The 144,179-nt window shown below is 43.7% G+C and overlaps 1 protein-coding gene and 1 pseudogene across 3 annotated transcripts; both read left to right on the forward strand.

Moving 5' to 3' along the window:
* The first annotated feature begins 25,810 nt into the window (after nt 1-25,810).
* LONRF2 (LON peptidase N-terminal domain and ring finger 2) lies at nt 25,811-68,040 on the forward strand. Of its 3 annotated transcripts, XR_010021662.1 has the most exons (13): nt 25,811-26,567; nt 33,358-33,476; nt 41,096-41,218; nt 42,393-42,539; nt 46,185-46,386; nt 46,736-46,835; nt 47,105-47,219; nt 50,317-50,438; nt 51,213-51,371; nt 56,094-56,256; nt 58,803-58,952; nt 61,452-65,505; nt 65,542-68,040. XR_010021662.1 is itself a non-coding variant. In XM_063078311.1 (12 exons), exons 1-12 carry the CDS (start codon nt 25,889-25,891, stop codon nt 61,644-61,646), a joined length of 2,274 nt encoding a protein of 757 aa, XP_062934381.1. In that variant the 5' UTR covers nt 25,811-25,888; the 3' UTR covers nt 61,647-68,040. The 3 variants fall into 3 exon arrangements, 1 of the variants encoding a protein (XP_062934381.1); XR_010021663.1 differs by lacking the exon at nt 51,213-51,371; XM_063078311.1 differs by having other exon boundaries at nt 61,452-68,040.
* LOC134363222 (cytochrome c-like) lies at nt 53,185-53,545 on the forward strand (annotated as a pseudogene).
* Nucleotides 68,041-144,179: the final 76,139 nt, after the last annotated feature.

Below are 144,179 nucleotides of genomic sequence, written 5' to 3' on the forward strand. Positions count from 1 at the left end.
TACAATGTGTCTTGAATCATCTTCTTTGGGTTTATTCTGTTTAGGTTTGTTCCATTTCTTAAATCTGTAGGTTTTGATTTTTCATAGAATGGGTAAATTTTCAACCACTATTTCTTAAAATATTCTTTCAGGTCTACTTTCTTTCTTGTTTCTTGTTGGGACTCCAGTGATACAAATGTGTCACTGTTGTTTGTTTCTTACAATTCTGTGACGCTCTGTTTATTCTTCTCACAAAAGCGTTTTTTTCTCTCTGTTGTTGAGATTGGGAGAATTCTATTGATCTGTCCTCTGTCATCTATGCTACTGAATTTATCCCAGAAGTTTCTAAAATTTCTGTTGTTGTATTTCTCAGTTCTATAATGTCCATTTTTTAAAATAACATTTCTTGGCTGAGGTTTTCTAATTTTTCATTTGTTTCAAGAGAATTTGTTATTGATTATTGAAGATACTTTGTGAAGGCTGCTTTAAAATCCTTGTCAGATAATTCCACCTTAAAATGATCTCTGCTGCTGTTTTTGCTGCCACCACCAACCACAGCTGGCCCCGGCTGGCCCCAGAGTACTGCAGCTACCACCACCAGTCTCCCTGCACAGCAGTGCATCCTGCTACCCACAATCACAGCTGCAACTGCCACTACCACACCATGGACCCAGAGCACTGCAACCACAGCCACCCATCCCCCTGCACAGTAGTCCATCCCACTCCCTACTGCTGCTGACATGGCTGCCACCACTACCACCCATGCTGACCACAGCCAGCATCGCCCAGCCCCAGACTACAGCAGCCAACACCTGTCTCCCTGCACAGCAGTCTGTCCTGCTCCCCACAGTGACCTCCACTGCCATCACTGCCCTGTGCCACCACCACCGTGTCCCAGCGCTATAGCACCGTGGCTGCTACTGTCCATCTACCCACACAGCAGTCCATCCTGCTCCCTGCTGTGGCTCAACCTGGGTGCCACCAGCTCCACCTCGCCTGGATCCATGTGTTCCTGCATTTCCAGGGAAAAAAAGAAGAAAGAGGTGAACAAGTGCAGCCCTGGACAACCAGTGGTGGGAACGACTCATGGAGCCCACATGACACATTGACCCAGGGAGAGTAATGCACAGAGACACCGGAAAGAGGTGAGTGAGCACAACACCTCAACCCAGTGGCCCAACCCACAGGGGAAATTACTCTGCCTCTGTGATCATGCACCCTGTGGTGGCAAGTACTTGTGCAGCCCAAGCAACTGCATTGTCCCAGGGAGGGACACACAGAGAGCCCACAGTGCATGAAGAAACACAGGATAGCCAAATAGAGTACAGAAGAAAATTCCCACCTACCACCACCCCATCCCCTAACCAAGAGAATCAAGGACCCAGGAGGAGCTTCTGTCTACAGGAAAAGAGAAAGAGAAACCCTGCCCAGGGTCACCCTTTCAACCAGAGGAGCTTCATTACACCCTAGTGCACCTATCAGGGTCATAGGACACTAGCAGGGATGCCAGCAAGTCTGCCCACAGTCACCCCGCTGAGCCAAGGAGACACAGGGCACCCAGGCATCTTTCCCAAGTACTTGAGATCTGGCCATATCTTCAGTGACACAACAGAGTGTCACTCACTTCAGCAAGGAACCACTGAATGCCCCAGTGCCTAGGCTATGGAGGCACTTACAGACAACTCTAATGTTGAACATAGTTGAAGTAACCACACTGCATTTAAATGGAACCAAAAATAAAAACCCTCCCCAATGGTCAAGATAAAACATATCTACAAGAGGGAATCTTTCTTCTCAAAAGCCACTCCAGAGTAAGGAAAGAAGCAATTGTTCCACCAGATGCCTAGACATCAACACAGGGATACTAGAAATACAAACAAACAAGAAAATATGACACCATCAAAGGAATACAAAAATTCTCTACTACAAGACTTCCAACAGAAGGAAACCTTAGAAATGACTGAAAAGGAATTCTGAGCAACAAGCTTAAGGAAACTCAATGAGATACAAGAAGACACAGATAGACAACAATGAAATGAGAGAAACAATCCAGGATCTGAAGGAAAAAAAATTACAAAGAGATAAGTACTTTAAAAAGAAAGTAGCAGAATTCCTGGTACTGAAGGATTTATTTAATGAAATAAAAAATACAACAGGGAGTTTAAGCAGCAGCCTAGAGCAAGCAGAAGAAAGAATTTCTGATCACAAAATGGTCTTTTGAAATAATCCAAAACAAAAACAAAAACAAAAAAGGGGGGGGGGTAAAAAATGAAGAAATCTATGAGAGCTATCAGACAAGCTTAAGTGTGCAAATATCCAAATCATGGGTGTACTGGAGAGGGAGGAGAAAGAAAACACATTGAAAACCTATTCGATGAAATAATAGCAGAAAACTTCCCAGATATTGAGAAAGATACAGTCTTCCAGATCCAAGAGGCTCAAAGATCCCCAAGCAAATTCAATTGTAAAATTTCCTCTCCAAGACACATTGTAGACAAACTGTAAAAACTTAAAGACACAGAGAGAATCCTAAAACCAATAAGAGAAAAGCATCAAGTCACCTATAAGGTAGTCTCCGTCAGGCTAACAACAGATTGCCCGCAGAAATCTTATGCCAGAAGAGGGTAGGATGATATATTCAAAGAAAAATAAATAAAGGAAATAAAAATAAACTACCAACCAAGCTATCCTTCAGAAATGAAGGGAAAACAGTGTATCTCCACAACAAACAAAAACCATGGGAGTTCACCATTACTCAAACAGCCCTGCAAAAAATCCACAAGGGAGTCCTATATCTGGAATCCAAAAATGATAAACAACAGCATGAATACACAAGAAAAAATAAAACCCACTGATAGAGCAGATATGCAAGTGAGAAAGAGAAAGAAACTAGATCTTATCACTACAGAAAACCAACAAACAGTGAAGACAAATAATAAAAGGGAAAGAAATAAACAAAAGGCACATAAAACAACCATTAAAAATCAATAAAATACCAGAATTAAAACAATATCTCTCAATTATAACCCTAAATATGAATGTATTAAATTACTCAAAAGACATAGACTGACTGAATGCATTAGAGAATTAGACCCAATTATATGCTGCCTAAAAGAAACTCACTTTGCTATAAAGACTCACAGAGACTAATAGTGAAGGAATGGTAAAGATATACTATACAAATGGAAACCAGAAACAAGCAGGAGTAACTATCCTTGTACTGGATAAAATAGACTTTCAAACAAAAACTATAAAAGGGACAAAGGAGGTCATTATATAATGATAAAGGAATCTATCCAGCAAGCAAGAGGATATAACAATCATAATCATATATGCACCCAACATCAGAGCACCCAGAAATATAAAGCAAACATTATTAGACCAAAAGAGAGAGATAAACCCTAACATGATAATAGTTGAGGAACTCAACACTCCTCTCTCAATATTGGACAGATGATCTAGGCAACAAATCAGCAGAAAAAGACAGGATTGAGATTACACTTTTTTTTTTTTGTTCTCAAACTTTATTTATTTATTTAAATTTTATTTTGTTGATAATACAATGTGGTTGATTATTGTGCCCGTTACCAAAACCTCCCTCCCTCCTCTCTCTCCTGCCTCCTACCAAACAATGTCGTCTCTGTATGCTTGTCATGTCAACTTCAAGGAACTGTGATTGTTATGTCTTCTTCTCACCCCGTTTTTTTTTTTGTGTGTGTGAATTTATTTATTTATTTTTAGCTCCCACGAATAAGTGAGAACATGTGGTATTTCTCTTTCTGTGCCTGACTTGTTTCACTTAATATAATTCTCTCTAGGTCCATCCATGTCGTTGCAAATGGCAGTATTTCATTCTTTTTTATAGCTGAGTAGTATTCCATTGTGTAGATACACCACAATTTCTGTATCCACTCATCCGATGATGGACATTTGGGCTGTTTCCAACTCTTGACTATTGTAAAGAGTGCTGCAGTGAACATTGGGGAACAGGTATGCCTTCGACTTGATGATTTCCATTCCTCTGGGTGTATTCCCAGATATATAGTGGCATAGCTGGGTCATATGGTAGATTTATCTGCAATTGTTTGAGGAACCTCCATACCATTTTCCATAGAGGCTGCACCATTTTACAGTCCCACCAACAATGTATGAGAGTTCCTTTTTCTCCGCAACCTTGCCAGCATTTATAGTTCAGAGTCTTTTGGATTTTAGTCATCCTAACTGTGGTGAAATGGTATCTCAGTGTGGTTTTGATTTGCATTTCCCGAATGCTGAGTGATGTTGACCATTTTTTCATATGTCTGTTGGCCATTTGTATATCTTCCTTAGAGAAATGCCTACTTAGCTCTTTTGCCCATTTTTTAATTGGGTTGCTTGTTTTTTTCTTGTAAAGTAGTTTGAATTCCTTGTATATTCTGGATATTAATCATTTGTCAGATGTATATTTTGCAAATATTTTCTCCCACTCTGTTGGTTGCCTTTTAACTCTGTTAATTGTTTCTTTTACTGTGCAGAAGCTCTTTAGTTTGATATAATCCCATTTGTTTATTTTTCCTTTGGTTGCCCATGCTTTAGTGGTCATATTCATGAAGTCTGTGTCTAGTCCTACTTCCTGAAGTGTTTCTCCTATGCTTTCTTTAAGAAGTTTTATTGTTTCAGGGTGTATATTTAATTCTTTAATCCATTTTGAGTTGTCTTTAGTGTATGGTGAAAGGTATGGGTCTAGTGTCCTTCTCCTGCATATTGATATCCAGTTCTCCCAGCACCATTTGCTAAAGAGGCAGTCTCTTCCCCAGTGTATAGGCTTGATGCCTTTGTCAAAGATCAGATGTCTGTAGGTGTGTGGTTTGGTTTCTGGATTCTCTATTATATTCCATTGATCAGTGTGTCTGTTTTTATGCCAGTGCCATACTGTTTTGGTTATTATAGCTTTGTAGTATAGTTTAAAGTCAGGTAGTGTTATGCCTACTGCTTTATTTTTTTTGCTCAGTGTTGCTTTGGCTATGCATGGTCTTTTGTTATTCCATATAAATGTCTAGATAGTTCTTTCCATTTCTGAGAAAAATGTCTTTGGAATTTTGATGGGGATTGCATTGAATTTGTATATCACTTTGGGTAGTATGGACATTTTCACTATGTTGATTCTTCCAATCCAAGAGCATGGGATATCTTTCCATCTTCTTGTGTCCTCTTTAATTTCTCTCAGCCGTGTTTTGTAGTTCTCATTATAGAGATTTTTCACATCCTAAGTTAAATCAATTCCTAAGTATTTTATTTTTTTGGTGGCTATTGTAAATGGGGAAGCTTTCTTGATTTCCCTTTCTGCATGTTCACTATTGGAGAATAGAAATGCTACTGATTTTTGTGTGTTGATTTTATATCCTGCTACTGTGCTGAAATCATTTATCCACTCCAAGAGTTTTTTTTGTAGAGGCTTTAGGCTGTTCAATATATAAGATCATGTCATCTGCAAAGAGGGACAGTTTGACTTCATCTTTTCCAATCTGGATGCCCTTTATTTCCTTCTCTTCTCTGATTGCTCTGGCTAGTACTTCCAACACTATGTTGAATAGGAGTGGTGAGAGTGGGCATCCTTGTCTAGTTCCTGTTCTTAAAGGAAAAGCTCTCAGTTTTTCCCCATTCAGGATGATGTTGGCAGTGGGTTTATCATATTTGGCTTTAATTATGTTGAGATACTTTACATCTATACCTAACTTATAGAGGGTCTTTGTCATGAATGAGTGTTGAATTTTATCAAATGCTTTTTCAGCATCTATAGAGATGATCATATGGTCCTTGTGTTTGACTTTATTAATATGGTGTATAACATTTATTGATTTGCGTATGTTGAACCAACCTTGCATCCCTCGGATGAATCCCACTTGATCATGGTGAATAATATTACGTATGTGTTGCTGTATTCTGTTTGCTAGTATTTTAGTGAGGATTTTTGCATCTGTATTCATCAAGGATATCGGCCTGTAGTTTTCTTTTTTAGTTGTATCTTGACCTGGTTTTGGTATCAGAGTGATGTTTGCTTCATAAAATGAGTTGGGGAGATTTGCCTCTGTTTCTATCTTTTGGAATAGTTTGTAAAGAATTGGTGTCAATTCCTCTTTGAATGTTCGGTAAAATTCTGCTGTGAATCCATCTGGTCCTGGACTTTTCTTTGTTGGGAGCCTTCTGATAACAGCTTCAATCTCCTTTATTGTTATTGGTCTGTTCAGATTTTCCATATCTTTTTGGCTCAGTTTTGGTAGCTTGTGTGTGTACAGAAATTTATCCATTTCCTCCAGATCTTCAAATTTGTTGGCATATAGTTGTTTATAGTAGTCTTGAATGATTCCTTGTATTTCAGATGAATCAGTTGTAATATCGCCTTTTTCATTTCTAATTTTTGTTATTTGGATCTTCTCTCTTCTTTTATTAGTTAGTCAGGCTAATGGTTTTCAATTTTATTTATCTTTTCAAAAATCCAACCTATTTATTCATTGATCTTTTGTATTGCTTTTTGGGTTTCAATTTCATTAAGTTCTGCTCTGATCTTAATGATTTCTTTCTGTCTGGTAACTTTGGGTTTGGATTGTTCTTGTTTTTCTAGTTCTTTAAGGTGAAGTGTTAGGTTGTTCACTTGCCATCTTTCCATTTTCTGAAGTAAGCATTTAATGTGATAAATTTCCCCCTTAGTACTGCTTTTGCAGTATCCCACAGGTCTTGGTATGATGTATCATTATTTTCATTAGTTTCAATAAATTTTTTAATTTCCTGTTTGATTTCTTCTTGGACCCATAAGTCATTAAGTAGAATGCTGTTTAATTTCCATGTGTTTGTATAGTTTCCAGAATTTCATTTGTAATTGATTTCTACTTTTAATCCATTGTGGTCTGAAAAAATACATGGGATAATTCCAATTTTTTTGAATTTGTTGAGATTTGATTTGTGACCTAACATGTGATCTATACTGGAGAATGATCCATGTACTGATGAGAAGAATGAATATTCTCAGGTTGTTGGGTGGAATGTTCTGTAGATATCTGCCAAGTCCAATTGGTTTGGTGTGTTATTTAGATTTTGTGTTTCTCTGCTGATTCTTTGCCTAGATGATCTGTCCAATATTGACAGTGGGGTCTTCAGGTCCCCTGCTATTATGGTATTAGTGTCTATTTCCTTCTTTAGGTCTAATAGAGTTTGTTTTATAAATCTGGCTGCTCCAACATTGGGTGTGTATATATTTATGATTGTTATGTCTTCTCGATGGATCAATCCTTTTATCATTATGTAGTGTCCCTCATTGTCTCTTTTTATGGTTTTTAGTTTAAAGTCTATTTTATCAGATATAAGAATAGCTACTCCAGCTCGTTTTTCATTTCTGTTTGCATGGCAAATCTTTTTCCATCCTTTCACTCTTAATCTATGTGAGTCTTCATGGGTGAGGTGGGTCTCTTGAAGGCAGCATATAGTTGGGTCCTCCTTTTTGATCCAGTCAGCCAGTCTGTGTCTTTTGATTGGGGAATTTAAGCCTTTTACATTAAGAGTTGTTATTAAAAGTGTTGATTTAATCCTAGCATTTTATTGATTTTTGTTTGGATGTCTTAAGTGGTTTTTGTTCCTTTGTTTCTTATTTACTGTTTGTTTTCTGTATTTGTTGGTTCCTTGGGTTGTACATAGCCTTTTTGTTTGTTTGTTTGTTTGTTTGTTTTCTCTTCATAGATGCCATTTTTATTATACTACTGGGTTTTGATTTTTCTTGGGTTTTTATGGCAGCGGTAGTTGTTTTTCAGGTACCAAATCCAGTACTCCCCTGAGAATTTCTTGTAAGGCTGGTCCTGTGGTAGTGAACTCCTACAGTTTTTGTTTGTCTGAGAAATATACTATTTGCCCTTCATTTTGGAAGGATAGCCTTGTGGGGTAGAGTATTCTTGGCTGGAAATCTCTATCTTTTAGTATTTTGAATATATCATCCCATTCCTTTCTGGCTTTTAGGATTTGTGATGAAAAGTCTGATGTTAGTCTGATTGGGGCTCCCTTATAGGTGAGTTGATGCTTCTCTCGTGCAGCTTTTAAGATTCTCTCTTTGTCTTTGAGTTTTGCCAATTTGACTATAGCATGTCTTGGAGAAGACCTTCTTGGGTTGAATATGTTTGGGGATCTTTGAGCTTCCCGAATCTGAAGATCTGTGTCTTTTCCAATAACTGGGAAGTTTTCTGCCACTATGTTGTTGAATATGTTTTCAATGCAATCTCCTTTTTCCTCCCCTTCTGGAACACCTGTGACTTGGATATTTGAGCACTTAAGGTTGTCTGATATCTCTCTTAGATTTTCTTCAATGCTTTTAATACTTTTTTCTTTTTCTTTTGTCTACCTGTGTTATTTCAAACAGCCCATCTTCAAGGTCAGAAGTTTTCTCTTCTATTTCTGCAAGCCTATTGGTTAAGCTCTCTGTTGTGTTTTTTATTTCATTGAATGAATTCTTCAGCTCGGCAAGCTCTGCTACATTCTTTTTTCAGGGCATTGATTTCCTTGTACATTTCTTCTTTCAAGTCTTGTATACTTTTCCTCATTTCATCATGTTGTCTAGCTGAGTTTTCTTGTATCTCATTCAGTTTCCTTAGAATTATCACTCAAAATTCCTTGTCAGACATTTCAAGTGTTTCTTGTTCTATAGGATCTAGAGCTTGAGAGTTATTACCCATTGGTGGTGTACTTTTTTGATTTTTCATATTTCTGGTAACTTTGCTTTGATGTTTAGTCATTGTGGCAGCGGGTGTCACAGTCTACTGGTTTGACACAATTGTCTGGCTAGGATGTTGCTGGGGTTGCCAATTTGGTATGACTACCTCAGTGTCTGCTTGGTTGGCCACTAGTGCCTTCTGTGCGTGGTTGCCTTGGGTCTTGGGCCTCTCTGGGGAGCTGCCCTCTGCTCAGCATGCACTCTTGGCCGGGCTGCTGGGTTGCGTGCTGGCACCGCAGGTCATGTGGTCTCTGCAGAGCTTCCACCTCCCCTGCTGGATGTCTCCCTGCTCTGCACGCACTCGGCTGGGCCGGGGGTGGAGTTGGGTGGCGGATGTGAGGCCTACCTGCTGGGTCGTGGGGCAGCACTGTAGGGCGTGTGGTCTCTGCGGAGCTTCTGCCTCCACTGCTGGATGTCTCCCTGCTCCACACACACTCAGCTGCTGGGTCATGCGCTGGTACCGCAGGGTGTGTGGTCTCTGTGGAACTTCCGCCGCCCCTGCCGGACATCTCCCTGCTCTGCACGCACTCCGTGAACTGTTGATTTAAAAAAGAAGAAATAGTGACATTGAAATACACAAAATTAATAAGGAGCTTTAAAATTTGTTGCTAGAAGATCTTCATCAAACTGTATTCCTCTCACCCAAATTCTAATATAGAACATAAAGATATCTCTAGTATTTGAAAAGGTGATGTTAAAAAAGACAAAAATATTGTGACAAGTATTTCTTTATTATTGTTGTTATTATTAGTAGTATATTCATTATTACAAATCATGGTTTTTCTTTTTACCCTTTACCTGACCTGACCGTTCCCAAACCCCCTCCATCCCTCCCCTCATTTCTAGTAACCTCAGGATTGTTCTCTCCTCCTGAAAGTTCAGTGAATTTTTGTGGTTTGTTTTCTTCCTTCCTTCCTTCCTTTCTTTCCTTTCCTTCTTTTCTCTCTCTCTCTTTCTGACTTTCCTTCTTAGCACTCAGTTATTAGTGAGAACATGTAGTATTTCTCTTTCCTTGTCTGGTTTATTTCACTTAACATAATTTTCTCCAGACTCATCCATGTTCCTGCAAATAGCAGAATTTCATCCCTTTTTATGGCTGAGTAGTATTCCATTGTGTATATTACCACATTTTCTTTTTCCAGTCACCCATTGATGAACACTGAGGTTGGTTCCATATTTTGGCTATTGTAAATAAAGCTGCAATGAACATGGGAGTGCAGGTATCCCTTAGACATGATGATTTCCATTCCTTTGGATATATGCCCAGTAGTGCGATTGCTGGATCATATGGTAGTTTTATCTGTAGTTGTTTGGCTTAGCTGATTAGAGCACAGCCTTGTAACACCAAGGCCAAGGGTTCAGATCCCCATACTGGCCAGCTGCCAAAAAAAACCCCAAACAAGAAAAACAAAGTGACAAGTATTTCTAATTTGCTCTTCATTTATTGGGGGAGGGGAAAACGATTCCCATCCATAATATATTATTCTTCACATAAATATAAAGGTCTGGTAAAAAGAAGTCTGAAATTCGATCTGGTTGCTTAGTAACAAAACGTCATTTATGAGTAGAAATCTGTTGATTTTTTTAAAGCACAAACTTCAAGAATTCCAAACACTAAAACATAAACGTAGTCGTTGGGCATTTTTAGGCTCAAGCACATAATTAAATTTCAACTTACACTTTAGTATACATCCATTTCTGAGAATCAGAACAATGTGCATTTTAAAATTTGTAAACAAATCATTCTTTTCTTACAATATTAATATAAACTAGATGATGTGTGTCTCTTTAATACTGGAAAAACTATTTTTTCTTTACGTATTATTTTACAGAGATATCAAAATCAGTTTTATAGTATACTTTAAACATAGTCTGTTCTTAAAATTTTTTAACCTAAAATCATCTTTTGCTCATATATGCATATCTTGCAAAAATTATGACATCATTTGAAGATGCCTTAAAGAGAGTCATGCAATTACATATTTCCATGAAAAGTGTACAGTAGTAAAACGAGATTGGGAAACTCTGTCATGGAGAATATTGCAGTGAGGAGATTAGATATGTCAAAATGGTCTTTCTCCTTCTACAGGAAGGAACAGAGCCCTGCAAGGGGGCAGAGTGGAGAAATTCACCAACTGCAGCATCCTTTTCTTTCACTCTTGCCAACTATTGGGCCCTTTCAAATGCAGAACTCCCTCCCTGCTACCCTCAAACATTTTCCAGGATGTAAAAACAGTGACAGCATTTAGAATGTGCAGGAAAAAAGCTGAAATTTATATTCTCCCAAAGATGTCATTACAAAACCATTTCACGTATGATTTCCAGTTGAATTTTCCCAACAACATTATAAGGAACAAATGGTAGTATAAGGAATGTGTGTTATTCTCTGTTTATACAAGATGGAGTAAGGCACAGAGAAATGAGATGATGAGTCTGCGATGGCACAAATGTTTAGAAGCCACCTGCAAGTCAGAAGCTTATAGATGGAAAAAAACAAAACTCTGCGGTTTATCAGAACAAAATTATCAAAGTGTTTATGTTTATTTTACAGATAATTATCAACATAAATAGTACATTACTTGAATGCTTTCTGGAATGTGTTTCTGAGATGTGCTTGGAATGGTACCTTTCTCATTATGACTTGCATCTTTCATTCCATGCTTCTAGACATGACACATCTCAGTCTTTGGCATGTTATTACTGGTAATTGAAAAAATAATACTGCTTTCCACATTATCTGGTGTTAATCACAAAGGTAAGGAGTCCATTTCATATCAAGTATATCATAACTATCAGTTCTTTTAAAAATAAATTTCTAAATGAAAGGATCAGAGCTCCAGGAATTCTTATTTGCGTATTACAAAGCTATCCTTAAAGATATTGAGTACCAGATAAACAATAGATATTTATTACTTTGTTTGAAACGCCATTCCACACTCAGTGCTAAAGAATTGAGCAAGTTATTGTTTTTAATTTTAGGGAACTAGCATGAAGTTCAGTACTACATATATTTTTTAACAACGTTTATCAGATTTTAATGTAAAAACGTATAAAGTTGAACACCATATATAGTATAAACTACATGTATTATATTTTAACATAAAACATATAATCCTACAACTTAGATAACTTTTTTAAAAGTAACGTATATGCACATTGTTAAAAAATATAATGTATAAAGAAAAAATGAAAAGCAGTGTCCACAGATCTCAGGGGGAAACCTCTATAGACCTGCACCCCCCAACAAAATAACCATTAGCCTGAAAAGGCCTAGAAACTATGGCCAACCCAGAAGACACAAGCTTCCTGGAGGCCAGTCTGTTTTCTGAATACCATTTACCAATCAAAGAACCAGGGCTCCTTGGAGAAACAGCCGGTTCCAAACCCAGGACAGAATATACAAAATGAACTTTAATATATTGTCATTCTGGAATACAAGGAAGCTCTTAAAGCCTACAAGGGTTGTGTCAAAAGCCTCGGGACCCAACTTGAAGAGGCCTCTACTAGAGCAATAGGAATAGCAATAAGTATTATAATGGCAAGGGATTAAAGTATAGCAAATATGTTTAAATCCATGTGTTCATGATGGTCAATAATAAAACACCATTTACCTTTGGAGGATGCCAGGAAATCAACTCACTTTTTTGAAACTGATAAATGAAAAGAATTTCCGTTCAGAAAAAGGAGTGACAGAAATTAGTATATCACCATTTGTCAGTCTTAAGGAAGTAAACTGGATCTGGGCAGTGATCATCAGTGGTTACTACGAACATCACAAAGAAAGAGATAAGCAGACGTTTTTCTGTCTCCTGATGGAAGTACAGCATGTCACCCATGAGGTAGTCTTGTGAAATGAATGAATGAATGAATGAATGAATGAATGATTAACCTGAATCTAATAAAACTTCCAGACCCACCTTCAGTAAGAAGTATTTTAGAGTTAGTAGTATTAGTATTTAGTATTTAGTACATAGTAGTAAGTTAGTATTAACAAGAAACATAAGGAACGGAGAAACGAATTAACGATACCACAAGAATGCAGTCAGCAACACTCAGACTATGACAAATCTGCAGAACACATGATTTGGTTTCTTTCTCAAAAGTTTGAAAGGAGAAAGAACATAAAGGAGGACTTATATACTGGAGGAAACGTAAAAGAAATATAAGCCAATAGAAGTGTGTGGGCCTTATTTGAATTCTGATTCAAGCAAATAAACTTAAAAATGATAAGACAATCAGAGATTTATGAACTGATTGGATATTTGATGATATCAAGTGACTCTGGTTAATTATTTTTAAAGTGTGATCGATGAAAGTGTGGTAGTTTCTTTTCTAAAGGATTCCCTGGCCTTTGGAAATACTTGCTGAGTTATTTACAGATGAAATGAGGGGATGCCTGAGATGTCTTTTGAAAGACGTAGGGGAGGGCAAGTGGGAAACAAGATAGCCCATGAGTTGTCGAAGCTGGCAGGTGGATACACGGACCTTCATTGTTTCTGTCCTTTCTGCTTTTACACGTGCTTGAAACCTTCTGTAGTAAAGGGCTTTTCAAAAACAAGCAAAAATTATCCTGTTAAAAAAGGTAAACTTTCACTCTCCCTTATCACCTGTTGTCTACCCAACTAGTTCCACCAATTCTTTTCTTTATATATTTTGAGACTCTCTTATCAGTTACAACCTGCTTAGAATTTATTCTATCACTAGTAAAGCTTTTCACCTTAAAATCTATTTTATCTGCTGTTAATACAACCAACCTAGCTTTATATTTAGTACTTACCATATATATATATATATATTTCATCTTTTTATTTTTAATTTTTACTTGTCCTTATAATTTAGGTGTGTCTCTTTAAAATAACATATAGTTGGTTGGATGTTTTTACAATATGATATATTTAGTCATTAACTGGTAACCTTAGTCTTCTTAAATTATAATTATTGATATATTTGAACTTATTTCTGTCATCTCAATTAGTTAGTGTTTCATTCTCCTGTCCTTTTACCCATTTTTTTTTTTTTTACCTTTTGAGTTGGTATCTACGTTTTTTCTTACCAAGATGGGAACTATTCACTAGTTTCTTCTCTTTGTCTTCTTACTACTTTTGGGGGTTATTCTGTTGCTTTTTCCCCCAACATTTTGAGTTGAATATTTAGCATATTGCTTCTCAGTTTTTATTCTTTTCTAATACAAGCATTTAAGGGTATAATTTCCTACAAAATACAGCTTTAGATACATCCTGCATATTTCTTTTAAATTTTAATTTTTAAGTATGTCTCTTAAGATCCACATGGATTTTAAAACAGCCCTAATGAGGTATAACTAAAATACAAAAAAGTACATATATTTAAAGTATATACTGTGTTGAGTCCTGACACCTCAATACACCCATGAGACCATCGCCACAATCAAGATGGCAAATGTACGCTTCACCCCTAAAAGTTTCCTTATGCATCTTTGTAATCCTCGCTCTCAGCCACACATGACCACTGATCTACTTTCTATCACTGTAGATTCATTTGTACTTTCCAGATTTTTGTATAAAGAGAATAATTTATATATGTGTATTCTTTCTTGTCTGGATTCTTTAACTCAGCCTAATTATTTTGAATGTCACACACGTTGATCCATGTAGCAATAGTCCATTTGTTTTTATTGCTGAGTGGTCTTTCATTGTGTAGATATACCATAATGTGTTCATCCATTCACCTGTTGGTAGACATTTGAATTATGTCAAGTCTGGAGCCATTACAAATAAGGCTGCTGTGAACACTCATGAGAAGTCTTTGAACACATACTTTTATTTCTCTTGGATAAATACCTAGGAGTGAAATGGCTGGGTAATATGGAAAGTATACATGTAATGTTTTAAGAAACTGCCAAACTGTTTTCCAAAGTGGCTGCACCATTGTACATTCCCACCAGCAGTGTATCGGAGTTCTAGGTGTTCTACGCACTTGCCAATACTCAGCATGGGCAGCCTTTTAATAGACATTCTAGTAGGTGTGCAGCGGTAGCTTGTTTGGGTTTGATTTGTATTTACCTAATGACTAATGATGCTGAGCATTTTTTCATGTGCCTACATGCCAGCAATATATCTTCCATAATGAATTACTGTTCAAATCTTTGCTCACTTTTTAATTCAGTAATATGTTTTATTATTACTGGGTTCTGAGAGTTCTTCATATAATTTTAGTAGAAGTCCTTTATCATATATATAATTTGCAAATATTTTCTCCAGGTGTGCAGCGTGTCTTCAGTGTCTTTTGAAGGGAAGTTCTCAATTTGATGCATACAATTTATCAATTTGTCGATGCTCTAGTGTCCATAAAAACCAACAGGAACACTGTAGTTTATATTTCAGGTTTCTTACTTGCTGCAGTGAGGGAGAACATTAACCATAGGGAGCCGTGAAGAGACTGGGTAAGAGGGTGTTGGAATCTATTACAGAATTTGGGCCTCAGTCGGATAATTTTAGGAAAGACCTAAGGAAGTGGGAATTCACTCTAGATTATGTGGTTTCAGAAAGCAGGTGCAATTCTATGATGGAACATCTCAATAAATCTTATTTATAAGGAGGGCAAACTGTAGCAATGACAGAGCTATAATTGGTAAAGAAGTAGTAGTCACTCATTTTAGCTGAAAGAGGATGTTTGATGTTTTGGGGTTGCACAGTGACCTTGTTTTTGTCTCACTTTATCATGGTCTTAGAGTGACTTTGTCTGATGTTAGTGTTCTGTGACATTGTTTATTTTCAACAGGAGAACAATATTAACCAGTTGTTAACGAGTTATTAACTAGTGAGCATCAGGGCAACTTTGTACTAACACTGAGGCCTCACTGTGTGTGTCGGATACGTTCCCAGCATAAGGGGCTCCTTTTTCCCTTTATTTATTGATTTATTTTTTGACCTTGCTTTTACTGTCCTAACTAAGACCCAAGGCGATATAGATTCTCTCCTATTTTCCCGCCAGAAGTTCAATAATCCTTTTCAAGGTAGTTTTTGTATATGATGCTAAGTAAAGAGCAAAGTAATAGTTCTTCTTCTGTTTCTCTGTCACCTCCCCCTCTTCCACCTCCTTTGCATCTTATTTCAGCATCATTTGTTGAAAAGACTATCCGCTACTCACTGGATAGCCTTTGCTGAAAATCAATTGTCCATATACGTGTGTGAGTCTGTTTTGAAATCTCTACCCTATCACGTTGGTCTTCTTGTTTATTTTGACATCAAAACCACACTGTCCTGGTTATTGTGGCTTTACAATGACACTTAAAGACTTTATTTTGTTATTTTTCAAAGTTTTGGGGGGGCTATTTTAGGTCCTATTCATATGAATTTTAGAATCACCTTATGAATTTCTACAAAAAAAGGCATGCTGGGATTTTGACCGAGATGAAGTTGAACCCATAGGTCAAATCGGGGAGAAGCAACACATTAATAATATTGAGTCTTCTGATCCTTGAACACAGTCCATCTCTCCCTTTGTTTATTTTCTTTGATTTCTCTTGATGATATCTTGTAGTTTTTAGTGTTCATGTCTTACACATCTTTTTTTCATATTCTTCTTGTTTTTCATACTTTTCTATTATAAATGGTATTATTTTTAAAATTTCAATGTAATTGCTGATTGCTAGTATATCGAAATTCAATAATTTTTTCCATGGGCTATTTAGAGGTGTATTAGTTTCCAAATATTTGAGGATTCTCTATGCCCTTCTTTTATTATTGATTCCTATTTTTAGCTTATTGGGTATGTACTTTGTATGACTTGACTTCTTCAATCCTTTTAATTTATTGAGATTTGTTTTATGGCTCAAATATGTTCTATTTTGGTAACTGTTCCAAGTGCACTTGAAAATAATGCGTATCAGTCTGTTGTTGAGTGGAATGCTCTACAAATGTTAATTAGGTTGAGTTGGTGGGTAGTATTCACGGAATGCTCTACAAATGTTAATTAGGTTGAGTTGGTGGGTAGTATTCACGTTTTCTATAATCTTAACTGATTCTCAGTGTATTTATTCTACTAATTGTTGGGAAACGGATATTGAAATCTCCAGCTGTAGTTGTGAATTTATCTATTTTACCTTCCACCTATCAGTTTTTGCTTCACATATTTTAAAGCCCTGTTATTAGGTGTTCACATGTTTAGGATTGTTATGTCCTCTTGACCAACTGACCTCTTTATCATTATGAAATGGCCATCTTTTCCCCTGATAATATTCTTGGCTATGCAATCTACTTTGTCACATATCAATATAGTCATACATCACCTTTATTTCGGTTAGGGTTAAGATAAAACCTCTTTTTTTTCCCATCCTTTTCCCTTTAACTTATTTGTATCGTCATATTTAAAATGTGGGGGCTTTTTTGTAGGTGGTATATATTTGGTTCGTCCTTTCATATATAATTTGATAATCTTTGCTTTGCTTTTTTTTTTTTTTTTTTTTTTTTTTTTTGCGACTGGCTGGGACAGGGATTGAACCCTGGAATCTTTGCCTTCTAATTATGGTGTTTAGACAATATTTGATCATCATTAATTAATATGGTTGGGTTAAATCTCCCATTTTGCTATTTGTTTTCTGTTTGTCTTATCTGTTTTTTGTTTCCTTTCCCCTTTTTATGCTTTCTTTTAGATTAAGGGTTGTTTGTTTTGTTTTGTTTTTTATAATTTCATTTTATTTCCTTTATGGGCTTTTTAGCTATAGCTCTGTTATTTAGGTGGTTGCTTTAGGGTTTATAGCATACAGCTTTAGCTTATTATAATCTTTCTTCAGGGGATATTAAACCATTTCACATATAGCATTAGAACCTTAAAACAGTCTCCCGTCATTTCTCCTCTACTGGCCTTTATGCTACTTTTGTGATACATTTTATTCCTACATGTTATAAACATCACCGTACATAAATATTTTTGCTTTAATCGTTCTTACACTCAGAAGGCATACCTCCAGTAAGTTTCCTTCTGTTCTTTTGGTAGAAATTTGTTTAAAATAAGAACAAAGATCTCAAACCATAAGTGCGAAGTGTATAGTCTTTGTTGCACCAGTTTTAACTCCTTAAAGCTTTTCCCCGCTTGCTTCCAGGCTGTTGGTTGGGAATTTGCTGGATAAACAACCTTTAAATACAAATGAGTAACAATTCCTTATTTTATAAAGAAAGCAGATACAAATCCAAACAGTGATTTTTAAAAAATTTTTGGCACCTGGCCAGTACAGGGATTTAAGCGTTTGACTTTGGTGTTATAACACCACACTCTATCCAACTGAGCTAACAGAGTGCTTTTTAAAAGGGAGTTTGGTATAATTCAACAATGAGAAACAGACCAAAACCTACTTTGACTATGCCTGTTAGTCAAAATTAAATAGACAGTTGGGGTGAAAATCATTCATGAGAAGGGAGGAAGTTTGCTGTGCATTCGTTTATTACAGGACTAGAAGGCTGGCCAAAATTGTCTTTTTCCTTTTTAGGAACTGGTCCAAAATTGTCTCTCCTCAGTGAGGCACTTCCCCTTGCCCAAAGTCAGAGCTGACTGAGGTATTTTATACTTTCTTTAGAGAGCCGTTTTAGACTTTGCCCCCGGCAGGAGAGGCTGCCTCATTTACAGACAACAGCTTTGAAGTGTGGAGCAGGAAAAGAACTGTTTCTTAGCTGCAAAAGTGAGTCTCGAAACAGGGAACACGGCGCCAGGGCTGCTGTGGATGCAGCCAGGATCCCGGAGGCCGGGGCCGCGCTGAAGGCGGCCAGCTGCCCTCTTCAGGATTCGAGGTTTCAGGCCGGCATTAAAGAAGATTCCTGGGAGCGCCCGAGCCGCGCTGCGACTGAACAGCCCAAGGTGGCAGCGGCCGAGAACTGGGAAAGGCGGCAAACCAGAGACAGAGAGCGAGCACCCGACCTGGCACAGCACTGTGAGTGATCCCTGGCACAGCTCTGTTCGGGGGGTGGATGCCCACGCGGCTCCCGCCTGCACCACCAGCCCACTCACCGCCCGGTGCTGCCTCCATTTTCCCAGGTGCGGGCAGCTCCGCCCTGCTCGGCCATCACTGAGCCCTCCCACTTGCTGGCCTGGCACCAGGCTTTCCGGAGCCTGCGGACCGGCCTTGGCTCCCACTCCCTCCGCGGTTCTCTGGCGGGGCTGGTGGCGGAGGGCGTCCCGGGCCAGTTTCGGGAGGGCAAGTAAGTACGGGCGGGCCGACTGTCACTCCACCATACCCTGGACTCCGGCCCCAGGTAAACTCCCTGTTACTGGGAGGCAGATACCATCTGTGCGGCCACCAGTTTGGAAAAAAGCCTAACGAATTTCTGGTTGGGAATAGTGTGGTAGGAGAATTCCCAGGTCCGCTTGAACCTGCCGGAGACCAGGCTGCAGGTGGGCGCTAGACTCGGTTTATACTGGGGGGATACAAAGGTGAACAAGACCCGAGAAAGATCTACATAGTGCCACAAAGGCACCCAGAGAGACCGGTCGTCTGTGCCCAGCAGAAACCTGGTAGACTTCCTGGGCGAGGCGGTGCCGAGCAGGGTCTTGAAGGCCCAGCTGTTAGACGAGGGGTGCAGAAGACACGCCCCAGCCCAGCACAGTGCGCACAGAGTGGGGAGACGTGCGGCCAGGGAGGCGGAGACTCGACAAAAACCACACACCCGGTGGGGTCGCTACTGCACGATCTAACAGCCTGGGCCAGAGCACACGGAACAGGGAGAAGTCCTGCACAGGAAGTGAAAGCTCAACAGAGATCACACACCCTGTGGTACGTGACCCACCAGCCCAGCAGAGTCCAAGCTGACCAGAAAGGTGGCTCCCCGGAGAAGCCCAAGACCCGAGGCAACCACACACACAAGGCACTAGAGGCCAACTGAGCAGTCACGGAGGGAGCCATACGAAATTGGCAACCACAGCAACATCCTAGTTAGTCATTAGTCTCAAACCAGTGGACTGTGAAACCCCCGGCCACAATGAATAAACACCAAAAAAAAGATACCAGAAATACAAAAAATCAAGAAAGTACACCACCAAAAGTTAATAAATCTCAAACTCTAGATCCTATAGAACAAGAAGCCCTTGAAATGACTGACAAGGAATTTCGAGTGATAATTCTAAAGAAACTGAATGAGATACAAGAAAACTCAGCTAGACATCATGATGAAATGAGGAAAAGTATACAGGATCTGAAAGAGGAAATGTACAAGGAAATCAATGTCCTGAAAAAAAATGTAGCAGAACTTGCTGAACTGAAGAAGTTATTCAACGAAATAAAAAACACAACGGAGAGTTTAACCAGCAGGCTTGTCAAAGTTGAAGAGAGAACCTCTGAACTTGAAGATGGGCTGTTTGAAATAACACAAGCAGACAAAAAGAAAGAAAAAAGAATCAAGGACATGGAAGAAAATCTGAGAGAGATATCAGACAACCATAAGCGATCAAATATCCGAGTCATGGGTATACCAGAAGGGGAGGAAAATGGAGATTCCATTGAAAACATATTCAACAAAATAGTGGCAGAAAACTTCCCAGGTATAGGAAAAATCACAGATCTTCAGATCCAGGAAGCCCAACGATCTCCAAACGTATTCAACCCAAAAAGGCCTTCTCCAAGACATGTCATAGTCAAATTGGCAAAACTCAGAGACAAAGAGAGAATCTTAAAAGCTGCAAGAGAGAAGCGTCAAATCACCTATAAGGGAGCCCCAATCAGGTTAACATCAGACTTTTCATCACAAACCCTAAAAGCTAGAAAGGAATGGGATGATATTTTCAAAATACTAAAAGACAAAGATTGCCAGCCAAGAATACTCTACCCTGCAAGGCTATCCTTCCGAAATGAGGGGCAAATAGTATATTTCTCAGACAAACAAAAACTGCGGGAGTTCACTACCACAAGACCACCCTTACAAGAAATCCTCAAGGGAGTACTGGGTTTGGTTCCTGAAAAATAACTACCACTGCCATAAAAACCTAAGAAAAATCTAAACCCGCTAGTATAATAAAAATGGCATTCATGAAGAGAAAACAAGCTAACAAAAACACTATCTACAACCTAAGGAACCAACAAACACAGAAAACAAACAGTAAATCAGAAAGCAAGGAACAAAAGACACTTAAGACAACCAAACAACCAATAAAATGCTAGGAATGAATCAACACCTTTCAATAACAACTCTTAATGTAAAAGGCTTAAATTCCCCAATTAAAAGACACAGACTGGCTGACTGGATCAAAAAGCAGGACCCAACTATATGCTGTCTACAAGAGACCCACCTCACCCATAAAGATTCACACAGACTAAGAGTGAAAGGATGGAAAAAGATTTACCATGCAAACAGAAAAGAAAAACGAGCTGGAGTAGCTATTCTTATATCTGACAAAATAGACTTTAAACTAAAAACCATAAAAAGAGACAATGAGGGACACTACTTAATGATAAAAGGACTGATCCATCAAGAAGACATAACAATCATAAATATGTATGCACCCAATGTTGGAGCAGCCAGATTTATAAAACAAACTCTATTAGACCTAAAGAAGGAAATAGACACTAATACCATAATAGCAGGGGACCTGAACACCCCACTGTCAATATTAGACAGATCATCTAGGCAAAGAATCAGTAGAGAAACACAAGATCTAAACAAGACTCTAGACCAATTGGAATTGGCAGATATCTACAGAACATTCCACCCAACAACCTGAGAATATTCATTCTTCTCATCAGCACATGGATCATTCTCCAGGATAGATCACATATTAGGTCACAAATCAAGTCTCAATAAATTCAAAAAAATTGGAATTATCCCATGTATCTTCTCAGACCACAATGGATTAAAATTAGAAATTAATAACAAACGAACCTCTGGAAACTATACAAACACATGGAAATTAAACAGCATTCTACTTAATGACATATGGGTCCAAGAAGAAATCAAGCAGGAAATCAAAAAATTTATTGAAACTAATGAAAACAATGATACATCATACCAAAACCTGTGGGATACTGCAAAAGCAGTATTGAGGGGAAAATTTATTGCATTAAACGCTCACTTCAGAAGAATAGAAAGATGGCAAGTGAACAACCTAACACTTCACCTTAAAGAACTAGAAAAACAAGAACAATCCAAACCTAAAGTTAGCAGACGGAAAGAAATCATTAAGATCAGAGCAGAACTGAATGAAATTGAAAACCAAAAAACAATTCAAAAGATCAACGAATCAAAAAGTTGGTTTTTTGAAAAGATAAATAAAATTGACAAACCATTAGCATGGCTAACAAAAAAAAGAAGAGAGAAGACTCAAATAACAAAAATTAGAAATGAAAAAGGCGATATTACAACTGATTCATCTGAAATACAAGGAATCATTCGAGACTACTATAAACAACTATACGCCAACAAATTTGAAAATCTGGAGGAAATGGATAAATTTCTGGACACACACAAGCTCCCAAAACTGAACCGTGAAGACGTAGAAAATTTGAACAGACCAATAACAATAAAGGAGATTGAAGCTGTTATCAGAAGGCTCCCAACAAAGAAAAGCCCAGGACCAGATGGATTCACAGCAGAATTTTACCAAACATTCAAACAGGAATTGACACCGATTCTTTACATACTATTCCAAAAGATTGAAACGGACGCAAATCTCCCAAACTCATTCTATGAAGCAAACATCATCCTGATACCAAAACCAGGTAAAGATATAACCAAAAAAGAAAACTACAGGCCAATATCCCTGATGAATATAGATGCAAAAATCCTCACTAAATTACTAGCAAACAGAATACAGCAACACATACGAAAAATTATTCATCACGATCAAGTGGGATTCATCCCAGGGATGCAAGGTTGGTTCAACATACGCAAATCAATAAATGTGATACACCATATTAATAAACTCAAACACAAGGACCATATGATCATCTCTATAGATGCTGAAAAAGCATTTGATAAAGTTCAGCACTCATTCATGACAAAGACCCTCTATAAGTTAGGTATAGAGGGAAAGTCTCTCAACATAATTAAAGCCATATATGCCAAACCCACAGCCAATATCATCCTGAATGGGGAAAAGCTGAAAGCTTTTCCTTTAAGAACAGGAACTAGACAAGGATGCCCACTCTCACCACTCCTATTCAACATAGTGTTGGAAGTACTAGCCAGAGCAATCAGAGAAGAGAAGGAAATAAAGGGCATCCAGATTGGAAAAGATGAAGTCAAACTGTCCCTGTTTGCAGATGACATGATCCTATATATCGAACAGCCTAAAACCTCTACAAAAAAACTGCTAGAATTGATAAATGATTTCAGCACAGTAGCAGGATACAAAATCAACACTCAAAAATCAGTAGCATTTCTTTTCTCCAATAGTGAACATGCAGAAAGAGAAATCAAGAAAGCCTGCCCATTTACAATAGCCACCAAAAAAATAAAATACTTAGGAATTGAGTTAACCAAGGAGGTGAAAAATCTCTATAATGAGAACTACAAACCACTGCTGAGAGAAATTAGAGAGGATACAAGAAGATGGAAAGATATCCCATGCTCTTGGATTGGAAGAATCAACATAGTGAAAATGTCCATACTACCCAAAGTGATATACAAATTCAATGCAATCCCCATCAAAATTCCAAAGACATTTTTCTCAGAAATGGAAAAAACTATCCAGACATTTATATGGAACAATAAAAGACCATGCATAGCCAAAGCAATGCTGAGCAAAAAAAATAAAGCTGGAGGCATAACACTACCTGACTTTAAGCTATACTACAAAGCTATAATAACCAAAACAGTATGGTACTGGCATAAAAACAGACACACTGACCAATGGAATAGAATAGAGAATCCAGAAATCAACCCACACACTTACTGTCAGCTGATCTTTGACAATGGCATCAAGCCTATTCAGTGGCGAAGGGACTGCCTCTTCAGCAAATGGTGCTGGGACAACTGGATATCCATATGCAGGAGAATGAAACTTGATCCATACCTCTCACCGTATACTAAAATCAACTCAAAATGGATTAAGGATTTAAATATACACCCTGAAACAATAAAACTTCTTAAAGAAAACATAGGAGAAACACTTCAGGAAATAGGACTGGGAACAGACTTCATGAATACGACCCCAAAAGCACGGGCAACCAAAGGAAAAATAAACAAATGGGATTATATCAAACTAAAAAGCTTCTGCACAGCAAAAGAAACAATTAAAAGAGTTAAAAGACAACCAACAGAGTGGGAGAAAATATTTGCAAAATATACATCTGACAAAGGATTAATATCCAGAATATATAAGGAACTCAAACAACTGTACAAGAAGAAAACAAGCAACCCAATTAAAAAATGGGCAAAAGAGCTAAGTAGGCATTTCTCTAAGGAAGATATACAAATGGCCAACAGACATATGAAAAAATGCTCAACATCACTCAGCATCCGGGAAATGCAAATCAAAACCACATTGAGATACCATCTAACCCCAGTTAGGATGGCTAAAATCCAAAAGACTCTGAACGATAAATGCTGGCGAGGTTGCGGAGAAAAAGGAACTCTCATACATTGTTGGTGGGACTGCAAAATGGTGCAGCCTCTATGGAAAATGGTATGGAGGTTCCTCAAACAATTGCAGATAGATCTACCATACGACCCAGCTATCCCACTGTTGGGAATATACCCAGAAGAATGGAAATCATCAAGTCGAAGGTATACCTGTTTCCCAATGTTCATCGCAGCCCTCTTTACAATAGCCAAGAGTTGGAACCAGCCCAAATGCCCATCATCGGATGAGTGGATACGGAAAATGTGGTACATCTACACAATGGAATACTACTCAGCTATAAAAACGAATGAAATCCTGCCATTTGCAACAACATGGATGGACCTTGAGAGAATTATATTAAGTGAAACAAGTCAGGCACAGAAAGAGAAATACCACATGTTCTCACTTATTGGTGGGAGCTAAAAATTAATATATAAATTCACACACACACACACACACACACGCACACAAACGGGGGGGGGGGGAAGAAGATATAACAACCACAATTATTTGAAGTTGATATGACAAGCAAACAGAAAGGACATTGTTGGGGGGGAGGTGGGGTGGGAGAAGGGAGGGAGGTTTTGGTGATGGGGAGCAATAATCAGCCACAATGGATATTGACAAAATAAAATTAAAAAAAAAAAAAGAAAGAAAACCATATGAAAAACAAAACAAAACAAAAAAAAAAAAAAAAAAGAGAGCCGTTTTAGATGTAGGGAAACCTCACCAATTTAGAATAAAGGAATTTCTTTCTGAAATAATGAACAGATTCTGTAATGCATTTGATTGCATTCAAACACATACTATAAAAGACATTGAGATAATAAGAGAAGAGCAGGGGATATATAAGAAATCCTAAACTTTGATTAAAGAGCATAGAAGGATTTTAATCTAATCCCTGCTTGTACACCAACGTAGCTTCTAGCTCTCCTTCCAGAAACTTGTCTACAGGGCTCCATGTTAGCAGACATTTTAAAAAATGGTCTCTGCTTCCTAATCCAGGGCACAATTGTCCCTTTCTCAAATTCCTCCTCATCCCAGCACCTACTTTGGTATTTCCTCAGGGTCTCTGTTAAAATTACGGTTCCAAACCGTGTCTGTCTAAATGTAGAGAGAAGCCTGCTGATGAGGTCCGTTCAGTACCCGGTCATTTAAGGCAATTTCCCATATCAAGGCTGGGGGTGCGTGATGTGCTTGGCAGCTTCCCCTCGGTCCTCTCTGAAGGACAGGCGCGGGTCGTCGGGGCGGCCAGGCCTCCAGGAAAAGGCCGGTGCCCTGGAGCAGGCGGGCCGGGCTCCCCGCGGCCGCAGCGGTTCTGCGGGAGGCGGCGGGAAGGGGACGCGCGCGCACACGCGGGGGGCCGCCCCGGGCGAGGAGGGAGAGGGGATCGGAGGGGACGTGTGACGGGGAGCGGGGTTTCCACGGCAACCCGGGCGACACAAGCCGGCGGCGAGAGAAGGGCGCTTGGCGTGGGCAGCGGACGCGGCCCGAGCCTTGCGCCCGCCCCCGCCCCTGGTCGCCGCGGCTCGGAGCGCGCCGCCCGCAGACGCGCGGGGCTGGCGGCGAAGGCGGCGGCCGCGCTCCCGCCGCCCGCTCCGCTCTGGGCCGCTGAGCATCTTCCTTCCCGGCCCGCGTCGCCGCAGCCCCGCGGTTATGAGCCCCGAACCGGTCCCGCCGCCGCCGCCGCCCCAGTGTCCCCGCTGCGACGGCGGGGAGTCGTTCGCCCAGCGGTTAGAGAAGGGCGACGAGGCCTTGGCCGCGGGCGAGTACGAGATGGCAGCCGAGCTCTTCCGCTCCCTGCTGGCCGGGCTGGAGCAGCCCGACCGCGGCCTCTGCCTGCGGCTGGGGGACGCGCTGGCCCGCGCCGGCCGCCTGCCCGAGGCCCTGGGCGCCTTCCGCGGCGCCGCGCGGCTCGGGGCGCTGCGGCCGGAGGAGCTGGGGGAGCTGGCGGGCGGCCTGGCGCGCGCCGCGGGCCTGCGCGAGGGCCGCCTGTCGGCGGGGAGGCCGGGCCGCGCGCCCGAGGCGGCGAGCGAGGGGCGGCCGGCCTCGGCGGCCGCCGCGCTCCGCGACCTGCTGGGCTGCCCGCGCTGCCGGCGGCTGCTGCACCAGCCGGTGACGCTGCCGTGCGGGCTGACGGTCTGCGAGCGCTGCGCGGAGCCGGGGCCGGCGCGGCCGCAGGTGCGGCGGGTCAACGTGGTGCTGAGCGGCCTGCTGGAGAAGTGCTTCCCGGCCGAGTGCCGGCGGCGCAGGCTGGCGGGCCAGGCGCGGAGTCTGCAGCGCCAGCACCAGACCCAGGCCGCGCTGCTCAGGTGCGACCAGGCCCTGGACCTGGGTGAGTGGGCCGTGGGCGCGGGCTCGCCTAGCCGCACACCCGTCGAGCCTGGCGGCCGGGCTGGGAGGGCTCTGTTCAGGCTTAGGGGGCAGTTTGCTTTCTCAGGACAGTAAGGGGAGGGTGAAAGGTGGTAATAACAGCCACGTCCTGCAGCCGCAGTGACCGGGTGCACCCCACTGGTTGCGTCTTTTCCGGGAGCGGATAAGTGTTCCGCGGCTTCCCCGAGCAGCGGGCCTTTTCATTGCCCTGCACCCGTCCCCAGCTGTTTAGGAGTGGGACGACGACAGGAGAGTGACAGTAGCACACGCACCAGAGGCGCACAATCGAGTGCCTTGTGTGCGGGCGCAGGATTTGCTCTGGGGTTGCGACTAGTGTATCCGAGAAGGAAGCGGTTCCTCTCCCACTGTGCTTCCATGTCTTCATACTGTCTGGCTCTGTCGTTCTGTCTCATCTAGGCCACTAGATGTTCTTATGGCATATTTAGCTTAGTAGATAGTTATAGTGATTGGTGTGTTGGGCTTCTCAGTTATTCATTTGTTCATTTATCTCAGGTCTATGACCAGCACCGGGCTCTCTCCCTCCCCTGCTAACCACCACCTTTTAAAAAATAAACACCACCTGTTAAATAAAAATGTAAAGGGAGACCAAACTTCACTCATTATATTTGACTCTGAATGAATATGCTGTATTGGCAGGTGTTTGGGGCAGTGTGTGGAGGGTGGTTTGTTTTTGGAAATCACTGATTTTGTAATAGTGTATATATGATTTGAATCACTAGCCGAGAAGATTTGGTTTAATCTTTTATTACTAAAAAAAGCTTTTTATGTGCTATAGTCAGTATGCATTTTATTTTAAACTTAGGGTTAAGGTTTCCTCTTTTAGAAGACACACCCTACAAAATGACTAAAGTTTCGATTTTGTCTTGCAAAACAAATTAGATGCAGTAATTAAAGAGCTGATCCATATTTATATGTAAATTGAACGATTCTCTGCTGGAACAGAGCAGTTAGCTTGCTTTACGTAACAGATATTCTGTAGATTTTACAACTAACATATCCATACTTTCCCAGATCGTATATTTTTGACCCTGCAATGGTTTTATTTGTGTATATATGGGGCAGCACAGCACTATCCAATAGAACTATTGTGTAAGCCACTATTATAATGTAAAATTTTCTGGTAGCCACGTTAAAAAGGGTGAAAAAAAAGCAGATGGAATTTATTTTAACAATATTTTTAACCCCATACATTCAGAATATTATTTCAACAAATCTTCAATATAAAAAAAATCAAGATTTTTCATTTTTTTAAAATAAAGTCTTTGAAATCCATTGTGTATTTTGCATTCACTGCACTCCACTGTTCAAACACTAAATTTTCCTTAGAAATACTTCATCTATATTTGGATGTTGGTGAAGACGTAGAAAAATGATAACTATCGTATGCTGCTGATGGGACTGCAAATCACACCCCCGGAAAATTGTTCAGTAGTATCTACACAAATGTTAAGTATGACCTTTGGCCAGACAGTTCCAAAGAGGCACGGGCATATGTGCACCAAGAGAATGTATAAGGATGTACAAGAGTGTGTATCATCATTACAGGTACCCCTAAAGTAGAAACAATGCAAATGTCCAATAAGAGCAGAATGGGCAAAGATATTTTGATGTCTTTTTGGAATACTATACAGAAAGCAAATAAACCAACTACAAACTATAATGCAGATGAATCTCACAAACGTAATATTAACTGAAAGAAGCCAGACTCAAAAGCATTTTTGCTACGTGATTCTATTTATCTGTAAGTCCAAACAGGCAGAGTTACTATAAGATGTTAGAAGTAAGGACGTGGTTACCTTTGGTGGAAGAAAAGGCAATGGTGACTGTGAAGAGGTGTGAGAGGGACCTGTGGGTTAGTGGTGATGTTCTGTTTCTTGACCTATGGGATAGATACACAGATAAATGTGTGGAAAGATAAAGAATTCAGTAGATAACTGGCGATAAAAAAAAAGAACCAAATGGGTATTCTAGAACTGCAAAGTACAATATATGAAGTTGAGAATTAAATAGATGGGTTATTTAAAAACAGGCTTCACACATCATAAGTTGGGGTGAGAAAACTCAGAAATGAGACAATAGAACATATCCAAACCAAACCACAGAGAGGAATAAAACAGAACATAATAGATACATGAGACACAGAAAAAAGTCCTAAAATCTATGAAATCGGGATCCCAGGAGAGGAGACAGGGAGAAGGGGCAAGAGAAATATTTGAAGAGAAAAATGGCTGAAATTTTTCCAAATCTGATATGAAACTTTAACTCACTGAATCAAGAAGCTCACTAAGCCAAATAGGATAAACACAGGCACACACATATAAAACACATATAAGTATATTATAGTAAAGTTACTGAAAATCAAAGATAAAGAGAAATTTAAAAACAGAGAAGACAGACGTATATTCTTCAAAATAGCCATACTCAGACTGACAGCTGACTTTTAAACAAAATTATTAAAGCTACAAGATAATGGAATGACATCTATAAAAAGGCTGAGAAGAAAAAAAAAACCTATCTGGAATTTTTTACCCAGCTGAAATATCTTTCGGAAATGAAAAAATGCTTTATCAAAATGGCAAAATCAAAGTGCTTTAAACCAAAAAATAAATAAAGCTGAAAGATTTTATTGCCATCAGAAGTGCACTACATGAAATATGAGGGTACTTAAAAAGTTTGTAGAAAAATAGAATTGAAGGATAATGGAAGTCTTTCCATGAGCTTTTAAAAGTAACCTCATACTAAGGAGGAATCTCCAGGCTAAAGGAAAATAATCCAGATGGAAGCATTACTGGAATGAATGAAGACTTCTAGAAAGGGTAGCTATATGAATAAATATAACTATGTCAACCATTTAAAGCGATAATAATGTTTTTTGGTATATATAACATACATAAAAGTAAAACATGACAATAGCATAAAGCCAGAATAAAGTTAAATTGTTGTATTTTGTGCACTGTGTTTGTGGTACAAAGGAACATTCTTAGGTCCTAGGAATGAACTGGATGGTGTTTACACATATGTAAATTGTTCAAGATATACTCTTAAGATTTATGTACTTGACGTTGTAAGTCTTTTTTGAATAAATGGCCTATGAGGAGTATTGTCATTCATTCTTTCTATTCATGGGGAACACTACCCAGTTTCTATTGCTTTATGTGTAAGTTCATTTAACTCTTTTTAAAGAACATTATACAATTCTCCATTTCTCACCACAGCACACACATTTGACAGATTTTACAGCAGTAACCCCAGCCTTCAGTACAATGGTGGCTTTGGGTTGTGGTTGTAGAATAGCCTTTGATCAACCCTGAACACAAACAGAGAGAGTGGACTGTTTTTTTCTCTTTCTCACAAAGCCTGGTTCTCAGGCTGTCCTTTTTTGACTTTTCCCCATAGAGGGGCTCGTTGGTGACCTATCTGAAATTTTGCATCAATTCTTTGGAAGGTGTATATGTGTACATTTTTCTTCCACATGCTTTCTCCACACAAAAATTTCAATTTTCCTTTTGTCTTTCATTTATTTTTGAGTGATTCCTAAATAAATTCCCTTAGTTCAATTAAACTTCAGGCTTAATGCTTAGAAAACATGTATGCATTTTACATATTTTTAAGACTAAATTATGAAGTGCTGGCTTCATAAATTACCAAGTGGTGGAAGTCAACAAAAAGAATGGTTTGATTAATTCAGTGTCTAGATGGAAAGGGAATTTTATTCATGTTGGACTTTGGTAAAAGCAGACTTCAGAATGTGAGGAGTAGTGATTGAAATGCATTCATTGGAAAAGAATGATTAAAAATAAATGTAAATGAAATGTTTTAACTCGGGAAACTTCAAGATTAATTAAGCATATGCAAAGATACTATAAGCAAAAGAATAATGAAGAAATATTATTTAAACAGAAAGAATGTAGTTGGTTAACAAGTCAGAAACAGGCCTATTTCAAAGACCAGTAAGAGGAAAATGTGATTGAAAAAAGCAAAGCACGAATAACATCAGGAATGAAGAAGATGCATAACTTCATGTATAAGAGAATATTGTTAATAGACTTTAAAACTTATATGAAAAGGACAAATATAAGGAAAATATAAATTATCAAAATTGATCCAGGAAGAAGTAAAAGCCTGACATGGACCAATAATCATAAAAGAAATTGAAATGCTACTCAGGGATTTTCTTCTGCTAAAAAGGCAGTAAGGTCAAGCAAGTTCTCACAGACTTTCTGAGATTAGTTCCCATCTTATTTAAGATCATAGAAAAATATGGGAAGATTTTCATCTCATTTTGTAAGGTTAGAACAATCTTCATAGCACATTCCAGTAAAGCTTGCACAGGAAAAAAATTATAGTCTAATCTTACATATGTAAATAGATGCTGAATTTATAATTAATTTTTTTTTGTATTTTGAGTCCAGCAGTATGATACGAGTTAAGGTTAAGAAGAGCTTATCCTAGGAATATAAGGATAATTCAGTATTAGACAAATCTTAATGTAATTCACCACAACAGGTTGAAGGAAATGTACTACATGTAACCTCTCAGACACTAAAGAGCATTCTATAAAATTCAACACACTCTTGTTATAAAGCCCTCATAAAAAACTAGGAATAGGAGGGAACTTAACTAACTTGATAAATATTCTCTCTCAGAAAACTGTAGCAAACATACTTCATGTTAAAACATTACACATGTTCTTGTAAAATTCAGGAATAAGAGATTTTGCACTATTACTATTATTATAATATGAGAGTAAACAGAAATAAGAGGTATAAATGTAAAAATGAAAGAATCAAAGCTAATTGTTTGCATATGATTTGCTCATTTAGGAAATTCAAGCAAATCAACTGGCAGATGTTTGAAGTAGTAAGTAACTTTAACAAAGTGGGAACAGGATATAAGATCTTCATTCTCACACAGATTTGTAGCAGGTGTATTTCCCAAGATCAAAGTATAGTTCCAGTAGCATTTTTTTTTGAGATTTCCAAAATATGCAAAGGAGAAATATATCTCAAAATGCGTTTAACTGTGCAATTGAGGAACTTTCACCTAATCTTTTAATTGGAAATGATTAATCGACAGTTATATTTAGTATATAATTACATGCTAAAAAAAAAAGCAAATATCGAATTCTAATAGAATTTTATAATGCCTTCCAGACAATGAAAATGCTCAATTTAAAATCATATGCTTGTGCATTTATATCCGTACTTCACAGTTCCTATGTGCAATTTCAGAGATGAAATACATAAAATCTCATTATAGATCATAAGTAACAGATGAACATTTTCAAAAGATTTTGATGATAGCAAACACTAACTTTGAAACTTAACTAAGGAAAATGTTATCTCCCTCCAGAAAGAACTCCATTCTTCGCATTAGTAGATCTGCATTACAAAAACAAAAATGCTAAATTACCATTGTTAAAGTATTTTGAATTTCATCAATAAAAAAATTCTGTGGAAATTTGGTTTCTCTCTTGTTATATCCAGGTACCTGCATAATATCCTACAGTTTGGCTCTTGGCCTGCAAAACCTAAAATGTTTACCATCTGGGCTTTTATAGAAAAAAGTTGCTGACCCCTGCTCTATCCAGTTATCCACACCAAGCAATGTCTTTCTTAATAGTTCAAATTTTATTGTTTGACTCCTGCTGTTTTTCACTTCTTCCACTTTTTGCTTGTCATATTTTCTATTACACGTATGTAGGGATAACACATTTATAAGTAGTTGCTGCTCATCATCTCTTGAGATAATGTCTTCTTGCATGAGTTCTTTTTATGCAGCTTGCTTGGCTACCAACATAAACTAAAGGGAGGCATACTGGCATTTGGAAAGGACCAAGTGCGTAGTTTGAGAGTCAAGGTCAAGGAGCAAACTGAAAATGTTATTACGTAGAGAGATGAGAACACATCTTAGGTGCTCAGAATATCTGTTGACCAACTAAAATGCATGACTGTCACCCTGTTACCAAGATCTTAGGTGGGTATAGGTAGAGTGAGCCAGGTCCAGCAGTATGAAAAATGGCTGTGATCGTTCTGCTTTCATGAGGTCTGGCTTTGTCACTTTTCCATGGTCTCCTACCAAGCCAACACTTCATATTACTACAAGTCAGTTCATCGAGTCACTCTTGGCTACTGTGTAGCAGGGCTTCTGTCTATAGAAGCATGTGAGTAATTATCAGGATCTCTTCTGTTTGAGTATTCTAAGGAAAGGAAGTTTCTTTTCTCTTGTCTCCACTTAAGAGAACATGCCATGGGTACAATTATGGGGGTACATTGACATCCACGCAGTTGTGTAGAAAAAATAAATTATGTTTTACTTTTCTGTTAGTTTCTTAAGCATGAATTTCCTTGTGTACTTTCATGAGTTATTTCAAATATCTTTTAAAAATACCAAGTTAGAGCATTAAGATGATTCAGGTTATTATTGGAGATTGTATAGCAGCTAGTGTGTATGCAGGGGTACTCACTGGCAGTCTGGTTTTTCTTGGTGCATTTTGAAGTCTTATTAATCTTCTGTTTTCCTGAGAGAGGATCGATAAAATATACTTATCAAACTAAAATGTACTTATCAAACTCTAAATATGACTGGAGGAATTATTTCTTATTTTGTCTTTATGCTTATTTTCTAATTTAGTATTATTAATGACTTTAAGATGATTTATTTATTTTTTAAAGGTGATTTATTTTTAAACGCAGTCATTTTTATTTATTTGTCTTCCTCCTGTCTTTTAGCTCCTGATGATAATTCATTGTTGCTGCTGCGAGCAGAATTATACTTAACCTTGAAAAACTATGAGCAGGCTCTGCAGGATGCCAGTGCAGTTTGTCAGAATGAACCTCTCTTGACTAAGGTATTTGTATTTGTTGGTTTTGGAAATAACAAATGTTAAGTTCATAGGATTTGCTTATGAATAAAGTGAGAAAATTGTGATTTGGTACGTATAGACAGTGTACCTTTTCCCCCAATTATAGTAGGCTAAATTTAGTAATCCATACTAAACCAACCCAATTTAAAAGTCCAAGTCTCCAACTGGATTTAGATAAGAAACACTAATTTAGAAACCCTTAGTAGACATTTAGCTGAATAGCATGCTCTCTTGAAAAAAATACACTAAAAAGATATACAAACAAAATCATTGAATTTTATGAAAGTATGAGCAAAAGAAAATATTTAAAATTATAATTTAAATAGGAAGATCCCATAATTATTATTATATGAGCATATCAATTATTATATCAATCATTATATCAGCATATCAATGACATTTGTGAAAGGGTTAACTTTTGTGTATTTTAGACTAATTTTAGTCTCTGTGTTTTGGTTGGAAAAGTTTAATATTTTTTTCTTTGCTGACACAAAATGAACTTTGCTGATCTAATAATGATAGCTTAAATTGTACTTAAAGAAGTTTTAAAAGCCAAAGAATAAAAGTAGATTTTTCATAAGTCTTTGAATTTTAAACCTCTATAAGAAATTTTTAAGTTTTAAAGAAATTGTGATAAAATTAGTGGCCATAACATGCTCTATTAGTCAGCTAATAATTAAAAAATTTATTCTCCTGTATGTTATTTTTTATCATCTTTGCTTTAGAAACATTGAATAGACATTAACCTGGGTTAATAGACAAGGTAGGTGTAGCCCGCCCGCCCCTCCTTAATTCTTTCCTTCCTCCCTTCCACTCCTCCTCTCTTCCTTTCTCTGTGCCTTCCTTTCGTATTCCTTCCTCTCCCTTCCTTCTTTCTTTCTTTTTTAATTTGGTGAAATCCTTTAAAAGGAAATGTTTTCAGATTAGATTGAGTATAGAGTTGGACTTGCGGGTGATCGCAAGGATGGGAACAGATGTTTGTTGGCTCGAGCTCAGAAATTGATTTTGTTGCTTGTTTGCTTAACCAAAAAGGTATTGTCTATTCCAATTTCTGATGCCTTTTCTCTTATCCTTGATTCATTCTTTAAAATTTAGTTTTTAAATGACAAAATTATATGTATTTATTGTGCACACCATGTTGTTTTGAAATATGTATCCATTGGGACGTGGTAAATTGAGCTAACTAAAATATGCATTCCCTCACATACTTCTCATTTTTGTGGTGAGAACACCTGAAATCTGTTCTCTTAGCCCTTTTCAAACATATGATCCATTATTAACCATAGTCATCATGTTGTACAATATAACTTATTCCTCCTGTCTAACTGAAATTTTATATCCCCTGATCAACTCTTTCTCTCCCTTTCCCTTCTTCCTCTGCTCTTCTTCTGAGGTGATTTCTGTCAGTAATGATAAATGTTAATTATTATGAATTATAAGTAGTATTTCTGACTGACAATAGACCTGCACTGTCCACTGAAGCTAGATTCTTCTCCACAGTACTGTTCTGTGAGCTAAACACTTGGCAGTGTGTCTCTGACAAAAGACAAACCTTAATTACTACAAAATTACATGGGTAATTGTAACTTTAAGGGAGGCAGCAAATGAATATAGTGTTTGAGAATGTGGCTATCTATACCTTTAGGGTTTATTGCAAATCTGTGGACCTCAATTCTTGACAGTTGCCTAGCCAAGAGCAGCTTCAGCAGAAATGTATCCTAACGTTAATTACTTTAAGATAGTACAGAATAGCAATTTATTCCCAAGTTTATTATTAAAACTAAGGATGAGGGAAGAAGTGATGTTAGAAGGTAAGTTGGAGGGGTAGGGGGAAGTAAGTTGATTTTGGGAGAAGACTGAATTGGCCGAGTGTGGTTAAGATGAGATGGAAGCACTTTTAGAACCAACCTCAAGGTTCCAGTTGGGGAATGTTAGAGCTGTGCGTTTTATTCAAGCAAAGCTACCCTTTCAAGTAACCAGTCCTGGCTAATATTCATGGCTGATGATTCAAAGCTTTTGGAGCAAATGGAAGGAAGCCAGTGCCAGCAAAATATGTGCCCATATTCAGAAATATATATAGGTCCATGATCAGTTTTATCTTAACCAAACAGGGAACCTGTGAGACGTAAAATGATTTAAAATCTAGTTAATTCAATAAATAGACATTTATTGATACACTGTGGTATCAAAATTGCAAGTATTGAGATTATGTGTGCATGTGTGAAAAGCTGTAAACTGTGAAGTTCTTTCTGTATATAACAATATACACAAAGATAAGCAGAAAGACCAGATTTAGAAGCTACTGAAACCTGAGAGTCCAGGACCTTTTCTAGCATAAGGCATGAGAGGGGTTTTAGTGACTTTGTATTCAAAACTTTTTATTTTTTCTTAAAAGGACCTTCCAAATTGTGTAAAGATTCAGGCTCCACAAAAGCTGGATCTGCTCTTATGAAAGGAGAATAAGAAAATTTTAACTTCCGGTGCCCATCATAAATTTAAAATGTTTTATAGATGAATCACTGATGGCCTAAAGTGCATCTGAGGCTTTTCAGGAAACTCAGGGATGAAACCGATGATTTGTTGTCCAAGATATTAGTCATGTCTTTTGAAATGGCTGCTCTCCCAGAGAGCTGGAAGATAAGTGATGTAGTTAACAGTTAACGAATGTTAGGAGAGATGTTGGCGCTGGAGATAGAAATTGGTCACCTTTAGGACCTTTGTGATATTTAAAATAATGGAGGAAGAAGTCAGTAAAGTAGGGACCTGAAAATAGACCTTTACATGTGGCCGTTGGTGCATACTAATGCCTTGGAGCATTTTTAAACAGAGATAAGGATGGGAGACATAGGGAATTAGGAGATAACAAATGAAGTGCATGCATTATGCTTTTCCTTCTCAAGAGATCCAATTCAAATGACAGTAAGGAAGGATGGTTTACTTCTCATACCAGCAAAGGGGTGAAGTGGTCATCTGAACCCCAAAAGAGGACAATTATAAAAATTGTATTAAAAAAAAGATACCATAAAGCATCCAAACCAAACAGAAGCTGAAGAGTTGAATCTCAAAAACTTGTACATGAAAGGGAAAAAAATTGTGATTTTATGGCTTTTTAGCCCAAGGGTTCTGTTCATCCCCACAGCTGCCCCTACAAAAGGAAACAGTAGTGGGCAAAACCCTCAGCATCACCACCTAAAAGTACCAGAATTCTGAGTTCAGGGCTGGTAGAACATCTGGAAATGTGTGGTGGCAGAGGAGAAAAGGGGTGGGAAAGAGAATGTCTTGGTACCACAAAAATTCAGAACATAAATCTCTGACTCACAGCTAAATTGTGCATGCATGTGAGAGATGCAGAAGGCACAGCAAAGAAGTTAGCATAGACCAGATAGAAATCTGTTCCTAAAAGATAGAGTGACAGGGACCCATATCTGTGAATTTAGTGGGTTTTGTTGTTGTTGTTGTTGTGTTTTGGGGTTTTTTTTTTTTTTTTTTTTTTTTTAACTGAGTGCATTCTCCAGTAGTGCTCATCTCGGGCTGCAGAAAGCTTGAGGTGTCAGAGTACAGAACCCAAATCTAACAAAATAGCTGGATATTAGGAGATTTCCTGAAAGCAGGGAAATCACAGAGTAGGTGAGCCCCAGTGCTTGCCAAATCCTGTCTTAATGCCAGATTTCTTAGACATAGGGAAAAACCACTAGGTTTATAAAGGAGCAGCAGAAAGACATAAATACAGAGCAGAGATATAAGCAGCTCCATAGGTTGCAGTTGAAACCAGGAAAGTTAACTGCCTGTTAAAACAAAAGCCTAGTAATCCTCAGAACACAAGAAAATGTACAGTTGATACAACATATTATGTACAATGTCTGGTTATAACCAAAAATACTAGACGTGAAGAAACAGGGAAGTGTTGAGATATACTCATGAAAAACAGTCAAGAAGAATTATCTGAGTGGGCTCGGCACAGTGTCATTCACACCACGCTCAGCCAGTGAGCGCCCCGGCCATCCCTACATAGGATCCAAACCCGCGACCTTGGCGCTATCAGCACTGAACTCTCCCGAGTGAGCCACAGGGCCGGCCCCACAAAAAGACTTTTAAGTATCATTATTTCATTTGATAATCTGTCTATACTGATAGACTGACAAAAAGAAATGCAGCTAAAGCATTTGATAAAATTCAGCATTCTTTATGACAAAAACTCTGAACAAACTAGGAATAGCAAGGGAATTCGTCAATCTGATAACAAATATCTATGAAAAACTTTACAGCAAACATTGTACTTAACGGTGTAAAACTGAATGCCTTTCCCTTAAGACCACGAAAAAGAAAAGATATTTGCTTTTAGCACTTACCAGTAGTGTATGGGAGGTCCTAGCCAGTACAATAATGCAAGGGGAAAAAAAGAAGAAAAGACATACATATAGAAAGAAAAAAGTAACCTGTCCCTATTCAGAAGTAATAATATTGTCTAAAAAGAATATCTTAGGAAATTTACAAAAAAATCTCCTGGAATTATGAGTCTCACAAGGTGGCAGGATACAAGGTGAATATGCAAAAAATAAATTGTATTTCTCTACATTAGCAAGAAACGATTATAAAAATTAAATTTGAAAAACAGTACTATTATAATAGTATAAAAAATGCCATGCTTAGAGATAAAGTTAACAAAACACCTACAAGACCTGTATGTTGAAAACTATAAAAACATTGCTGAGAGAAATACCACCTAAATAAGTGCAGAGATATACCAGGTTCATGAATCAGAAGATTCATTATTAAGATGACAGATGTCTCCAAACTGATCTATAGATTCCACACAATCCCAATCAAAGTCCCAGTATGCATCTTTGTAGAAATTGACAAACTGTTTCTACAATATATATGGAAATGCATGGTACAAAATAGCCTAAACAATTTTGAAAAGGAAGAATGAGGTTGCATGAAGTACAGTGCCTGATTTCAAAACTTACTATAAAGCTACTGTAAAGAGATCCCTATGATTTTTGCTTATGGATAGACATATAGATCAATAAAACAGAAGGCAGTCTAAAAATAGACCCAGACATATGTGAATCAATTAATTTTTTATAGAGATGCTGAGGTAATTCACTAGGAAAAGAATAATCTTTTGAGCATTTTTTGCCGGGGGATAATTGAATATACGTTTGCAAAAAAAAAGAAAAAGGAAAAAAAGAAACTTCACGCTTTCTTTACATCACATATGAAAATTAATTAAAATATCATAGACCTAAATGTTTAAGCTAAAACTACAAAGTTTCTGGGACAAAACATAGGAAAAAAATCTTTGTCACCTGGGGTTAGGCAAAGATATCTCAGCCAGGGCACAGAAAGCACAAATCGTAAAAGAAAAAGTTGGCAAATTGGTCTTCATCAGATTTTAAAACTTTTGCTCATCAAGAGATCCCTTTACGAAAAGAGAAGGCAAACAAAATGGGTGAAGCTATTAGCAAGGCATATATCTGATAAAGGAGTTGTATTTAGAATATATAAAGAACTCTTACCCATTCAGTGATAATTTAAACAACCCAATTAAATAATGGGCAAGGGATCTGAGTAGAAACTTCACCAAAGAAGACACGTATATCAAATAAACTCATGAAAAGATGCGGCGTACCACTGTTCACCAGGGAAATGCAAATTAAAACCTCAGACATACCCACTAGAATGGCTTAAATTTAAAAGACTGACTGTACTAAATGTGGACAAGGATGTCCAGCAACCAAAACTCTCATTTGATGAGAGTAGGAATGTAAAATTGTCCAGCTGCTTGGAAAACAGTTTGGCGGTTTCCTTAGCATTGAGCATACACTTCCGTGAGACTTAACCATACTCATAGGTATTTTCCCGACAAAATTTTTTTAAAAATATACACAAAGACGTGTATGCACATATTTGTAGCAGCTTAATTCATAATAGCCAAAGACTAAAAATAACCCAAATGTCCATCAACATGCAAATGGAAAAACAAATTGTGATGTACCCATACAACGGGATGCTACTTGGTGATAAAAAAGAAGGGAATGTTGCTCTATGCAGCAACATGGATGAATTTCAGAAGGGTTACACTAAAGGAAGGCACACAAAAGACTGCACGTGTGATTCCATTTATGTGAAACTCTCAAAAAGGCAAAACTGTAATGACTGTATATGACTATATAACGACTGTGTATGCCTACAATGACTACAGTGGTTACTGGCCCTGGAGAGGGATAGGGGTTGACTTCAGAGGGCATGAGAGAATGTTTTGGGGTGATGGAAATGTGTTATATCATGAGTGTGGTGGTGGTTTTATAATTGTGTACCTTTGTCGAAACTTGCCACGTTGAACATTTAACATTGGTGAATTTTATTGTATATAAATTATATGTGACAGTAGGGAAGCGTAAACAAGGGTAGGTCCTTAACTAAAGAGAGTGAGGAATATTTATGGGATTACAAAGTTGAACACATTTTTTGGAACGTGGATGAACAGACGGAAGCTCAGAGGACATTACAGTTGAGATGGGAGCTGAGCTCGTACTGTAACAGAAACCTTAGAGAGGATCCATGCTCTGAGGCTAGCAGGAAGAAAGGAGGCTTGCTTGATGGTTCCCGTTCACCGCCCCACGCAGAGCAAAGTGGAGGAAAAAAAACCATAAGCCTCCCCTCCAAAGAATTCGAACAAACTACCTGGGGAAAAGTATGGCTGCCAGTGCACTGGCGATTCCAACTGATTAAGACCGTTGAAGTCTTGATGTTTGGGCTCCCAGCCTAGGGCCTGGCTTTCCTGCCCCATCCCTGAAAACGAAACCTTCCAAATAGGTCTCAGCCACATAGGCAAAGGACCCAGTCAGTCTTTCAGCACTGAGGTCTATGAGGAAAAATGTCTTATCAACTCAGTGGCAGAGAAAACCTGCTGGAAACAGTCTATCTTTTAGAAATATGAACAAAGAACCAGGGATCAATGCGAAAAAATCCAAAAGCACAGAAGAGAAAGACTAAAGTGGTTAGAGCAGCTGATCCCAATGGAAATATAATACATGAGTCAGTAAAAAAGAAACAAACAAATACTATTTTCACAGATTTGAGAAAATATTGTATCCATAAAACGAAATGATGCAGGAGATTACTGATCTGTGTTGCATTTCGTTTGCATTTCGTTCTTTTCTCGTGTGGCACTCGGTGTATTGTGCTGTGTATTATAGCTCTTCCTAGTCCTGTCTGCCTTCTCTCATGAGACTGTGAACTCCTTGAAGGCATAAATAGGGCAGTAAGCTATAATTACTGAATGAATTTAAAGTTGGTAGACACCAGTTCTCTCTTAGCACGTCCCTTCGAACTGCTTTGGGCAACAAATTCCAGGAGCAGTGACTCCCGTGTTCTGATTGTAGATTATACTTATGAGATATTGAAGTTTGCTTAGTTTCCAAGGCAGGGAGATGTTGTAGACCTAGAGCCATCCTTAGTGGGGATTTGTTCATTCTACTTAATATGAAATTAAAACAAGTAGTTCTAATGATATTTTCAGTGTTGTTTGTATTCAAGCACATAATCATGGTTTTGGGTTTTTTTTTTTTAATGTTTACTTTCTCTTTTGGTGAATCCAGGGACATCATATAAAAGCTCAGGCTCTTTCTGGATTGGGAAGAAGTAAGGAAGTGTTGAAGGAATTTCTCTACTGCCTTGCTTTAAATCCTGAATGTTGTGCAGTGAAGAAAGAAGTGCAGAAGGTATGATTTCTGTTAAATGACTTTCTCCTTCTACACTTTGTGCCCAGGTTGAGTAACCTCTGCACTGAAAATAAACAAGGAATGTAATTCCAAATGTTCATGACAATGTGATTAAAAAGACGTAGCAACAGTGATAAGGTTCAGGTGCTTGGTAACTTCTGATTAGGCGTGATATTTTTGTCCATGGATAAAGCAGAGTGTTTCATGAGACAGCATACACACATCTCAGTACTGCTGAAATATGACATGTATTAGGTGAGGCAAGGTCCCTATATGAGGCTGGGGAGGCAAAATGTTTTTTTCCAGAGTTTGTAATTTCAAGTTTTGAAAATTATGGTTCGTGTAGGAGCCATATAAAAGTCATTGAGATATGTGGAAACTATCAATTCACCTATATAGATGGACCTGTTATTTTCAGCCAAGCTTTACCAGCATGATACAAAAGTATCTGCTCTTCTACTCCTTGTGAAGTCATACTTAATGTAGGAATCTGCCTTATAAAAAAGCCTATGTAATAGCTACCTGATCTTCTACTGATCAGGAGTCTTTGTTTTTATGTCAGTGTTTCCCTATATTAATACTTTATCGTCAAGTTCTACTGTGTACAATTCTGGTTTTATTTTTTTGGTGCAACAGAAAATGAATCAGTTCTTCCTTCCACAGTTGAATCCACTTTAAATATTTGAGAACAGTTCTTATCTTTTCCTGAAGTCACTCTTTAGGCCAAACATCCTTTACTTGTAGAACAGAGTCTCTAGGGTTCCCTCCTCTGGATGCATTTTAGTGTACCCCAAATTTTAGCACCTGTGGGTGATCACGGCTTAGATTTAATCTGGGGTCCCTGCAACTGCTATGCCCCACTTTTATCTTTTATCTATGAGACTTTTAAGGGAGATTGTATGCAGCAGATGTGTAAGAACCAGACAGAAGGAAGTTGTAATGGTAAGACTAAGACAGGAAGGGATCGGAAGCTAAAATGCTTAAAACATTGACCACGGTTTCAAAAACATTTGAATTTTAAAAGACTGGCAGTTGGAATATGGTAATTATTCTTTTCAATTTTTTTAGGTCTAATTGGCCTTATAGTTTCCTCTGAATCTTTAAGGCAAGGCATATTATACATTTTTCCAAAAGTGTCCTTAAATATTTTTTTCTCTTCTTGGCAAACTTATAGGTAATGTGTGAGGTGTTTTTTCCAGCTTCAGAAAATGAGCATCAAAATTTAACATCTTCCATCCAAAGCAGATTAATGTCTCAGTGTCACAGCCATGTAAACACCCGGTCTCCCCTGGAAGAAGGTGGAAATGCAGGGAGTTCTGAGGTAAGACGTGCATGTTTGTCGGGATTCTCTTGATTAAGTTTTATGTGATGGCTTCATTTTAAACATTTTACAAGTTATTCAGAAGACATTGTGGTGTACCTTAGACATATGTATTTCCCAAGACCAGTTGTAGCTTCTCAACCTGAGAGATGAAACTTTTACGTGGATCCAATGGAAGTAATAAAAATGATTAAAGATAGGCGGGAATCAAGATGGCAGAATAGATGGTCCGCAGCGTTACTCTCTCCCATAAATCAGCCACTTTACAACTATAAAAATGTAACATCAGCCAAGCCGGGGCAGCTGGAGCTCAGGGGAAGAGGACGAGAGACCTACGGAGTGCATGAAGGTGGGAGAAACTACGAAGAGAGAAAGAAAGAACTGCTCTGAGCATTTCGGGCCGCAGCTGCTTTGAGGCTCGAGCTGCTGAGCTCATGGAGCAGGAGCCGGCAGAAGCCACGGCTGTGCCCTTTCAGATGGAGTTACTTGGAGGTGGCAGGGGAGAGGAGGGCCTTGGTGGCCCCCAGGACAGCAAGACCACTAATAGGGTTCCCATGGACCCACAGAGGAGTGAGGAGCCAGAACAATAGAAAAATGGGAGCTGTTCAGAGGCTGGTGAGTCATTGCAAGGGACCTGCGCAGGGCCCGTCCCATGGGAAGTGTTTGGAGCACAGGCGGTGGGGAAGATGGGCCCACCGGGGGAACACTGGGACACAGCAAGGACAGCCGATCTGCCCCCCAATCAGCACAGGACCACTCAGAGGAGACTGGTCAGGAATATAGAATTGCATGGGATGCAGTTTGACGAAAAAACTCAGGCCCAGATCAGAGATTCTACAGAACACAGATCCACTGGGTCTCTGGAGAGCCAGAAGTACCTATAAGATCAGCCATTAAACCCTGAGCTGCACAAAAAGCCTTCCCTAGGGAAACAGCAGCAAAGTAGCAATTTAAACAACCACACACTCAAGTACTGGTTCCCACAGGAAGTTCCCCCACGTTAGAAGCAAAGGACAAAAAATTAGGTCCGGGCCAGGCACACCACCAGCACCTTGGGGCCTGCCTGGGAACCGGAGGCTTGGATCTGGGGACCGGACCCCACTCTCACTTCCAGGCAAACAACACCAGTGCCTCAGGGCCAGCCTGGAGACCTGAAGCATGGAGAAGGGGACTGGATCCCCCCTCCCACAACCAGGCACACCACGCCAGCACCTCAGGTCCTGCCCAGGGACCTGAGGCAGGGAGAAGGGGACCAGACCTCTCTCCCACAATCAGGCACACAGCCAGTGTCTTGGGGCTCACCCAGGGACCCAAGGTATGGAGTTGGGGACCAGACCTCTCCCACAAACAAGCACATGGAGCCAGGACCTTGGGGCTCACCTAGGGATCCAGGGTATGGAGTTGGGGACCAGACCTCTCTCCCACAACCAGGCACGACATGCTGGCACCTTGGAGCCTACCCAGGGACCTGGGGTAAGGAGAAGGGGAATGGTCCTCTCTCCCACAACCAGGTACACCGCACCAGAGCTTCAGGGCCTTCCCAGGGACCCAAGGCATGGAGAAGGGGAACTGACCTCTCTCCCCAAACCAGGCACACCACGCCAGCACTTTGGGGCTTTCCCATGGACCCAGGGCATGGAGAAAGGGACCGGACCACCCTCCCACAACCAGGCACACTGAGCCAGCACCTTGGGACCCACCCAAGGACCTGGGTTATGGAGAAGGGGACCAGACCACTCTCCCACAACCAGGCACACTGAGCCAGCGCTTCAGGGCCCACCCAGGGACCCGAGGCATGGAGAAGGGGAACAGACCCCCCTCCCACAACCAAGCACACCACGCCAGCACCTTGGAGCCTGCCCGGGGACCCAAGGCAAGGAGAAGGGGAATGGATCTCTCTCCCACAACCAGGCACACTGAGCCACTGCTTCAGGGCCCACCCAGGGACCTGAGGCATGGAGAAAGGGAATGGACCCCCCTCCCACAACCAAGCACACCACGCCAGCACCTCAGGGCCTGCCCAGGGACCTGAGGCAAGGAGAAGAGGAATGGTCCTCTCTCCCACAACCAGGCACACTGAGCCAGCGCTTCAGGGCCCACCCAGGGACCCGAAGCATGGAGAAGGGGAACAGACTCCCCTCCCACAACCAAGCACACCACGCCAGCACCTTGGGGCCTGCCCGCGGACCTGAGGCATGGAGAAGGGGACTGGACCTCTCTCTCACAACCAGGCACACCACGCCAGCACCTTGGGCCCCACCCAGGGACCCAGGGCATGGAGAAGGGGACCGGACCACCCTCCCACAACCAGGCACACTGAGCCAGCACCTTGGGGCCCACCCAGGGACCTGGGGTATGGAGTCGGGGACTAGACCACCCTCCCACAACCAGGTACAACATGCCAGCACCTCAGAACCCACCTGGGGACCTGGGACATGGAGAAGGGGACCGGACCTCTCTCCCACAATCAGTCACACTAAGCCAGTGCCTCGGGGCCTGCTTACGGTCCTGGGGCATGGAGAAGTGGACCGGACCACCCTCCCACAACCAGGCACATGGCGCCAGCACCTCGGGGCCTGCCCAGGGACCTGGGACACAGAGAAGGGGACTGGACCCCTCTCCCACAACTAGGCACATGGCACCAGTGCCTTGGGGCCTGCCCAGGGACCAGAGGCATGGAGAAGGGGACCAAACACACCCCACAACCAGACATACTGCCAGTGCCAAGGAGCATGCCAAAAACAGCACCCCCACGTGGGTGGCCCACCACAGCCACCACAATAACCATGGCTGCTGCAAAAGTGGCTAGACGTCACAACCACCATGCAGATGGTCTGCCAACCACTGGAGTGCATTGACACAAGGAGAGTCACCAGCAGCGACAAAGAAAAGAAGAGGATGTCTCTTTCCACAAAACCCATTTCAGAGTGACAGAAGAAGCATCTGCTCTATGATAATATTGGGGGACCGATCACATCTCTCAGCATTGGACAGGTCATCTAGGCAACAAATTAACAGAGTAACCATTATTCTTTCAGAAGGAGAGAAGAAATCTAGAGCAATTAGAGGAGGGAGGGGGAGGGAATGGAGGAAGAGGAGAAATTGGACAAGGAGCATAAAGAATAATTACGGTTTGTAACAATATATATGCTAGTAATATTGATTTAATCAACATATCTCAGTGTTCAACCCCCAAAATATGTATAACTGATTTTGATTCAATAAATAAAATAAATTAAAAACATTTTTTCAAAATGATTAAAGATAGAAAGGAAGAAACTTTGGAACACTTCCACAACCCAAAATATCAGGAGACCTGAAAGTATTTTGGCTTGGAGAAAAAGCAGAGAAATGAGTTCAGTATATGATAGATGATATATTTATGTGTGTGTACGTATGTATTTATATGTGTGTGTATATATGTATATGAAGATTGGTGTTCACTTACTTTGTCTCAGGAAGAAATGGTCCTGTGTTTTAGTGTGAAAAGTATAAAGCTCACCTCAGAAGCTAATAGACAAGACTGATTATGAAGGAAGAGTGTACGTCCTTTTATCCAAAGATTTCTAAGACAGGCTACTGCACACTTTTTTTTCTCTTATGCTGTGATTCCTTTAATTTGAGATTCTTCTCCTACTTAACCAGAATCCGTCTGAGAAATCTGATGTGCTTAGAAATACCAGTTCTTCAGTTTTATCTTTTATACTGGGTCTGCACTTTGAAGAGGATAAAAAAACATTAGAAAGTATCCTTCCAGAGGCCCCAAGCTCTGGTTTAAAAAGACAGCTTCCAAATGACATGGTGGATGCCCAGGACCTGAGCACTCCTGGAAAAATTCCCAAGAAAGGTCAGTAAACTGTTTTGTCATGGAGTTGTGTGACTCCAGAGTGATAGAATGTTAGCCAGTATTCAATATATTTTTAAAATTTTTACACAGATGGTTTAAATTAATAAAGAAATGAGTATATCTGCTCTATAGAACACTTTTGATGACGAATCCTGCAAGGACTTCATAGTCAAAAATAGCATAGAAAATTTAGGTATAATTTTAACTTTTGTTTATGATGCCTTCCAGATAAATTATTGCTGTCTACTGTTAACTAGACTATAGCAAATTTTGTCCCAAGGAAATACATTTATTGCATGCTGTTATTGAGATGGTCAGGTGTTACTTACAGCATTTTAAATTTTTTCAGATATGGATTCGTCACCTCAAAGGAGCATGAACTCTAAGATAGGAGAAGGTCCAGAGTTCTCCATCGATGTAACTGACTTTGAGTGTGCCCTCTGCATGAGGTAGGACACACGGAATGCACATAGCTCCTTAAAGATTCAGCCTTTCTGAAATTTATACCTACATGGGATGGGCTTTTTATTATCAAGGAAGTTATTTATGTACCTTCAGTAATAATTGATTTCTTTTCTAAAAATTGGATAAAATTGGAAAAGGATATAAGTGATTTCTAGAGCAGTAAGGGAATTACAGAAGGAATTCTTCTAAAACAAATAGATGATATGAAAGTCCCTTCTGGATATTTCTTGCTACAACACAGATTTTTTTCCAGGTTGCTCTTCGAGCCTGTCACTACACCGTGTGGACATACATTTTGCCTAAAATGTCTTGAGCGCTGCCTCGACCATGCCCCACATTGTCCGCTGTGCAAAGACAAACTTTCGGAAGTAAGTATATTTTGTGAGACGCCAAGACAGCTGCTCTTCTCAGTCCTTGGTAGATGCTCATTTCATGTCTTGCTTTGCTTCTACTTCCCACTTGTTAAAAAAAAAAGTCGGATTTCTCCACTCAAAGATAGGGCATTTTCCATCCCTTTGATTAATCAAAAAAAAAGAAAAGAAAAGAAAAACACAAGGAAAGTTTAGATACAGGAATACCTAAATTTCATGGAAACTTTCAGGTATAAATTGTATTTGAGATAGATTGAAAATAGCTAAAATTACTGAGCCCTTACAACCTGTTAATTATACCTGGTTGGGAGAACATCATGGTGCACTTAATATGTGCCAAGGATTCTCTCCTTTACCTCTTCTCAAGGTGGAGTCACGTTACAGTACAGACTGAGTATCCCTTACCCAAAACACTTCAGGCCAGAAGTGTTTCAGATTTTAGATTTTTTCTTTTTTTTTTTTGGAATATTTGCAGAATACGTAACAGGTGAGCATCCCTAGTCCAAATATCTGAAGTCCAAAATGCTTCAAAATCTGAAACTTTTTGAGCACTGACATGACTCTCGAAGGGAATGCTCATTGGAGCATTTCGGATTTCAGATTTCTGTATCAAGGATATTCAACCTGTACTCAGTTTTGCATAGGAATGAAGACTTGATCATTTCTGAGTATTGTTAATAAGTTCCTTTAGTGCCCTTAACCAGTTGTCAGTTTTTGTGTTTGGTCACATCAAAACCAGTAAAACAGGTCCCATGGGGAAGTTGTTGAAATATATTTAACCCAAATATAAACTGTTAAATCCATTTATATTAGGTATGGCAAATACAATGAACAAGGTTTAAAAGCTGAGGGCTTTCTGATCAGTTTCCCAAACAGGGTATACATATCAGTTGTACTGGACTCTGGTCCTGTTAGTGCTACTAACTTTCCATGAAGCATGTTATTTAACATCTTGGGAGAGGGGTGTCTTCTTTTTCTTCTGATCCATAAAATTAGACTACTAATATATGCCTTAATTACCTGCCAGAGATTAAACTCACTGAATGCATTTTGTGTAGAAGAGTTGGGTTTTTTAAAACAAATTTACAGTAAAATTCATTCTCTTAATCTGACATGGGAAGATGAAATATTATATTTGAGTGAATTCTTAAATAATTGTAACTTTTTATTTTACTGCCAAAACTTGTTAAAATAAGTAGTTACAATTGAAACCTTTCCAAAACGTTTTATGTGCATGCTTGCTCATTAAGTCGTGTGCACACTGAATCTTTCTGAATTGTTGAGGCTTCTCATTGGGCATGCCAGTTATTGTGCTGTGTGCTATGTGTCGTGGTGGTGGATACTTCCCAAGTCTACGTAGCAGTCTCCTCTGCGGGTTCCTGTGTAGTCCTCCCCCGTGTTTGCTGTCCCTCCCTGCTAGCAGAAGCATGTGCCCTGCTGCTTTGTTGTACACAGGCTGGCCTGGGCCAGAGGGCTGTGGGTGGTACTCCTGTTCGCATGAGAGTAAAATGCACATGTGTGTAACCACTGTTGGTAGCCCAGGCCTTCCATTTCAATGTTGCCTTGTAGGGGCCCGTGTGAAGAAGTGATACCTGGAGGTTGGCACCAGAACATAAGCTCCTTAAGGACAGAGACTTTATCTATTTTGTCACTGTAGTTTCAGGGACCGTAACACACTAGAGACTCTAGAAATCTTTGTTGAATGCATGGATGAATGGTTATATGCAAGCTATGCATAGGTTGCCAATGTTCCAAAAGGTAGAATATAATAAAATAAAATAAAATCCACAATCATAATTTGATCTTTCATCAAGGCAGAAGTCTTAGACTTCCTCACAAGCACTATTGCAAGCATGAATCATCAATTATGTATGTATCTACAGAAATCTTAGTTAACATAATGCCAAGTAAAACAAATTTTATTGTAGTACTCTTCAATAAAAGGATATCATAAACTAACAGTTTATCAAATATCTATATCATCAGTAGTGACAATTATGGGCAATTTTGTGAATTAAGTAATGGCTCATTTCTACCAGTTACTCTGTTACAACAGTTCTCAAATATAATCATTTCCAAATGTTGAGCTCCTAGTTCTCAGTCACAGCAATACTTTAGCCTGTTTCATACCAGCAAAGGGGAAACTTGGTCATATCTCTAGGACTCACCCAGATGTAAGTGTGTTAGAAATATGTAGAGCCATCCTGAACCCAGAAATGCAGCAAGTTACCAAAGGAAGAGCTGAGCATTGCAGCCTGCCAGGGATGGGGTCCCAGCTGTGCCATGGTGGCTCTGCACTGGTCCCTTGACCTTTGAGACCCAACTTTACTCATGCAGGGTGGGGGACACCTACACTGTATCTCTATCTTAAGGCCTAACCTAATTTCTGTGATGCTCCTGCAGTCGTACTGCATGTATTTAGAACATTAGTGAAAAAGAGCTGTGATTTGCTAGTACGTACGCCTGCAGTAAAACGATGCAAAGTGTACACACACACATGCGTTTACACACACGGTACTAGTTCTTCAGCTGCATTATGACCCTTCAGCCTGTTGATCCTGGCAGTTTTCTGTTGAGTCCACCTACCTTCCCTTCACATCCAGCTTCAGTCCCTGCCTCCCTCACTCCCTTCCACAATCCAAGTAAAGTCAGCTGTTTGCCTTTTACATGAACCCTTTTAAGTAACTCAGCAAAGCTAGAGGAGACCCACAAAATTGGGAAGATTGGACATTGTGGTTAACTACTTTCCTCTCTTAGCTTCAAGTTTTCACCATCCAAGAAGATGGTTTCATGGTTCTCTTCTCTCCCTCCCTGTCCTACTTTGATTCCTATTCCCTCACTGACGTTGTGACACTTGATGGAGAGTGTAGATGTGTCAGGATTGGACTTGCCTCGTCCCTCCTCCAGGTGAACACCTTCTCCTGTCCCTTTCTCACCGTGGCGGAGCTGCCTGTCCCTGTTCCAGGCTGAGCCACTGTCCTTGTCTCCCCAGAGATTTCACCCCACCTCCTTGTTGACCTTTCAGCCTGGGTAGCTTGGTCCTTTAGAATTAATTACCGTGTGGTGTCACTTAACATTTTATTTTTTGTTACAGTTGTTGGCAAGCAGAAATTTTAATATAACTATTCTGGCTGAAGAATTAATATTTCGATATCTGTCGGATGAATTGTCCGATAGGAAGAGAATTTATGATGAAGAAATGATGGAGCTATCAAAGTACGTGCTCATGCTGCTGTGTGCACTTGGCCTTGAGTTTAAGTTAAAGAAGAAAATCCTTCTTAACCTCAGGTTTCCCCCAGCTTTTTCTTCTTGGTAGAGAAATGAGAAAGCTTCTAAATGGAAAAAAAAAATTAATTGCAAGGAGTTTTTGCAAATTTAATTGCAAGAAGTTATGAGAGATATTTCAAAAGTGTGTTTTAACAAAATTATGGAGTTCTTTTTTGCATCAGATATTGAACATTTTCAGAATTGAAGAGACTATTTAGAAACAGAAGTAGGAGGTGAATGTAAAACTAGAAGGGAAAGTAATACCCAGGGTTGCAGCTCACACCAGTCTTGAGAGTTGCTTTTCATCTTTTAAAGTGGGTAAAGTTTTGTGTTATGTTAACCGTTACCTGTGGAGATCTTGTCGTACTTCCACTCTTTTCTGTTTAGAACTCATGTCCTTTGACTACTGTGCAGTTTTTGTTTTTATCAGAATTTTTTATGGGATTGTAAGGTTTGTTGCTTTTCTAAATAAAGTAATAAAATGAGCATGTTCTCTCTCATCAAATCAAATCAGATGGGCATGGCGGGAAACCTGGGTGAGCCAAGAACTTTCTCATGCTGTGGTCCTCGGCTTTTTTTTCCCCCAGTTAACACTGAGTCAGGTCTGAGGGTTTTGTTTTGAGAGGGTTGAAGTTGGCTAGCTTTTGCTATTTTAGTGACTAATATCCTCTTCTATTTCTAACAGCTTGTACACCTAAGTTAACGTTTCCCCTTGCTCTGCAGTCTGACCAGAGATGTCCCCATCTTTGTGTGTGCCATGGCCTTCCCCACTGTCCCGTGTCCACTCCACGTCTTTGAGCCCCGCTACCGGCTTATGATAAGGAGATGCATGGAAACTGGCACCAAACGGTTTGGCATGTGTTTATCTGCTGAGCATGCAGGGTAAGAGCTATCAGAATTCAAAGGTCCTCATTAAGTGCATACTCTCATTTTTCTTGAAGAACTATTTAGGATGATGTTTGAAATTCTCCACTGCCTCCCATGACATAACAAAGTCTAAGTTCAAGGCTGTTTGTAACGTGATCCCATCCTTTCCTTCTAGCCTCATCTGCTCCTTCCTTGCAAACCTTGTACTTGCTAGTCCACCACCATGTGATTTGCCCTCTCTGACCACAGCTTGTGCTTTCATACCTCCATGCTTCCCTTTGCCTGCAATTCTCTGCTAGCCCATCTATAGACAAATAAATATGGTCCAACTTTTAAAGTCTAGAAAAATTTCTACGTCCTCCAAGAAAAGTGTCTGTCTCCAAAGCCATGAAGTTTTCGGTCCTATAAAAACCCACAGCCCTTGGTTGTTATCTCTCCTTGTTTCAAATCACTTGTCTAGGGGAGAGTGTTGCAAGTCAGCAGTCAGCTCACTCTGTGGGCCGATTTGGGGACTCAGGACCCTTCGTATCCCTTAGGACTTTGTCAGCCCTGCCTGGTCATGGCGAGGTCACTACATCCAAGTTCTAGCTGGTGGAGGAGGCCCACGTGCTCTCAAAGGACTCTGGAGAACAGGGGCCACCACGACTCTGCTCACACACTACAAAGGAAGCTGGGAAATGTAGTCTACCCACGTGCCCAGGACGAAAACAGGGTGGACTGTCAGGAACACCCAGCAGTTTCTACCTATAAATACCTAGGAACAATCTTTTCCAAAATATGTGCAGCAACTTCATGGAGAAAATTCCAGAACTTTATTGGAAGATATTCAAGAAGCTGTAAATAAATGGAGGAAAATACCATGTTCATGGATGCAAATACTCAATGTCATAGACATGCCCTTTCTGCCCAAATTATGTTACAAATTGAAAGTAATTCCAGTCAACATTCTGAGAAGGTTTTTTTTTTTTAAAGAATCTGTGTGGAAAACCAAAAAAAAACCAAAAACCAAAAAAAACAAACATAGTTTTGAAGAAAACAGCTGAACAGAGGGGAGAACATTCCTATAGTATCAAACCATAGTGAGTAGGTCAGTGAAACAGAATATACAGATTAGAAATAGTAGAAATAGATTCACTCATATGGGCTCCAAATTATATATAATTTTGTGAAAAAAGACAAACTACTAGATCAGAGGTGCCCAGAAAATTAGTGGGTAGTCCAGATCGGGGAAAAAATCTCTTCTTTCCCTTCCACTATATACAAAAAGTAACATATTTACAGTCATTATGTGAAATATGAAAAACAAAATATAAAAATGTTTGAGAGGAAATATTAGGGACTCTCTTTATAATCCGCAGCACCCTGGGTGGGGAGGGCAGAGTTGGCAGCATCAGTGGAAATGAGGTGAGGACCGTGTGTGCCAGGAGCAGGAACAGAGCTGGTGAGTAGAGCCTGTGCCCGGGCCAGCCTCATGCTCTCTGAAACCCCTGCCAGTGCCTGGCCAAGGGGGCTGAGGAGCCTCCTTTAAGATTCTGTCTCTTCGTGTCTCTGGGGCCCTCCCCAGAGTGCAAGCTCATTCGAACTGCTGGGATACACGTCTTCTGTCACCTGTAGCCCTTCCTCTGCCGTCCCCATCACTGACATATTTAGCATTTAACAGGTGTCATCTGCAGGTGTCTGTTGGAGACAACCTTGCAGGTCTGATGTGGAGACACCGTTTGTTTTGTGCGGCTTTTTATTCCTTTAAAAAACACAAACTTGGAGAGCAGGACATCTGGTTTCCAAGTGTGAACCTTCGTAGCCCAAGCAACAAAAGAGAGAATTAAAAATGGATGAGGTTGAGAAAGGAAAGCAGACTTTTGTTCAGAAGTGTGGCCGGTGCCACACTGTGGAAGAGGGAGCTGAGCACAAGACTGGCCCAATCTCCACAGTCCATGTGGGTGGAAGACAGGTCAGTTCGCTGGATTCTCTCGCACAGATGCCAGTAAGAACAGAGGCAGCACCTGGGAGAGGAGACACTGATGGAGTGTTTGGAGAACTCCAAGAAGTACCTCCTTGGAACAAAAAGGATCTTTACTGGCATTAAGAAGACATAAAGGGCAGACTTGATAGCTTATCTCAAAAAAAAGCTGCTAATGGGTGGTAGTTGGCCACTGCCTTATTTATTACAAAACAGAAATGTCTCATGACTTTTTATGTGTACCATAATTTAACTGATCTCATCCACCAGACTTCAGATTGTGAATGACTGACAGAATATTTTCGTTGGATGGTCCTGATTTAAGTAAGACTGGCTTGTGGTTAAATGAATATGATAGGTTTTTTGAATTTTGATAGTAATTCCAGTTCACTAAATGCTATATCACTGTTTTCTCCTTCTAAAGATATGATTGGACTTGATCAGAAATGTTCACCTTTTCACAAAGATGGTGAATGTCATCTCAAAACCTATTGGAGATTGGTTTGTATCTAAATTATATGACTGATTAAATGAATAAATTTAAATACTGGGGAAATCCCTTCACTGTCTCAGAACCGAGCAAGACTCACCTGTGTTTTAATTTGTGCTCATTAGTCTGTTAAAGGCAAGGGCTGAAGATGAAGTAGCAATGTCTGTCTCATATTTTTGGTCTTAACTATGCCAGTCTAATTAGAATTCCCTATATCGAAAATGCTGCCTTTTACTTGTTGAAAGGCCTTTAGTGTGGTTTGTGTATAATATCAAATAAAGAATATTTATTACTTGTCCATTCTACCCAAAGTAATATGACATTTTCATGATGTCAATTCTTCCAGTCCAAGAGCATGGAATGTCTTTCCACCTTTTTTTGACCTCTTCAATTTCTCTTCATAGTATTCTGTAGTTTTGTAGATAGAGATCTTTCACCTCCTTGGTTAAATTGATTCCTAGGTATTTTATTTTTTTGGTGACTGTTGTAAATGGCCTTGCTTTCTTGATTTTTTTTCCCTGCTAGTTTGTTATAGTATAAAAACACTACTGATTATTTGGTACTGATTTTGTATCCTGCAACACTACTGTAATCTGCAATCTACAGATTCAATGCAGCCCCCATGAAAATACCAATGCCATTCTTCACAGAAATAGAAAAAGCAATCCTAACATCCATACAGAATAACAAAAGATCTCGAATAGCCAAAGCAATCCTGAGCAAAAAAAATAAAGCTGGAAGCATAATGCTGCCTGATTTCAAGTTATATTACAAAGCTGTTGTAACCAAAACAGCATGATACTGGCATAAAATCAGACACTTAGATCAATGAAACAGAATAGAAAACCCGGGAATCAACCCACATAGTTACAGCCAACTGATCTTTAATAAAGGCAATAAGAACATACATTGGGGAAAAGACTGCCTCTTCAATAATTGGAAAATTGAGAAAATTTGACATCCATATGCAGAAGAATGAAACTGGACCTGTGCCTCTTACCATATACCAAAATCAACTCAAAATGGATTAAAGACTTAAATATAAGACCTGAAACCATAACATTACTAAAAGAAAACATAGGGGAAGCACTTCAGAAAGTAGGACTGGTTAAAGACTTTCTGAATAAGACTCCAAAAGCACAAGCAACAAAAGAAAAAATAAATGGGATTATATCAAACTAAAAAGCTTCTTTACAGCAAAAGAAAGAAACAACCGAGCAGAAGGACAGCGTACAGAATGGGAAAAAATATTTGCAAACTGTACATCCAACAAGGGATTAATATTAAGACTATATAAGGAACTCAAACAACTATACAGTAAAAAAACAAATAATACAATTTAAAAATGGGCAAAGGAGATGAACAGACATTTTTCAAAGGAAGACATACAAATGGCCAACCAGGTACATAAAAAAATGCTCAGCATCACTATCTTCAGGGAAATGCAAATCAAAACCACATTGAGATATCATCTCACCCCAGTTAGACTTGCCAGTATTAAAAAGACCGAGAATCACAAATGCTGGTGAGGATGCAGGCAAAGGGGAACTCTTCTACACTGTTGGTTGGATTGTAAACTAGCACAACCAACATGGAAAACAGTTATGGAGATTTCTCAAACAACTACAGATAGACCTACCTTATGATCCAGCATCCCACTACTGTGTATATATCCAAAGGAATGGAAGTCATCATGTCAAAGGGTTTCCTGCGCTCCTGTGTTCATCTCAGCTCTGTTTACAATAGCCAAAATATGTAACCAACCTAAATGTCCACCAATGGACAACTGGATAAGGAAAATGTGGTACATATACACAGTGAAATACTACTCAGCCATAACAAATAATGAAATTCTGCCATGTGCAGCAACATGGATGAGCCTGGAGAAAATTATCTTAAGTGAGATAAGCCAGGTACAGAAAGAGAAATGCCACATGTTCTCACTTGTAACTGGGTGCTAAGAAAGAAGGAAAGGAAGGAAGGGAGGAAAGAAAGAACCATAATTATATGTTGAACTTTTAGAAGAGGACAAACCTAAGGATACTAGACATGGGGGGAAGGGAGGGAGAGGGTGGGGAGTGATGGGTCAGGTAAGAGGCATAAAGAAAAATTACGATTTGTAATAATGAATATGCTAATAGTAATATGCGCGCTCGCGGGCACGTGCACACACGCACACGCACGCACACGCACGCACTAAAATAAAAACCCAAACTTTCACCTAGGGAAAAATAAAGACCTCCTGCATTTTAAAAATCATGGTCATTTCTCCAAACCGACCTTCCAGGATTTCAGAATATGGCTGCATGCTGGAGATTAAGGACGTGAGAACTTTTCCTGATGGAAGTTCAGTGGTGGACGCGATTGGCATCAGTCGGTTCAGAGTGCTAAGCCACCGCCACAGAGATGGCTATAACACGGCGGACATTGAATACCTGGAAGATGAAAAGGTAAGGCTTACTTTCCTGTGTGTTTTATGGACGTCGGTCACCTTGATTCTGTCTGCATTGTGCAGAAACATGGTCAGATTTTATTGACAATATTGTTCATTTCCTCCTTCACTCAGCACTTATTTATTCCCTCCGTGGATTTTTTACCTGAGTTGGAGCTGGTAGAGAAATCTTCTACTCCTAAAAAAAAATAGCCTTACTGCCCTGAGGGAATATGTAAACCTGTACATTGCAAAGTGGATTTGTGTTTCATGGTTTTGATAGTCTAGTCCAGGGGCTGGCAAACTTTAAGGGTCAGATAATAATTTAGACTTTGCAGGCCGTATGGTCTCCGTTGCCCCTACTTAGCTCTGCTCTTGTAGTACAAAAGCAGCCACAGGCAATATGCAAATGAATGGGCATGACTGGTTTTCAATAAAATTTCATTACAAAAGCATAGTGGTGAGCAGTCACGAGCATTAGTCAGTGCCAGTTCTAGATATTAGTATCTGTTGAGAATGAGACATAATATACAATAGTGCTTAAAAATACTTTCCAAAGCTAAATATAAAAGGCTTGAATCTCTACCCCTTAAAAATTATCTATGTGTCTGATGTAAATATCAGGACACATCATTTGACAAAGTAACAAGATGTTTTGAAGAGACTCTCAAAAACATGTGTGCAAGGATGTCCATAACAGTCTTACCCATTAATGGCCCAAAACTAGAAGCAGCCCAGATGCTGATCAGGTGAATGGATTGTAATACATTCATACGATGGGATGCTAGTCAGCAGCAAAAAAGAATGAACGACGGATGCCCGAAGCAGCATGGAAGCATCTCATAGACGTTATGGGAGTGAGGGGGGCTAGGCACATGAAGAATACACACTGTGTGACTCCACTTGTATACTTCCAGGAGCAGGCACATCTGGTCTATGGTGATGGAAGTCAGAAACGTGGTGTAGGGTGGGCCTTGTGATTGACTGGAAAGGGGGTTGAGAATCTTTCTAGGTGATGGAAATGTTTAGGGTGGTGGTTAGACTGGTGTGTGCAATTGACAGAAGTCTGAGCTAAACCATTGAGATTATGCATTTTTGGTATGTAAATTATACTGCAACAAAAAATATTTAGAGGGAGGAAATCCTTGGAATTATTCTGTTCCTCTTGTATTTCTTTGGCTGACATTTGGAAATGTGGAAGCGAGAGTAGTGGCCATTCCACATCACACTAGAAGTCACTTTGGGGACAGGGACATGTATTCATGTGAGTGGAGTCACACTCCGAACGCTGGCTCTGTCCCCCTCCAGCTGCTGTTTCTGGTCCTCTCAGGCCCTGTGTGCACAGAGCCACGCAGTGCAGAGGAGCAGGGCAGGGAGCCAGACTCCAAGGCCAGCACCAGAGAGTGGCGTTTAGACTGTGGCTGAATGTGACAGTTCTCAGGGTCCCTCTGCAGGATTGATAACAAATCTGATGAGAGAGTTTATGGACTATTGTTGTGGATGACAGCTAATGGTGTATTGTATATATTTTTAAATGGGGGCCTAAACAGTCACAGCATGAAATAATTTTAGGCTTTTTAAAAAATCCTCTACCACATATGAATATTTGATTTGTGTAAATGAAATTGAGGATAGTTATATGCGTTACAATATAATTCCTATATCTGTGAAATCTTAGTTTTCACAGATATAGGAATCTTATAACCAGGAAGGGCCTTAATGGTTTATTCCCATTTTACAGATGAGGAAACTGTCCAATGAGGCCATGAGCCTGGCTAAAATTTACACATGCGAGTTAGTGATGAAGCCATAACAAACCTGGGTCCCCTGATTCCCAGTCTAGTGTCCTTCCTACTTTAACAGGTGTTCCTAAGTAGGATGGAGACATAGTTAGTGGCTGACTTGACAGGGAGATGGGTACCAGAAGCCGAGTGTGGGAAATCTAAAGTGTGTGCCGACCGTGCGCTGGAGCCCATCAGTGTAAGGCTGATGTAATGAATGCCATGTTCTTCCTACATGTCTTTTGGAATATAGTTTGGTGATAGGAATACAATTTTAACAGTGTCAGACTCTTTGACTTGGTAATTCTGCTTCTAGCAAACTATCCTGATCCTTATTCCTAGGAAATAATGCCTCCCTCCCTTGCCAAAAAGAAAAATAAAATGGAAAAAAAAAAACTTCTGCATAAATATATTACTGTGTTATTTTTAAAAATAAAGAAATTGGAATACTGTAAATATATTTTCTGTGAATGGCTAAGTAAATTATGGCATATCTCAGATACATAATTGCATACAGCCATTGAAAATTATTCATAATAACCTAGGATATGTGCTTATATTATAGTGTTAAGAGAAAAATTAGGATGTGATTGATAGATCTCAACTGCGTAAAAAAATAAGTGTAGATTTCTGTATTGCACATATATCATTTTTATGAAACAGTAATGAATTATAGAAGTAAAAAATGCCGTGAATCCACTTAACAGATGTGGCAGAGATCACTGCCTGTGTTCCGTGTGTGACCGTGAATGGTTAAAGTGCTTGTCCCTTTTTCCTCGGTCAGGTGGAAGGTCCAGAGTCTGAAGAACTTGCCACGCTTCATGATTCCGTTTATCAACAGTCTGTTTCCTGGTTTGCTTCTCTCCAGGATCACATGAAAGAACAAATTCTGAGTCATTTTGGGATAATGCCAGACAGGGAATCTGAGCCTCAGGTACATTTTCCTTTTTTCTTTTATATTGCTATTACTTCCTGCCATTATGTGCTAAGACACATCATTCTGATGGAAAATTTGGCAGTACAGCACTATATTACTCCTTTATGACTGCTGATAAACCAGTCATTTATTAACAGCTCAGAGAAGCACCCAGTATGGTAGTACGTGCCTTCTGGAGCAAAATAGTAAGTGCTTTCTGACCAACATACATAAAGATCATTTCTTTTCTCTCAGAAATCCATTCATTCTGCCTGGCTATCAGCTTTTGTACCTCTGCTTCCCTTGCTGATATCACATGAGTTAAAGAGCAATTTCCTTGTATTGGCACAAGGACTGTGTTCTGTACATAGCATTGCCTCGCACCAAATAAACAGATATTGAATAAATGAGGAGAAAACCCCATAACTCTTGTTAAATTAGAAGCATTACTTCCCTGTCCTTCGTGGTACCCTGCTGTCCAGTCTTCACGGGCTCTAGTGCTCCCTACGAGTGCTTTTGGGGAAGCTGGTTCTTTAAGCAGTGAATAGGCTTCAGGTTTGTGAAGCACGTCTAAGGTCAGGTGACTCCTGTCCTGCGCATGTGAGGGAGAGAGCCAGGCTGGATGGTTTAGAATCGTAACTGGGAGTGTAAACTTCTTCCACCTGCCCATGGGTACACGCCTGTCTTTGAGAAAGCAGGGTAGTAGGACCAACTGTCAGCAGGTTAAGGGTATGATGAAATGGTTTTTGTATCTTTTCCCATCCTTTTTTACTTTTTTTCCCTTCTTCTTGAGGGCTGCTATCTTTCACCTCTGCCTGAGTTCTGTCTTTTCCAAATTATGACAGTGCTTGAAATGCCTTTGCCTCTAAGTCCTTCCTCATCCTCCATTTTCTTACAAGCCCTGTTTCTACACTGTCCCATACATAACCCAGATTCAGAAAGCAAGGTGATTAGACTAACTCGTGTTAAGGTATGAATTATTCTTTTCCCTAGGGATTTTTGCTGGTTAACCCAAGTTAATCTCTTAATTGGTAGGTGCATTAGCTTTCTATTACTGCTGTAATGAATTACCACACTGTAGTGGCTTAAAGCAACACCACTTTATTATTGTACAGTTCAGTAGGTCAGAAGTCTAGCAGATCACACTGGGCTATGATCAAAGTGATGGCAGGTGCATTTCTTTCTGGAGGTTCCAGGGGAGAATCTGTTTCCTTGCTGTGGCGTTCCTAGGCTCATGAGTCCCTTCCTCCATCTTCAAAGCCAGCAACACTGCATCTCTCTGACCATTCTTCCATGATCACATCTCCCTCTGACCGTAGTCCAGAAGGGACCCGTGTGATGCATTGGGCCTACCAGGATAATCTCCCTATTGCAAGGTCCTAACTTAATCACACCTGCGAAGTCCCTTTGGCCATGGAAGGTACCGTATTGACAGTCTTTAGGAATTAGAGCATAGACATCTTTGGGGACTGTTTTTCAGTGTGTCACAGAGATTTTTGGATAGTATGTAGGGAATACTTTTTGCCGAGGTCCTTTCCATTAAGCATGCTACCTGGATTTTTTTCACCCTATAAGATGGGGGTGAAGGAGAATGTCAATCCATATAGCAGGTTATTTTCTCTCTGACATCCGTACCTCCTCCTCTCTGAAGGGTGGATTTGTATCTTTCTCAGTGGCTTGGGCTGCCCTCTGTGGGTTTTGGCTGCAGTTTTACTTCTATTCCTCCAGTAAAATCCACCCCACCCTGAGCTAAGACAACTCCAGACTCCACCCTCCCTAGTTACCAGCTGGGTTTCTATTTTCCTTTGGAGTGGGAATGGAGGAAAAAATCTAAGACCCTGGAAGCAAGAAGCCCTGGATGTCTTAGTTCCAGTACAGGGAGTTTCGAGAACAAGTTTATGATCAGCTTTTGCTTAGAGTTCAATCCAGAAGTGCCTGTTTGATTTAAAGGCTATCAGTAGCATAATTCTTCTTAAGTATATAACTCATGATAACGCCCACATGTAGTAACACGTACACATACATATGTTTTATACATCTACACATTTGCCACATTGGCTTTATTGTAAGATTTATTTTATTGTGACACCCAAACTTGTTCACATACTTTTAGCCTTTAGAATATTATAATATTATGTTTTGTATAGCATTCTCAAAACTTAAAAAACAGTAACAGAACATTGGAAAGTGGAGGTAAAAGTTATGGTCCTCTCTTCTGACTTGGGTATACTCTTAGCTGGAGACTCGAGAGGACAGAAGGAACTGATTCATAGACTTTCCTCCATGCAAGGGGCTTCTCTTTGCAAGCTGTTTCCTTTGTGAGTTCCCCGCACCTTTCAGTGTGTAACATAAAAGTAAACTATATATTTTGAGGGCTGAAAGGATTCTGAAGTAGCCCTAGAAGAGAAGGTGGCACTTAATTCTTGCTCGCATGCTCGTTGGTTAAGCATGAGACTGCCTTGGGGAACAGGCTTGTATCTTAGGCATCAGTCTTGTTTCCTTTCATTTCCTTCGCAGAGTAATCCGAGTGGTCCTGCCTGGTCCTGGTGGATCCTGGCAGTGTTGCCACTGGAACGCAAGGCGCAGCTGGCCATACTCGGCATGACCTTGCTCAAGGAGCGTCTCCTTGCCATCCGCCGGATATTAGTCATCATCACACGTAAGATGAATAGTCGGCAAGAGCTGCTTAATAACAGGGAGAGAAAGAATTGATTTTCTCTCTCTGTCACCATTTCTGGAAGCCCTTGTGTTTTTGTGAATGCCAAACATGGATGAGTAGTCATCCCCTCCATTGTGCTTTGTAAAATGCTTGTGGATAAGTTTACAAAATGGAACACTTGCCAAACATTGCCTCCCACCCCAAAACTAAAAGTCTGTGCCCAGTGAAATCTGACTCTGTACAGGTTAGCCTGAAGTTTGAATGGAGCCCATGGTTGGAAAACAACCTAAGATAATCTCTTCTAAACAGATGCGTTGGGAGCACAGTTCACTGACAGCACAGGATACCACAGATGGTTTACGTGTGGTTTAGGTTTCACAAGAAAGACGTGCTGCCTTCCCAGGCAGTGTCTTGCTCTGCCAGATGGAAGCAACGTGCTTCAGCAGTGAGGCAGTAGGGGAAACCATGTTCTTATCTGGAAGCAGATTTCTCAGGGCACAGACTGACTGAAAATGCACTTAGGCTTTGTGTGTCGCTGTGAAGTTGTCTGTGAAATAGAGGAATCAAACCATCGTCCAGTGCAGGAGCCAAAATTAGTCCTTACCCAAGAAGTAGTAGCTACCAGGTAGAACTGTATTTAGTATCATGTTGTAGTACCAGGTGTTGTGAATTGCATGTTGTAATCCAATGATTGTCAAAATACAAGGTGTACCCTGGAAATAGAAAAATCTGAGGATAATGTAGTTTATTTGAGGATATGTATATTTATACACACTTAGTAAACAGTGAGCCAAAGTGAGTTAAAACCATGTATGCATTGGGATGTCAAACACAACCAAACAAGTGCAAAGAACTTGTTGAAAGCATAATCTTGACTCATTGCTCTAATGGATACTAAGCATTTGGGAAATAGTCATCTTTTCTGCCAGGATTTGCATTAGAAATTAGGCCCATCAGTAAATTTCAGCTGACTATCCGTCCGCTAATATATGAAGACATTGAAAAGCTGCCGTGCAATGATAATGTGTCCATTCCGGGGAAATATACCAAAGAATACAAGGAGGGGGAGGGTGCTATGGGAAGTAAATATTCAGTGTTTTTTCTCCAACATCAACCTGACATTATCTTTGTTTTTTTAAAACAGTTTTACAGTGATCAGACCAGGTGTTATCTGTTAAAGAAGAATAGGTATAACTTCTGACCTCTAATGCACGTTGGTAATATTGGTTGGAATAACCATTTAAACCTGGGTACTCAAATGTTCTCACTGGCCTAACAAGCTGGTGCACAGATGGCTCTTTCATCTGTGAGATGGGTGTTCTTAACTGAGGGACAACAGGCACCAAAGTCCAAATCACAACAGCAAGCTTTGCTTTATTCACTCACAGTATGTGACATTTGAGTTGTAAAAAATACATTTCATAATACAAAATGCTGATGGTTTATCAAACCATCAAACATTTTTTTAGAAAGACTTTACAACCATACTATTAATTTTTTTAATTGTAGGAGTCAAAACTTAGTTTCATCATGGCAGTTAGAAAATCCTATACCTGTGTAGCTTAATTATAAAGAGAAAATTTGAGAGTATTTTCCAGTCAAATGTTTCAAGTGCCTCACTTATTGTGAATCTCAAATCTGGTCTTGAAATCTTGAACATGGTTTAAAGGCAGTTTTGCCAAGTGGTTTCTAAGAGATTTTATTAATTCGTATATTAACAATAGTAGTCAACTTTCTTAGGCATTATAACCTAATATGATGATTTAAAAGAAAACAGAACAGCTTCTAATATGCCAGAAGACCTTTACTAGAAGTGATTCATGAAATTTGCTGTGCAGTGACCATCCTCGGTCTTTCAGAAAAATTTTTTGTGCTTCAATACTGTATCCGAACAGTTATAATTGCTCTTTACATATGGAGGTGTCTGCGTGACCATGATGTGATCATAATTTCTCAGGAGCCTTCCAGAATTTATGCTGCTGTACTCAGAGTGCTGGAGGCTGTTGCTTTGTCTTTTTCACTCTTTAAATGTCATAACTTGCATGGTTCCTGGAATCAGAACCATGGAGTTATTTCTTCCTGATTACGTTTGCCTCTTTCCGTAGGGCCTGCACAGCACTAATGATGCAGATGAGCGCAAGGCCAGTTTTTGTTTTCTGACACCAGAGGGAGTTAAGTACGATCACTCCATGCTCTCTGTGCTGAGCGTCACACCTCCACGTGGCGCGGAGTAGACATAGGCTGCCACTTGCTGAGCACTTAGATGACCTTACGTATCAGGAGGTCGAACCAAGGTAGTAACATCCCACCGTCATGTTATGAAGGAAGCCTCCTCTCACAAATTTTAAAAAAGAAAGAAACCCAGACTCCAGTTTGCACAAATTTAGCTGAAGCAGAACCGTGACTTCCTCCTCCCCCGCCCCTTCCCACCCCTTTTCTTCCAGGAGGTGTCATTTCTGAGGATTTCTCAGAAAATAATGTAATGTCTTATTCAAAGTCAGGGCATTCCAACTTTAATTTTACTGAAAGTGTTCCAACACTGATGCTTTAGTTATATGAGAATAGACGTGGAAAAGGGTAATAGTGCGGGGGAGTCATTTTTCCTTTTGAAGTGCAGTGCACTCTGTTAGGTATTTTTCCGTTCATTCTCCTAAATGGCTGGGATGATGCTGTACTTAGTCATGGGCTTCCGGGCAGGGGCAGTGTGGTCTGTGATGTCCTTTTGAAGTGGATACCCAGTGTGTTGAAGTGGGTCTCAGCATTTGCCATGTTTGGTTAAAACAGTGGCTTTCTTGGAGGCTTTGGGCTTCCAGATTGCAAATCAATGAAAGCCCCCAGACCGGTAGTAATAAGATCAGTGGACACCGGAATGTGCGCAGCTGCACTTGACAGGGTTTTTGCTTTTTCTGGAGGAAGTTTAGGTTCAAATGGGCCCCCATATCAGAGGAGCCGCTGCCTGGCCTATGGGGTCCAGGAGAGTATGTGCCCTCTCTCTGGGCTCCAGCTCTTATGGGATGGGGGCAAGATCCAAAATTTATACAGAGAAGGGAGAAATTATGAAAACCTCTAATATATAATGAGTTTTTATATACATGAAGGAAAGACATATCCCTGTTTAAATATTGGAAAGGGCCATGGGAATGTTTTTTAAAGTTTGGGTGAGGCGTGAGTCAGTCAAGGGGCCCTGAATTAAGAGAGATTGAACTCTGAATTAAACTAGTGATCTGGGACCATCAGAGATGTGACAGTTCTAGTGAACATCTTTCCCAAGAGCCCAGTGTTGTGTATTCTGAGAAGGGAAATATGTAACGTCTGCAACTCTGAAGGGAACAAGAGGTGTCCCAGGGAGGCCTTGTACTGTGGGCTCAGCTTATGTGGCGACGTGTGCGATTTTGATTTATATCTTGTGTATCTGTGAGGCAAGAGATTTACCCCGCAGTGAACAAACTCATAGGCAATGGCCCAGTGCTTTTTAATAAATGTTCAGATGGGACCATTTTCTGACCGGGTTATCTGATGTAAGATGACTGCTTGAGTTTGGCCAAATGTGTTGGTTTGGGGTCCCATCTTGGTTTTATTGGCTAAGGGATGGAGAGCAGTAGTGTTCCACGGAGCTCTGTCGTTGTGAGGGTGGTTGGCAGTGCCATCCACACTGCCTGTGAATTCCTGTTGCTGTTTGCTCAGTTAGACCCAAGGAAGTCAAGGGGCCTGGGAGAGGGTGATCTCTTCCAGCATCGTGGCACCTATCCAGGTACTGAAGACAGGAGAGGCTACCATCCTGCAGGTGGAATATGCTAGAGGGCCTAGGTTTAGCTCCATCCCATGTTAAGGAGGACTCTGTAGCCGTGCTGAGCTTGTTTCCATGGCCCCAAGCTTAATGGGCTGCTGGGTATGGAGACTCACGGGCTCAGGGTCTGTGAGAGCCTCTGTTTCCAGAGAGCCCAGTAGGTGCCCAGTCATTTGATGTTTTAATGGTGTGTAGAACAGGACTGCAAATTTCTTGCATCCAAAGCCCTTGGGCAACTTATGAGTGGAGGTTGCTAGTTTCCTTAGTGACGGAGTCTCTGAGGGTGCTAACAAGAGTGCTTATGAATTTTAATTTGGTCAAAGTTTTCTTTAATTTTAACGTTTGCTTGTATGTTTTTATGGGGTACAGTGTATTGTTTCAATACATGAATATACAGCACAGTGATTCATTTGAGGTAGATAGCATAGTTTTGTACCTGTTAGGGGAAAGCCCTGGCAAGCATCTTCACTGTGGCTTCCGTGGCAGGGGCTACAGGGCAGGGAAACAGCTTAGGACTGGCCAGATTGAATAATGTCAGAGGGTGACTAGGGCAAAGCAGATTGCCTCCTGGGTTGTAAGAGCCAGATAGAGGAGGAGGTTCAGAGTGTGGGCTCTGGACAGTTTAGTTTGCATATGGAAGGGCTCCCAGGAGAGCCCTTTGCTCTGAGAATTGGCCAGCCGTGAGAGGGGCAGTCTCTCCCTAGTCAGCGAGGCTACCAAGATGTCAAAACACCATAAAATACAAAAAAGCATGATTAATACAAGCTCACTCTAGTATTTCTGGCTACAGCTTCTGGAAGAGCTTGTACTCTTCAAATGAGTATGTTTTTCTCTGCGGAGGGTGAAGCCTGGGCCTGCAGCACCCTTCGTGTGTGCAGAAGCTCAGCACAGAACCACCTGTCTGCAATCCTGCAGCAAAGGACCGTGCTCTCAGGCAGAGCAGGGCCAGGGCCAGGAGAGCAGCCTAAGGCTCCCCATACCTATAGCAGCCGCCCAGGTAGAAAGACTGGACCTGAGGAATAACCGAGAACACTGAGGAAGTTTGCTGTCATGAGGCTGGATTGGCAGATGTGGCCTTTGAAGGCAAAAATGGAGTTTACAACATGAATATCTCTAACCTTTTGCTTTTCAGAGATCATTTTTAAAAAGTGCATTGGGGCCTTTGTTATTTACCATGCCGTTTTAACTTTAATAGTTTTGTCAAGTTCTGCACTGTGGACAGTTTGGTCAGCGGCCGACTTATCTTTTGTACTGCTTACCCCCACATGGTTTTCCACTGAGCTCTGGCAACAGCTGTTAAGAGGCAGGTTGGAAAGCTATGTACTCTATCCATACACTGTTCTTTCATGCTAGTAGAGGGTGGTGTGGTGTCATTAGCATCTTAATTTTATGGTTGTGAAATGATTTTACCAATTAAGAACTTGATGTGTATTTTTTCCATGTCATTAGAAGAGCAGATTTGAACAAAAAGGTCAATATAGATAAACTTAAAAATTGTGCTTTTACTTGTTTAGAGACAGGCAAAGTGTTGTCACATTCATGTACTATAGACTGTCCATCTGGTCTTTTGTTTTCTAAGTTTAAGTCAGGGTTAAAGATGTGATAAGAATATTTGGCATTTCTTGTGGTTTAAGTTGAGGCCAAACTTAAATGTTGCAGTATTTACTTCCTGTGTTCTTGTACTGTTCATTTTAATGAATTGGAATTGTATATCTAATATGTGATATTCGTAGTAAATAAAACTCACAGTGCTGTAAATGTTCCTTAATAAAAATAAATAATTACACCCAAGTAATAGGGTAGAATGACTAGAAATTAGATAAAGTCAGTGTGTAGGATGTTGTATTTGTTTCCTAGGGCTGCTCTAATAAATTACCACAGACTCAATGGCTTAAAACAATAGAAATTTATTCTCTCACAGTTCTAAGGATTAGAAGTCCAAAACCCATGTGTCGGCGGGGCATCTTCCTCTGAAGGCTCTGGGAAGAATCTTTCCTTGCCTCTTCTGGCTTCTGGTGGTTGCCAACAATCCGTGGCATTCCTCAGCTTGTGGCTGTGTGACATCAATCTCTGTCTCTGTCGTCATGTGGCCTTTTTCCCTCTGTGTATCTGTGTGTGCAGATGTCCCTCTTCTGATATAAGGACACCAGTTATTGGGTTTAGTGTCCACCCTGATCCAGGATGACCTCATTTTAACTTGATTATATCTTCAGAGACCCTCTTTCTAAATAAGGATCTGCATCCAGCCCAGCAACAACCGAGCCACCACTGGAAGCCCCTTGTCCCCCCTGCAGGAGTGAGGGGGGTGCCACGAGCCTCAACCACTCGCCCCTCCTTTCGTCTTCCCCCGCCCTATTTCCTTCCCCGTTCCCGTCTCCCCTCCCCTGTTAGCTGCTCTGCAACATCTTAGAATGTAAAAAAATAATATTAATAAGCTTTTAAAAAACCAAAAAAACCAAATAAGGTCATGTTCACAGGTTCTGGTTGGACATGACTTTTGGAGGAACACTATTCAACCCAGTACAGATGTGGAACTATTTCAACTTACTTCATCAGTAGAAAAATAAAGAGAAAGGTTGTCAGTGGCTTTACCTTAAAAACCGTAATTACTTTTTAAGATCAGTTCTATCCAAGACAGATCAGATTTAATAGGAACTGAAGCTGGCATAGTTTTTTGTTTTGGGGGTGGGGGTAGGGGGAGAGTGCTTCTTAAGAAAAGGAAGTAAAAATTGCAGATATAGAGTTAGCTATTAAAGTGCATATTTATTTAGAATTTTTAAAGGGGTAAATTAAAATTTTTTAAACTCAGCATAGCACACATCACAAAATCCTGAAAACTGTTTTTATTAACTTCATGACACCTTATGATACTTTTTCCTTCATTTTTTAACCTGCATATTCTTTGATCATCTCTTCCTATGATAATTTTGTATTAATTTCTAAAGAGAGAATGATATTTAAGTTCTTTCTCTAGCATAGTTATTGAAAAAAATTATCATCTAGAAGTTTTCACAAGTTATTATTGGTAATATTAAATTATTACGATTGTTGTCAATTGTGGGAAAAGTTATGTTGAATTCTTTTATACATGAGCTGTAAGATTCGGGCAGATTTCTCATGCAGTGGCTAATCTTAAAGTCCTTCAGCACTGTCTGGTAAAATTTTGGATGATGATGGAAAGGTTCCGTATTTGTGCTATCCAGTACGGTAGCCACTAGCCACATGTGGCTGTTGAGTACTGAAGATGTGGCTGGGAAACTGAATTTTTTATTTAATTCAAATTTAACCCTTGGCTTTTCACCCAGAAAGCTGCCCCCCGGGCTCTGTGGCCCATGTCTGCTGGGCCTCCCTCCAGCCCCAGTGATGAGGTCAGCAGATAGGGGCCTGAGCCAGTGAATTTGGTGAAAACTAACCAAAGGTGTGGAGGTATTAAATCATTGTCTGCCTACTCACTCACCTGTGTGCCCTCAGAGTGACCACTGAATACACACGTTTAAACAAGAAAAGGCTTGTGTTTCTGGACTGGTTCCTCTTTATGTTCTTGAGACTTGAAAGATCTTTTCCCTTCTTTCCATATGAGGTTGGGTGTATCAGTCAGGATGGGGTACATGATGCTGTGATAACAAGCAGCCCCCAAATCTCAGTGTCCTCAGTGGCACAGGTTTATCATTTACTAATACGATGTATTTATCTGAGGTGGGTACCTTTGATTGATGGCCCAGATCCCCTTCAGTGAGGGACTGGCTGCTGAGAGTTCTATTGGCTGGTGGCTTTTGGCTTTCAGCCCCTTCAGAGAGCCACCTCACCCAAAGTCATTGCCTTTCTGGGACAGCTTACATTCAGTGACTGATCGAAGTGATGTCAAAAGGCCTGGCTGGCTCAGACCAATACTGGACAGAGCTGAAAGGCCAGTTTAGCTCTGAGCTGCCTGTGAGCCCCACTGAGACCGTCGCTGCACCTGCAGTACAGGGGTTTCTCCCTTTGCCCCTCCCACTTCCTTCCTGAGGCACGAATCCATGGGTATTATTCTCAAGGACACTGATTAATAAGTATCCTACCTGCTAAACCCTGTCTCAGAGTCTTCTTCCCTAGCCAGCCTGCAATGGTAAGTACCAGGAGCAGACCAAGAACTCAAGCAATGAAATGGGGTTTGGAGCTGGGTCGCCCACCACTTTCTGGTAATAAGAGCTCCATCACTGGCGGTAGGTGGAACACAGATAGCCCCTGGCATGAAGCAACCATCCAGTTTTTTTAAAACTTTCACTGGTTGTGAATTGGGATACTGAACTAGCTCACTCAGTGTATCAGGCCTTTGAGAACTGTGGAATAAATACCGGCTGAGCATCCCTAATCCAAAAGCCCAAAATCCAAAATGCCCCAAAGTTTGAAGCTTTTTGAGTGCCAACGTGATGCTCAAGGGAAATGCTCCTTGGAGCATTTTGGGTTTTCAGATTAGGTATGCTCTTATGGGTATGTATTCTGCAAATATTTCAAAAGCCCAAATCCAAAACACTTTTGGTCCTAAGCATTTTGGATAAGGGATACTCAACCTGTAATAACTAGAAAGACAATAGAATTGGGTGGCTATTGCTAAAATTGGTTGATGCTCTGTAAAAAGATAACAAAAAGGTGTGAACAATTATTCACCAATTAAAATCACTTGAAAAGTGTGAATATCCAGATTCCCCTGAACCTACAGAAGTAGCTTGGAGATGGTGGTACAGAGGCTCTTCCTGCAGGGCTGATGCCATCTGCCCCTCAAGATCTACCTCCACCTTCCCTCCTGGTCACTAAACGCAGGGTTAAATCACAATAAATCCCATCCGGGGATGTTCAGAGCCTTATTAGGGGGAGGGGAGCCCTACATATCCAAGAAGCAGCAAGACCCAGCCAGCATGGACCAGCCGGAGCCAGCGGGCCACGTGTAGGGTGGGGTACTGAGGGCGTTTCATCGGGGAGTTGGAATATAAGGTTGAATAAGGGAGTGATGGTCGATTTGGGAGCACTCTCCTAGGATTCAGGATTAAAGACACTGATGAAGAGGCCAGGATTTGGGAGCATATCCTGGTGAAAGGGACACCAACAACGCTGAAGCCCAAGCTAGAGCTGGTGATCGCAAAGACCATCACAGAACTCAGCTTGCTCATGCAATTGGGATGGTAGAATTCCAGATAGAGGCCATGTGGCAGCCAGGAACTGCCAGCAGCCAAGTGAATATAGTTACTGCCACAAGTCACAATGTCCAGGGGGTGGAGGGAGGGATGCTTCTGACTCATGGATAATTACAAAGATGGTTATTAATCCCCGAGGGCAAGATCAATGGATAGCCACCAAGGAGCTACTCAGTCTGTACCACTGAAAGAAGTCCAGGGGCAATGGTCGGAGGTGAAGAGGGGTTGCCCTAGTAAAAGTTCACATTCCCTTGACTAGTTTCCATGTCTGAGCTGGGTTCAGATTCAGAACCCACTGACTGAAGAAGAGACCAGCTCCCCAGAGGAAAGGCCTGCAGTGCCGTGGCAGGTTTCCCCCAGTCCCTCTCCAAGAGTACTGTCATCCATGCGTTCAGGTAGCAGCAAGCTGGAGGAAGGGAGGGCTGTGCTGCTAAGGGACTCTTGGGGTCCACGTCTACATGGCTCTCCAGGGACATGAAACACCACATGACATCCCTGTTAGGGTAAGGTGCAGGAAGAGCAAATAATAAATGCAGTCCCTTCACGATACAGGTCACCGTGGGTCATTTCTCTGGTCCTTGAATATATAATCAGAATAGATACACCCGAGAGTATTTCTTGGCCTGAGAGGCAAATGGAAGCCTATAAAATTGATTCCTCTCCTCCTCAGCCACAATAGTAAATTAAAACAATATCATGTCCCAGGGGAGGTGGCATAAATCAGTGTCACTGTTAAATATCTAAAGGATGTATTGTTTCTCCATTTAACTTACAAGTCTGGCTGTTGCAAAATCCTAGTGGATCCTGGAAAATGGCAGTAGATGCTTCTAACCTCAACTGAGTATTGGCCGTGATGGCAGTCTGCCGTGCCAGATGCTGTATCTTTGCTAGAACACATGAACTTGGATGGAAGCAGTTGGTGTGCAAACAGTGGTTTTACAAATTCATTTCCTATCAGAAAAGAGGCACTTTGCATTCACATGAAACAAATAAACCATGTATACCTTTATAGTTTGCCCTAGGGCTACAGTTGACCCTCCTGCCCTCTGTCATAAGTAAAGTCTGAAGAGATCCGAGCCATCTGGAAGCCCCGCAGAATGTCACATCAATCAACTACATCCCTGATGCCATTCCAGTCAAACTGGACGAGCAAGAAGTGGCTAGCACATTGGAAGCCTGGGCAAAACACATGCGCTCCAGGGGATGGGAGACAAACCCTATAAAAATTCAGTGGCTTGCCACATCAGTATAATTTTCAGGGGTCCAGTGAGGAGGGGCATACAGGATATCCCACCCAAGTAAAGGACAAAGGATAGTATTTTGCACCTCCGTGTATGAAGAAAGGAGCACAGCACCTTGTAAGCCCCTTTTGGTTTTGGAGGCAGCACGTTATGTGTCTTGGAAAACTGCTTTGACCTATGTACTGGGTAGAACAAAAGGCTGCCTGTTTTGGGTAGGGCCCAGGGCAGGAAAGGGCCCTGCACCAGGCCCAGGCTATAGTGCACGGAGCCCTGACACTTGGGCCATGGATGTGATGGGCAGAATTGTGTCCCTGGCTCTAGGCATTTATATGTTGAAGTCCTAACCCCCAGGACCTCAGAATGTGACCATGATCGAAAATAGGGTTTTTGAAGAGTTAAGTTAAAAAGAGGTCACTAAGGTGGGCCCTGATCATAGACACATACAGAGGGAAGACCATGTAGAGACACAGGGAGAAGATGGCTGTCAGCAAGGCAAGGAGAGAGGCTTGGGACGCATCCTTCCCTCACGGCCTCAGAAAGGATACACCTGCCAACACCTTGATCTTGGACTTCCAGCCTCCAAAGCTGTGAGAAAAATTTCAGTTGTTTAATCCACCTAGTCTGTGGTACTTTGCTATAGCAACCTTAGCAAACTAATGCAGGGGCAAGGGGCTGTGCAGGGTTTGTGGTAAAGCATAACGGGAGAATCACAAGACCACACTTGCTGCTGGGCCCTGGCGGAGACAGAACCCTTGACCACAGACATAAAGGGGCCATGCAGCCACAACTGCACAGGATGAGCTAGGTTCTGACAGACCTACCAAGTCATAGAGTGGGGTGGGCCAACAAGAACCCACCCCACGATGGAGGTGGTATATCCACAGTTATGTGCAAGCAAGACCAGAGGACCCCACGGACTACACAAACAGCTAGCCTGGATCTCTGTGTCTGTTACCCACTATTCCACCTCCAGTGCATCCATTAGCTCACGCTCATGGCTCATGCTGCATGACCGACGAGGGAGGGAGAGAAAGTCCAGGCTTAGTTCATGGTCACGTGGCCTTGCTGTGACTGTGTGAGCTGCACATGGGTGGCTGCTGCTCACACACAGACTCATTCAGGTGATCTCAAAAGAGAGCAGTGAGGTGAGACTAACCAGGGGGCAGAATTTGGGGCAGAGCACCTGGTCATCCACTTTGTGTGGGAAGAAAAGTAGGCCAAAGTTAGAGGATGTATGTATGGACTCATGGGCACTGCCAAATGGCTTGTCTTAAAAGACTGGAAGATCTGGGCCAGGTGGCCTGATGTAGGGGCCTGTGGAGGACTGATGGGAATAGTAGTCAGAGAGTGGGATGGCAGTCTTATCACGTTAGTGTTCACTGCAGAGCATCCGTCACAGAAGAGGCACTTAGCAACCAAGTCGACAAAATGACTCAGCCAGCTGACATCAGCCTTTGTCATTGGCAGGGAGGGAGGCTGTGAGTGAGCATAGCAGCATGGGCTTCTGCTTACCGGTGACCTAGCTACTGCTTCCAAATGCCCAGTCTGCCCTTACCAGAGATGACTGCGGAGCTTGGTAGCAAGCCGACCACAATGGTCCCTTCCACCCTGGAAGGGCCAGTGATCCATTCTAATGAAACAGGCACATAATCTAAGCTCAGATTTACCTTTCCTGACCACGGGGCCTCCATCCAAAGAACTGTTAACAGTGCTCAGTATTAGATATTACCTACCATTGTGAAAGACCAGGAGATCCTCTTCACAGCAAAAGGGCACAGGTGTGGTCTGTGACCACCAATCCGTATCATGTACTGAACCACCCAGGAGCTGCTGGTATGGCCTGGTGAAGACACAGTGCCAGCTCAGAGGCACTACTTTACAAGAATGGGATGCCATCCTCCAGGATGCAGGGGACACTTTGGATCAAGCATCTTTACGTAGTGCTGTGTACCCAGTAGAAAGGCCCCATGGATCTGGGAAGCAGGGGGTGTTTCCTCTAACTCCCAGTGACCCGCTGGAGCATTTGTACCTCTGTCTTTTTACTCCTGAGCTTTGCAGGCTGAGGTGTCTGTATTCTCAAAGGGAGATTTCTGCCCAGGGACATAGCTAGAGGCTTGTTGAATTATAAATTGCACTTTTTATCTGGGCACTTCAAGGTGACCAGGAAGCGGGAAGAGAGTCACTATCCTGATGGGTGGTTGACCCTGACCAGGAAGAGGAGACAGGGCTGCTGTGTAACACACCGGAGAAGAGAAGAATATGTGTGAAGCCCATTCCAAGAGGAGTGCCCTTGCTCAGTGCTGATGGTAATGAACAAGGTAGCAACCCCAGCCTGAGAAGGGCATGGAGACCAAGGCTCGTGCTTCTTGGGGTGAGGTTCTGGGTCGTCACATCAGTGCAGCCACCGAGAGCAGCAGAGGTACTGCTGAGGGTGAGGGGACTCTAGACCGGATGGTGCAGAAATCAGGTGAGGAGTATCAGCCGTGGCCTTGAGACCAGCTGGCAGCAGCAGCAGGAGCTGCAGGCCGTCCCCTAACCTCCTCCTTCAGTTTCCCCTAGGAAAGGAGGTCACTGGGGTCTTGAAGGAGCTGCTTCCAGAACATACATGAAGAAGTGTATCTGAGAGGCGCAGGGGGGAACTGTACCGAGCACTGTGATGCACTGCCCAGATGCCTTTCGGTGAAGGGCTGCTTGTTCCAGCCATTGGGAACACCGACAGCACAGCCTTCAGCTCTCTGCCCCTTCAGCAACTGTCTCAGCTGCAGAGAAATGCCTCATCCACGGTTATGCTCCTTCTGGGCAGCTCACATCCCATGACTGGCCCATATGAGAATATGAAGGCCTGGCCCTGTCTGCCTCACACGGGACGTCTCTGAGCTGGTGAGTTATCACTGGGCTTGCACTGTGGTTTGACTTCTGTCTCGGCCCCTCCACTCCTTTTCCCTTCCATAAGCATCGATTCCAAGGGCACCCTTAATAACCATTTTGCGCACTGAACTCTTATCTCTGAGTCTGTTTGCCCAAACCAGCCTGCAATATCATTCACATGAGTAGAATATACAGACCACAGTGTGTTCAGAACAAAAGCCAGCATCTTGCAGAGAAATGTCTGGTGGCCAAACCAGAATTTAGAGGCGTTAACAATCAGAGACAGACCAAGGGCACAAAGCAAGGACTGGGTGGGTGTCCCTTGGCCAACACTAAACCCTCCAAGCCAGGAGACTAGACTGGGTCATGCAGAGAAGCCTTACTTGAGTTCCCAAACTCCACATTGCCTGGAGGCAAAGAGCTCAGAGTCTGACCCATATCTAGGTGCTCACAGTTGACGGAACGAGTGCTGAGGCCCCTGTGATAGGCGGAGTAATGCTCCCCTGTCCCGAAGCTGTTCATGTTCTATCCCTGGGACCTGTGAATGTGTTTATGTTATGAATTGAATTGTGTTCCCCCCAAATTCATGTGTTGAAGCCCTGAACACCCCCTCCCCCCAGTACCTTACAATGTGACTGTATTTGGAGAGAGGGCCTTTAAAGAGGTCATTAAGGTTGAGGGAGATCATAAGGGTGGGCCCTAAACCAATAGGATTGGTGTCCTCATGAGAAGGAGAGACTCCAGGGATGCATGTGTACAGAGAAAAGCCACGTGAGGACACAGCAAGAAGGTCTGCAAGCCAAGGAGAGGCTTCAGGAGAAACCAGCTCTGCCGGCACCTTGATGTTGAACTTCCAGCCTCCAGAACTGTAAGAAAATGAATTTCTCTCTTGTTTAAGCCCCCCAGTCTGTGGTATTTTGTTATGGCAGCTGAGCAAACTAATGCACTTTATATGGCAATACAGACTGCAGATGTGATTAAGGATCACTGAGATGAGGAGATGATCTTGGATTATCCTTATAAGTGGAAGAGGAAGGTAGGAGGAGGCGGGATGAGGGAAGCAGAGGTCGGAGTGTGATTGCTGGCTTTAAAGAGGGAAGGGACCACCATCCAAGGGATGCAGGCTGCCTCTACAAGCAGAAAAGGCAAGGAAACATCCTCCAGAAGAAAGGCAGCCCTGAGGGCACCTTGACTTTAGCTTGGTGAGATCCGTGTAGGACTTCTGATCTCTAGAACTCTAAGATAATAAACCTGTGTTGTTGTAAGTCCCCAAATTGGTGGTAATTTGTTACAGCAGCATAGGAAACTTCAGAGGGGCTGTTTTTGCAGGACCTGGCTCACCCCCTCTGCACATCCTTTGGCAAGAAGGCGACAGCTCTGTTGAGAGGGAAGAGAGCCCTTTGTACTTCAAAGCACAGGCTGCCTGGAGACCACAGTGTCCCTGAAAACTCAGAAGCTGATGACTTCAGGAACTATAGCAAGTGATGGGCCGTTGTTTCAGGAAGAAGAAAAAAGAAACTGAGAGGCATAGACAGGAAGCAGCAAACAACAGACTTCATCCACACACAGCAGTAATGTCACCTTCTCGCAGACCAGACCATACTGCTGTATGTCAGCTGTTGAGCGCAAGGGCACAGACCGAAGACAGCTCCTTCATGCAGCAGCACACGGAAGCAGGCAGGTGCTTCCTTTCCAGATGCCTCTTCCTTTGTCTCTTTGAGGCTGTTTTGGAAATGCATTTTTGAGAAGATGTCTTATTTCCACTAAAACCCTGCAGAGCAGAACCAAGTAATTAGCATCAGCGCAGCCCTGGTAATAAATAGCAGGATTCTTAGAAGCTCAGCTCACAACTGAGGGCCACCAGATTGCCACTGGGGATTGTAACTTTTTGGTGTTTTGCTTCCAGAAGAGTACAGCCTGCGTGGCTATAGCCAGTGCCTTGGGGCTGGGGCCAGGAGGTTGGGGGTGGAAGTGGGGGGAATCCCTGTTTGCCTTCAGAATTGGTTTCTCTGGTTGTCCTGCCGCTCCCTGTGGACAGGGCAGGGCCCCCAGCTGCTGTTGACAGAGGAGGAGGCTGAGAGGATCAGAGGCCCCGGACCCCAGTTGCAACTGAAACAAACACGTGGGTAAAGCCACATAAGAGCAAAATGGAGCCCCGAAGTAAACTGACATTATTGGACTGTTTTTAACTCTAACATGTTGTGGCATTTTTAGCCATTTCTGTGCACATCAGTGAGGGGAGACCTGTAGGGAATCGATAGTCCCTGAGCTAGCAGAGCCCAGCTCTAATATCTCCACCCAGTCACAGCAGGAGCCGAGGGGCTGACGAGCAGGTGGGAATGGAGCCCCATGTGCACTCATCACTAGTGCCTACGCAGCCAGCGGCTAATCGAGGACTGATCTGGGCTTAGGAACAGTGGCCCTGCGGCAGGGGAAGGCCTCAGGCTGGGCAGGTGGAGAGAGACAGCCACGCTGGGTGCTCTGCCAGAACCAAGTTGGGGATCTGGGTGTCCCACCCCTTTGCAAACTCCTGCACCTGTCATAGCCAGAGTCAGTGGGAGGAGAGGGATCCAGGAAGCTTTCCTAACTTCCTGTGTTCCCAAAAGTGCCCCTCCTTGAATTCCACTGGGTCGGGGGCACTTTAACAAAGTGGAAGTTGGGAGCCGCCCTGGGCAGCAATCACCGTTCATTGTGGAGCAGACCGACGAGTCCCAGAAATCATGACCCATCGTATGTTGTGTCTGATATCAGTTTAGTTGGTTGTGAACATCATCTCCAAACAATGAACTAGAATGGAATAGAAAACCACAGGAGGCACTACATGGTAGGGATGTGTTCGGTTTCGCCAACTTCTTGTTTTAGTCCTGAGCGACTATGGCTGTGACATGGATTGTCAGGTAAAATGTATTGCTCAATGGGGGTCACAGCACAGAAAGTGTGGAAGCCTTGGGGGTAGCCCAACCCCTCACTTGAAGACAAAGTAGTGGAGTGAAACGCCAAGGGCGCGGGCCGACCTGTGCCTGGTCTGAGCTAGACTCGCGGCCTCTTGGGTCCCCCCTGCCTCTGGCCTGACCATGGTCTCAGGCAGGACCACTTCATCTGAGTAACGTGCCTCCAGCTACTGCCCTTTAACAGAGAGCACGGCCTCCAAAGATGGCCCCAGCCGTGCTGTGCAGGAGCGTCCAGAAGATTGGGAGCAGCAGGCATGGATAAGCGCCTGGCACACAGCTGGCATGCACTAAAGGGGTGCATGCCGGGGGGGTGTCAGAGTCTCACATTTCACCATGCCCTGGGCCTCTTTCCTTCCTCCCCCCGTCCTTGGGAGGGAGCTCTGACTCCCTAGTTCCAGGCATGCTGTGCCCCTATATCTAGGGCAGGAGGTAGAAACGTGCACAGCCTGGCCAGGAAGGAGAGTGTGCTGTGTCTCCCACTCCTCCATACCCAGGGAGAGTGAAGGACTTTTATCCTGAGGACCCCTGAGACCTGAGCTCCCTAACATGGCCCTGGGGCACCCTTTGTGTCCTGGAAGGGCAGTGACCACCACCTGGCAAACATCCAATGCACCTGCCAGCCGGAAGCAGCCTCATGGACCTGCAAGGGCCAGATCTGCTGGTTGGCCAGGCCCCAGAAATGGAACACCAGGGGTACCCTCAAATCCAGGTTCAAAGCTGCACAGGTTTAACCTGTCCCAGAGTCTTCCCCATCTGGCAGATTGTCCCCCACTGTCACTCTGTCATGACAATCTTCATAATCCTGGGGGTATGAGGGGTGCAGGGACTGGCCTGAGGCATCTGTGCCCCCAACACTGAAACACAGTTCCTGGCACACGATGCTTGTGGAAGGAAGGAAGGGTTGGATTCTAGTAGAGACCTTCTCTAATTCAATTAGAATTAGCTCACAGCTCACAACACGGCCGTGCATGCCCAACATCGCATGAGACACTCATAGCTCAAGGGGCATTCCTGGGGCACTCCGGTCGGGGCAGCAGAAGCTCGGCCTGCAGGGCTGCTCCCAAGAGTCTTAACCTTCCTCCACCTTCCTTCCAAAGTCTGGATTGCGTGTGGGTCCCTGTTCCTCGCTTTGCTCGCCTCCCTGCTGAGTGAAGAGCCAAAGGATGCCCTGCCCACACTGCCGCTATGAGCAGCCTGCAAAAGTGAGATCTGTCAGCCGAGGACCAGCAGGCACACCCCGTGGTCTGACAAAATCCAGTGGACTGAGCCGATGCCGCTCTGGTCTGGCTGTGGAATGCTGCTCGGTGACAAGGAGGAGATTTGTAAGTCTGAGCTCCACCGGAGGGATCGTGAGTAGGCTCTAGAGGAAGCAGGATCAGTCCTGTTCTCGCTGCTATTTCCAAGGCAGGATTAAGAACAGTGGGGATTAACTAGGGGTCAGGTGCCCTCCTGAGCAGGGAGGGCTCAGCACTCCAGCATCCCTAGTAAAACACTGATGGGTGCAGCAGAGCGGGTCCAGGGAGTGATTGGTAGGAAAGCAGAGGCCACTCAGAGAGAAGGTCATGATAGCTTTTTCCAGCTGCAGCAGGAGCTTGGGAGAAACGATGTTTCCTCTGAATTTTGCAGCTGGCTTTATCTGAGTCTGTCCTCCCAGCAGGATTAACACAGAGCTTCTTTTTTCTCTTTTAAATCCAAGTTGACTTTTTTTATGCTGTCACTGGGAAAGGTGTTCAAAAAGATATTGAACAAATATTCACCCCTCCTGCAAATTGCTGAACACAGGAGTATTCCTCAAATTTATTTTATACCTCCCATAACAGCAAGGACATCTTCACATGGTTGTCGTACAACAAATGCATAGAAAATACATGTTTGCAAGAATACATGAGTTAAGTGTTGTAAATAACATTTTTGACTTTTTAAAATGTGCTAAGTGCTTTAGATATATTAACTCATTTATAAAAACTTTATAAAAACTTCATGGGACCATCCGTTGTTATCCCCATCTTACATTTGAGGAAACTGAGGCTTTGAGAGATGAAGGTGCGTGCGCAGAGTTGCAGGAAGTGCGGAATCAGGACCTGAAGAGAGACAAGACGGGTCTAATTCCAGAACCCACGGGCTGAGATGACGCAGCTCGAGCATGAGGCTGCTCCCTTAGCCATCTGTGACTCCTTTTGTGTTTTCATTGTCATCCTGTTTCTTTTGTATTATACTCTGGGCTCCTCAAAGGCAGGAACCCTATCTTAATTCATCTCCCCAGCATCTTGCACAGAGCTCAGCTTTTAGGCTTTCATGCATATTTGATGAGTCAATGAATAAAGGAAGAAAAGGAAGGATAGAGAGAAAGGAGAGGGAGAAAGGAGAAAGAGGAACAGGGAGGGGAGAAAGGGGGAGCTACCCTTTTGGCAAAAGGTAGGGCAAGAGGTAGGTTAAGGCGCACCCACGTGTTTTTCTCCATCTGCTGGACGTTTTTCAGTACTGCAGAGGCCTGGAGAGCCCGGGTGTGATTTAGGATAATCAGCAACATGGACAAGTCTTGGCTGAGATCCTGCGAAAAATGCTTCAAGAGAACAAAACCCAGGCCAATGATTGTGGAGTGGGGGGCTTCCACAGGTCCTCCCTAGAAGTTTCTCCTCGGTGTCACATGTCCCAGGCAGAGCTGGACTTCCCTTTGTGGAAGAGGCCAGTTGGAAAGTCCTGGTGATACGTGCAACTCCATTTTTCCACTGGTCTGCATTGGGATGTATCATAATTCGTGGCTGATCTTCAGCTGGCAGTATGTCATACGGTCTAGCTTTAGGTTTCTCTGTCCTCAGCCGCCTTTGTCATGTACTTAATACTTAAAAATATTTTTTACCTAAAAATACTGGAGACCTCCAGTTAAAGGAGCCCTGCAATGAGTCCTTTTATGAAGCCAAATCCAAAGGATTTATCTGTTTTATACATTTAAATGATTTTTTAAAACTTCTGGACACAACCATACACACAGTAAAAGATGATGGATTGATCATCTTTTACTGGTCATCGTTAAGCCAAAATAACCTAGATCTATGCAAAACAGCCTAGGTTCACGGTCATGTGGAAGGTTTCTCCTTGACACGGTGGAAGCGACAGCGTGGCCAAGAAAGGATTAAGGGTCTGGGGAATGAGCTCTTGGAACACCTGCTTATTGAGATACAAACCATTCCATTTGATGTTCTGCCTCTCCCGACAATGGCATTGGTGGCAGTAGCACCGTCCTCTTCTTCCTCCTCCTCAAAAAAAGTTTCAGTGTTTTCTCCATTTACAATTGAGGATGCATGCTTGCTACGCCAAGGGGGCAGCTTTGTAGAGTAGCCCTGGGGCCTGTGCCTCTGCCCCTCTGCAGGAGCTAACAGGGTAAAGACTGTGGACACTGGCGTCACATCTAGGTTCAGATTTGTTCTCCATCCCTCCCTACCTGTAGTGCAGGTAACATAACCTCACTAAACTTTGTTTTCTCACTTGTGAGATGCGAATAACAAACTCTGTCTGGCAGGGTTATTGTGAGGATAAATGAATTCATGGCGGCACAGTGAGCTCTGAAGAGTAGCTATCATCCCACGAGTTAAGGGTGAGGCTTCTAGTCCACATCTTCGTTCTCCCTTCTTTCTTAGGAATATGCCCAGCTTACAAAACTGCAGTTCCAAGCCGCCCTTGCAGATAGAGGTGGCCAGTCAAATAAAAGGGAAGTTTTGGGTGGAGCTGCAGGACATGCTATTTAAGGGGAAGCTTATGTCTCTGACAAGTGACTGTTTATTGTCCCCCCCTTTCTCTTTCCTGCCTGGAACTCAGAACTGACTTGATGTAACCTTGTGCATAGAAGCCAAGCTTTAGGGCTGGTGAAGCAGAAGACAGAGTTAAGGTCTCCTGTGACACGGACGCACCCTAGCAGCCCTGGGCCATCTACCTCTGAGAGACTTCAAGTTACGTGGGAGAAAAACACCCCCTGTCTTGTTTAAGCCGCCCTGACTCAGCAGATGTTAGTAGCAGCCACATGTTCTTCCTTACTGAGTCACACATATGAGCTGGGTGGCTTTCAGGAGAGACCTCTTCACACTTCTGGCCCTCATTTTCATTTATAAAATGTGGGCGTGGCTTAGATAACCCCTAGGGTCCTTCCTACTTCTCACTTGACAGGCCCCCATTTCCACCTCCTGGGTCCGTCCGGAGTGTCTCTCTTTTATCTTCTCTGTAAGATTCAGCAGCCGGGTGGGGCCTAGGGGGTCGAAGCTGACCATCAGACCAGCCATCCTGCTCACCTCCAATGCTGCCTGCAGCAGGTCCTCCCAGCAGGCTCCCTGAGCTGCAGGGTCCCCTGGGTCTGCGTGCTCGGAGGAAATCTCTGTGCGAGTTCAGCCCCCCTCTTCCCAGTTAGAGCTGCTCTGTTCTCTCTCCTCCTCAGCGGAAAGAAGCAAAACTTCTAACAAAACCCTGCAACCTGATCATTGTTTAAATGATGAAGAGGAGGAGTCAAACAGCCACAGTCCAGCACCCAGTGAGCAGCTACACTTGGAGGCGGCCACATGGGGTCACTGCACTCTCAGGAATGAAGGGACACCAGTGGGGGAAGGGGAGGCCGGCTCAGACGCCTTTGGATTGGAGAAAGGGGCTGCCTGTGGAAGCCCCTTCTCTGCAAAGCTGAGCTGCCAGGGACATGCTCAAGTCCTTCCCCACAGTCGGGAGGGAAGAGTGTTAGTGGAGTCTTTGACCCAGAAAACAGTCTTCTGAAATATTACTCATTGTTTCTACTGTTTTTATAGACTTTTAGAATTCCTACATACATTTCTGGGGGGGTCAGAGCTAATGAAAGCTATAGATACTCACTCTAAAAAGATGTAAATATCCAGTACAGTAAATCAAGGGCAAGTCCTGTGAGTTCCAAGTCCTGAATGGTGTGTTTCCGGCTCCATCTGCCAGGTAGATGGCGCCAGGCAGGGTGGTAGTTGGTGTCAAAGAATTGCCTGCAGGCCCCAGACATGGATTTGAATCCCATGCTGGCCGGTGACCTTTACTTTTTGGAGCCTTGATTTTCTTATTTATAAAATGAGAATTCCAGTATCTACCTTGCTTTGGAGTTAGTACAGATAAAGCACCTATCAGTGTTAGGCACACGATTAGCAGTCAGTAGAAGACCATGTCACTCCAGGTTAGGGAGGACAAGAAGAAGAGAGGCCGGGGAGAAGATGATAGGCTTGGACATAAGTTTGGATAGAAGTTTGCAGTAACCTGGGAAAGGCCAGTGCAGGAGGGGACACTGGAGCTCGGGAGACCTGCAGCTGCCATCTGGGATGAGACATGGGCACAGATGTGGGGCATTGGCACGTAACTAAGGTTGCCAGAAGTGACAGACATCGGTGGTTCTCAAGCCTTTACAAGCTCAGAAGCATCTGGATGGCTCGCTGAAACACAGTGCTCACCGGGACACCCGACCCTGAACACTGTGCAGGTGTAACCCGTCCTTTCAGGATGCACAGCACAAGCTCTGGACTCGCTACTCTCTGGTGCTTGGGCTACAGCCCAGGGTGAGCGTCAGCATTTCAGTTTGCTTTAAAACTGCGCCTTAGGCAGTGTCCAGCAGGGCATCCCCAGCCCCGTACCATCACCTGGTTCACTGCTTTACTTTTGCCTCCAAAAGGTTTCATTTGACCGAAGGGCCCCCTGGCTTTAAAACATTTGAAGGTCATTGGTCTAAAGCAATGGTTTTCAAAGTAGTTCCCCAGACCAGCAACATCAGCATCACCTGGGAACTTGTCCGACATGCAAAATCTTGGGCCAAACCCAAGGTCTGGGGCAGGAACTGGCCAGCTGGGTTTTAACAAGCCTGCAGGTGACACTGATGTACTTGAGTCTAAAGGAAGGGCGGCCATATGTCCATGCTTTGGCTGTTGTTCTGTTGGTGAAGTTTGCTTCTGGTGACATTCTCCTCAAAGTGGCCCTTTCCCCTTTCTCCCCGAGCCACCTTTCTACCTCCCCTCGTCAGACTCATCTCTCTGCCCCCTGCTCTGGCATCCGGCAACCAGGTGTGCTGGTTTTCTACTGGTCCTATAAGGAGAGGAACAGGTTTCCCTCCTAGCTTTCCACCTGCAAAAACGCATGCTTTCTCAAGAAGCTTAAAAAAAATAAAGTAAGTACTACGGGGCTGGATGTAGATATTTTGTGGCCTTTGGACACCCCTCCGTTGGCTAATGATTACTACCACCCCTGGTTGAGACGTTATGACAGTGATAACAATAATAGTGACAACAACAGCCACAGCAGCTGACAGCTGTGGGCTCTTCCAAGCCCCTGGGGTTCCCACCACATTATCCCCTTTCACAGAGGAGGGAAGGTGGCCTCGGAGGGGTCAGGGACGTTGCTGCATTCACAAAGCTGGCAGTGGGGGGAGGGGCAGGCGTCCCACCCCAGCCAGGCGACCCTGCCCTGCAGTGGGCTCACCCCAGTTCTCAGCCCACCAGTCACATGGGGTGTTTCTGAAGAGACAGTGAGAGCAGGACAGTGTGTTTAGAAGAGACCAGCTCTACACGCCTTAAATTATCTGGGTACTCCTGTCCAGTGGGCATCCTCCCCAAATTCTCAGATTGGGGAACGAGTCCCTGTGAGTTCTGAACTTCCCTGTCATTCGGGGAGGCAGAATGTAGGGTGAGTCAAAGCAGGGACTGGGCTATTGCACTTGGGAGCCACACTCAGGACAGGTTCTTAACCTCTCCATGACTCAGCTTTTCCCTGTGAAATGGGTGTGATGACAGTATCTGCTTCCTAGGGTGCCTGTAAGGTTCTGTATGTAAAGCACTTAGCATGGAACTGGGTGACTGGCTGCTCCTCTCAAACCCAGAAAGCCAGACTGTCAGCTCTCCAGGGATAGGCGCCTGCTGCCGGCTCTGCACCGGTGACACTCATGGGTGGGCAGGCCTCACGCCCTGAGTCTGCGTCTGACAGAAGCGGTGGAAAGGAAGCCTGCTCCGCTCCTCAAGCCAGTCAGCATGGGATAAACGGGCTGTGGCCGGCTGCCGGCCCTCCTCGGAGCAGACCCCTGCCGAGAGCACCTGTGCTCTCCACCCCTTCTCAGCAGCTGGCTGGGCCCAGGAGATTTGACCTTATGTGGCCTCTGCCGGGCCACAGCCATCATTAGGGCTTCATACCCTGGCTGAGGGCAGGGAAGCCAGCAGGTGGGACGAGGGGAAGAGTGGGCTGCCCCGCAGACCACAGGGTGGAGGTGGGTGGAGCCGACTCACTCTGCACAGGGCAGGCCCTGACTGCCCCAGCCTTAGCCCAGGGCTTTCCTCTGCAATTGTATTTAATTCTCTAGCAATACAGGGAGAGTAGGTTGGTGAAAATCAGCGATGTCTGGGAATCCCCATGGAGCACCCCTGGGAGCTGAGCCCCCAGGCCTCCTGTGTGGAACCCTCCCTCACAGCCACAGCCTCAACCAGCAGTGCTGCAGGGGACCTCCAGCAGGCCTTCCAGAGCTCATGGGGCCAGGAACAAAACGCCACTGCAGCAAGCTGCGTCCTTTTAAGGTTGTCTACTCTTGCTTTTTTGCAAAATCCGATTCTGATTTCCACATCTTGTCACATGTTCTTTGGGGCTGAATTCAGGGCTAGGGTTTACTACTAGTCCCTGACTTAGGCAGTTCACTTTTTACTTTATCTAGGCAGCTGTGGAGTAACCCATTAACCATTCCTGGAGCTGAGTCCCTGTCTTTGTCACACCAGGGTGTGGCCATATGAAGCCAGGGCCTTGTCTGTACACTTGCTGGGTTGAGGAAGCCCAGCCAGACGCACCCTCAGGATGGGTGGGTCTGCCCAGGTGCAGGTGGTGGTGACCAAGCCTGTGCCCATCTCAAGCATTCTGGATAAATGCATGTCTGACACAGCCCATTGGATGGAATTTACGGGCAGAATGTTCCCAAGCACAGCTGAAAGTATGTCCGCTTTGCATAAATGATCAGTCATTTATTCAAACAGTGACTTTATAAATGAAGTGAAAATATGTCCCAGTCAGCAACACCAAGTGCTGTTGTGAGTTTTCCAAGTTCGAGGAGTGTGTTTATTGCTGGAAACAGAAATAAGAAAATAATAGAAATGATAGAGGTAATGATTATTGAATATTATTATTTCATATATATTATAGATAATATATATGATATGTAATATATCATATATTATGTGTTATGTATATAACATATAATGTATCATATGTTTTGTGTTATGTGCAAATTATATATACTTTCCTAAGGAAAAACATTCCTTTATTCCTTTGTGGAAAACTAAATTTTGGTTTTGAAAATGTTCTTTCTCTTATGAAGTATTGCTGATGGTTGGTGATAGTTTTCTGTTTTAACATCCTTCGTTGGTGAAATAAAAAGGCAGCAACCCCATGACTGCCTCCCCAAATACTAGGGTACTTCAAAAAGTTCATGGAAAGATTCATATTATCTTTCCATTCTATTTTTCCATGAACTTTTTGAAGTACCCTCATGTTTCTGAAACTTGTCTGGTCTGTGAAATCTCCAGTCTGGGGAGATTTCTCCTGCTCTGGGCCCTGAGGTGGGCGGCCTCTCCTGCCCCAGCCCTCTCTCCCTGCATATTTCCACCCTGACAGCCCTGCACCTGCCCTGGGACCAGGGGCCAGAGCCTCCCAGCCTCCGCAGTCAGTAGTCGGTGACCCTGCCCTGAGCAGGGCACACAGCAGCAAACAGCAGCTCCAGAATTGCCCCTGGAGCCCACAGCCCCCAGCTCACCTCCTCCACATGTAGGCCTGAGGACCCCTGAACATCCCAGCCCGGTCACGCAGCATCCATCCTGCTGCAGGTGGATCTCGGTGTAGAAAATGGGGAGAGCTGAGCCGTGTTCAGCATCCTCCACATAAAATGCAGTCCCAACAGACACCTGGCATCTGCCTGTGATCCTTGTCATCTCGTCGTTAAGTGAGATGGTGGTCCCGAAAGCTCCCAGTGAGGGTCCCAGTCCAGCCTGTATTAGTCCGTTTCTGTTGCTTATAACAAAATACCTGGAACTGGGTAATTTATAGGAAAATGAAATTTATTGCTCACCATTCTGGAGGCTGGGAAGTCCAAAGTCCAGGGAACATACCTGGTGAGGGTATTGTCCTGGTGGTGACTACAGCAACTCAGGATATCACATGGTAAATATGATGGAACAGAGAGATACTCTCACGTGCTCTCCTTTAAAACCCTCAGAACCACACCCATGACCACCATTATTAACCCATTCACTAGGTATGTTCATCAGAATCTAATCACCTCTTCAAGGCCCTACCTTTCAATTACCATAGTAGGATCTCCCACCCTCTTCACACTGTCACAGTGGGGACCAAGCCTCCAACACATTAAACTTTGAGGGGACAGTTCAGTCCACTGTGCAGCCCATGCATTGCCAGGGGTGCCTCCTTGAGTCCTCAGCACAGGGTCTTAGTTTAGAACCAACTGTGCCCAAACCCAAGCGCCTTGTCTCTCGGAACATAAATACGGGTATCAATAGTGACTCTGGAAACAGAGCGCTGATTATTTTAGAGGCACCCACGCTGGAGTGGAGGACACTGGGCCTCTCCTTTGCCCCTCTAAATCTCTGCCTATTTCACCCTCAAACCCGAGTGGCATCTTGCCCTAACAATGTGGGGATCCAACAACCAGGGGCACTCCAGTGCCAGAGAAAGACCTGGCAAGCAGCGAGAAAGGGGGGGTTGACCCAACACCTGCACAAAGCCATTTTCCTGGGCCCTGCTGCCACGTGGTGGGAGGACAGCTGAGAAGAAAGTGCCAGCTCTTCTCCTGGCAGGGAAAACTGGCCCTGGGCCCCTTGAGAAATAATGAGCAGGGATTCAAGAGCAGCAAGGAGTGGGAGCACTGTGCCCAAGGGTGAACAACACCCTGTATGCAGTGGGTGCTCAAGAAATACGTATTGGACCCATGACTGCTTGTCTACCCAAGGCCACCAGGGTCTGGGTCACTGGCTTGGTTTTCGCAGTAGTTGTGTTTTCTAAGGACTCTTCTTTCTCCTGTCATGAAAAAGTGTCTATTTTTAGCTTCAGTTCGTGCTTGCTGCAGCACAGATCACCTAAAATGCTCAGCTAGAAAGACCTCAGATTAGAGAGCAGGGAGATGAATTGGACTCAGCATCCCTGGTGTAATTACAGGGTGTTGAGGACCCTGAGGTCCGGGATGTGTGGGCCGTAAGGAATGCCAGTGCCATGTAGAGGAAGGCTCTTGGCATCCTGGGTCACTGACCCACGTGTGTGTACTTAGTCCAGGAAAAGCAGGTTTTGTACACAGTTTTGCAATCAGATGAATTCTACCTTCAGAGGCCCTAAATCCAAAAGCTAAAGTGCAATGAAAGAAAATAAGCCACAAAGCCATGGAGAGTGATTTTGAGCTTAGTTGGGAGCCTTCCCCAGATTACCTCTGCTTCCTTTGCTTGCTCTGAATTCCCCCAGACATTCTCATCACAGTCCCCCCATGCTGTAAAGCTGTGATGACCAGGGATAGCACCGCGGGCCTTTTGCATGTCCTGCCTGGGGGTGGGTACTGGCACGGCCGCTGTGTTGATGAGGACACAGGCCCAGAGAGGCCAAGCAGCCTGCCCAGGACTGCACAGTGGGCGTAGGTGCAGCTAAGCATCCGAGCCGTGCTGTTGGCCCTGCTGACTGACGCGACTCCTCAGCAGAGCCTCCTGCTTTCCCCACCTCTTCCCTGGCACCAGCTGTGAGGAGCTGTGGTGGGTAATTCCATGTGCTAACTTGACTGGGCCACAGGCCCCCCACATATTTAGTCAGAAATTATTCTGGGTGTTTCTGTGAAGGTGTTTTTGGGTAAGATTAACATGTAAATCAATAGACCGAGTAAAGCAGACTGCCCTCCCTGTTGGGGGTTGGTGCATCGGATGAGGTGGAGGCCTGAACAGAAGGAAAAGGCTGAGCAAGAGGGAGTCCTGCATGCCTGCCCTCAGGCCGGATCGCTGGCTCTTCCTGCCTCTGCAACAACTTCCGGCCCTTGGACTTGAACTGGGGCAGCAGGTCTGCAGATTCCACACTTGCCATCCTCAACAATTGCGTGAGCCAATTCCTTATAATAAATCTCTTTATGTACACACCTGCACACACGCACACACACATGCACACCCTATGGCTTCTGTTTCTCTAGAGAATCCTAACTAACTCAGCAGCCTTTCCTAAATGCTGTGCTTTTCGCAGCCCCAGGGCACTTGGCACAGCACAGAGACCATGCTGGGGACCTGCGCAGTGGACGCTCATCACTGGGAAGGGCATTGTCTTCTCCCTGTTCCCTGTGGAGGGCGATGGGAGGAGGTGCAGGCCTGGAGGGTGGGCAGGATAGTGGGGTGAGCAGGTTCAGGACTGGAGGTTAGAGCCATTGAGCGACCAGGGGGGGGCCTGGTGGAAGTGGAGAGGAGGTTGGTATGTGGCCCCGAGGGGCCCTGGCTAGATGCTGAGCTTGGCTGCTGCTGGCCAGAGCAAGGTCAGGCTCTGTGCATCCTCACAGGGTAGAAAGTGTGTGCCATGTGAGGTGGGGCCGGGAGAGGCAGCCAGCCATAGTGTCCCAAAGGCCAGCCCCAGGCATGTCAGACTCATGCAACATCCCTTTGTCATTTCTTCAGAAAACAACTTACTCAGAAAGCAATTGAGCACCTCCCTTGTCTAGATCCTGTGCCAGGCTCTGGGAGCACCAAGGTGAACACAGCACGGGCCTGCCCTGAAGGAAAGACAAACATACAGCAGCTGTCAATATCAACATTAATGCCCCTACGTGGTGCTCTGTGTACTGGTATCATATTAGTTACATGTATCATATGGATTCATTTAATGTTCCCAACAGCCCAGTGAGAGGGTACTACTACCCCCATTTTACACAGGAGGAAACTGAGGCACAGAGAGGTTGAGTGTCCCAAGGTCACACAGCTATTAAGTGGCAGAGCTGGGGCTTGTACCCAAGTAGTCTGGCTTTACTTGTTGATAGAAAATAATAATGCAGTACTAGCCAAACTGCAGCCCTAGCGTAGGCACCAGGTAAAGCAGATGAACACGGGGGCGCTGTGCTTGGATGGGCTCTGCTATGGACTGGATGTCCCCCCAGATTCACGTGTTGAAATGCTAACCCCCAAGGTCATGTACTAGGAGGTGGGGCCTTTGAGAAATAATTAAGTCATGAGAGTGGAGTCCTCACAAGTGGAATTAGTGTCCTTATGAAAGAGACTCCAGAGCACTGTCTTGCCCTGTTTCCACCCTGTGAGGACACAGAGAGGAGTTGGGCAGTCTGCAACCCAGAACAGCACCTGCAACAGAAGCCAGCCATGCTGGCCCCTGCCCTCAACTCCCAGCCTCCAGAACCGGGAGAATAAATGCTGTGTGTAAGCCACTCTGTCATGGCGATTGCAATGGCAGCTCCAACTGCCCAGGATGGGCGCTAAGGACTTCACCAAAGGAGAGAAGCCTGGCAGGGCCCAATGCAGGGGAAGGAGTTTGCCAGCCGATGGGGCTGAGGTGACAGTTCTGATTCAAAGCGAGGGAAGAAACTTCAAGTCAAAGAGAGAGCAAAGCAGGGAGCTGCGGGGACGTTGGGAGAAGTCAGGAAGGCTGGCTCGTAGGAAGGTGGGGATGGCAACAGCCACTTGGATCCAGAGGGCCACCTGGACAGAGTTGAGAAAGGACAGCACCCGGAGCCACACCGAGGCTCTGGAGTGCAGGAGGGGCGGCGCCTGTCAGTGGTCCCCCACTTGTCTCTGGGCCCGGGCTGGGCTGGGCTGGGGCGCAGGAGCCGCTCAGCTGGGCAGTGAGGAGCCATGCATCAGCGCATGTTTTATAATAGCAGCTGGTGGTGATAATAAGAGCGTGCTAACGTGAGCGGTCTTACTATTGATTAAAAATCCTCTTTTAAATTAAGACAATGCATCTCTTATTCCCTGCGCCCGGAGCAGCCACTGCCACGTCCCTGGGAATATCCAGGTCATTGAGGCAAAGTGTTTGATTTGGTTGTTGTTATCTTGGGGTGTTTGTTTTGAGGGGGGTGTTTGTTTTAAAGCCTGGATTCCTTATATAGGGAAACAGTCCCTTAAAACAATTGAAATGTAATGTCAGTCATATGTGTAAGCCACTTGGGTAACCTAGTAGCCACATTTATGAAAAGTGAAAAGAAACAGGTGAGGTTAATTTTAACACGTTATTTAACTTATATGTAAAATGTTAGCATTTCAACATGTAATCCATATAAAAATTATTAATGAGCTACTTTACTTTTTAAAAAATGTTCTTTGAATTCCAGCGTGGATGGTAAACTCTGCCCGTCTCAGTTCAGACTCGCCACCCTTCAAGTGCTCCACAGCCCTGGGCAGCAGGTGGCCCTGGAACTGGACAGCCCAGCCTGAGGGCCACTGACCTGCTGGAAAAATGGACCTAAATCAAGTTGGTGACCCTCAGACCATGCTAGTCACTTTGAATTTTTTGTTTGCTTGTTTTTATTTTCTAATAGGACCTTTACCCCATGAGCAGGCACGTGCCATTTAGCACTAAATACTAATAACACATCGACATTTTTTCCAGGGGAGCAAATCCTCCTTATTTGGAAAGCACAGCCCAAAGGCCCGCCGTCCGAAGGTGCTGTGGTACATGTCCCCTGCTTTGACCATATCCAAACGCCGTGGGTCCGCTCCCAGCCACTGTGGCGGGAGAGTCACGGCTGGGAACGGGAGGGGAGGGAGGGAAGCCGGCCCGACAGGGAACCGTGGCCGGGAGCTGCTTGCCGCCTCGGCTCTCCTGGCTTCACTGTTCGTTCCTAACGCGTGCGCTGCCTCGTTCCAGTGAAGGAACGTTCCTGCCATCGGCACAGTAAAGCCCTTGGAGCACTCCCCGGGGTCTGAAGTTCAGCAGGAATGAGCAGCATTTTCCTAGATGGCGCAGGAGCCACCCGAGCCACTGGTGGCAACACATCAGGGCTTCTTTAGGGCTACAGCCAGATTTGACCACATTCCCTCTCCCCTACACCCCACTGTCCCAAGGCCTCGAGTCCTGTGGGGCCTGCTCAGCTCTCCCGCAGGTGATCTGCCGTGGCTCAGAAGGGGACAAGACCAGGGTCGTCCCCGAAAACTCAGCCTGCCTACATCTCGTCCCCACACCCCCTTACCTTGCTGCTGTGATGCCATGTGGGAAAGGGGACATGGAGAGAGGGGCATCCAGGAGTGGAGAGCAGAGGCCAGCAGGAGAGGAAGGAGGACCACGGAGAGGGCCAGTTCAGTCACCCCGTGCCGATGGTGGACACGCTCCTGTGAGCTCGGGGCCCGCCTCCAGCCTGGCCTGGCCCCAGGCTGCACTGGGTGTGGATCTTTCCTGTGTCTCCCCTCTCCTTTCTCTGTCACTGCGGGTTCGGGAGGGCCGGTCTTCCAGAAGAAGGAAGCGTACAGACAGAGGAGGCTGGTGGGAAAGCGAGTGAGCTCACGGCCGGTGGCCTCGTCTCCTCCACCGGGTGGGTGGTGGCAGGGATGTGGGAGAGGCTGTGCGAGTGGGAAAAGAGCTCTGGGGAGCATGGAGGGAAGAACTAAACAGACTGGAAGAGAACGAGCCGGTGGCCTTGAAGGGCCTGTTGATGTTTGGTTTGTACCCAAATGAAAAGCAGTGTGCGGTCATGGAGTGTGTTACCTGCCCGACGGTGGACGAGTGCTGCTGTAGGGGAGCCGCCAGCCATTTCACGGGGCAGGTAACTGCGCGATGGTTTGGTGGGAGCGCTGGTTCTAGGCTCTGTGCTGCGTAGAATGTCTTGTCAGCAGGATAGCCCCGGCCAAGGGAACCTTCAGTAAAGGTGGGAGCTGTCCCAGTAGCCAGAAGGACATGTCCAGCCAGTTCCCCAGCCACCTCTTCCTTTTACTGGAAGGAATCTTCAGATGTTCTAACTGAATGGGGCTCCTCTTGACATCAGTCACGCTAATCCCACTGAACAGTTTTTTAGGAAACTTTACAGATGAAACTGACATGTGCCTTAAAAGTGAATATGGGTATCGCCAACTAGCACCGATGCAAAACTATCTGCATTTGTTTCCTAATACGAGTGCCTGCCGTAACAACTTACCGCCATGGGTGATGTAAAACAACAGAAATTTGTTCTCTCATAGTTGTCCAAAATCAGGGCATCTGCAGGCCACGCTCCCTCTAGAGGCTGAAGGGGAGAACCTGTCCTTTGCCCTTTTAGGCTTCTGGGCGTTGTCAGCCTTCCCTGACGGTGGCCGCAGCGCTTTGACCTCTGCCTCCGTCTTCACGTGATGTCCTCCTCTGTATGTCTCTTATAAGACACTTGTCACTTGAGACTTTTGTGGAGGGAGATGGGTGTGTGGGGGGGGGCGGGTGTGTGTGTGTGTGTGTGTGTGTGTGTGTGTGTGTGTGTGTGATTGTGACAAGCCGAAGGAAGGGCTGGCATTTGAAACCATCCCTGATCTTTTAACTACTCTGCTGTGTGACTTGGGCTAGTTAGGTAACCTCTCTGAACCTCCTCTTCTCTGCCATATAAACTGGGGCCCGTGACACCCAGCACTCTGGGCTGGCAGAGGGGTTGGTGAGACGCTGGTTGGCGGGGTAGTACCTGACATATAGTCATTCCTCAACAAATAACTTTGAATTTTGCTTTTCTAAAGGAAAGAGGCCTACAATCTAGAAAGGAAGATAACACATGTGTTAGAACCTATTCCAAGCACTTACCATGTATTCATTCCTTTAATCTTCTTCACGACTCCATGAGGCAGGCATTAGCATCACCCTCATTTTACAGATGGGGAAACTGAGGCCCAAGGTCACAGAGCTACAACATGTCAGTTGGGATTTGAGCTGAGGCGGATATAGCCATAGCCCCAGTCCTGCCCTCTGCTGTGCACAAGGAGGAGAAGGGAGCTCAGCCAACATGGGCTTGAAGGTTGACAGAAGGGGACCAGCGCCTGTGGGAGAAATGCAGAAAGGCATCAGGATGCCGGCGGCTCAGGAGGATTGGGCTGATGTTAACAGAGGCGGGTGTGAAGGGAGAGCCTTTGAGGTCTCTGCTCGAAGACAGGGCAGTGCTCTTCCAGCCGTTTCTGTTTTCACGGCTCCCTCACCTTCACTGGCTTTCCCAGAGCTGCAGGGACATATGCCTGACCCCTGCAGTAGGGAGGGGATGGCTCACGCAGGCCAGACGTCAGAGGCCAAGGCTGACCATAGTGTTATCCAAACTGAAACACTTTGGGAATTTGTAACCATTAAGACAGGAAAAGAGGTGTCACCTGGGGCTGTCCTAGGACACCAGGTCACACATCACCTTGTCACTTGAGCAGCCAGACAAAGTCTCTCATGAGAGAGACAATGTGTTCAAGAGAGATTTTGAGGTAGCGGGGCTCACTGGTAAAGGTGGTCAAACCAAATGGACTGTGGCTGAGAAGAGAATCTCGAGGAATGCTGTGCTGGGGAGGCGAAGGCACCTCACCCACCCCCGCGTGCTGTCACCGCACGGCTGCAGCCCTCTCTGTGACTTGAAGGTAAGACCTGAACAGACACCTCCCCAAAGAAGATATACAGATGCGAAGACGCGTATATAGTGATGTTCCTCATCGTATGTCATCAGGGAACTGCGAATTAAAACAGCAGTGAGATATACCTGTTGGAGAGTACACACCTGTCAGAATGGCCAGAATCTGGAACACTGACACCTCCAAATGCTCGTGAGGACATGCAGCAGCAGGAACTCTCATCCATTGCTGGGGGATGCAAAATGGTGCAGTACGGCCACTTCGGAAGATAGTTTGGTGGTTTCGTACAAAACTAAACATACTCTTGCCATATGATCCGGCACTTGTGCTCCTTGGAATTTACTCAAACTGGAAATATATGTCCACACAAAAACCTGGTCACGGATGTTTACAGCAGCTTTATTCATAGTTACCCAAACTTGGAAGCAACCAAGATGCCCTTCACTAGGTGAATGGATAAATAAACTGGTGCATCCAGACACTGGGATATTATTTGGAGCTAGAAAGAAATGAGCTATCAAGCCATACAGAGATGTGGAGGTGACATAAGTGCATATAAGTGAAAGAAGCCAATCTGGAAAGGCACATACTGTGTGATTCCAACTATACAACACTCTGGAAAAGGCAGAACTATGGAGACAGTAAAAAGATCAGAGGTGGCCGGGGGTTGGGGGCAGAGAGGGATGAATAGTTGGAGAACAGAGGATTTAGGGCAGTGGAACCACTCTGCCCAATACTACAACGGTAGACACGTGTCATTACACATCTGCGCAAACCCATAGACTGCACAACACCAAGAGGAGCCCTATGTAAACTCTGGACTCTGGGTGACAAATATATGTCAGTGTAGGTTTGTCACCAACCTGAATGTCCATCAATGGGTGACTGGAGAGGACTTGTGGTATGTATACACTATATACGTACTTGGCCATAAAAAACAATGAAATTCTGCCATTCGCAGCAACATGGATGAGCTTGGAGAAAATTGTGTTAAGCAAAATAAGCCAGGAGCAGAAGGAGAAATACTGCATGTCCTTCTCATAAGTGGGAAGTAAGGCAGGCAGCCTAGAATAAAACGCTGAACTTTCAGAAGGAGGGAACAGACCTGTAGTTACTGGAGGTGGGAAGGGACGGGGCAGGGAGGTTAAGGAGTAACTGGGCAAGGAAGACAAAATTAAGATTTGTAGTGATGAACATGCTAATAATACTGATTTGATCATCACCTACTGTACACAAATACTGATAGTCAACTGTGGACCCCATAAATATGTACGATCCAAAATAAAAAAACAAGAATAAACTCATACATCTATGACAAAAAAAAAAAATGTAAGTTCATCGACTGTAACGAGCGGACCGCTCTGGTGGGGGCGTGGAGACCGGGGCTGTGCGTGGGGGCAGGGCAGAGGTTATATGGGAATTTCTGCACTTTCTCTCAATTTTGCTAGAACCTAAGACTGCTCTAAAAATAAAGTCTAGTAAAAAAAAAAAAAAAAAAGGCCTCGGGTAGAAGTCATAGACCTAAACTTTCCACAGAGAAGGGACTTTCTCACTTGTGAAAGGAGAGCAGACTTGGGTGGCTGTTTGAGTAATCCAGGGAAGAAAAGCCAATGTCTACTTCAGTCACCAGAACAACTCGGGCAAAAATAGCCCTGTGGTTGTTTTTCTCCTTTTCACCAAATGAGTCTTTGCGGGTTTGTGGTGTGTCCCGTGACACCATGTGCACCCAAAGCACTCACTTTTCCCTTCTCACTTGCACCAGGGAGCTGGTGTGTCTTGAGAGGAGGGGCGGCCACCTGCCCCAGTGTGTGAGGGGCCCAGACCCCTCTCTCTTTGTCCTGCCCACAGAAGGGATGGAAGGTCACCCTGCCGTTAAGGTTCTGGTGTGTCTGTGGGGAGAAGACAGCCACAGTTAGGGCCTCGACTGGCCTAGCCAGTGAGCAGCACGAGGCTGGGCTCACGGCCCCGGCTGCGGACAGGAACGTGGGGGGCTGTGGGGGTGCCGCTGGGGCGTGGCAGCTTGAGGAGGATGCATATGACCAGCTTCCCTTGTCCCCCGGGGCCCAGGCTGGGGCTGCTGAGGGCTTGGGCACAGGGTCTGGGAAGGGCTGGAGGCCTGCAGGTTCCCCAAAGCTCCAGGTGCTCCTGAGGCAGAGGAGGAGCACAGCCAGCAGAGAACAGAATCCGCGGCCACCACAGTGACCACCACGGCCCACTTGCTTGGCTCTGCCAGGGGCACACTCTTGGCCATACTGCGGGGTGGCAGACATGCAGCACGGGTGTGGTCTTCTCTCTGGAGCAGAACTTACCCACTCACCCGCGGCATCCCATGAATTTGCTTTGTCTCCAAGGGAATAATTATTTTTAGTATGATATCAGAAAATTGCTAATTATGGCAAGGAACTAGCACAGCGATCTGGGGACTTGTGGAGCTACAGTTAGTGATGACAGAAAAGGAAAATATTTGACTGTTTTGGCTGCACCCAAGTGCACAGGAGGCGGCGGGAGACGAGGCCTGGCACTGGGCCACGCCTGAACCCCTGGGCCTGGAGACCTGTTCCCTCCTGGGGGGCATGTGGCCAGGTGGCCGGCTGGGGCAAGGAAAGAACTCAGGGGGCTTGTGTCTAGGAGATCCACTGCCCCAGGAGGGCCTGGGTGTGACCTGTGTCCACCCAACCTCACACACTCTCTCACGCACACACACACACTCGTGCACCACACTCACACAATGTATTCACACACACATGCATACATAATTAACTCACACACTCACAAGTACACACTCACATGCACACCTTCAATCACACACATTCACCTGTGCTTTCTGACATACACACACACGTACAAACCCACACATACTTCAAGCCAAATTAGATCTCTCTTCCTGGTCTCAGAAAGAAAGTGGTCACCTCAGTGTCTTGGTCTCAGATGCCTTGGGTTAGATCCTGAGCTGACCTCGGTACCCTGAGAGACTACATTCTCTACCTTCCATATTCTCTGGGCACTGAGAGAAGGACTGAACTCCAGGAGAAGTTGGTGTCGGGGCATAAATTCTGCTAAGGCACTCAAACTTCAGTAAATGTTAGTACAAACAATACTTAGAAGTTGCTAATTCTTTTTTCAATTGGATGTGTATGAAGATGTATGTGTGCATGTCTTATCTTGTAAGTAGGACGTGATGTGTGGCAGAGTACTGGATGGTATGGAGCCTCACAACCCCATCCCCATGAACCCGTAAAGAACCACCTGCATGCTGCAGGTGCCATTGAAGGTGCTTCTCATGTGCAATCAAGACTGAGAAGCACTGGGAGTCTAGCCCAGTGGCTCCCAAACTTTGGTGCACATAAGAGTTAAAAATCCTGATGCCCAGACAAGCACCCAGATCTTGGTTTCTAATACCATCCTCCAGTAAAAGGAACCAGGAACTGATTGATTCTAGAGCTAGAGCATGAAACGTGCAAAATCAGCCTGGAGCATCTTGTAGTGCCAGAGAATAAGGGGGTATTCAAAGAACACAGTGGTGGGGGTATGTCAAAGGGACAAGGGAGCCAACTGAGAGAGCTCCCGGTAGCCAAAGCTGGGACAATTTGAGCAACAAAATAAATAACATAGTATTAGACCATAACCCAGTGCATGAAATAAATATCCATGAGTCCATACTAACATAAATAAATGGTTGAATAAATAAGTAAATGGGGGAGAATAGACAAATCTCGTGTACAGAAGCATTCCAAATAATTGATATAGACACGCCTTCCTCAAGGAGGTGGAGTGTAACTCCCACCCCGTCAGTATGAGCTGTGTTTAGTGACTTTAAAGAGTATGGCATAAACAGGGGAAGAAAGAGCAACTTTGCAGTGCGGAAACCTGACGAACCCAACCTCAGCCAGATGATCCAAGTCACCGTCAACAGTGATGTCATGACCATAGTACGTACCCTCGATAGGTGACCACCTCTCCGGTCTTCCTCCCCCAAACCCATAACCCCAGTCTAACCATGAGAAAAACATCAAACAAACCCAAATTGAAAGACAGTCTGCAAAACACCTGGCCAGTAGTACTCAAAACTGTCAAGGTCATTGAAAACAAGGAAAGTCTGAGAAACTTTCACAGCCAATAGGAGCCTAAGGAGACATGCAGATTCAATGTAATGTGGGATCCTGAATGGGATCCTGGGACAGAAAGGGGTTATTAGGTTTAAAAACTAAGAATGTTTGAATAAAGAATGAGCCTGAGTTAATAATGTGATAGTGTTGGTTCATTAGTTGTGACAAGGGGACCGCAGTGATGTAAGATGTTCACAGTAGGGAAAGCTGGATGAGGAGAATATAGGAGCTCGCTCTGCTACGTCCTCAACTTCCCCACAAATCTATCGGTATTCTAAAACAGAGGTTCATTTTTTAAAAAATTCTGATTCCCAGCACACCCAGACCAATGAAATCAGAATGGGAGCTGGAGTCAGAGCCAGGCATCAGGACTTCTTAAAGCTCCTGGAGGATTTTAATGTGAGAGCCTTCAGACAGCTTGTGCAGCGGTAACAACTCCAAAGTCTCAGCAGCTTAAAACAACACAGATCTTTATGCCCTTCCAGCTACTCAGCTAATACAGGTAGGCAAAGGAACGTTGTTCATCATAAGGGACCCAGGGACCTGGGCTGGTAAGGCTGCTGCCACCTCCAGTGCTGCCATGCTGGACATGGGGGTAAAGGAAAAGAGCCCCGAGAGTCTCACACCCCATGTCACAGGCTCCAACAGAAGGGACACATGCCACTTACTCTCATAACTCATTGGCTAGATTTAGTCATATGATCCCATCCAACCACAAGGTGGGGCAGGAAATGAAATCCAAGCATGTCCTCAGAAGGTGGAGAACAAAATATTTGTCAAATAGCTCTAAGGACTATTTAGACAAATACCACACATGCACAGCCAGACTTAGCAGGAGGAATTTAAACAGAGAGTTGTTCCTCCTGATGCGTGGAGTTATCTGAGGCCTGCGTCTCCTCGTGCCCAAACGCTGCCTCGCTCAATGATGGCAAATGTCTGTTAGTCTTGTCGCCTTCCCCCCACGCCACCTTGGTATGCTATCTAGGGCTCTTGTCCTTCTAAGAGTAGAGACCTGAGTCCCCCTCCCAGAGACTGAAGTTGCACTGGGTCACCCCTGTCCCACCAGCTTGTGGGTATCTTGCCATCTGCACACCAAGCTCCCTAAAGGCCTTTGACATTCAATTTCAGAAGAGGATCTGCTCTGAATTCCCTGTTCCCATGCTCTGCCCAGCGGTCACACCTGTGACCACTGCAGAGCCTCTTGGCCTGACTGCTGGGCTGGTCGACTGGCCACCCCTTGTCTGTGCTGACACATCTCGTGCCACATTCTGCCTGAGGGACTGGAGGTCCTCCTAGCTACAGCAGAGGGGTCCACCCCCAGGATCTGCCCCCTCCCAGAGCTCTGAGTCCTCCCAATGTGCCAGGATAAACCCACACGACCAACAGGCTCCTCTAACATGCGGGCCTTTCTTGTAGATAGCTCAAGGAGGACATGGCCAGAGAGATGACCGGCAAGGCTGAGAAGAACACAAGGGAGCCACACAAAGGTACAACCTAAAAGAGCTTTGAACCTCCTGCAAGTCCCTCCTTATTCCTTCCCTCGACCAACTGAAAACCTAATATCAATTCAGTTCAGTTCAGAAACTGAACACCGAGCTGGACACAGCCTCAGACCAGCCGTGAATAAAAGACAAATAAATGTGGCCTTTGCTCTTGTGGAATTTACAGTCTGTGGGTAAGATGGGTACTAAATAAGTGTGAAAGTATGAAAAATCTCTGTGTGTGTGTGTGTTTTAGAGTTCTATAGGAGGATGTACAAAAAAAGAGAAATTATGCTAGTCTAGGGGGCCAGGAAAGACCATCCTAAGGAAATGGCACTCAACACGAAACTTCAAGCATCCAGAGGTGCTCAGCCAGACTAATGGGATGCGTGGTTTGAAGATGGTCACACTTGCCCTCCCTCCCACTGAAAGATGGAGTCTGATTCTCCGGTCCTTGAATCTGGGCTGGCCTTACCCTCACATGTAGAATGTGGTGGAAGTGACACTGTGTGCTGAGGCAGGAGCTTCTGCCCAGGCCCTTTAGATACTTGCCCAGGGGAAAGCAGATGCCATGGAGACCAGCTGTCTGGAGACCTCTGTGCTGTGAGGAAGCCCAAGCTAGCCTCATGGAAAGGCAGTGTGGACGGAGGGATGCCTGACCAGTCCCCTGCTATTCCAGCTATCCCGGCAGACCCCAGACACGTGAGTCAGGAAGCCTTTTGGTTCCAGTCCTGGCCACCATCTGACTGTAGTTGCACGAGAAACCCTGAGTGAGAAACACCTCCATGAGCCCTGTCAACCAGCAGGATTGTGAAAAATAATAATAAGGCACTGCTTTAAAGCATGAAGTTTTGGGGTGATTTGTTACCAGCTATTGAAAACTGGATACAGGGAGTGGAAGAGAGTTCTGAGTAGAAGAACAGCACGTGCAAAGGCCGAGACTCTGCGCCCTTAGAGCTCCTTTAGAGAACAGGGCTTTAGAGAACATCTTAGCACGAGCCCCTCAGGACCAGTTGCAATACTCAGCACTTGGACGTGGGACAGACAGACAGAGATTTTTAATCCATCCACGGATGGGCTTGGGAAAGGAGTGATTCATACACCCTGTGAAATTGTGTTTAAATTAGCTTGGGTGTGGGTGCATTAATTTCTCCTGGGAAGAGGGTCTACGAGATTTAAAAGGAGTCTGAGAACTCTTTAAGAACCAGGGGTTCAAAATCATGTTTTCTAGGCCAGCCATAATTATGCTGGAAACTAATAAGACACACTCTTAGCTGGGTACAAGATAGATTCTTCAAAAGAATCAAGGGGAGTAACAGGATTTACGTTAAGAAATATGGATTTTCCACTTACTCTCTGTGGATTTTGTTCATAAAAATAAACACTTCCTCCTTGAGTTCTAAGAGTCTGTAGGGTTGGAAAACACTCGGTAAGACTAAATGTGAAGAAAAGAACAGAAAGTACAGATCCAGAGGACTTTGGCAGATCGCTGGGTCAGCCGGCCCTTCCTAGAGTCCAGACTGTGTTTGTGTCCCATGGGTGATGGCCCCAGTTGAGCCCAAGCCTGTGCAGGGCTGAGTTGTGAGGTGAGGCCTCCCAGCCCTCTTAGAGCAAATGAACAGAGATGGGGACAGCCGACAAGGTCTTCCTAGTAGGCATGTTTTGTGAGCATAAGGCCTGAGTGCCTCTGAATACTGAGGTGGCCTCTGCCTCCAGGTGGCACTCTGTGGCCGCCATCCTTCGAATGAAGTAGAATAATTCCCACCATATAGTCTTTCTAGAGAATGGAACTGGAACATTTGGAAGGGTCAGGCCTGTCCTGCATCGGCATCGGCTTTTCTCTTTCCACCCCATCACATTGTGTAACACCTGGACGAAAGGCTCTCTCCAGGATCAGGGGACGGGGGCATGGAGGGATGCCCCCTTCTCCCTCCCTTCTGCGCCACCTCACGTGTGCTGGTCCCCGGAGCTGTGAGCGCACAACCACACACCGGCAGGAAGGCTGCCTCGCTCCTCTGTAGCCCACACCACTTCAGGCAGGAAAAGGGGAGACAGACGATCCCCAGCGTTGCCTGGAGGCAGGGGATTTGGGGAGCAGTAAGCAAGGTGACAGCTGCTTTCTGCTGGGGGACCGGGGTGGGGGGGATTCCTTTTCAGGTCAGACCCAGGCAGGAAGTGACTCTTCTCTACAGAAAGGCATGGGGTGAACCTCTCTCTAGTTTTGGCCGCAGGTCAGCAGCAGAGCGCAGCATCAGAGATAAGCAGAGCCGGGGTGGAGGCCAGAGCTGTGTGAGCTGTAGGGGGTGCCAACCCTGTGTATTTCAAACGGGTGGCACTGGAGGGAAATCTTCTCCACCGTCATGCCTATGAAACCTCTGGGGCTCAGCTGGTCCTAGCAATGACATCCCAGCACAAACCTGATCCTAAAAACGACATCCCAGCACACACTTTGGAGGACACCCAAAATCTAAAGAAGAAAAACTGCAGATTCAGGTAATGAAAACCACAAATATTTGGGCCAGCTCAGAGCAGATACAGTCTGTTCTCCACGTGGTTGCTGATGTTCTCACGTTTGGTAGAGTGAGGGATTGAAAACTAGGATTGGAACTGTTCTTTATGACCTAGAGCTAGTTTTACATAGTTACACTTAAGTTAACTGGATACTGAACTGTCCTTTGTCCTTATTCTACAGCAAGGAGCAGCTATTGCTTTCATTGTCTTTATGGAAACCCATGTTAACTAAAACTCCCCAGGGGTTTGTTGCAAATATATTTCTAGTTTGGGTGCCCAGAGGAGCCAACAGCCATGCTTGCAGAATGCTGCTCTAAGAAGCCACATTCCTGCCTGGTTCCCCGCGTGACACATGTGAATAGCAGAAAACATTCAGAAACACCCTGTGTCGGACTGATTTCCCCCAAAATTACATCCTGAGACAAGGGCTGATGTGATTGTGGTTGATTCAAGGAGCAAGAGTGAGGGACAGGAGAGGGACCAGGGAAGAGAAGCATTATCAAGTTGGGCACCAGGTAGGATCACTGGGTGCTTGCTCCTCGGGAATCTCTGACGAATCTTCTGGAATAACACTTGGGACCCTCCACTTGAGAAATGAAGGGGCACATTGACTCTTCCTCCCTTGCTTCCCAGGGTGTTAACTCTCTTGCACTTCCAGGTGATGTGTCTGTGAGACAGTTCCCGCAGGTGTCCCACACCTAGCATCAGAGAGAGAAGTCCCGAGGGAGGCAGGTGTGGGGTGAGGCCAGGCACTGTCCGTCCACACCTGTGTGAAGCTGACTGCAGCCAGCACGAACCTGGTTCCTGCAGCAGTGGCTGGATTGGGAGGTGAGGATGGCAGGAGCTGAGGCAATTCACTGGAGGTGTCACGACTCAAGCAGGGGCCTGTGTGGAGAGCTGGCTGGTGTTCAGACTGCAGCTCTCCATAGCAAGAGCAGTATAAACAAACAGTGGCCGGCACACCTGGTAGACCAGTCCACAGGCAACGTGAGCCCCATTCTGGATGACTTGCACAGGAGAAAGGGCAAGAACAAGACTCTTGCTATGGAAGTAAACAGAAACAATTGCATTGGGTGAAGCAACACTTTCAAAGTTCATCTTCAGTGCTGGTGCTTGAGGGGAGTAGGTTTCATTGGAGAAATAGAATGGGGCAGGTAGAGGCAACGTGGAGGATGAAAGGTACGTCTGGGTACTTTCCAAGCTTTACAGATGCAGGAGCCAGAGCATCATGGCAGTTACCACTGTGGCACAACACAGGCATGTGCTTTTCCTTATGCGCCAAAACCACATAACTCAACCCTCGTTTTGGTTAGTATTTGGCTCCCAATTGGAAGAGAGAGAGGGTTAGAAAATGGATAGAGATTTTCCTGGAGAAACTTAGGAGTTGCAAGAGAATTAAAGAGAATATGGTTGGGCATGTGCTACAACATTACTAGGCGATAGGAATTTTTCAGCTCTATTATACTCTTAAGGGACCACTATCTTATATGTGGTCTGTCATTGACTGAAACATCATTATGTAGCGTGTGACTGTAATTACTTGCTGTAAACTTAAAGACAAGAAGACCATGACCATGGTGGGGAGGATGAAGAGGGGTGTGGGGGAGAGGTGCAAGGCACAGACTGTCCCCTTCTCAGGAGCAGTGAGGAAGGGAGCCCTCAGTAGCTGGACTGGAGATGGGAGCTTGGGTGCTGCCTGGCAGGTGGGGCCAGCATGGAGTGGGCTGGGGCTCGTGCTGCCTTTGTTCACATGGAAGGAAAACATGCTTCTTAGGGTGATGGTGCAGGGCGTGTGAATGCCAACTTGCATTTACAAAATGTTCTGCTAATATACATCTCACTGCAAAGGAGAAAAATCTTTGTGTCTTCCTTCAGAGTCTATCCCTGAACTGTTCTCACAGGTAAAGATTTATGAAACCTGATCAGAGGAGGCTGTAATAGATTTTGATACATATTTCATAATATTTTCTAGCATACCACTTGATCTCACACACAGGCAGATTTATGAAAATGCAGTATTTATTATGTAATATCCATGTTTTATTAAATCTGATTACATTGGGAGTAAGAGAGCGTTGTGGCAGCAGCCTCCAGGCCGAGCTGGGGCTGGGTGGCCCCAGATGACGGATGACGGGAGGGGACCCAGATGTCGAGTGGTGTCTGGGTCCTCAGCTCTGTCAATACCCTTCCTCCCACACAGCCGCTTCTGCCTCTCAAGGCTCGCTCCTCTTCCCACCTGGGCAGGCTGGCAGGCAGCACGTTGATAGCACCCGCAGACACAGGGCCCCTCGGTCTTATCTGAGGCAGGAAGGAGTCCGGCTCGTCATCCAGTCTGCACCCTCCACTTATCTAAGAGCCACACGGCATGGGGTTCGCCCACAGTCTCAGCAGGCACGCCCCAGGCCCCAGCGAGCCACCCTCCTTGGAAACCCGAGAAGATTCGCTTCCAACAGGGCCCCTGGGCCAGAACTCACATCGGCCCCTCCGATCTCCAGAGACTGTGAACAGGGGTTCTGCAGCTGTAGTAACTCTACCCTGCACAAGCCAGGCTCTTTTCTTTGCCTGGACAGGATTTACACAGCAGGGTTTAGTCTTATGGCAGGCAGACAGACAGACAGACGTTCCCAGAGGAAGCCCCGAGCTCCTGCAGTACTGCGGCCCCTTGGCTCCCTGCTAGTTAAATTGAAGATGCGTTTTTAGGTAACGTTGGGTTGATACCCAAGGGAAAAAGAATTTGTGTGAGATTGAGGAACCACTTGACACGGCTAGATGGATTGTGCTGACCCCAAGGCGGGCGGGGGCGGGCGAAGTGCCCTGCGCTGGAGCCCTGCCTGCCCTGAGGCTGCAGGGGCCGATGCAGCAGCAGCTTGGGCCTTTGGAGTCAGGACAAACACCACGTTTGGGTCCTGGCTACCTCACTTACTGGCTGTGTGACCTTGGGCAGTTTACTTAACCTCCCAGTGTCTCAGTTTACTATCCTGTAAAATGAGGATAATAACAGCCCCCCTGGGCTGTTGTGAGATAATGAATATTAAGCACAGTGCCAGACATGGAGAAAGAAGTCAGAGAATGCTAGCCCTGATTGTGAGGTCACTTAATTAATTCATCTAGAGCCAGTGGCTTTGCTGTTGTTGTTTGATACAGGTCATGATTGACCAGTGGACATTGTCACCACACAGAGGGGCCATCACCCAGGAAGTGGTGGGGGACAGAGGTACAGACTTGGGTTGTGATCAATCCCCACTCTCTGCTAGGTCCAGATCAGCCCCATACTTGACAGCTGAGGATATTGGGGATGGGAGGGGACGCTAAGTGACGTGAAGTACTAAAGCACATTGTGCACAAAGTGTACCCCTGCATTTGGGGGACTGGAGACATTCTCCATGAGCTGGCCACACATGCCGTGGGTGCAACTCTATACTTTTGCCACAACGGGACATAAGAACATGCTCAGTCCATAGCAAGTGTCCTTCTATTTACCTGGCGGTGATGAGCTCCCAGACAGCCTTGCTGATCTGAATGGTAATCAGCTTCTCCTGTCTCCCTGTCTTTACAAGGAGCTGGGACACTAATAACATCCCCAGGGAGGTGCTGCAGCATTGCTGAGGGTCTGCAGAGAAGGCAGATTGCCACATTCATCCTCCTAGGCTGCAGCCAGGGATGAAAAGGATTTTTTTTTTTTTTTTTTTTCGTGACCGGCACTCAGCCAGTGAGTGCACCAGTCATTCCTATATAGGATCCGAACCCGCGGCGGGAGCGTCGCCGCGCTCCCAGCGCAGCACTCTACCGAGTGCGCAACGGGCTCGGCCCAGGATTTTTTTTTTTTTTTTTTTTTTTAACTTGGCTGACAGTTTCATTTAAAAAACAAAATGTCATAAACACTTGTTTCTGTTGGCCTTAGTGGAGTGACATCTGCATTTTTAAGCAATTACTCAAAATTAGTTTCTACAGAAACTTCATTTTATTTTGCTGTTTTAAAAGTCGCCCTAGGGTCTGGCCAGTTAGCTTGCTTGGGAGAGCGTGGTGCTGGTAACACCAAGGTCAAGGGTTTGGATCTCCTTTCCGGCCAGCCACCAAAACCAAAAAAAGTTGCCCTGGTCTAGCGATTTGTAACTCAGTACCCCAAGAAATGGCAATGACAGCCCTGTACCCCACTCTAGGTCTTCTACAGGCAAAGGCGGTTGCATTGGAGGAACCCCCTCTCCCACATGTACCCTGAGAAAGGATGTGGGCTGCTATAAGAATGGTTTTTATGTTCTTGAACTTGGACCCAGACATGCTTCTATTGAGTACATCTATTTGCCATGTGCACAGCTGGATGTAAGAGGCCCTGCCCTCGGGGCTTCCATGCAAGGCAAGATTCAGATGGCTTCAGCCTAAGGATTGTTAGGGCCCTTCCCTGCTGCCAGGCTCCAACTTTCAGCCCTTTGTGTTGAACCTCCAGCAGGTTTTGCTCGGGGTGCAACATAGGAGAGGAGGTGAAATCTCCAGCGAGGAGTTTAGTGGAAGAGGAGGCGGGCAGCTCAGTGAAGCTGGGCCTCTCTGTGCTGTACCTGTCACCCATCCCCTGGGAGAACGCAGATAATTACTGCAGGGACTCCTGGAGAGGTTTCCAATCCCACAACTAAATTTATTCCATCAGAGTTTTTTCTTTGCTTAAGTCTAATTGGTGTAGTCATTATGTCAGAGTTAATGTTATTATTTTAGTCAAAAGCAGTAAACTAGAAAAGACAGTCTGTGTAACAGCTTTCCTCTCTCCCAGGCCTAAGATCCTTAGGAAAGGCCCAACAAGACCTGACTGTGTACAGTCGCCACCAACCCTGACCTTCTAGGACCTTCAGGGAACAAATAGAAAACTGGCCTATGGAGTTTGTCCCAGATAATCTTAAATGAGACAGTGAATACACACATAGGCAACATCTACCTAGGTAGGAAAAATAGCCCTGTGTGACTTTCTTTCTAGGAGCCATGAATTCTATCCTGCAGAATTCCTCGCCACGCAGGGTGCCGAGCACAGTAACGGGGGGACGGGGGGGGGCACTGTGTGTTTGTTGAATGAATGAATAAACTATGTGGTGTCCGTGTGTGGCACTGTGCCATGTTAATGCTGCACAAAGCAAACCAAACATACAGGCTCATATCAGATTACAGAAAAATCAGAATTCCTGTAGGTAAAACTAGAGTATAGAGTTTTATCAAGTCATCAAGGTAAATTGTATTTTGCAAAATTGCCATGAAATTGTGAATGTTCTCATGGCCCTAATTCAGAATACGTTCCTTAAACAAAGAACATCTTGGTTTGATTCCATTTGTTTTGAAGCCATTTGTTCTACAGATACAATTTTTGCTGGTATGGTATAAAAATGTAAGAATGGTAAGTGAAGAAGTTAGATCATTTTGTCAGATGCATAGATTTTCCGATTGTGACTAAAACATGGTTAAATGTAATCAATATGCATTTAATCTAATTATTATCTAGTATTTGGGAATTTGTACTTAGGGTATCAGCTCCCTATTTTTTTTGTGTGTGTGTGCTTATTTGAAATCTGTCGATAAGACACAAGTATTTCCTGCAGGACACACAATTCTCCTTTCTTTTTTTTTTTTTTTTTTTTTAAATTTTCTTTTGTTGATATACATTGTGGCTGATTATTGCTCCCCATCACCAAAACCTCCCTCCCTCCCCCCCCCAACAATGTCCTTTCTGTTTGCTTGTTGTATCAACTTCAAGTAATTGTGGTTGTTATATCTTCATCCCCCCCCCAGGTTTTTTTTTTTTTTTTTTTTTTGTGTGTGTGTGTGTGTGTGTGTGTGTGTGAATTTATATATTAATTTTTAGCTCCCACCAATAAGTGAGAACATGTGGTATTTCTCTTTCTGTGCCTGACTTGTTTCACTTAATATAATTCTCTCAAGGTCCATCCATGTTGTTGCAAATGGCAGTATTTCATTCGTTTTTATAGCTGAGTAGTATTCCATTGTGTAGATGTACCACATTTTCCGTATCCACTCATCTGATGATGGACATTTGGGCTGGTTCCAACTCTTGGCTATTGTAAAGACTGCTGCGATGAACATTGGGGAACAGGTATACCTTCGACTTGATGATTTCCATTCCTCTGGGTATATTCCCAACAGTGGGATAGCTGGGTCGTATGGTAGATCTATCTGCAATTGTTTGAGGAACCTCCATACCATTTTCCATAGAGGCTGCACCATTTTGCAGTCCCACCAACAATGTATGAGAGTTCCTTTTTCTCCGCAACCTCGCCAGCATTTATCGTTCAGAGTCTTTTGGATTTTAGCCATCCTAACTGGGGTTAGATGGTATCTCAATGTGGTTTTGATTTGCATTTCCCGGATGCTGAGTGATGTTGAGCATTTTTTCATATGTCTGTTGGCCATTTGTATATCTTCCTTAGAGAAATGCCTACTTAGCTCTTTTGCCCATTTTTTAATTGGGTTGCTTGTTTTCTTCTTGTAAAGTTGTTTGAGTTCCTTATATATTCTGGATATTAATCCTTTGTCAGATGTATATTTTGCAAATATTTTCTCCCACTCTGTTGGTTGTCTTTTAACTCTGTTAATTGTTTCTTTTGCTGTGCAGAAGCTTTTTAGTTTGATATAGTCCCATTTGTTTATTTTTCCTTTGGTTGCCCGTGCTTTTGGGGTCGTATTCATGAAGTCTGTGCCCAGTCCTATTTCCTGAAGTGTTTCTCCTATGTTTTCTTTAAGAAGTTTTATTGTTTCAGGGTGTATATTTAAATCCTTAATCCATTTTGAGGTGATTTTAGTATACGGTGAGAGGCATGGATCAAGTTTCATTCTCCTGCATATGGATATCCAGTTATCCCAGCACCATTTGCTGAAGAGGCAGTCCCTTCCCCAGTGAATAGGCTTGGTGCCTTTGTCAAAGATCAGATGGCAGTAAGTGTGTGGGTTGATTTCTGGATTCTCTATTCTATTCCATTGGTCAGTGTGTCTGTTTTTATGCCAGTACCATACGGTTTTGGTTATTATAGCTTTGTAGTATAGCTTAAAGTCAGGTAGTGTTATGCCTCCAGCTTTATTTTTTTTGCTCAGCATTGCTTTGGCTATGCGTGGTCTTTTATTGTTCCATATAAATGTCTGGATAGTTTTTTCCATTTCTGAGAAAAATGTCATTGGGATTTTGATGGGGATTGCATTGAATTTGTATATCACTTTGGGTAGTATGGACATTTTCACTATGTTGATTCTTCTAATCCAAGAGCATGGGACATCTTTCCATCTTCTTGTATCCTCTCTAATTTCTCTCAGCAGTGGTTTGTAGTTCTCATTATAGAGATTTTTCACCTCCTTGGTTAACTCAATTCCTAAGTATTTTATTTTTTTGGTGGCTATTGTAAATGGGCAGGCTTTCTTGATTTCTCGTTCTGCATGTTCACTATAGGAGAAAAGAAATGCTACTGATTTTTGTGTGTTGATTTTGTATCCTGCTACTGTGCTGAAATCATTTATTAATTCCAGCAGTTTTTTTGTAGAGGTTTTAGGCTGTTCGATATATAGGATCATGTCATCTGCAAAGAGGGACAGTTTGACTTCATCTTTTCCAATCTGGATGCCCTTTATTTCCTTCTCTTCTCTGATTGCTCTGGCTAGTCCTTCCAACACTATATTGAATAGGAGTGGTGAGAGTGGGCATCCTTGTCTAGTTCCTGTTCTTAATGGAAAAGCCTCTCAGCTTTTCCCCATTCAGGATGATATTGGCAGTGGGTTTGTCATATATGGCTTTAATTATGTTGAGATACTTTCCCTCTATACCTAACTTATAGAGGGTCTATGTCATGAATGAGTGCTGAACTTTATCAAATGCTTTTTCAGCATCTATAGAGATGATCATATGGTCCTTGTGTTTGAGTTTATTAATATGGTGTATCACATTTATTGATTTGCGTATGTTGAACCAACCTTGCATCCCTGGGATGAATCCCACTTGATCGTGGTGAATAATTTTACGTATATGTTGCTGTATTCTGTTTGCTAGTATTTTAGTGAGGACACAATTCTCCTTTCTGTAGATAGTCCTTGGAAGGTTTGCTGAGAAGTGAGGGAAATGTGTGGAAGACCCATGGCCCTATTTTGAGCTGAGAGCACATAGCTCTGCCTTTGCTATATTTTAATGTGTAGCTCCAGGCCTGACAGCTATTGTAAATGGTCCACATTTCTCTAAGCAGAACTTTGAAAATGAGCTATACATTAGTTTGCTGGGCTGCCATACCAAAGTACTGCAAACCGGGTAACTTAAACAACAGAAATGCATCCCCTCACAGCTCTGTAGGCTGGAAGTCTGAGATCAAGGTGTCAGAGAGTTGGTTCCTTCAAAGAGCTGTGAGGGAGGGTTGGCTCCAGGCATCTCTCCCTGCCTTGTAGATGGTTGTCTTCATGTTTACATGGTGTTCTCCTTGTGTGTGCGACTGTGTCCACATTTCCTCTTTTTGTAAGGACACCAGTCATACTAGAGAGGGGCCAGCCCTACTTCAGTATAATCTCATCTAAATTAATTACATCTGTAATGACCCTATTTCCAAATGTGGTCGCCTTTAGAGACACTGGGGGTTAGGACTTCGACATGTGAATTTGAGGGGACATCAACCCATCCCTGCTCTGCAGGAGTCTGCCTGTATTACATGCCCCCCTCTGCCCTCTCCCAAACCTTTCCCCACCCTTCCCCCATGAGTGACTGAGACCCCTTAGAGACTCATCCCTTTGCTTCTTGAAGATGGCTTGGTTTTCAGGGTTCTCACCCCGACTGCTGTCCTGCCCAGGACAGGCAGCCATAAGCCATTTTCAGTGAACTCTTTAGCACAGTGGCTCTCAACCCGTGTGCTGCAAACCCTTGCTGCCAAATTCTGATCCATGTGTGAACTTTTTATAAATCCATGTGTGCATCCTACTGCCCTGTCATCTATCAGAAGGGACTTTAGATGGGTGGGACCATGTGATATACTGAGAGGGGGATAACATTTAGTGAGTAGGAGTTAAAAGTTGAGATGTGGGGCCAAGCTGGCACATGTGACCTGCGGGTTTGACAGGGAAGATCAGGGCTCGCACAGGGACATGGAGCTGAGCCCTGAATAACCACAGATGCTTTTTTAGGCACTGGGAAGCAGTGTGACATTGTGGTAGTAATCACCTTGCAATTATTGCTGAGGTTTCTAATTGATTTTTGAATACCTGGTAAGATTAACCTTTTAACATATTCAAAAGTGCACCGCAGGGAAAGAGGGAAGGGAGGAGGGTTCGCAAGAAATTAAAGGGTCACAAAGACTGACTATATTTTGTAAACGTGAGTATACTAATTATCCTGATTTGATCACTGCATCTTGTACACATGTATTGATATTCAAATCTGTACCCCACAAATACATGTAATCAACTAGGTTTCAATTTTTGAAAAAACTGCCAAAAAAAAAAAGTGCTCCACCAACACAGTTAGAAAGAGAAACCGCACTTTAGGCAGGTCCAGCTTTCAGACCAAATGGCTCACAGCATATAAGAATGTGGGGGGCACACTCAGGAGGATGAAGGAAGGGACAGGACACACGTCTGAAAGATCCAAAGGCAAAAATCAAAGGCAGCAATATCAGAGCGAGAGGAGCAGGCCCATCTAGGTTTGAATCCTGACCCTGTTACTTTCTTGCTGGGTGACTTTGGACAAATCTTCTGACCTCCCCCTCCGTTCAGTGTGCTTATCCTCCTGCCCACCTTGCAGAGTTTCTATGAGGGGACGGCTGGCACAGAGAACCCACGAAATAACACTATACAGTCTCTAACATCGCTGAACACTTCTCCATGCCCCCTGGGCCAGCCCCAGCTGGCAGTAAAGGCACAAACTCTGCAAGACTGCCCAAAGGACTCAGCGGCTGTGAGCTTGCCTTTGCCACCAAAGCTGCTCTTACAGCGGGAACGGGGCCTGGAGACCCCAGCTCCCTGGGCTCCTGACCCCCTGTCAAGCTCTGCACGCACAGCCAGGACTGCAGGGCTTCCTGAGCCGCGGGAGGCCAGGGCAGGGAGGGGAAATGAGAGTGATCAAGGCTGTGCACACCTGGGCTGGATCAATGGGCACCTTGTAGAGCCGACCCTCCAGGGTGCCGCGACACATGCTCTGTAGCTGCGCTGGTCGCCGTCTCATCCGGCCTCTGTTTGTTTTCCAAACTTTGTTAGTGCGACTTGCACCTCCAGTAACTCATCCTGAACTGCCTTCCCTCCTAACTGACCCAGTTCCTTCATCATTCAAGTTTTCTCTAGCACATTTGTGTTTCTCTCTCTCCCTGTCTCCATCTCTCTCTTTAATTTTCTTCTGTCAAGTAGAGATGGGGAAACAGAAGGCCTGGGATGAATGAGAGAAAGTGCTGGAGGTGAAAAGTCTGCTCACTCATGTTGAGCTGGAAGAGCCTGTGGTTGGCTAACTGGGGGATGTCTATCTGCTCTCGGGCACTGGTCCCAGCAGACGTGAGCAGAATGCACCTGCCATTGCTAGGAGAAATCCTTTACCCAAATTCCGCTTACCTGCCTGCTGAGCCTGTCTCCACGAGAGGGGACCTAAAAAAAGGACGCCTTGCCCAACCACATGTTGCCGATGAGGAAACCGAGACTTTGGGGGACTTAGAAATTACTCGTTTAAAGACACACAACCAATTGCAACTGTTGATGTGGGAATCTGAATAAACCTTGCCACACAGACTTGCCCATATCTCCCTTTGTTTATTTGCACAGAAAATTTATCTCCTAAAGCACCTGTAAGAAGTATCACATATAGGAAGGAATAGGAAGTGTCATGAACAGGAAGGGTTGTTATTCATGACATTTGTAAACATGTGGCAAATACTTCCACATGTTTACAAATGTCACGAATAACCCTGCAAATAACCATCGAATGGAAATGTGTTTCAGAACTACACTTTGATGGGCCCTACCTTTTTTCTCTAATTACATGGTGCAAAGTTATGAAAAATCCCAAACTTTATAGGAACGTACACAATCTCACTTCTAGAGACACGCTGCCAAAATTAGTGCATAATTCTCCATTTTCTTTTTTACACCAGTACCAACTCTATTATAATTATGTTTCATGTTTCACTTTCCATGTCAGTACACAGAGATCTAACTCATTCTTAAGACATGTATGGTGCTTCATTCTGTGGATGTACCAACATTTATTTAATCTTCTTCAGAGCTAATTTGGGTTACTTCTACATTTTTAACACTTTTAAGTTTTTAAACAAAGCCAGAAAAACATTGCTGAGTCTGCGAGCACTTATAGAAGGTTTTAGAGCCTTAAATCTCAGCAGTAGAAATACTGGGTCAAAAGAATGAAGCTTTAAACATTGCGGTAGATATTGCCGAGTCACAAGCCAAAAGGCGTGCTGATTCACACTAGCACCAGCAGTGAACCCGAGACGGTTTATTTCCTGTGCCCCCGCCAGTGCTGAACCCCAGCAGCCCATTTTCAGCTTGGCCAATCGGATCAATGGAACAAAGTGTCATTGTGGTTCGGTTTGCACATCGTGATTATCCCTGGTTTCCACCTCCAGGCCAGCCTCTACTTCTTGACTTTCTTCTCACCCCTTCATGCATATGCGAGTGAGAAATGCCCACAAAGTTTTAGTAGAAGCCTCAGCAAAACACAGCCAGAAAGGAATAGAAAATGCATATAACACCCCAAAATTCAGAGCAAATATGACATGATTTTCAGAATCAAGATACCATCACACGCTTTATCAGCCCAGCTATGTGTCAGTAAACCATATTCAAAACTCATAATCGAGACACTTTCTGGCTGCTTTGACACGGTAGGAATGATAGTAAATGGGTTGAGAGCACTTAAGGACGAGTCCGTGTCATAGGAAGGTGCCTTTTCTGCAGCCAGTCAGGCAGATGTCTCTACAAGCAATCAGAGGGTGATGTCCCACATCAGGTCAAACTCTTGGGGCCAACGGTGTGGTCACAGGGTCTCAGCCCTGCTGGCCTGCCGCTACCTCTGTCTCTTCTAACCTGTTCCCCCCCGACATGTGGAGCTACTTCTCTCAGCACAGGGCATTGTGGGCTGATCCCCAGCAGACTTCAGGCACTGCAGGCTCCGTGGCCATGAGAGTGATGCTGCTGGATTGGGTGGGTTCTGACTCCAGCCTAGATCTGAAGGGCTCCATGCACATGGGGTCTACTCTGCCCAATTGCCGACACAGCCTGACCTGCCCTTCCTCCTACTCTCTGTATTTTAACCTCATCTCATGATGCCTGGAAATAAGCCAATTCCAGAATTGGCAGGAAACCTGACATGTCCAGGTGGTCACAAGACCACCCGAAAGCCAGCTTGGACCTCTATCCCTGAGTGGAACTGCTCATAAAACATGTTCCATGTTTCTCTTCTCAGACACATATTTCTGAAATGAATATGTCACCACCCTCGCTGGGGCCACTGCTTGATGGAAGGCAAAACTGTGTATACTCCTGGACCCAGCAACTGTATTTGATTTTTTTCTAAAGAAAAATGCACACATTTGTACCACTACATGTATTTCTTTAATTTCTGTCGATTCGTTTTTGAGTACTGTGTTGCTTTCATAGTACTTGGCCTAAACATAATTAAGCCTACTTTAGCTAACATTCACACTTGAAAAGTGTGGATAACATAACTCGTTCAACCCCACTTATAAAAAGAGGAAACATGCAAAGCTCATTACAGTTTCTCAGGCATTCATTCAGGAATTAATTGCCAGTTTTTATACCCCATCAGAACCTTTCCAGCTTTCTTTAGGAGCCACTCCAAAAATCAGGACTTTATTACCACTTTTGAACACATTTGCTCTATATACCTTCTACGAATGGAATAATTCTTTTCCTTGAATGTTGAAACCTGCAGAATGTCGTGCACTAAAGTATGAATGAAAGCTTGTGGAGGGTGACAGAGATTGCGTTGCAAAGGGCCTGAGAGATGATTGAGGAGTAAGGAAATAAAATAATCAAAGATACTGTAGAATAATTCAGCCTGGGGAAGACCCCAAGGAGTGGCTTTAAAAAAGAGTGAAGCTCATTTAAGTTTTCTCTATTATTAAATTATTCATGCAAATTGTAGAGAAGAAAATTTTAGAGTGAAGGAGAAAGATCACTCGTAAGCCTGCCCCCTAAAGACAGTATTGTTAGCATTTTTATTTCCACGTAGTCCTTCTGCACACACATTACATTTATTTTGTTGTGATCAGATTATATGCCCATATAACAGTCAAGTCATTGTATTCTGACACAGATTCCCAGGAGAGTTTGTTTCAGGATTTTGGCTGCTCTCGCCTTCCTCAAACCCTGTTTATTTATTTTTTCATTCAACAGATATTTACGGAGTCCCTTGTTAAGGGCCAGATACTGAGAGCACTGGGATGAACAAGGCAGAAGGGGGTTGTCTCTCATAAAGTGCATTGCTGGTTAAAGGAGACACAATAAATGAGTTAAACGTTAAGTGTGATGGGAAGCTGCTGCAAATTTGAAAGCAGAGAGTGCTGTAATCTGCTTTCCGTCTTTTCACGTAGTTTTATTCCATTTAGAGAATGGATCGCAGGGAGAGAAAAGTGCAGCAAGGAGAGCAGGTAGCAGGTTGTTGCAGCCATGGAGAGGAGCAAGGCGGCAGTTTGGACTAAAGCGGGAGAGGGAGATGAGAGGACGTACAGGCAATTGGTCTGCAGAGCTTGCTCGTGTGTGTCGCGGATGTGCCACAGATAGGAGGGCAAAGCAGGGATCTAGGATGGCTGCCAGGATCCTGAGTTGAGTGTCTGAGTGAATGACAGTGCCCATTTCAGAGGTGAGGAGACTCCAGGAGAAGCAGGTCTGGTGGGAAATCAAGAGACCTGTTGTGAATGGGTGAGATTCCCATGAGACCTCCAGGTGGACATGTCAAGTGAACCGTTGGATGGATGAATGAATCTAGGGTCCAGAGCCAGAGTTTTCTAATTGAGAATTGTTGGCACATGGAAAATATTTAAAGCTGTAGAACTGGATGAGGTCACTTGGGAGAGAGTGTCAATGGGGAAGAGAAGGGCCCTGCCAGAAGACGCCCTAACTTTCACACACCGAGCAGTGGAGCAGCCCCAGTTCTGTACCCCCAACCACGTGCTCCCTGCCCCAACTGACAGTCTGGAGCATCTAAAATAAAAGCAGGCTCTCTTATCAATAAATTAGGCCGGATTTATGAAGGAATGTATTATATTCTAGTGCCTCTTAAAATTGTGGAAGTCAAAACAGAATTCTACAGTTTTGATGGGCTCTGTGTTGATAATGCAGTATTTAAATCACACTAAAATATATTTCAATTATTTTATAACTACATAATAAAAAATATTTATTTTCAAGAGCTGCTTTTAAAAGTTGTTGAGTATTTTCACACAGTTCTATGTAGGTTTCTAAATTTCCTTTGGAACTTCCTTTTTGACCAATTGATTATTTAGAAATGTATTTAATTTCCAAGTATTTAGAGATTTTCCTGTGTGTATGCAGTTTTTTTGTTTTTTGTTTTTTGGGTTTTTTTTTTTTTTTATCTTATTGACGCCTAGCTTGATTTCATTGTGGTTAGAGAACATAATCTGTATGATTTTAATTTCTTTAATTTTTTTTTGAGGTTTGTTTTATGGCCCAGGATATGGTGTGTCTTGGTGAATGTTCTATGTGCACTTGAAAAAAATGTACCTTCTGCTGTTGTGGGGTAAAGTGTTCTACATGTGTTGGTTAGATTCTATTGATTGCTTGCATTGTTTGGATCTTCTCTATTCTTGCTGATTTTTTTTTTTTCTAGAAATTCTATCACTTGCTAAGAGAGGGTTGTTGATATACCAACTCTAACTGTATTTGTCTGTTTTTCCTTTCAGCTTTATTAGTTTTGCTTCATGGATTTTTGAGGCTCTGCTCTTTGGTGTGTGTACACATTTAGGATTATTTCTTCCTCGTAGATTGATTCTTTTATCATTATGTAATGTCCTTTGTCCCCAGTAATTTTCTTTGCTCTGAAATCTGCCTTAACAAATATTAATATAGTTACTCTTATTTTTGTATTATTAATGTTTGCATGTTATATCTTTTTCTATACTTTTGCTTTCAACCTACCTATGTCTTTGTATTTGAAGTGAGTTCTTATAAATAGTTAAGACATGCTTTATAATCTACTAAAGCAATCTCTGCCTTTTAATTAGTGCATTTAGATTATTTACATTTGAGGTAATTATTGATATGTTAGAGTTTAAGTCTGCCATTTTATTATTTTTTCTTGTTACTTTTCTCTGTTTCTCATTTCTCTGTTTCTCTTTTCATGCCTTCCTGTGGATCGCTTGCATGAATTTTAGGATTTCATCTTGATTTGTTTATGGCATTTTTGAGTGTATCTCTTTGAATAGCCTTTTTAGTAGTTGCCCTTGGTATTACAGTATAGTATTATACATGACTTATCACAGTATCTACATTTCACCACGTCAGGTGAGGTGTGGAAACCTTACTACCACTGAGGTCCCTTTACCTCCCCCACATTGACTTAAGTATGAGATAGTGTTATAATTTTGTTTTCCTAATCAAATATGACTTTGGAAACTCACAATGAAGACAGTATATTGTGTGTGCCCATGCGTGTTCTGTTTTCATTGTTTCTTCTTCCTGATGCTCCAAGATTCTTTCTTTTTTCATTGCCCTTCTGTTTGAAGAACCTGCAGTACCCATTCTTTAAGGATATGTCTGCTATCTGCAAATTCTCTTAGTGTTCTGTCATCTCACAATAGGCTTATTTCCCATTTATTCCTAACAGACAGTTTTGCCAGAGACAGAATTTGTGGTCGACAGTTCTTTTCTTTCAGAACCTGAAAAATGTGCTGCTTCCTTCTGGCCTCCATGGTTTCAGGTGGCGAGAAATCTCCTGTTGTACAAATGGGTGTCCCCATGGATAATGTGTCATTTTCCTCTGGCTGCTTTCAAGAATTTTTCTTTTTGTTTTTGTATTTTCAGAAGTTTACTTATGATGTGTCCTGGCATGGATTTCTTTGGATGTAACCTGTTTGGGGTTCACTCAGCTTCTTGAATTTGTGTGTTTATGTTTTTAGCCAAATTTTGGAAGTTTTCTGCCATTATTTCTTTGAATTCCCTTTAAGCCACAGAATCCTCTGGGACCCTGATGTTACAAATGTTGAATTTTTTTGTTATTGTCAGACAGGTCCTTAAGGATCTATTCTCCCCCCGCAACCCCATTTTATCTGCTCTCTGTTTTTCAGATTGGGTAAAACCTATTAATACTTCTTCAAGTTTATTGCTTTTATCCTCATTCATCCCCACTCTACTACTGAGCCCATCCAATAACTTTAAAAAAAAGAATTAGTGATTGGGCTTTTCAGTTCTATCATTTCTAATAGATTCTATTTTATAACTTGTATTTCTTTGCTGAGTTTTTTTATTTTTTAATTTGTGCCAACAGAATTTGTGATTGTTAAAGCATTTTTATAATGAATGCTTTAAAATTTAAAGTTGGAGATTAGAAAACATGGGGCCTGAGTCTCTTCGTGGCGGCAACATAAATGCACATTGCTAAGTAAAAGAAGCAAATTTGAAAAGACTATATGATTCCAACTATGTGACCATTCTGGAAAGGGCAAAACTATGGAGTCAGTAAAAAGATTAGTGATTTCCAGGGGTGGTGGGGAGGCAGGGATGAATAGTCAGAGCACGGGGGATTTTTAGGGCAATGCAACTATTCTTTATGAACAATAATGGTGGATACATGACATTACACATTTGTCAAAACTCATAGAAACAACATCAAGAGTGAAACTTATTGTAAACTGTGGACTCTGGGTGATACCGATGTATCAATGTCGGTTCATTAATTGTAACACATGTACCAACTCTGGTGGGGGATGTTGGTAACGGAAGAAGCTGTGCATGTGTGGGGACAGGGGTTATATGGGAACTCTCTGTAATTCCCTCTCAATTTTGCTGTGAACCTAAAGCTTCTCTAAAAACCAGCCTACTAAAAACAAACCATCCATGGTAGAACACACACACACTTCAGTTAGAAAATGGGTAACAGACATGAATTACCAAAAGGTACACAGATGGCAAGTAAGCACATGAAGAGATGTTCAACATCATTAACCTTCAGGAAAATGCAAGTTAAAACCACTATAAATCTATCAGAATGGCTAAAATAAAAAATACCCATGACCCCAAATACTGATAAAGATGCTGTGAAACTGGATCTGTCACACACTGCTGTTGGGAATGTAAAATGGAACAGCCACTCTGGAAACGTCTGGCAGTTTCTTATAAACCAAGTGTGCAATTACCATATGTAAGGAAAGCAAAACCTGTGTAAAATAAAGAACATTTGGTTAGGCTCACTTGCCTCACATCTGTTACAAATGGTCAAGATTCAGCACATTCATTAGAAAATTATAATAAGAATAGTGTAACTGTGCATGGGTGCCAATTTACTGATTCAGCACGTTTGTTGTGGTTATGTTATGCATTTGGTTTGTGGCCACTATTGCTGACTTGTAATATAAAAGAGACAACTGCTGTGAACTGCTGCTGGTCAGCAGAGCATGGAGGGTCAACAGAGTGGGAGCAGAGCCTGAGCTTGTCTTGGAGGAATAAAGTATGTCCGTGAAGCTCACATTTGAAGAATAAAGTACGTCTACCTTGCATAAAGCTGCCAGAATCTTCTTACAATTACCTGACTCACGACCTGAACAGGAAGGGGCAGAAGGATCTGAGATTCCTGCCCAACACCATACAACCTGGCAATTGCACTCTTGGGCATCTATCCCAGAAAAATGAAAACTAATGTTCATACAAAAACCTTCACTGTGATGCTCATGGCAGCTTTATTTGTAATAGCCAAAAACCAGGAACAACCTAAATGTCCTTCAGTGTGTGAATGGTTAAACACACTCTGGTACATCCATGTACCAAACATGGTACACTCATAAATGCAATCATGGTACATCCATGCCATGGAATATTGCTCAGCTATAAATAGGAACTAAATATTGATACATCCCTTGGATGAATGTAGGGGAATTATGCTGAGTGAGAAAAGTCGATTCCAAAAGCTTACATATCATAAAATTCCATTTATCTAATTTTGTTGAAGTAAAAATATTATAGAAATGAAAAGCAGATTGGTAGTTGCCAGTGGTTAAGGACAGACAGGAATCGGGGGAAATTGAATGTGTCTATAAAAGGTTAACAAAGGTGTCCTTGTGGTGAGGGAACTGTTCTGTATCTTGACTGTGGTGTGCACACACAAACCTACATATGTGATAAAATTGCAAAGAAACACACACATACACACACAAGTAAAAGCAGAATTGGGGCAATCTGACTAAGATTGGTGGATTTTATCAATGTCAACATCCTGGTTGTGGTATTGTACTGCAGTGTTGCAAAATGTTGCAACTAAATTGGGTGAAAGCAACTCTGTGTTATTGGGGATGTGAATCTACAACTTTCTCAACATTTTAAAATTGCTTTTAAGCAAAGTCAGTGGGCAGTTCTCTTCTCTGGGAGACCTGAGGCTGAGCCATGCGTGTGCAGGCGCACACATACACAGCAGTGAGCACAGACTCAGGTTTGAGTTTATGATTTGGGGATTCCACGTGGCCAACCAGCGACTTGGCGTCAGCCTCAGCTTCTCCTCGATTCTGAGCTGTCGGCGATAAGAACAGGTGGCAGGACCCTCTTTGTCCCTTCTCCTGTGCCACATGCTGCTGATTCCAACACTCCACACAGCCATACACGTTAGTCCTAAAAAGGGAGAACTTGTTCTAGTGAGGCTTTTCCTGCAGATAATACTTTTCTTTTGTTGTTGGATTGTTTGCTTTTTAATTGGAAAAATGGCTACACTGTGGTTGAAAATTCAACAGTTTGTATGTTTTCGTATTCATTAATAGATGCTAAATGTCATTATTTATTAAAATGTTAATAATTCTTTAGAGTTTCACATTTAAATATGAAACCTCTAACATGATAGACTGAATAATTGCGTGTGGTAGTAACAGAGAAGGGAGGCTGGAGGGGACGCAGAGTGAAATCTTTCTACAGTTCATTTGTAACTAATTAGAGTGCAGCCAAAGCATTATCTGGAGAGAAACTTAATTAAACTTTTGGAAACACAAATAGAAAACATCAAATCAGTAATTTAGTGCAGAAGTCAAAATTCTCCAGGCTCCTGAAGATAATCTCTGGATGCCTTTCACTCCCTACGTGCATAACCTGACGTCTTCCCCAGGGATGGCTTTTAAAATTCAGTATCATTTTATACTATAAACATCTCTTTTAAAACTCTTAATAAACATAATTTCAGCATCTTTATAATGGTCAAAAGAGTAGATACATCATTTTCTTAAACATCAGACATATAGGTGATCTGCCGGTTTCTTACTTCCATGGTATCTGTTATATGCTTATGTGTTATTCCCTTGAGGATTACCAGATTAAAAAAGGATGAATATCTTGATGCAATATGATGCATTTCTGTCCAAATTATTTTCCAAAGGTGTTGTGTAAATTTACATCGCTTAGAAGAGAGTTCACCACAGGAAAGCCTTTCCAGCATCTAGTGGTGCATGTTTAAAGAGACACGTGCTAATTTAGTAACAGGAAAGTGGTATCCTGTAGCTCTTTTAATTTGCTTTTCCTTGGTTGCTATTGGTGGGTAATGCTTTTCCCCTGTGTGTCTGTTAACAATTTGAAGTCCTTTCTGAAAATTATTCATGTCCTTTGAGATGAATGACTCCATCCATTTTATTGATTCTGTAAAATTCCATTGAGGAGCCAAACTGTAATTTACCTGATCTTTTTTTCTGCTGTTGGATATGGGTTATTTATGAATTCCACTATTATACATTAATTCTTGTATTCTTATAGCAAATGTTAAAAGGGTGGCTTTTGTGTGTTGGTCACTGTTTCTGTAGCAGTGAACCAATCAGACAAAGGTACCATCTTCAAGGAACTTCCATTCCCCTATCAGTCCTAACCAGATAAGCATATGCTATGTCAGCAGGGCCACAGAGCTACAAAGAGAAATAAACTGGGTAAGGGGGCAGGTGGAGTCCGTGCTCTTTTACAGTGTTCAGGGAAGGCCTGACTGATAAGAAGCAGGGAGCAAGGCAGCAGATTCCTGGGGTAAATATTCCAGTCAGTGGGTAGAGAAGATGCACTGGTCTTGAGGCCGGCATTAGGGAAAGGGCAAGGGGCCAGCGTGGCTGGTTGTGCAGGAGGCCCTGGGGGGAGATGAGTCACAGACCTCTCCAGGGACCAGAGTTTACAGTGAGTAGATGAAGAGCCATTGCAGGGGACTTGAAGCATGGAAGCATCATGACACAGGTAATACGGCTTTTGTTAAAGGCCTGCCCTGGCTGCTGGGTAGAGCATAGACTATAGGGGAAGCCGGGAGAGCCACCAGGCCACTGTGATCTTCCTGATCTGTGCAAGGGGTGAAGCAGTGGTTGGATTTTAGACACAGTTTGAATAACTTGCTGATGGGTTGATTGTGGTATATGAGAGAAAGAAAGAAGTCAGGAATGACTCAAAGGTTTTCTGGCTTGAAGGACCATTCACTTAGATGTGGGAAACTGCACATTTGCCCCAGAGTTCTATTTTGGATATAATAAGTTGGAGACGATGCTTGACCCAAGGGCAGGTGTCAAGCAGGCAGCTGGTTGTGAGTCTGCCACTCCTGGAGGGGGCCTGGGCTGCAGATCTGAAGTCAGAAGTCAGGAGTGATCAGAAGTGATGTCACAGTCGGCCCTCCATACCCACAGCTTCCACGTCCGTGAATTCAACCAACCATGGATCAAAAATAATTTTTAAAATATATTTTAAAAAATAATAAAAATAATACAAATTTTAAGCAATACAGTATAAAAACTATTTACACAGCACTTACATTGTATTAGGTATTATGAGTAATCTAGAGACAATTTAAAATGTACAGGAGGATATGAGTAGGTTATATACAAATACTACACCGTTCTATATCAGGGACTTGAGCATCCTTGGAATTTGGTATCCTCAGAGGGTCCTGGAACCAATCCCTTATGGATGCTGAAGGATGACTGTACTTTGTAGGGAGTGGGGATAGAGAGAGGAGCAGAGATCTGCGAACCGAGCCTGGGCATTCCGTCATCTTTGGGTTGGACTGACGGAGAGGAACCAGTCTGAGAAGGAGACTGAGGCAGGAGGAGAGCCAAGAGATGGTGGTGCCCTGGAAACCAGGTGAATAAAACTGTTTCAAGGAAGAGACCATGAGTTAGACGAGAGCTGGGAACCGAGTGCAGGGTCAAGCATGGGTGTCAGCAGGGACCTGGAAGGCAGCTTGTGTGGAGCCATGAGAATGAAGTCAGGTCGGAGTGGACTGAAAAGAGGTCAGAGAGTAAGTGGGGACAGAGACTGCAGGCCACCCTTCTGAGAGTTATGCCACGACGGGGAGCGGAGAAATGGGGCTGAAGCTCAGAGGCAATGAGCTACAAGAGAGCTTTTCTTCTTTTTTTTTAAAAAAAAATTGGGAGACACTTCAGCAAGTTTGTATGTTCATGTAGAGAGAGAGGAAATTATGATTTGGAAGAAAAAGGGAACAATTTCTGGTATAAAGTCCTTGAATAGGCAAGAAAAGATGGGATCCAACACCCACGTGGAAGTGTGGGCTAAGGTAGGGACATGTCAGTTCATCCATGGTAACAGTAACAGGCAGAGTATCCAGCTTCAGATCCGAGTGACTTAGTAGGTCTGTTGGTCAAAGCTTGCACCAGCTCTTTTCTGATTGCTTCAATCTTCTCAGTGGAATAAGAAGCAGGTTTATCAGCTGAGAGCGTGGCTGGAGGAGAGAGAAGGCGTGAATAGCTGTCAAGGAGACGGGAAAGTGAACGGTCAAGGGGAGTGTAGGATCACTAAGGCACCATGTGAAGTAAGTGGTCAGGATTTGAAGTCAGACCTGTCTGCTGGCCATGACGTTTTCTTCAGCCCATTGAGCCACCCAGTTGCAGGTGTGTATAGTGCAGGGAGAGAAGGCCAGAAATTCCAGGGGATGAGCAAAGGAATGATGGATCCCACTGGAATCTGAGCCTGATAAAGAAGGAGGCAAAAATATAAAGGATCTACTGCAGTGATCCTCTACATGAGCATGGCTTCTTCCCCATTCCCGTCTTCAGGCAAGAGTCACAACGATGCCTGTAGAAGCATAAACTCAAAGTGGTGGAAGCTTAGGGAGATCATCTGAAAGGTCAATTGCCTTAATAGTTAGCTCTCAGTTAACTCGATCAGGAAAGTCAAGAATGATGCTTTTAAAAAGAAGCATAGTAATACTCTGGGCATTGAATTTTGTTTCTTTCTCTACTTAGGAAAAGAAGAAAAAAATTATCTTCAAGCTACCTAACCAACATGGTGGCCCTGGCCTCACTCAGCCCACTAAATGGATCCAAGAGAGATTCTGTTTGCAGTTAACCAGGTCTTTAGGTGCTTGCACGGTGAGTTGTCAGGCAGTGTAAGTGACATTCTTACTCAACCCCCAATCCCTTTAGTGAACAAATAGCAAAACCCCTGCCCTAACATAGTGTACAGGCTAGTGGGGGGAGAGGCAATAACAGAATTGATAAGAAAAACAGAGCAGTTAAGAGGATAGAGTGTTTTGGGGTGGGGGTTGGGGATTACATTTTAAATGGGATAGTCAGGGGCAGCCTCACTTTGAATGTGACATTTATGTAAATACATGATAAAAGTAAAGGGTGAGCCTGTGGATACCTGGGGGAAGAGTGTTCCAGGCAGAAGCAACAGCAGAGGTAGAGGCAGGGGTGTCCTCGGGTGTTTGAGACCACTGAAATGGGGTCAGGTGGAGAGGTGTGGCTCTCCTATGGTCTGCATGATGAGGACAAACTTGTAGGGGTAGAAGCAGAGAGAGCAGCTAGGACAGACTCCTGCAGTCACCCAGGCCAGAGGCGAGGGTGGCTTGGCCATTGGAAGGAGCCATGGTGGCCGTTTACTCCCCTTGCAATTCTCAGTCTACCTGTGCAGACCCCATGGGGGAAGAGACCAGGAAAGTCTAATTAATTGGGGCAGTTTGACAAGCTCTCCCCTCAGGAATAAACAGAGAACAAGAGAAAAACAAGAATCTTTGGGTTCCAGGCAGGAAGGAAGTCAGTGACTGTAGTCCAAGAATGTGAGAACTCGTTGGATTTCTTGATCCTTGCAACTTCGCCATGTTTCTCAGTTTTGCACCCTCAGTGTATTTCCATGTGGTGATTAGCAATAACAACAAAAATGCCCCTCAGAGACAGCAAGAAGTGGGGATGTCCAGGAAACTGCAACTTCCTTGCAGCCAGGCTGGAATGGAGAGGAAATCATGAGGAACTGGAGCCGTGGGACAACTCTGAAAGGCTCTGGTGCCACCGGGTGGGGAGAGGTGGTTGTGGATGACAACTCTCCAGAGGCCTCTGAACTTTCCAAGAAGGACAGAAAACAAGGACGTTTTTGTATGCTTTTCCTGGAAGCTGACCATCTCTAAGAAGTCATGTCATGTCACCGAACCATCTCCCTCTTTGAAGGAGAGCTACAGGCATCCCAACAAACACCTGTCGGCTTTCGTGTTGGATTGCAAAATGAGGGGAATTTAATTTTATCACACTTTCACTCACTCACAAGCCCATAGTTTGGGCCAGGTGGTTCACGGACACTAAGACCACAATCTACTTGCTTGGAAGGACAAGGACTTGGCTGCAAGTGTTAACGGTGGGTCTCTGAGATTTTTCACTCTGAGACTGTTCACTCTTAATGGTGACTTGATTCTTGTTATTAGTCTCTTTCTGTTCCTTATAACAAAAATATCTGGAACTGGGTGATTTGTAAGAAAACAAAATTTATTATTGCTTCTCGGCCTTTTGGCTAAGATCAAGTGTAGAAAACAAAATTTATTCCTTACGGTTTCAGAGGCTGGAAGTCCAAAGTCCAGAGAAGACATCTGGTGAGAGTCTTGGTAGTGGTGACAGTGACCCAGGAGTCTCACATGGCAGAATGGTGAAAGAGAGAGAGAGACTAACCTCTCATGTGCTCTCCTTTTAAAGCCCTCAGAACTACACCCATGACCACAATTATTAATCCATTCACTATGGCAAGGTCCTACAAACTAATCACCTCTTGGAGGCCCCACCTTTCAATTACCATAATAGGATTTCCCACCCTCTTAACAAGTCACAGTGTGGGGGGGGGTGTCTAGTTTTGGGGGGACACTCAATCCAGGACAATTCTTTTAAGAGCTTCCCAATCATGAGGAACTAGAAAATCTGAGATGACCTATGATAAGCAGAGAGAGATTGAATTTGTAATCCAAAGCTACCTCCTGAGAAAAGCCCAGGCCCAAATGGCTTCACTGGTAAATTCTACCAAACATTTGAAGAAAAATGAATGGCAATTCTTATCAAACTCTTCCCAATAGCAGAAAAGGAGGGACAATTTCCAACTCATTCTAATAAGGCCACTATAACCCTGATACTAAAACTAGACAAAAACATCATAAGGAAAGAAAGCTACTGACCAGTATCTCTTATGAATACAGATGCAAAAATCCTCTGCATAATACTAGCAAACTGAACCCAGTAACATATAAAAGGGATTATAAACCGTGGCCAAGTGGAGGTACATTATTTAATGTTGTCAAGAAAAACAGAAGCAATAGGATGTGTATATACACATTTATATGTATAAAGACATTTGTAAGGAATAGGCTCATGCAAAATATGGAAGCTGAGAAGTCCAAACCCAGGAGAGCCAATGGAAAAGTTCTAGGTCGAGTCTGAGTCCACGGGCAGGAAAAGACAGATGTTCCAGCTCAAAGACAGTAAGGCAAAGAGACAGAATTCTTTCTTACTCAGCCATTTGTTCTATTCGGATTGGTTGAGGCCCACCCACATTGGGGAGGTCAATCTGTTTAGGGCAAGGATCATAATTGCCAGTGGCCCCGTCAAGGTGGCAACGTGATTACTCCCTGCAGGCGTGTGGTGGGAAGAGTTCAAAGACTGATGGAAGTTACCCTGGGTTCTTGTGGAAAACTGCTCTTTCGGGTCGCCTCCCTTACACCCACAGGGTTGTCCTTAGTTATCCACAAGCAGACAGCTGCCTACTGGTTGAATTCAGGAAATTCAACATGCCTCCCTGGCCATAAATTACTCCCTCAGTCCCTCAATTGAAGAACTTAAGCAGTTCAGATCAAAGTTTGGGTTCCTGTAACAAAGAAAATGTTCTCGTGAGAGACATCTACACTTTGAATGAAGTTATAATCCATTTCATGCTGCCATGCGGTGAATGTGTTCCCCAAGGTTTCACGTATTAGAACTTAATCCTCCCTTGTAAGTGTTAAGAGGGTGGGAAATCCTATTACGATCATTGAAAGGTGGGGCATTTAGGAGGTGGTTAGATGGTGAAGACTGTGCCCTCGTGAATGGATTGATCCATTTATGGAGTAATGGGCATAGTTCTGATGGCTTTAAAAGGACAGTAAGTAAGGAGGTTAGCTTTCTCTTGCTCAAGCCATTCACCATATGACACCCTGTGTTGCTGGAAAGTCACCACCAAGAAGCCCCACACCAGCTGCACCCCTTGGACTTTGGACTTCCCAGCCTCTGGAACTGTAAGAAATAAATTCTATTTCTTTATAAATTACCCAGTTTTAGGCATTCTGTTTTAAGCAACAGAAACAGACTAACACACATGCTATACATGGAGATAAAAATGAAAAGACATTGGGTATCTCTGTGGACCAAAAGATAAACCAAGAAGCAAAGAGAGATGAAAATGAACTTTTCTTGATTATCAGCATAGACTTTGGCCCCTCTAATAGTGAATCAAAAATAAAGGAAGATCCCTTACTCTCAGATAAAGGGGGTTGATGAGACACCTGCATGGTCTTATTTGGTCTTTATAAATAATGGTGAAATAAGCGTGAATGTGATTCCCATTTTCAGGGGACTAAACTATAATATAAAGATAATGATCACCCAAAGCCACCCTGCTGTTAAATGGTAGCGCCAGGACTAAGCCCAGTCTCTAAATTCCAAATCATGTGTTCTTTCAACTGCACTAACTGTGGAAGGAGTTTGTCTGCTTTTCCCCAGACAGAGAATTTAAATCGCAGCTAGTACCCTTTAATAGGATACAACGATTCTTTAAAAAATAATTTTAAAGGGGTTTCTTAGATCAACTAAAAAATGAAGGGAGGAAAAGTGACAGCAGTCCTTTTATAAATTCATCATTAGAATGATTGAGTTCATTTCTTGCACAAAAGGCCACATCCTTCGGAGGATGTATAAAATTGCTATGCCCTGAGCCTGTGTTTGAGAATTTGCTGTTTTAATTCAGGCTTTTGATGCAGCAGCTATGTTCTGACAGATGAATTAAGGCACGTTTCAGAACTGGCCTTTGCTGGGGGGCTTTGATTGAATGACTATAATCCTAGGAGAAATGCTAATGATGTTAGCATTTGTGCTGTTCAGAGTCAACAGGAACATGCCTTACCCAGGAGTACCTGTGTTGGTGGCCTGAAAGTGGGTCAGGGATTTTTTTTAGATAAACATTTTTATATTTCCACATTAAACACTATGTAGGTCATTGCCTACCTAAGGGCTCAGTTGATATTGAAGCTGAAAGAATTGGAATTGTATGTCTTCCTGGTACACCGGGTTTTGGTGGCTGAGCAAGGGGCTGCATTTGATGCAGGGGGTGGGGTGCAGTTTTGTACAATGGGAAAAAGACAAGGAGGAAGAGCATGCTGGTGCCAGGTCCTCTCTGACAGGCAGCAGCCTTGGAAGATGCTATGGGACAAGCAGAGGAACCTTCAAACTTTCACGAGCAAACAGGACCTGCTCCCCCATACTATAGGAGGCCTGGCTTACCCCTTCATCCTCCTCCTCTGGCTGGCAGTGGGGCCTGTGGGGCCAGGCCCATGGGGCTTAAAGAGGGATGCATTGAATCGGGGGGGCTGCCGAGGGAAGAACTGAACATTGTGCTCCGTCAGGCGCATGAGCAATTGGACTCGGAACCTTCGCACCTTCTGCATATTGCAGCCCCAGCACAAACCTGGCGTCCCCCACACTAATTAGCACTCTGGCACTGAGGACACCAGATGGGCTTGAAGGACATCGTCTCTACCCCTGCTAATTCGTTTTTCTGTGATCTTGGGGTTTCCTGACTGCTTCTATTAAAACATTCAAGTTAGAGAAAAGCCTTTCTGGGAAACAAAGGGATGTGCGTCATTGTACTTTTATTGAGGCATGTGGGGGGATGTTTTTAAACATACACCTTAAAAGAGTCATACCTCCAAGGAGCAGAAAGGACATCTGCGTGACGTAACCTTGGCTGTGTGTTTCATTTCCCTGAGCCTCAATTTCTTCCTAAGTGAAACGAGGACGCTTTTGGCTGGCTGATCTAATCCTGGAGGATTCTCTGAGGACCCTCTTCTGCTTAGGAAAGCCTGGAGCCTCATCCGTCACAGGGGGAAGGGCCAAGACCTTGTGCCGAGGCCTCACATTTGACCACAGTGAGGGCTCTGTGTCCACGCAGACCTGTCCCTGCCCTGGCTGCCGCGAGTGGCCTTCTCTCACGCCAGTTCCGAAAGGAGCACTCAGTTCACTGCACCGGGATGACCCTTCGCAGGTGGGACTGGGACCAGCCTTCAAAGTGCACGTTTCTAACATGTGTGAGCAGCTCCGGGGTCAGAGGACTCGAGCTCGCACGGAGGCTCAACTCCCGACTGCACCCGCGTGTTGGGCAACTCATTTAATTTCCCTGAGGGTCTCTAAAGCCCTTTGTCGGTAAAATGGGAATAACCATTTCGTAGATTTTACCTCGTGGTTTTGTTGGGAAGGTTAACTACATGGAAGTTTTCTAAGTAGAGGGTCTGGCGTAGAGAAATTTCTTCAATAAATTTTAGTCTTAACAGCAATTTTAGACTGAGAGACCTGCAGGACTGCATCTGGCATGTCTTGGCTTTGGCCCTGCATGAAGTCATTGCCTTCAAATATTTGCATGGCCATTATTTGGGAGAACCATTAGAGCCGTCTGTATGCCTCCAGAGACAGAGTATGACCATGGGCTACAGATATCCTTGGCTGAATGTTCGCTCAGCACATGGAAGAGATTATAGTATCTAGTTGTGCCAAGTCCTGGTAGGGGATGGAAGCCAGGTAGTCATGGGAACCATACTGGACACTGCAAGGGGCCACCCAGAACCCCTTCAGGAATGAGGGACCTACTCCCCCCATTGAGTAGGAACACGGCTGCTGGAACACGGCTCTTGTCTGTCAGCCCTCTTCAGGGATAACTGACCAGTGCAGGGGGAAAAAGAGCCAGGTCTCAGCATTCACCTGGCTCAGGACTCCCGTGAGGGGCCAGCCATGCTCTGGAGCTCCCTGTGGGGTTGGCTGAGGTCTTCCTTAAGACCACAACTTAGCCCAGCTTCTCACCCTGTGCAATCCCACCCCCTTCCTTTCCCTTCCGCAGTGCTTTTCCTGGGAGCCCAGAGGACCCCCAGAGGTGAAGATGGGATTGGCAATCAGACAAAAGGAGGAGGTTGGACTGGATGACCACTGAAGTGTCCTAAAGCTGTGATGCTAAGTCTGTGTTGCAGGAAGCATGGTTTACAGTCCCCAAGTGCTCTGGGCTTCCTAGTAGGGCAGATTCCTGAGTCCTACCCTGGCCCCACCAAACTGCATTATTAGCAAGCTCCAGGGTCATTCTCCCAACCACTAAGGGAGAACAACCACTTTAGAAGGTGAAACTTGTATTATTAACTCCAGGCACGGGTACAAGGCAGGTATGTTCTGAGTCATCTAAGGTCAGTGTGGAATTTGGCAGTTGCTTTTCTGGACATGAAGGAAGAAGACAGGACCAGTGTGGAGCTGTGTCTTTCAGAGACGCTACCGTCATTTAAGGGGATATCCACCCACTGCCTGCCTCTGCTTGGTCTGGCACGCCGCCCTCGCCCCCTCAGAGCAAAATGAACTCCAGGTTTGAATGGCTTTGCCGTTCATATTCCCTGCCAGGCCTGCTACTCCAATTAGATTTTTTTTAAGAGGTCCTTTACATAGGTTATATTGAAAACTATGAGGGTCAGAGATTATTTGTAACTTTCAAATGCAATTATCAAAGGATGTTGATTCCCATACAAAAAAAGAAAACCTCTAATTGGCTATTAAATATTTATAGGTCACCTTATGATTAATTTATTTCAGCAGGAACTCAGGAAAGCACCCAAATTTTATAGCTTAGAGAGTCATTCAGTTCTAACCCTGGCCACGCCAAATGGTATGAATCATACCAGGAAACTGTGCAGTGAGAAACTCAAATCTCACCTTTATTGCTTTCTTAATCACCACTTGAGCCGGCTTCCAGCCTTGCACCCAAACACTCCTCTCTGGTCAGCCCTTGCTTCAGCTGACCACAGTCGGGGCAGCATGCCGCACAGAGAAGCACATGGCTTCGTCACTCATAGATTAGGGTGTACACCCCAGCTCCAGGTAGCCCTGTGACCTCAGGCAAGCTACTTCACCTCTCTGAGCATCACCTCCCTCACCTGTAAAATGGGGCTCATAAACTCCTTCCCTTGCACGTTTCTTATGGGGCTGAAATGTGATGAAAGCCCCGAGCACATGAGGGGCTGAGCAACTGGCCCAGCAGAATTAGCTGCCCCTGGGTGCACAGCGAGCCGTCAGCAGCATCCTCCTGCTCACAATTTTAGGCATGTTTGAAAGCCCAGCGCCAGGGGGAATGGGAGGGGAGAGACTGTGAAGGTACCTACCACCTAGTCTTGTAGGTTGCAACAGAATGACAAATGACAGTACAAGGAAGCAAACGCCAAGCACCAAGTGAATGGCAAAGCTAAATATTCCAGGATCAATACTGCACAAGCAAATGATCTGGGAGGCCCAGGATGGTTTTCTACAGCAGTGGTTCTCAACCTCGCAGCACAGGAGCATCGTATGAGCAACCGATACAAAGTGCCAGGGCCTGAGTCCTACTCCCAGAGACTGACTGAATCAGCCTGGGGTGTAGCCCAGGCACGTGTGTCTCTCAAAATCTCTCGCTTGATTCCAACATGCAGCCATGTGGACATCCGCTGTGCTAGAGGAGCAGGACCTGAAAGCAGGACTGACTGACTTCTGACATTGGAACAGCACTCAGTTGTTGCCAGACACTTTCTCCTACGATGTTTCATGAGACCCAGATAGGTGAGAGAAGGGGACGACTTTGAGCCAAGGCCTGGAGGGTGACGTGACGGTGATTGGGTCTCTGCCTTGGGCTCCAGTGCTGTCAATTCCACCATTGTACTTACTCCTTAGGGTGAAACAATTGTCCCTTAAAACAGGTTAAATAGCCCACAGAAAGGGGCAGAAATGGATCCAAGAGTTTGGAGCTAATACAATTTGAGGTTCCCTTTCAAACAACTGATACAAAATTACAAGTACCAAAAACTTAAGCTTCATTAGCTTTAGGACGGACTAGCCCCTAGGAGGGGGTCACATAGGTTCAGCCTCTTGTCAGGTCAGGTAACGTGCCCAAGGTCCCATGGCCAGTAACAGATAGAACTGGGGTTGAAATGAAGGTCTAACTCTGTAACCTCTTAATTGCTATTGGAAACCCTGGTATTGGTCCTATTTTGAGTCATTAAAATGTTTTTATTTGAATGTTGGTCCCACAGTGGAAATTAGACTTCCCTGAGTCTTGAACAGCAGTTTCTGTTTCCACCCATTGGTACTGTCTCTTAAGGGTTTCCCAGGAAAGAAGCCAGAAAACGTGGAGCACAGCACAGCGCTCACGTCTGGGCGCCATGGCCCACCCTTAGAAAGCAGCCCCCAGGGCAAAGTTCCAAAGCGTGCAAGGGGAGACCTCTAGTGCGGCCTACTGTCTGCCTCACACCAAAAGAAGGACATTTGTGGGCTTGCCCTGCCAGACAATTTCTGGGATTTAAAAACTGAGAACTGGAACTAAGTCTTTTTAGGGAGGCAGGAAGCCGAGAAGATGCTGCCTCTGGCGGAGGGGAGCAAGGACCCACCTGAGCAGCCAGCCGCGGGGTGGCGGGTGGGGACAGAGAAGATGGGGAGGGGCTGGGGGAAGGGTCAAGCCGGCCGATGGGCAGCGAAGAATGAGTGACCAGGGCCTTCTGCTCGGCCGTTTGGGTCTGTAAATGTCCTTTGATCCTCGCGGAGGGGGGATTCCTGCTCAGAGTCTGTGGACGAGGTTCAGCTGCCAGCTCTCTCACTTGACCCCCCAGTATGACTTTAGACAAGCTGCTTGCTTCTTTCTTTGCTAGGTTTTCACCTGAAAAATGAAGAGATAATTATAGCTTCTTTGCAAGGTGGTTGCCACGGTTAGAGAGGAAGTGTGCAAGATGTTGGGCATGGATTAAGGCCTCAGTGGCCCACAGCTAAGCTCGTGACCAGAGTTTTAGAAAACTATTTTTGGATGAGTGCAGAGTAATACTGCTAGTACTCTCACAGTGAAAGAGACACAGAGGTCCTCAGGGCAGAGATGGAGACCTTGCCCCTCCCTGAGTCACTGCAGCCTCTGAAACTGAGTGCCCTGAAGATAGATAGATGATCAGTGGTCAAGAACACATGGTGGATTGGCTGGGAACCAGACGTGTACATGCTCAGAACTCAAGAGCTGGTCGCCCGGGGTGACTCTGCTAACCGGGGGCCCACCCACTGGCAACTTCAAGCTTATGGCTTTGAGTGAAAGCCAGTGGGCCCTGGTGCTGGGAACACTTGCCAGTGGCCTTGGTCAGAACGTGTGGTTCCTGTGCCAAGCCACAGTCAGCAAGACACGGTGGTGTTTATAAAATCTTTTCTGTTAAAAGGAAAGGATGCTTTTTGGCACCTTATTACAAGCTGTACTGATGAGAGGTGCAGGAGTGAGGCAGGAGTCCAGACCTGGTTCTACTGCTGGCCAAGTGTGTGACCTGGAGCTGGCATTCCTCTCATTGAGGTCCAAGAGGCCTCTTTAGCCAAGTGGAGGAGTGACCTGGACGATCTCCAACCTGCATGTGGACCTCATTGCACCTATTGCAATAGTCCATGAAAATACATCTAATAAACTAACCTTGGCTTTATCGCTGACCAATAAATATAGTTAATAAATGAATGCGTGAATCAACCAGGTGTTTGCAGCGGTCCCATTAAGGATTTAGCATGGTTCTGAACACTTTGGGGCATTCAAGAAAAACTTTGTCCACAGTTTAACTCTCAGCTTCTCAGAATTGACAGCACAGCTGGCATTCAGTGTCCCACCCACTGCAGTGGCCTCTCCCAGTTCTATCACTCATGCCTTTGCTTGAAACCCTCTCATACACTCTGATCTTGGTCTCTAAATGCCGTTCCCCAATATGAGGAACCAAGGCCACTTGGAGAAATGGCTGATTTCAGGGCTGGGACAGACACATACAAGATGGACCTGGATCATCTTGAAATGCCAGAAAGTAAGGAAGCATCAAAAAATGATGGGGACATATAAAATTAGCCGGGAGACAGAAGCCAGCTTGAAAGGAATCTCACTGACCAAGTCTGGGACAGTTTGAGAATCGAAATAAATCACGACTAATATATTTTAATCCATTAAAATAATAAGATTCATTAATAACCTTAAAAAGATCATAAGTGACTCAAGTAGTGTGACCACATGCCCCCAGCTTTCTGTATTTCAGACCCCACGGGGGGAGGGGAGGGGTCCAGGTCCTTCCACTGTAGTACAAAGGAGGGTACTTGTGGTCACACTGCCCAAGTCACCTACAGAATGGCCATGGGGGACTAGTGTAGTGCAAGGGGCTAGATCTCATGTACACACTCTCTCTCCTCTTGCTGTAAATAAACTCTGTACCACTTGAGCCAGGAGTGCTTGTTGTCTATTCCCAGAGACATCGAACCACGCATCGGTCTCTTCCCTGGGTGGCACTTACATGCCTTTTAATATTGGCTGCACTTATGTTATATTCTATCTTACAGCACAGCCTGACCACCCAGTGAACAGTGAAACACCCACAAACATACGGAAAGAGAGAATGCTCTTTCTTACAGCAGAATGCCAACTAATAAATGTTGGATGATAGAGTTAAAAGAAGAATGATGGGGTTAAAAAAAAATTATCATTTTGCAACTATCCTGGTAATAACTGATTCCAGCAGAGAATCATCAATTTTGCTAAAGTTATTGGGTGAAATTTTGATGAGGAACAGGCCATGACCTAAGAATTACAAAGACAAAATTGATCACTTTAACAGATGAGAAATCTGGTAGACACCACATTTACCAAATGATAAGAGTTAATGTCACCAATAATGGGACGAGCTAACATCAGGTGCTGATACACTGAGGATAGAATGGATATTAATTCCTGAATTTAGCCATTGTATGTTACAGCAGACAGACACTTAAAGTGGTCTCCGTGATCCTCACCTCCTGGTGTTCTTGTCTGTGTGACCCCCTTCTCTTGAGACTGGGCAGGACCATGGACTTTCCTCTAACCAATAGAATAGGACGAAAGTGGCTGGACGTCTATGGTTACATGGACATCATCACATGACTGAGTTGTATAAGACTGTGGCCCCGTCTTGCTCCAGTTGCTCTCTGCCTGGCTGGTTTGGAAGAGGCAAGCTGCCATGTTGTGGGTTGCCTGTGTTGGGAGGGAGTGATGGTGACCTCCAGGAGCTGAGGGAAGCTTCCAGCAGACAGCCCACGAGAAACGGAAGCCTGCAGTCCTACAGCTGCAAGAAAAGATTCTCCGCATTCAAGCCTGAGATAAGACCATAACTCTGGCTGGCACCTTGACTACAGCCTTGTGCACCCCTGTGCAGAGAACCCAGCCAAGCTGCACCTAGACTCCTGACCCACAGAGACTACGGGACAATAAATGCGTAGTGTTTCCTTACTTTTGGACATTTTGAACCTGAGTTGCACTTGACTATCCATCTTACTATTCTTTTGTGTTTAAGGGTTGTAGGTTGAACAGTTCAACTGAGGCACTTTGGCGAAGCTGGAGCACCCATGATGTGCCGTGCTCCAAAGAGATGACAGCATGCGTGCACTGTGATTAAATGCATGGAGCAAGTGGGCTACTCGACGTGACAGGTGGTACTGGTGGTGAAGGCTCAGACCACCTATTAACTCAGGTCTCCATTGAGAGCCATCTGTCAGACTTGCTCTGGATGGTCCCCAAACCCTAATCAGAGTATTATGCAAATTTTGCTCTTGAAGACTTCTCAGAGCCATTCTAATACTAAAGCTGTATTGACAAGACAATGAATTGAATTTGTTTGAAACAGCTGAGAAGCCAAAGTCTAAAGAAGAGCCCCCTTTGCTGATGGAGTCAAGGCAGAGGGGGTTGGAGCCCAACTATGGAGTGTCCTGACGAGTGGAGAGACGTACAGGGGCACAGGTCTGCCACTCAAAAAGACATGCAGTCAAATAACTTCCACTGAAGATGGTGCCAGGGAAGGAGGGACTCCAGAGAGCCAGATGGGCCAGAGTTTTTTGGGTAAGTGAGTTTCCTGAGATTACCTGTGCCTTGGTGTGTTCGTGTGTGAAGGGGCTTCTTTCCAGAAAGTGAGTTAAGAATGAGGAGTCTGTGCTGTTCCCAGGTGATGCCGAGTAGGGCCAGAGGGGTGACACAGTCCATTCTCATGCCTGTTCTTTGACCTGCATCATGCTAACTCAGCTGCAGTGTGGGCCTAGGACACTGGCCTTGGGAGTCTCTGAGGAGCTGTCATTGGCCTTTCAGCCCACTATGAGCCAATGGCGGGCTGTGCTTTTCCCATGGGAATAATTCCTTTATTCCCAGTGCTCTAGTGTTCCAATAACTTTTAGCATAGGGATGGGTGTCCCTTTCTTTTCCTGGACAGATGATGGCACCGTAGCCCTTCTGTAGGAAACAAAGCACCAGCAGCATCTTCCCTTGTTTGATTGAATCAGACATGTTGGAAGGGCCTGAGGTTCAGAGGTTTGCTTTTCAAGTCCTGGATGAAACAGATGAATGCCATAATCTCTGTATTTCCTAAAAGGGAGACATGAAAATCTTGCATTTATGCTAAAAAGTGTTCCTACCTCATTGAAATTTAGGCTTGAACTCTGCACCCTAAACATGTCCAGAAACCTTTTCTCTAATTCTGGAAGCAGCGACCTCGAGAGAGGAGTTTTCCATCTGTCTCCTTAGGATTCTAAGCTGTTAGTGCAGTTTATTATTTATTATATCTCCCTCTTTATGTTAAACCATGATTTTCTTTTTTGCTGGTTATTAAGAATTCAGTTGGGTTGGCTTAAAAATAAGGTTGGCATCTGCTTCTGCAGACTGACTTTTTGAACAGCATATTTTAGGGGAGGCTTATAATTATTCCCAAACTGCCTTCATTCGCAGCCAGTAGTTAATGTCGACACTGGCTGTTCACACTAGTGCTGCCTCTTATCAGATGTAGTTGTGGCATGTGAGGCCAAAGTCGGCAGTAAAGAGATATGTCTTCCAAGGCCCTGCACGTGTGTGTGTGGGGGGGGGTGGGCTCAGTGTGTTTGCCCCCAGAGGCAGGGAGATGACACGGGAGCATGTCCATATAACGATGCACAGGGTCACACATCCACAGCAGATCCACAGCCTCCAAATAGACCGCTCGTGGCACATGCTTTTAAAAAACAAACACATGAACAGACAAAACAGCTGAACTTCCAAACATCTCCTGGTCCTCCAGGGCAGATGGTGCCACAGCCATGCTGTGCCGATCAAGGCAAAGATGCCCAGGCCCACATGGGGAAGGAAGCCAGGTTTCAGACTCCAATTCCCTCTTTTCCATCCAGGCTGAGCTCCTGCTTCTTAGGCCTAGAGCCTTCCACTGGGTAGCACTCTGGAGGGAATCCTGCCCTTCCAGCCTGGCAGGACACAGCTGGGGGCATCACCATGGAGCAGGAGGACAGTACGGCACACCACAGCCACACGAGTGAGAGGGAGACTGCTCAGGGTCTGGAGGAAAACACTGACACCATGGCACCATGATTCTCACCGTCAAGTCACACTGCCACATGCAGGAGCTGAGGATTCGCAGCAATCCCGGGCCGCTCAGTCCTGCTGACAAGCTCCAGGGTGGTGAAATAGCAGGAAGGATCATTTTCCAACAGCATTTTGTTTATAGTAATATCCTATCAGACACAGAAAAGAAAAGACCAGTATCTTTTACACCATAATTAAAGTATCACTTTCTCAATGACACATTATCTAGATGATCCCACAAGAAAGCGTTGCTTACAACAGTGACTATAACTGCAAAGTCGCTGGCTAGGATAGTATAGAAAATGTTAGTTACCACCCCATCTCCCCACAGTCATTCATTGATGTGCTAGTGCAGTGCGCACAGACTGATCTTCCCTGTCATACCACACTGTCTTTAATTTAACGGGGATGTTATTAAGATAAAATCTCTATTCAATTCCATGTTGTACCATATTAACACACACAATTAGTAATGCTTTATCAGTTATGAAGGGAGATGATGGCTGCTTTTAAGCTAAATTACCTTTATCATGGTAGCACATGAAGGGAACTACAAATATTTACCCAAGTGTATGATAATTCTTATTTAATTTTAACACTGCTTTTATCAACCAAATTAACCAATGAATTTTATTAAAGGGAATGTTATCATTGAAGAGAGCTTCCCATACAGCGTTCCATCTGTTTTTATTTATATAATTTTGATGGTTTCTTTTTCTCTTTCATTGCATTTGTAATTAAGAGGAACACGTGGAAAATTGAACATTTGGGCCTCATTTGAGCGGGATTTGGAATAATTAGAACTGTCCTTGTTAACATAGAGACTGTCGGCAGGCACTGGGGCCCGCTTCTGTGAATGGAGTCCTGCTCCACACGGTGTCTGGGAAAGGATGCTTGAGAAATCCGACCAGATGATGATGGGGACATTACCACCACCTTCCAACCCCTGGAGATAACACATGGCATGAAAAAAAAATCTCACCTTGGTGATTTTACGCTTAGGGAAGGCAAGCAGTTCCTTTTTATAGATTAAGAAATGCAGCTTGCAGTATAAAAGGGTAGAATGTGATGGCAAGACATGTCTCAAAATTCAGGTTGGGAGCATTCTTCCCAGCAAAATGTAAACCTTGCTTCCCTTCACTCTGGAATCTCTGGAATTGCCCAGAACTTATGATGTACGATTCTAGTAGTGGGGTGTATATACAGATGGGAAAGACTGAAATTTTTTTAAAAAAATCCTTCTATTGAGGAGTTTCTGGACCTTCTTGAACTAGGACCTTCTCGACCTCAACTTCCTTGACCTTTGTTTCCCCAAATAAAATGTCAAGTGGAGTATCAGTGTCAGTAGGAATTAACATACCCTTGGGTAGCAGTCTGCAATCAGAAGGGACGTGCTTATTTTTAGGGAGACTTACAATTTGAATTATGCTAGGTTTTATGATTGCTCTTTGGAAACCTTCAGGGAGACAGAACTTATGCCTACCTTTATTAATTTTAGGAAGGAAACCAGAGTGACTGAGCCACTTGAGAGATGCCTCAAGGTGTAGTCAGTGAGCAGATGGCCCTCCAGGCCCTTAGCAAGAAGGGTGGCCAGTGTCCCTACAGCCACTTCAAGTGTACCCCCCTCCCCAAGCATAGGGCCAGTACGGTTTTGGCTGTCTTAGACACCTCTTTATATTGATCTGATGGTAACTGTAAAACATAAAGGCACCATGTGACGAGCCAGATGGGCCCTCTGCATCAGCCCAAACCAGCCAGATCTCACACTAAAAGCCATGTCCTTATGTAAGACCCGTGCTCAGGGAGACTCTGGTGAAAGTACGTTGCGGTTCAGTTGACAGTGAACAGAGTGGTTTGCATTTCCTGTCAGAGGCATTGCATGTCCCGTGGTTGAAAGGTGGCTGATCAGGCCACCTGGGTCCTTTTAGTTTTCATGCTGCCACTTACTTGACGTGTGACCCAAAGCAAGTCACTTGGTCTCTAAGCCTCAGTTCCTTATCTATAAAATGGGGCATATGCTTAATCTATAAAACTTAACAACACATTTCCCTAATGCTCAGGATCTTTTAGAGAGAGAGTGAGAAAATAACAAATTTTTAAAAAATAGTTGAAAGAAAACACGACACAGTGCAAACTATCATTAGCATTGCTTTTAATTGAAATCTGAGGAGTTTTTTTACTTCTTCTAAGCCAAAAAGATCTGAACATATTACTGAAAAAAATAGATTAGAAAATGTGTGTGGCTGGCTGGAAAGAAATCATTTCCATTTCCAGAAATACCAACAGGGGCATCTCTGAAAATCCAGCTCTGGTTCGGATGCTCAGGGCATTTGTAATCTTATAAACTTGAAAATGGCGAAGGGGTGTTTTAGCAAACTGGAAACAAATCATTTGAATCTAGTCCGTGTGTGCAACTTGCTAGTAGTAGCAGTGGTGTCATTATTTCGATGGAGCGATAAGAGTCACCTGAAAGCTGGGGTTATAATGGAGAGCCTTACAAAATTTTATAGCAGCCCTAAATGATAATACAATGCATCCAAAGCCTCTCTATCCCTTACTTAAACCAGCATTTCACTGTTATGGAAGACTCATAAAATTCAGCGCCTGGCAATTTATACTTAATCTCTATAAAGACCGTGTGTTCAGGGGAAATCCCACTCTGTGAGATGGTATTTCAGTCTCCACATCTTCAGCTATATAAAATGGCTTATCCGGAGTAAACATATTAATTTGACCCCAAGGGAGAGAAGGTGAGAGCAAATCAACTCGAGTGAGCCATTTACATTCCCATTTCTGCAGATGAATTCTCCCTTTATTTTCATCTTGTAATCAGGTACTTGCCAAATAGACAAAAATCTCATTTTCTGTCTCCGCAGCATATGCGTCTCTGTACTTTGGCATGTCCTGTTTTTAGGAAGTAGAGATATTTTTAAATTGCATTTTAAACAAAAAAAATAAATCAGTCTCCATATAGTCGGTGAATGTAACCAGATTATTTGCAATCAACATACACTTAATGCCTTATTACCCTAATGGAAGTTATTGTGAGTGATGGTAAAATTGGCAGAAAGAAGTTACGCTAAGTGATGGCAAAATTGGCATTATTAAGTGATGGAAACCTTTTACCTTCCACTTGGCTTTTTTATTTTTTTTTTCTTTTTTACCATCTCTAATCTACCCAAATTTATCTCTAATGAGAGAACCTGGAAGACCCATTTATGGGACTTGGGCCCACAAGGAAAACACAGCAGCTTTTACCCACAGCCAGGAACAGATGCACCAGCTCCAGCCTCAGAGGGCAGAGGCCGTGCAGGCAGCTGGAAAGGCTCCCATCCCATTGTTAGTGCCTTTTCATGTTTTTGCCCATTGGTGCATTTTTCTTTGTTCCTTTGCTACTGACCTGTGACTCCCAGACTTTGTCCTGGAGAAGGACTCAAAACTGAAATGATTGTTCTCAGGCAGAAGGAAGACAAATATAACAGGGTACCGTGTAGATGAGGGAGGTGGCGAGAGAGCTTGTCCGCCTTGGACCCAGGAACAGGCAGCAACTGAAAAGCTGCTGTCCCTACGTAGGTCCCTCACTCAGGGGCTCCTTTGGCTCTCTTTATCAACACGTACTGATAAACTGAAGGGAGAAATAAATCAATATGGATTTCTGAGTTGGTTGTAACTAAATCTGGCTTGTCTGCTGAAAGCTCTGATGATATCTTCATGTGGCTAATGAGGCGGATGCAAATGTTTTCAAGGAGCAAGACTCTGGAGAAGGGTATGGAGGTGAGTCTTTGGCCTGCAAGTCCTGGATCATGATGCATGTAAAGAAAAAGCAAGGTGTTCCTGAATGTTTCCCCACTGGAATAGAAGCTTGGTGCGGGCGAGCAGTTTGGTTGGCTCATCCACCACGTTCTCCTCAGCACCCAGGACAGGGCCTGGAGAAGCTCAGCAGGCACTGCACTTGTTGGATGAGGACACACGTGATGAAAACTGTCACCAGGCTTGAAAAGAGGAAGTGGAGAAGTCAATTATCCCTGACTTCCAGACCTCCTCATCTGTCCAGTGCCTCTCCTTTGGCCCCAGTTACCTTGTCTGGCCAGAGGCTGGAGTTTGGAAACTCTGGTTTATTTTAATCCCACTGCTCACCACATTCCATTAGTTGGCAAATCTTGTCCTTTCTGATTTCAGTATTGTTTTTATTCCCTCCACCATGGTCCTGGGCTGGCCCTCTTGCCTAACAGTCTGCTTGCTGGTCTCCCAGCCTCCGCAATGCTCCCTACAGTCCAAGACCTCAAACACCCGTGCTGAAGAGTTTGCAGAAGCTCCCCGGTGTCCACAGAATGAAGCACAGGTCCTCATGAGGTTGCATGAGAGCCTGCATTATGAAGCCCAAAGTCACTTTCTCAGTCTTGCCTTCTCTGGGTACATGACATTTTGTAGCTAGGTTCATTCTGACATGGATGCTTTAAAATGCAGATTTATTATTATTACTCAGGTATGGTAAGGCCAAGAAATCAGGAGACAACAGCCATTGAAAAGACAGTTTGTTACTCACAGTGCCCAAGAAGAGGGGACAAGCCGTACCATGCACAGCCACACAGGGAAGCTCCAGGGTCCATCAGGAAGGAATGGTGAGGTGGGATAAGCGGGCTTAGGGCTGGTTAGTTTGAATAATTCTAGCAGGCTCTGGGGTTTAGGGGCTGTCCCTAATTGCCTGGTACCTGGCCCTGGGGTGATGAGGGCAGGAGGAGAGTGGCCCAGGGTGTGAGAGCTGGCTGTAGATGTGTTGGTTTGCATTTGAAAGACATGCTGGAAGGCAACTCCTTTATGACCTATGGGAATTGACCAGCTTTGGGAGGGGCAGTCTCTCCAGGGTCATCAAGACCCCAAGATGTCAAAGCCTCAGGAAATGCAGAAAATTAAAAAAATAAAATAAAACATGATTAATACAATGGTCTGAAAAACACCCCCAATCATTAAACTGTTAACGCCTAAAAGAGTCAGTCTCACCCTGTTGCTGGGTTTCCCTCACTCCTAAGACCTGCTCCGATGCAAACTCCTCCCTGTTCCCAGCCCCAGTTCCAGACTTACCCTTAATTTGCTAGAAAATGCTTGGCATTGATGGGAAATTAGACTTGGGCTTTTCATGTGTGTGCTCCCTGGGGAACTGCTGATCCTTAAATTTAGATGTACGCCATGCCTCGGTCTCCGTGCAGATGGCCACTTCTGTGTCTGAAAGCCTGTTGTGGTCCATTTCCTTTACAATTGGCTATTAAGAATCAAAACCAGTCATCTGTTCAGCTAGGTGTTTGCCATTTGCCAATTCATAACACTTAAAATAGTAATCTCAAACTATTTTGTTAATTTTTAATAGGCTCTGTCTGTGCAACTGGATGCTGACTCGAGAGCAGCCACTCTGCTCGGCCTCCTGATTGTTTAAGAACTTGGCCAAGACTTCAATGGCTTTTTTTTCCATCTCATAGACTTTCATTCCAGCTTTAGGATAACATAAATTCCACCTGATTACTCACTTCCCTGTCTAATTCACACTTAGTCATTAATCAGTTTTATTAACATAGCGACTGACCCAACTTGCCATTACACGTGAAGGCAGTTTACCTGCACTGTTTGAGGGGGATTCTCTTTTGAAAAACATTAAATTTCTTTCTATCTTTCTTTCTTTTTTACAGAAAACTTGTGGACAATGAACAAAAAGATGAGAGTGGGACTTTGCCATTTTTTATATACTCCTCAATATCTTTCTTTAAAAGACACACCTTCTTAACCTATTAAGAATTATTTACTGTCTTTTAGTAGCATTTTAAAAACTATATACAGTGTATATGAAACAGGTCAGGGATATTTATTAAAAGTTATAATT

This window comes from Cynocephalus volans, chromosome 14 (assembly GCF_027409185.1).
Source record: "Cynocephalus volans isolate mCynVol1 chromosome 14, mCynVol1.pri, whole genome shotgun sequence".
In the NCBI taxonomy this organism is placed as follows: domain Eukaryota; kingdom Metazoa; phylum Chordata; class Mammalia; order Dermoptera; family Cynocephalidae; genus Cynocephalus; species Cynocephalus volans.

Coding starts and splice junctions, on each gene's coding strand:
- LONRF2 (XM_063078311.1), top strand. CDS start 25,889: ATGAGCCCCGAACCGGTCCCGCCGCCGCCGCCGCCCCAGTGTCCCCGC. Junction 41,219..42,392: donor TGAAGAAAGAAGTGCAGAAG/GTATGATTTCTG, acceptor GCAAACTTATAG/GTAATGTGTGAGGTGTTTTT. Junction 51,372..56,093: donor TTATCTGCTGAGCATGCAGG/GTAAGAGCTATC, acceptor CCGACCTTCCAG/GATTTCAGAATATGGCTGCA.